General features: G+C 31.4%; 14 protein-coding genes and 1 non-coding gene across 29 annotated transcripts; 10 read left to right on the forward strand and 5 right to left on the reverse strand.

Moving 5' to 3' along the window:
* The first annotated feature begins 4,436 nt into the window (after positions 1-4,436).
* Positions 4,437-7,612, forward strand: LOC111294106 (putative phytol kinase 1, chloroplastic). Of its 2 annotated transcripts, XM_022887282.2 has the most exons (6): positions 4,446-4,991; positions 5,069-5,136; positions 5,223-5,354; positions 6,333-6,448; positions 7,004-7,118; positions 7,202-7,612. In XM_022887282.2, exons 1-6 carry the CDS (start codon positions 4,704-4,706, stop codon positions 7,386-7,388), a joined length of 906 nt encoding a protein of 301 aa, XP_022743017.2. In that variant the 5' UTR covers positions 4,446-4,703; the 3' UTR covers positions 7,389-7,612. The 2 variants fall into 2 exon arrangements, with proteins under 2 accessions (XP_089599873.1, XP_022743017.2); XM_089743747.1 differs by lacking the exon at positions 5,223-5,354 and having other exon boundaries at positions 4,437-4,991.
* Positions 7,613-19,170: 11,558 nt separating this feature from the next.
* On the forward strand, positions 19,171-25,750 carry LOC111294867 (glycosyltransferase family protein 47). 2 transcript variants are annotated; one of them, XM_089743748.1, is made up of 4 exons: positions 19,171-19,859; positions 20,177-20,299; positions 23,261-23,428; positions 23,871-25,750. In XM_089743748.1, exons 1-4 carry the CDS (start codon positions 19,470-19,472, stop codon positions 25,548-25,550), a joined length of 2,361 nt encoding a protein of 786 aa, XP_089599874.1. In that variant the 5' UTR covers positions 19,171-19,469; the 3' UTR covers positions 25,551-25,750. The 2 variants fall into 2 exon arrangements, with proteins under 2 accessions (XP_089599874.1, XP_089599875.1); XM_089743749.1 differs by lacking the exon at positions 20,177-20,299.
* A 3,162-nt stretch (positions 25,751-28,912) lies between these two features.
* Positions 28,913-36,269, forward strand: LOC111295710 (3-phosphoinositide-dependent protein kinase 2). Of its 2 annotated transcripts, XR_016327671.1 has the most exons (12): positions 28,913-29,623; positions 30,966-31,146; positions 31,313-31,365; positions 31,809-31,910; positions 31,989-32,097; positions 32,204-32,282; positions 32,580-32,745; positions 34,242-34,376; positions 34,490-34,656; positions 35,142-35,364; positions 35,647-35,934; positions 36,013-36,269. XR_016327671.1 is itself a non-coding variant. In XM_022889343.2 (11 exons), the coding sequence occupies exons 1-11, from the start codon at positions 29,414-29,416 to the stop codon at positions 35,728-35,730; spliced, it is 1,509 nt and encodes a 502-aa protein (XP_022745078.2). In that variant the 5' UTR covers positions 28,913-29,413; the 3' UTR covers positions 35,731-36,234. The 2 variants fall into 2 exon arrangements, 1 of the variants encoding a protein (XP_022745078.2); XM_022889343.2 differs by having other exon boundaries at positions 35,647-36,234.
* LOC111295712 (bark storage protein A-like) lies at positions 35,799-40,976 on the forward strand. Of its 3 annotated transcripts, none has more exons than XM_022889352.2 (10): positions 35,799-35,934; positions 37,069-37,473; positions 37,566-37,633; positions 37,870-38,025; positions 38,142-38,351; positions 38,836-39,015; positions 39,175-39,398; positions 40,032-40,126; positions 40,743-40,818; positions 40,898-40,976. In XM_022889352.2, the coding sequence occupies exons 2-7, from the start codon at positions 37,242-37,244 to the stop codon at positions 39,340-39,342; spliced, it is 1,014 nt and encodes a 337-aa protein (XP_022745087.2). In that variant the 5' UTR covers positions 35,799-35,934; positions 37,069-37,241; the 3' UTR covers positions 39,343-39,398; positions 40,032-40,126; positions 40,743-40,818; positions 40,898-40,976. The 3 variants fall into 3 exon arrangements, with proteins under 3 accessions (XP_022745087.2, XP_089599876.1, XP_089599877.1); XM_089743750.1 differs by having other exon boundaries at positions 39,175-39,355; positions 40,048-40,126; XM_089743751.1 differs by having other exon boundaries at positions 35,893-35,934; positions 37,393-37,473; positions 37,861-38,025; positions 40,048-40,126.
* Positions 40,042-41,744, forward strand: LOC111295713 (large ribosomal subunit protein eL24-like). The gene is made up of 5 exons (XM_022889353.2): positions 40,042-40,126; positions 40,743-40,818; positions 40,948-41,049; positions 41,153-41,301; positions 41,549-41,744. Exons 1-5 carry the CDS (start codon positions 40,116-40,118, stop codon positions 41,694-41,696), a joined length of 486 nt encoding a protein of 161 aa, XP_022745088.2. The 5' UTR covers positions 40,042-40,115; the 3' UTR covers positions 41,697-41,744.
* Positions 41,745-48,241: 6,497 nt separating this feature from the next.
* Positions 48,242-58,490, forward strand: LTA3 (Dihydrolipoamide acetyltransferase, long form protein). 2 transcript variants are annotated; one of them, XM_022886308.2, is made up of 23 exons: positions 48,242-48,486; positions 49,193-49,243; positions 49,609-49,666; positions 49,736-49,769; positions 50,638-50,687; positions 50,788-50,832; positions 51,003-51,076; positions 51,471-51,540; positions 52,009-52,197; positions 52,290-52,334; positions 52,438-52,511; positions 53,259-53,328; positions 53,489-53,887; positions 54,578-54,638; positions 54,717-54,761; positions 54,853-54,936; positions 55,865-55,941; positions 56,016-56,078; positions 56,511-56,581; positions 56,683-56,743; positions 57,437-57,497; positions 57,585-57,665; positions 58,061-58,490. In XM_022886308.2, the coding sequence occupies exons 1-23, from the start codon at positions 48,383-48,385 to the stop codon at positions 58,117-58,119; spliced, it is 1,926 nt and encodes a 641-aa protein (XP_022742043.2). In that variant the 5' UTR covers positions 48,242-48,382; the 3' UTR covers positions 58,120-58,490. The 2 variants fall into 2 exon arrangements, with proteins under 2 accessions (XP_022742043.2, XP_022742044.2); XM_022886309.2 differs by having other exon boundaries at positions 49,612-49,666.
* Positions 58,491-59,652: 1,162 nt separating this feature from the next.
* LOC111293570 (3-oxoacyl-acyl-carrier synthase-like protein (Protein of unknown function DUF455)) lies at positions 59,653-62,671 on the reverse strand. The gene is made up of 4 exons (XM_022886310.2): positions 62,336-62,671; positions 62,131-62,250; positions 60,941-61,171; positions 59,653-60,388 (listed from the first exon to the last, which is right to left on the reverse strand). The coding sequence occupies exons 1-4, from the start codon at positions 62,576-62,578 to the stop codon at positions 60,011-60,013; spliced, it is 972 nt and encodes a 323-aa protein (XP_022742045.2). The 5' UTR covers positions 62,579-62,671; the 3' UTR covers positions 59,653-60,010.
* A 1,120-nt stretch (positions 62,672-63,791) lies between these two features.
* LOC111295493 (S-adenosyl-L-methionine-dependent methyltransferases superfamily protein) lies at positions 63,792-68,664 on the forward strand. Of its 2 annotated transcripts, XM_022888994.2 has the most exons (11): positions 63,792-63,983; positions 64,093-64,171; positions 64,743-64,837; positions 65,493-65,564; positions 65,666-65,775; positions 66,697-66,819; positions 66,916-67,008; positions 67,352-67,420; positions 67,579-67,667; positions 67,754-67,851; positions 68,313-68,664. In XM_022888994.2, the coding sequence occupies exons 1-11, from the start codon at positions 63,882-63,884 to the stop codon at positions 68,478-68,480; spliced, it is 1,098 nt and encodes a 365-aa protein (XP_022744729.1). In that variant the 5' UTR covers positions 63,792-63,881; the 3' UTR covers positions 68,481-68,664. The 2 variants fall into 2 exon arrangements, with proteins under 2 accessions (XP_022744729.1, XP_022744730.1); XM_022888995.2 differs by lacking the exon at positions 64,743-64,837 and having other exon boundaries at positions 63,811-63,983.
* Positions 68,665-69,237: 573 nt separating this feature from the next.
* Positions 69,238-69,310, reverse strand: TRNAR-UCU (transfer RNA arginine (anticodon UCU)). Its single transcript has one exon. It is a non-coding gene; the product is annotated as a tRNA-Arg (tRNA).
* A 280-nt stretch (positions 69,311-69,590) lies between these two features.
* On the reverse strand, positions 69,591-77,531 carry LOC111295091 (pyruvate kinase 1, cytosolic-like). 2 transcript variants are annotated; one of them, XM_022888455.2, is made up of 16 exons: positions 76,909-77,531; positions 76,462-76,558; positions 76,047-76,144; positions 75,713-75,868; positions 74,924-75,001; positions 74,514-74,645; positions 74,012-74,092; positions 73,787-73,858; positions 73,601-73,690; positions 72,983-73,127; positions 72,685-72,773; positions 72,079-72,174; positions 71,844-71,911; positions 71,495-71,594; positions 70,934-70,993; positions 69,591-69,929 (listed from the first exon to the last, which is right to left on the reverse strand). In XM_022888455.2, exons 1-16 carry the CDS (start codon positions 76,975-76,977, stop codon positions 69,777-69,779), a joined length of 1,584 nt encoding a protein of 527 aa, XP_022744190.1. In that variant the 5' UTR covers positions 76,978-77,531; the 3' UTR covers positions 69,591-69,776. The 2 variants fall into 2 exon arrangements, with proteins under 2 accessions (XP_022744190.1, XP_089599878.1); XM_089743752.1 differs by having other exon boundaries at positions 69,760-69,925.
* Positions 77,532-80,408: 2,877 nt separating this feature from the next.
* On the forward strand, positions 80,409-84,209 carry LOC111294508 (protein PIN-LIKES 3-like). Of its 2 annotated transcripts, XM_089742905.1 has the most exons (12): positions 80,409-80,898; positions 81,032-81,161; positions 81,252-81,429; positions 81,779-81,858; positions 81,968-82,092; positions 82,193-82,308; positions 82,420-82,647; positions 82,796-82,888; positions 82,979-83,079; positions 83,172-83,224; positions 83,303-83,488; positions 83,861-84,209. In XM_089742905.1, the coding sequence occupies exons 3-12, from the start codon at positions 81,295-81,297 to the stop codon at positions 83,983-83,985; spliced, it is 1,242 nt and encodes a 413-aa protein (XP_089599031.1). In that variant the 5' UTR covers positions 80,409-80,898; positions 81,032-81,161; positions 81,252-81,294; the 3' UTR covers positions 83,986-84,209. The 2 variants fall into 2 exon arrangements, with proteins under 2 accessions (XP_089599031.1, XP_089599032.1); XM_089742906.1 differs by lacking the exons at positions 80,409-80,898; positions 81,032-81,161; positions 81,779-81,858 and having other exon boundaries at positions 81,356-81,429; positions 83,861-84,117.
* A 13,075-nt stretch (positions 84,210-97,284) lies between these two features.
* LOC111294250 (uncharacterized) lies at positions 97,285-99,911 on the forward strand. Its single transcript, XM_022887496.2, has 2 exons — positions 97,285-97,590; positions 99,440-99,911. Exons 1-2 carry the CDS (start codon positions 97,315-97,317, stop codon positions 99,566-99,568), a joined length of 405 nt encoding a protein of 134 aa, XP_022743231.2. The 5' UTR covers positions 97,285-97,314; the 3' UTR covers positions 99,569-99,911.
* A 1,333-nt stretch (positions 99,912-101,244) lies between these two features.
* LOC111295727 (phosphatidylinositol-3-phosphatase myotubularin-1-like) lies at positions 101,245-118,410 on the reverse strand. Of its 6 annotated transcripts, none has more exons than XM_089743755.1 (19): positions 118,115-118,410; positions 117,939-118,007; positions 117,548-117,634; positions 116,711-116,751; positions 115,934-116,003; positions 109,965-110,014; positions 108,864-109,153; positions 108,623-108,696; positions 108,458-108,521; positions 108,183-108,248; positions 107,687-107,786; positions 107,473-107,586; positions 106,764-106,933; positions 104,737-104,821; positions 104,164-104,376; positions 103,582-103,641; positions 103,386-103,450; positions 102,462-102,741; positions 101,245-102,317 (listed from the first exon to the last, which is right to left on the reverse strand). In XM_089743755.1, exons 4-19 carry the CDS (start codon positions 116,711-116,713, stop codon positions 101,796-101,798), a joined length of 2,226 nt encoding a protein of 741 aa, XP_089599881.1. In that variant the 5' UTR covers positions 116,714-116,751; positions 117,548-117,634; positions 117,939-118,007; positions 118,115-118,410; the 3' UTR covers positions 101,245-101,795. The 6 variants fall into 6 exon arrangements, with proteins under 6 accessions (XP_089599881.1, XP_022745108.2, XP_022745110.2 ...); XM_022889373.2 differs by having other exon boundaries at positions 116,711-116,782; XM_022889375.2 differs by lacking the exon at positions 116,711-116,751.
* Positions 118,411-120,357: 1,947 nt separating this feature from the next.
* LOC111293968 (type-1 restriction enzyme mjaxp r protein (DUF668)) lies at positions 120,358-123,321 on the reverse strand. The gene is made up of 2 exons (XM_022887054.2): positions 123,108-123,321; positions 120,358-122,586 (listed from the first exon to the last, which is right to left on the reverse strand). Exon 2 carries the CDS (start codon positions 122,565-122,567, stop codon positions 120,762-120,764), a length of 1,806 nt encoding a protein of 601 aa, XP_022742789.2. The 5' UTR covers positions 122,568-122,586; positions 123,108-123,321; the 3' UTR covers positions 120,358-120,761.
* Positions 123,322-125,091: 1,770 nt separating this feature from the next.
* LOC111294957 (AT-hook motif nuclear-localized protein 8-like) lies at positions 125,092-132,732 on the forward strand. Its single transcript, XM_022888263.2, has 7 exons — positions 125,092-125,226; positions 127,047-127,205; positions 127,815-128,021; positions 128,248-128,315; positions 128,493-128,615; positions 131,291-131,449; positions 132,322-132,732. The coding sequence occupies exons 3-7, from the start codon at positions 127,829-127,831 to the stop codon at positions 132,421-132,423; spliced, it is 645 nt and encodes a 214-aa protein (XP_022743998.1). The 5' UTR covers positions 125,092-125,226; positions 127,047-127,205; positions 127,815-127,828; the 3' UTR covers positions 132,424-132,732.
* The last annotated feature ends 309 nt before the right edge of the window (positions 132,733-133,041 follow it).

Here is a 133,041-nt window from a genome sequence, read left to right on the forward strand (position 1 = left end):
CCCAACGGTAACACGTGGTATTCTACTAATTTTTGTAAAGTCAGGATTTTTTCATCTTGTTCACAACAAACTATAAAAAGCTCTCAGTCCTCATTTTTTCTTCCATATTCTTCCATCTCCTTTTAAATTTTTTTTAATAATCATCGTGAAACCCATGAATCTCCCATCATACTTGACCTAATCAAATCGTATCCTCGAATCTACCTCCACCATAAAACCCATAGATTTCTAATAAAACCATCATAATCTTGAATCGACTCTATCATTTTGAATCTTTTTTCACCTTTTCTTTATATCAAAATCTCTACATCAGCACCTCTTCCATATTCTTGCTCATAACAAACCATAAGAAACTCCAAATCCTCATCATCAACCACCATTAATCTTTCTTTTGCTTTTCATTTTTAGCTTCCAAAGCAACCTATAAAAAGGTATTCGAAGCTACATCACCTAGTCATGCTTTAGGTTTTTATCAATTAGAAATGGGCATCATGAATTGTTATGAATTTTTTTGGATTTTAGTTTGAATTTTGATGAATTTCATGGGTTTGAGTTTTGATTTGATGAATTTATATGGATATTATATTGATGAATTTGTTGTTAAAATCATGAAAAATTTTGATGAAAGATTGCTATTAAAATATGTAATATTCATGAAAAACAAACGAAAAATGTTAAAATTGTAAAAAAGATATTGATAAATATTGATAGAAAACATTTTTGGTCATAGTATCCAAACATCGCAAAATATCTTTCATAAAACTCTCTAAATACTTAAAAACATTTTATTTTCCATAAAAGGTTTTTCATGGAAAGTAACTTTTTTTATAAAGTTATTTTTCGGTTACCAAACAAAGCCTAAGATTAAAACATAATATTTGTTGAAAACATGAAAAAATATATTTTTCAAAATTCAACAAAAATAATGTTTCTAAGATTAAAAATGCAATCTTTGTTGAAAATATGAAAAAATATAGTTTTCATAATTCAATAAAAATGATTTTTCTAAGATAAAAACTTATCATTTGTTGAAAAGACGATGTTTCTATAATAAAATGCAGTTTTTGTTAAAAATATAAAAAATATATAGTTTTCAAAATCAAATAAATGCAATATTTCTAAGATTAAAAAGTAATTTTTGTTAAAAACATGAAAAATATATATTTTTTGAATTCAATAAAGATGACATTTCTAATATAAAAACGTAATTTTTATTAAAAAGATAAATTTTCTAATATAAAAACTACAGTCTTTATTAAAAATATAAAAAAATAAAAATGTAACATATTTGTTGATCTACGTGTTTTTTTTTTTTTGCATAGGGACAATAACATTAGGAAAATAATTAGAATTATAATATTATATTTATTGAAAATATAAAAAAATTATTTTTCAAAATTTTTTAATTTCAACGAAGATAATATGTTATTTATGTGTCACATACTATTCAAATATCAGTATTATAAATGTTACGTGTTATTTACGTATTATAAAAAATAATATACTAAAAAATATTATTAGGTAATCTTATATTTTTGTGAACCAAACACAAAAATTGTATATTCTCTATGTTAACAAAACTCAAAAATCACACATTCTACTTTAATATCGCTTTCCTCATAAATCACTTTCCCTCACATTCTAAGAATTCGCGAACCAAATGCCCATAATAGTTGAAATCTAAAAATGGTGTTTATTTCCAATGAGATCTAAACTTAGTAGTAATGAAGAGATTTTAAAATCTTAAGGTCTTAAGTTTAAGTTTTATTATGTTAATTAAATTTTATATTAATTGATTATAATTTATTAGTTGATTATTTAATCTATTATATAGATATAATATTTAATTATGAATATAATTTAAAAAAGAAAGTCTCCATTAGTCTATTTAAATATGTTTATATTAAAAATTCAAAAAATATTTTTTATTAATATTTTAAATTAATATTATGAGTCAAGCCAAATTTAGACTTAAAAAATCTTATCATTTTGACCCAAAATTTGCGGGTTTGATGAGTTGCTTAATCCATGAACAAATCTATTTAATTCACGTAAGTTAAAAAAAGAAAAAGCTCAGTTCATAAAAATGTTCATGGGCTAAACTTGAATATAATTATTTATGTATAAGTTTAATTTAAGAGGGCATTTTATCAATCAATAAAATTTCGGGTTTGATTTATTAAGCCATAAGAATACATAAATCAAAATAAATAAACTCTAGTAAAATCAAAGCCTAGTTCTATCTTAACTCGAAAATTTTGTATGTAAATTTTGGTTAACCTTTTTTCTTTTGGCAAGCTAAACCATTTATGCTTTAGCAATTTTTTTTTTTTAACTTCACGTATTCAACATACAAAATTAGAAAATAAAATAGCAATTCAGACTTAACAATTTTTATCTTTAAAAATTAAAATCCAAAGTCCAAATTCTTCTATATGATTACTGTAAGCATAATATTGAAACTAAAAGTTGAAAATTACGAATTTTAAAAAAATTTTATAATATTTTTTTTAATTAAATAAATATAAAAGTAAAAGATTGAAAGATGTTAGACTTTTTCAATCAATTAGTATGGCCAATCTTCACACTTATCAAGTCAATATGTGATCAACAATTATGTCACCACTGAAGATAATCGATTTCCAGACTTATTGCTATAAAATGGACTCATCTTTACTCGTGAAAGACTATTTAATTATCTCTACTGATATCTTATCAAGACATCATCTCACAATAAGTTAAGTGACTTTTAATTTACTTAAAATTATTAAATACAATCTATGTTGGCTTAAGATTATTAAACGTTACCCATACTTATTCACATGGCACTTCATTGAATGATTTTACAATCAATTATTAACAATTATGATCAAATCACTATTTTTTACCTCATATATAAGGTAAAAAAAAAATTCTAAGTGTGATATGAACTCTAAATCCTTATCTTATAAGCTTCTTTGAGCATTCTCTACAATTCACCTTTTACATAGACAAATTTTAATATTTAATTGACTTGAATGTCAGAATGTCTCAAAAAACCAATTCCAATGTTTCCTTGATCGTTCTTTCTTATTACAGGTACAAGTCATCCTCAATACAACATCTAAATCACCGTCTAACTCATTCATACCTCAAAAGACCATCAACAAAAGATAAAATAATTAAAAAATATAAAATATCTATAAATATTTTAATTTCATTTATAAAATTAAAAGATTTCACTTGACAATTATTTAAAAAAAAAAAAACTGGATTCAACGTTAAATCAAACAAAACCATATTGGAGGCAATATAAACAGGCCGGTTGAGTTTTTTTTTTTTAAAAAAAAAGCAGTTGGGAAATGGCATCCAAACTCCAGAGTCCAAACCTATATTTCTATGGATGGGCAGAAACTATTGGATTGAAAGCTTAAACTCAAACCTTTGAAGCAATAAAAACAGGGCATCATCATTTCCATAAAGAAGAAATTTTTTTTTTATTATTATTATTATTTTAGATGCTCAAAAATCAAATTTTTTTTTTATTTTTTACATATTTGAAATGGAAAATGTTTCTTGACCTTATCGTTCTGTTCCTAGTGCTGCTTGCTCTCATACCTCCCACTTTAATTTATATTTTATTTTATTTTATATAATTTTTATTAATATAATAATATTTTAAGTGATTTCAAATTAAGTCTAAACTTAATCGTTCTATTTGAATACAACTATAAAAATATTTAATATTAAAATATTAAAAAATATTAATACTAATATTTTAATTAAAATTAAATTTTTTATTAATATATAATATTTAAGAGTGGATTAAATTAAATATGAGTTAAAAAAAATCATCTTTAAGGTCCTAAGTAGAATTAAACTCAAAATTTTGATAAGTAGTCCTATCTCTAATGAGTTTCTTTTCTAACATTATTTTACTCTTTCGAGCATAAAAAGATAATGTTTATAAAGATTAATATTATGAATAATTTTTAAATTATAATAAAATATTTAATATGATAACTAAATTTTAAAAATTTTAATATGAAATTTAAGTTATAAATTTGTTAATTAATATAATACTAATTTTCAATGTAATTTGTTTCAAATAATAATACATGATGAATAAATAATTTTTTAAATATTATATTAATTAATAAATTTTTAATTTATATATTATATTAAAATTTTTAAAATTTAAGTTCATATTAAATATTTGTTATAATTTAAAAATTATTTATGATATTAATCTTTTCTATAAAAATGATTTTACCTTTTATTAATTAATAAATCATGTTTAGTTAATTATATAAAAAATGTAAAAATTATTTTCGAAAAACAAAAAGAATCAAATCAATTTGTCTTTAAAAAAACGAAAATGTAACTTTCTTTACTTTTCTCTCATATATGATTTGGCTATCTTCTGTTTCTCTTTGCCCTGTAAAAGGCAAAAATTCTACCTACCTCACTTTTACAGATTGTCCGCTCCAATTTGGATTTTGACGTTGTAATTCGTATCATCATCTTTCAGTCAGCTTGTCACTTTCTTTCATAGAGTTTTTGATAGACTTTTTAAGGTTAGCCAATCCAAATTATCCCAAAAAAAAAAAAAAACCATTCAATAATAATAATAAATGAAAAATAAAAAATAAAAACAAAAAGAAGTAAAAAAAATTCAAGAAAAAAGCTCCACTGTCTGTTCTCTCGTCGGTTCTTCTGCTAAAATGAGTCTCTCCATAACCTTCATCCACCCTATCCTCAGCCCCCACGTCCACTCCACCGCACTTTCTCTCTCTTATCCTCGTCCCCGTTTCTTCTTTCTCTCTCCTCCCACCACCAACCAGCTTCGTTTCCATATTCTCTACCCCGTGCCACGACGGGCTACCGAATTTCCTGTCGCTGCAACCGCCTCTCTATTCCAAGATACCACGGCCTCCGCTTCTGTCCTTGCCGGCGGCTATGTTCTCGTCTCCACCTTCGATACTCTCACCCAAAAACAACTCATTCAACAGGTTTTTCTTTTTGGATAAAAAAAGCTTTTTTTTTTCTCTGTTAAAAGTTTTATTCATTTTTTTAATTGTTTGAACAGAGTTTAAGTAGAAAACTGGTGCATATCTTATCTGGGTTGCTTTTTGCTCTTTCCTGGCCAATTTTCAGGTGAACTTTTAATTAATATTTCTGTATTCGGAAGATATTTTTAATTAATTAATTATAGCTGATGATTTGTTGATCCCCTAGAATAGTAACTCCTATGAGGCTCGTTACTTTGCATCTCTGGTTCCACTCTTGAATTGCTTAAGGCTTGTTATTCATGGTCTCTCATTGGCTGATGATCAAGGCTTGATCAAATCTGTTACCCGAGAAGGAAATCCCAAGTAATATTTCTATCCCCATTAATTCTTCTTCCAGAAAAAAAAATTTATCACTCGAGTGATAGAATATATGATTAATTAAAAATTAGGATGCTAATAGCTGACTTAATTGTTGGTAGAAAACTAAACTTTTAGTTCAATTCAGATAATAACATGTCTTTTGATGTTATCATATTTTTGGTTAAGTTTAATAATTTTATCTTATTTCAATTCAAATAATAGCAGCCTGAAATACTAAAAAAAATTATGATGTTATCGTATTTTGGTTAAGTATAATAATTTTTTCAAACTTTATAGCAAGGAGTAGTATTTGTCAATAGCTACAGTATAATATTAAAGTCATGTTCAGTATATAAGATGATGGATAAAATAAAATTATAATCATTTTATATTATATTTTATTTGTATTTAAAGAAAAAGATAGGATTACAAGAAAGATTAATCATTCTTTTGGTATAAAATGATTCAATTCTTCTAAAGTAAAGAGAATTATTTTTAATAGATGGGATTGAACTTATATATATTATTATATACTTAAAAATTACTTCAATAATTTAAATTGCATAAACTTTAAAAAAAAAAAATTTTGATCAATAAATAAATTATCTTATCCTAATCTTTTCTTATATCAAACACAAGATAAGATAATATTATTTAATCTAATTCTGTTCATAATATCATCCTATCTTATCCTATCATAATCTTATTTATCAAATACATCTTAAATTCTTAATTTTATGATAAAAATTCAATCCATGATAATTTCACATATAAAACAATAATAACATTAATTTTGTTGAACTAACAAGAAAATGTTTAGACAATGTTCTCTAACATGATAATTTTTAATTACGTGTTGTATTTTGATTTGTCAAGTTCATGACTGACATGATATACAGAAGATGGTATATAATTATTTCTTGTAATTAGTTATTGATAATTTTCTTGATTTGGTGTTGATTGTTTCCAATATGATTGCAGGGAATTGCTTAGAGGGCCTTTATATTATGTTCTGATATTGATCTTATGTGCTCTTGTCTTTTGGCGTGAATCCCCTACTGGGGTCATCTCCTTGGCAATGATGTGCGGAGGAGATGGTAAAATCTCTTCCCCTTCCTTTACCAAAATGACTCATTTTATCTCTCTGACTCTCACTTCGTACGCATCTGCTGATAATGGACCCCAATTACAGCTTTTGCAGCTGAAAATAATGAAGCTTATGTTTGATCCATTATCTGCCGATCTGTAAATTTATGTCAGCATTAAACACACATATATCATTAATTCATATCAACACTTTAAATATAAACATATTTTATTTTTATTTTTATTTTTATTTTTATTTTTATTTTTATTTTTATTTTTATTTAACATACGTATTATTTTTATTAAAATTTTAAATCATATTATTTTTACAGTTTTTATATCATTTTAATATTATATTATTTTATCATGTTTAAAATTATCAACTCATACATTGGTAATTTATTTGCACGTCATAAGTCAGCATTTATCGAGGGACAGTGAAGTGTATATATTGAATGAATATCACATATAAACCCTTGCATTGTTGCAATCGAAGCCCGAATTCTTTGACTCGGCGACACGTACTTTTGATTAATAATAACTACCGATTGAGATGTATTCTGTAGGTGTCGCTGATATAATGGGAAGAAAATTTGGGTCCTCTAAGCTTCCTTACAACCAAAGTAAGAGTTGGGTTGGCAGCATATCCATGTTTGTTTTTGGATTCTTCATTTCTATGGGGTTAGTTTCAGAAATTTGGTACATTTTTCAATATGTTTTCCTTCCTCTTAACATTGCTGATAAAGTTTTCTTGTTCCATCTAGGATGCTTTACTGCTTCTCGGTTCTTGGATATTTCCGGTTGGATTGGGGTTGGACGATTCATAGGGTTGCTTTAATTTCTCTGATGGCAACAGTCGTCGAGTCTCTTCCAATTACAAAGCTAGTAGATGATAATATCTCTGTTCCTCTTGCTACCATGGTAGCAGCCTATTTAAGTTTTAGATCCTAGTTTGATCCAAGTGTACTGCTATTCTTGTTTTTCTTTAACAAAAATTTTGCCAAATTCGACTTAGATACATGTCGAATTCTCCCAAGTAAAATTGTAGCGAAACAAGAAAGAATGGAGCGAGCCAAATCCTCGCCGAGTCGTTTTGTTTTCTTTTGGTTGATTTGTATACTTCATACAATGCCACGACACCATCATCCACCTCTCAGAACCCATTCTTTTCTTAATTTGTGTTGAATTTTAATAGGTTCTTATAGTTGATTCCTATGCATGGAATATATATATATATATATATATATATATATATATAATTCCGGTGATTTTGAAATTTTTTTAATTGTAGAACAATTAAAAACTTTTATGAAATGATTTTATTTTTTATTTTTTTCTTTTATATATCATTATTTATTGTTATATATTTTTTAAGATTTTAATTTTTTGACATAAAATTTAATTTTTTATTTAATAATAAATTGAAAACCTTTATATTGGATTAAATTTGGTGTCGGGGTTTATGATTCTTTTGAGTTTGGATTTGACTTTGAATGCTGAGTCTAGAATTGCTCTTGATTGGGCTTAATATTGGACTGATTTTATCAACCCACTTCTAGCATTCTCCATTTCCTCCTTTTTTTCTTTATGATTTTTCATGTGCCAAAACGACATAGTTTTTTGTATTAAAACCGCGGCCAATTGAACCTGGTCGTTTTTGTCTCCAAAAACTAAACCTAAATGAGAGCCGCCAAAGACCTCTTTCTCTTTCACCATTTTCCCTCTGCTTCGTCAACAACGGTCGGCAGCTTTATCTCTTTCCTCCTATTTTGACTTCCGAGAGTGAAAATTTTTTTTTATTTTATATAAAAATACTTCTTTATTTTTTATATGTTATAAAAGAACCTTTTTATTCTATCGGGCCTAAATGGGTGGATTTGAGGGTGTCGAATTTGAGTCGGGTCAAGCCCAATTAACACTTAAAAAACCTTTTATCCAAGGTCTGACTCGCTCGTAAAATTTTATTTAAATTCATCTAGTTTAAATTTAATATTAAAATATTAAAATTATTTTAATTCTAATATTTTAGCAATTTTAAACATATTTTAAAAGTAAAGTATAAAAAATAAATATTAATATTAAAATATTATTTCGGATTAGACCAAATCAAACCCAAACTTCAAAAAATTTGTCCAAAATTCAGCTTGTGTATATGGAAGCTTAGCAAAACAGACAACCAACTACTCACTCAGCTTGTGGATAGATCTTCCACCAACACTTCTACTGTATTTTTTTATTTTTGGAATAATTTATTTTCGTAAATAAAAAAAAAATGTGATTTTTTATTTTCTTTTTGTTAAAATTTGTCTTTATCGCATATATATATATATATATATATATATATTTTATACTTTTTCATTCTACCAAACAAAACATAAATGTCATATTGATCCTCGATTCCTCAGATATCTGCCTTGATGGCTCTTTCTATCGACAAAGTCAAATTAGATGTTAACAAATTACAACTACCCATAAATTTATTAACGTCTATAGGTGATCCAATAACTCAAGTAGTGCATGCACGAAAGCCTATTTAATAAGTCCATCACTCTTGGTTTCAAATTCTTCAATAGCATTCAAACATTAACTCCTTTAATTCTTTTCTCTTCCCCAATGTACATTTCTACCTAACCTCTTGGGACGTTCAAAATTTCGACATCGTCAGCCATTATATTGGAATCACTTTCTTCCCGAATTTTCTGATGAACGAACTGATTTTCCTTGTGATGAATTTTCGGGATACATGATTGACTTTTGGTTGAATTCTTGTACGTTCGATGATGAGAAAAGTGATTAGAATTTATAGGGTTTACAACTGTGACAAACGAGACTTAATTTTGAGGAGGGCTGATGAGCTTCGGTTGGCATAAATTTTGGGAATTTATTTTTATAATATGATTATAAATATTTATTTAATTAATTCATATAATTATTTTAAATTATATTATATTATATCAATATTTATATTTTTTAATCACGATCCACTTTGTAAAAAAAATAATTCCTGCAAATATGAAAAATAGTTCAAAAAATTATTAAATTATTCTTACTAAAGATAAAAACTTCAGTGAGATTTGATAATTTTTTTAGTAAAAAAGATTTTAAAGATGGATAAATTGTTTAATTTTTTAAATTAAGATAAAATATATCGTATGTAATAATATAAAATAAATAATTATAGATAATATATTTAAAATAATTTTAATAAATAAAATATCGATAAATTTAAAATTTAAAATTTTTTTATTAAAAAAGAAATCTTAATTGATTAAATTTATTGATGAGATTTGATAATTACTTCTTGGGCAGGTGTATATTTTGATTCTTCTGAATTTAGGATTTTCTTATCCTGTAGAACTTAGTGGATAAGGTGAGGGAAGGTTTGTTGACTTTAATTTCTAGCTGAATATGACAACACACTGTCAAATCCCATGGGCCCATGGCGCTTTGATTCACTTTGTTTCTTTTCTATTTTATTTTAATAAAGTTAAAATGTCCAAAGAAAGAAAATTTTGTAAATTCAAATTTGTTACATTTAAGGTTAGATACAACTGTTAGACCTTAGACTGGACATGAAATTTGATTCATTTATGCTTAATTTCAAAATTTTGTATTAAATACAGAATAATCTTTAACTTAATTAAATTGATCATTTATGTTCTATTATTTTTTATTATAATCAAATAAATAGTTTGAAATTCAAATAAAAGGGATAAAAATCAAGATAATATATGTTAAACAATATCAATTTTAAAAATAAATAATTTATACAACTTATTAAAATTTATTATATTATTATTTTTTTGAATTTTTTTGCATTTTATATATGTTTTCGAATTCTTTTATCATTTCTTAAAACTTAAAGATTGGGAAGCTTATGTGTCCATAAAATTATGCATTCATTTAATCATAATATTTCACTTTCATGGCCACTTGGCAATGACCACTTTGTCTTTTCAAAACTCTACATTACCAGACCCCTTTTTTTTTTCTTTGCCTCAATCCTTTGTTTTAATGAAAAAATAAATGGATTTGTAAACATTAGTGATGTATTGATAAAATATTAAATTTTTTATTTTAATAGTTTTAAATAAAAAAAGGTATATTAATTTATACAAAAAAATTATATTTTTTATATCTTAATTTTAATAGATATATCCAAAGGAATAAATTAAAATTTTTTATTTTCATTTATTTCTCTTATTCTTTTTATCTATCAAAATTAAATATTAAAAAAACTTTAATTTTACGCTAATGTAAATGATCTTTCCCTAATAAAAAAAAAATTATTTTCTCTCAACGCAAATTAATACTATTTTATCAATGTCTGTTAGTTCGAATGATGAAGAGTTATGTTTTTCTTAAGTAAAGTCTCGATTTCGAATATTATAAATAAAAAAAATAAATTTGAAAGAGTTTACACTCTTTATAAGATTTGACATGACTCGATTTCGAATTAATTAATATTCAAAAATACTATCAAATATTTGAGGGTTTAGACAAAAAAAAAAATTGATACCACTTTGATGTGTAACTAAAAATTCTTAACAATTCTCTTTTTTATGATATTTTCAAATCAATTTAATTTTAAATTTTAATTCATCTTGTTCGAAGTAGTTCACTTTTAATTTATAATTGTATTCAAAATTTCTCATATTTATCTAATTCTAAAATATATATTTGTGTAAGCACAAATATTGATAAAAATTTTTATTGATTTGGTTTATTACTACTTTTAAATTATCATTTCTAATGTATTTTCAAGAGTGATTATGTCGTGATTAAGACTTTAACCGATGTGCATTTAAATTTAATTTCTTGATACGTGAAGAGATGATTGTAACGAATTTTTTTATTTACTTATTCAAATAATTAAATTACTATCATAGAAAATTTTTTATTTGATATAATATTCTCATCAAAATTATAAAAAGTGATAAAATAAAAAAAAAATTTATAAATATCATGTTCATCAGTATCAATAAACACACGTTAACGTTCCTATTATTATATTGATGTATAAATAGTCGTAAAAAAGTTAAAATAATAAAAAAATTAATTTTATAAATATCATATTCATATATTTTTATTACATTTAAATAAATTTTAAATTTACATTCAAATAATTTTTTAATTTTTAATTTATATTCCAATAAGACCTTAATATTTAATTTATACATAAATAAGTTGTTGACATATATAAATCAATTTTTCATTTCAAATAAATATTTATTTAAATAAAAATCAAAAGATAAATGTCTATTGGATTAAAAATACAAATGCTTATTTAAAAAAAAAAAATAGAGGAGAAAACATTTTGTGGTAGAAATTGTTTTCATTGTGTTGACTAATTGAAGCAAAAATAAATACTAGCAATTTCTCTCAAATTCATTGACATTTTCATGACACGATAATGAAAGACTTTTATTAGATGTGTACAGAAGAAGTGGGCCATCGGCATTTGGATAACCCAAACATTTAATTAGGAAACTCTAGAAAAATACAACCTTTGAAAGTAACTTCTCCTAATTTCCCAGTCTCATTTCCTTCTAGATCTCTGTATTTGGGGTTGCTGTTCATGTCCTAATCAATTGATGGATTGATAAAAACATTTGTACATAAGTCAAGAAGAAAGTAGCGTCCAAATTAAAGAGGGAAATATTATTCAGTATTCAGTGACACTAGTGAAAATGATATTTTAAAAAGTTATAAATAATGTATTATTTTCATTTATTTAATAAAAATAAAATTTTAAGTCTTTGATTTAGTAGTTAAGAATATTTGAAAAGATATCAAAAGTTTAGTTTCGAATTAATTTTTTTTCGACGTAATCAAAGAATAAAATAAAATAAAAATAATGTATTTAATGTAAAAATTATTTGTAAAGTAATATTTTAATTATTTTTAAATGGTATTTATGGACAACCGTTAATCCAACACTATATTTAATTACAATTGTAGTATAATTAGATAACATTGTATGAATTGCTTTCAAGGAGTAAAAAATTTAGTATCAAACATTATAATTTAATTTTCCAGATAGAAAGAATTGAATAGCTTAAAATTAAACTCCAATTACTAAATAAAAAGCGGTCTCAAAGGATTAAATACACAATCAGTCTTGTATAATAATTTAATGATTTAATTTTTTTGTGATTATTTTTTATTATTAGCATTAAAAATTGTTTGACGCAATAATTTAAGATTAATAATTTATTTGATTGATTGGAAATTCCATGTGCAATCATGTTACTTAAAAGATAATTATAAAAAATTAAGTTAATAATGCAGTTTAAAAAATTATTTAATTCATTTTGAGCGTAATTTTTAGATTTTATAAATAAAATTAATTGGATGATATATATCTTTTAGATTATATTAAAAAATAAGTATATATTAATCTTTTAATTACACTTGTGTAATTAAAATTTTTTAATAAACTTGATTAAAATAAAGATAATTGATAAATTTATTATATTAATTTATAAATTTAAAAAAGGGGCGAAATTAATAATTTGTTTAGAAAGGGTGCAGCGTAATTTCTGGATTCTTAAATTGAAAAAGCATAAACTACCGATGAATTCGATTCTCGTAATACGAGTTTCATCCAATTATATATTAATTTATTAATTATTAGTTGAATTATATATTAATTTGTTAATTGTTTGTTGAATTATTTATTAATATCTTCTGATCGATGCATATTAAATATAATTTTGATAAATTATTTAATTATAATTTAAAATTTTCAAAACCCATGGCGGGCGTTGGTTAGCTCAAATCTTCATAATTAAGAAAGCAAAACTAGGGCCAACCTGATCACATTGAAAGAAGAAAAAACTAATGCCAATATGTAAACGTGGCCAAAAGTGGGTCAAAAAAAAATTCAAATTGCAATCCATACCTCAAAAAAGCTGATGGGCATAATTTTCTTATTGTTCTTGGCGTTCCATGTTGCCCTTTTTTCTCTTCATTTGACCAATGGACTCTTCCATGTGATCATCGATATCCACAACCACAAGCTTCCTTTTGTCTCGTATACATAATTTATTTGATTATTGGGATTCTTTAAACAATGAGAAATTTTCTTTAAATAAATAAGAATTCATTGGTATACAAATTGCTAATTGAGTTTAAGCATTTGTTGATACTTATGATTTTGAGTTTAATATATGAAAAGTAATTACTTTGAACTGATTAATTAAATTAATTAAGAAGTTCAAAATCGAATTGGAATTAACTTTTTCATCTTTGATTATTATTATTATTATTTTAATATTAAACATCAAGTAATTCCCAAAAATACTACTGAATAAACCTTATACGCAACTTATAGCCTATAGGAGTACTAAAACGTCATTGATGAGAAATAAAAATTAAAATTCAATTTTTTTGCCAAGATAAGACCTTAATGAATTTCTAGTTTTGCTGACAAAAATGTTAACTTTTTAATTTTATTAATTAAAGTTTAAATTTTCATAATTTTAAATAAATAAAAAAACTCTAGTTTTGGAAGGATTTGTAAAATAATGAATTAAGTAAATGACAACAAAACAACAAGCTATAGACAAATAATTAAGATTGATTAAGTCAATGGTGTTTTTTTAGTATATTAATTAATGGATGTGAGGTAATAAGTTTTCCCAGAAAAAATTAAGTTGTTAATAAAAAATTGAAGCACTACTGCACTAGTTCATAGCCACCCTAGGAAAGGCTTCCCATGGTATTATTTTAAACTTGCTGATGCCTTCAAATTTGGACAATTTGAAGTTAATATATATGTCTCATTTTAAGTATTCTTGAATTATATGCTAAAATATCCCTTGCTGATGCCTTAAAATCAGGACAATTTGAAGTCAAAGGTTATAATCTTTTTTTATTTTGGTAATATGGTCGAGAAAATTTCAAGATTTTTTCTGAGATTAATTCCTTCCCCAAATACACTCTCTCTAAAAAGATATGATCTCTTTGCTAAAATATCTCCCGATGATGTCTTGAAATCAAAATTTATAATTTTTTTTTATAATGGCATTCTTAAATTTCGATTGAATTTTGTCTCTCACCCAAATAAGTTGTGATCTCTTTGGCATGAGATGGGATCCCACTGCTACAAAGGAGGAAAAGAAAAAGGACAGTGAAGGCTTTGGCCACTTTCCTTTTGTACTAAATTCAAGTAATGCGCAATCAGAAACAGAACAATCCATAATTTAGGTAGTTTCTTTGAACTTTCATCAGCTTCATACTCAAATGTAGGTGCCCAAGACATTAATTAAAGGTGTGTGGCAGGTCTAGTTGGCTTTTCATATTTTCCTTTCTCTTGTCAATCTTGAAGTTGTCAAGTTGAAAATGCAAATCTATATATGTATATAAGCCAGCTAAGTAAGTACCCAATTTTTGTTTGTTTCCATTCAATTTATTAATGATATTTTAAAGAAAATTTGTTGTTAATACGATTTGTATTTGATGTATTATAAAAAAAACATATAGTAATTTTTTTTTGAGCATACCAAGGATGTTGAAGTACACAATATTTGAATTCAAATCTTTAAATTAAAGTTTCATATTTTAAATATTTGAGTGTCCTTTCCAAGACATCATCCTAGATATATTATCCACTTTGTATTGGTATCTATGATAATATATATTATTAGGATTAATCTCATTAATAATTTTTAAATTACAATAAAATATTTAATGTGATATTTGAATTATCAATATGTTAATTAATATGATATTTATCCTTAATGTAATTAATTTCAAACAATGATACTTTTTAAATATTATATTAATTAATAATTTATAATTTAAGTATCACATTAAAAATTTTAAAGTTCAAAGATCATATTAAATATTTTATTATAATTTAAAATCATTTATAATATTAATCCATATTATTATTTGATATATTATTGATGTAAATTTTAAATTTTATAAGCAAATTAATATATTGTTACATGTTTTTGTATTTATTATATTAATTTATTAATTTGTTAAGCTCTATTGATGGTGCATTAGGTAATTTAGAAAATGATAATAAATTAAAATTTGTCTTGTTAGTAGTTAGTACTAATCACTACAAAAATGTTAGAAACCATTTGCTTGAATAAAAAATATACATATATATATATTTAGGGATTGATGAGGTGATTTAATATTGAATTAAGTAATTATATTTCAATTTTATTGAAATTTTTTACAATACTTTCAAGTTCTGTTGATTTAAAAAAAAATAAAAATTAAAATATTTAACAAAATATTTTATTAATACAAATTAAAAATGTTTGTCATTATACTTTCAATTTCATTGATTTTTTTGACAAAAAGTAAAAAATTGAAATATTTCATGAATCCTATCATGCAAATGATAAATTTACATTGGTTTTATTATTTTATATCCAAAAATCAACAAAATTAAAAATTTATTGATAAAATTAAATGAATTTGAAATTTAATGACAAATTTTAATATAGACCTATAGTATGATAATAAATTTAATCTTAATCCTAATTATTTGTAGATAGAATCTCACCACACTACATCTACGGAATAATAAATAAACTTTTATCTATTCCACAAAACTTAATTAAGGAGTGTTTTTTTTTTTAATAAAATTCATGAAGGACTTATATTTAATAATTAAATTAATGAAAATTAATTAAAATGAAAATAAAAAACCAACATATCTATATAATTTATTAAGCATATCAACAATAATAATAATAATAATATACCTGTAAAATGAAAATTGAAAGTACAGTATGCATGTATTGGTCCTGCCCCAATAATCAATGACTTCAAACTTTTTTCTCTTAAAAAAAAATGAAAATAAGTACCTTTTCATCAAATCTAAACATAAAATGTTACCGATATAATAAGATTTATAAATTTAGATTTTTTTATTGATTTATATAATTATTTTTAATAAATAATATTCAATAAATTCAAATCTTAAATCTTAATATTTATAAATTTTTTTATTTTTAAATTATGAATTATAAAAAAACATAATAAAATTTATTAGAATATAAAATATGTTCCTTGATAACATTAGTCTTAGTTGTCAATATATTTTTAATATATATATATATTAATAAGATATTGATTTAATTAATCAAAATTTATTTTTTTTAACGAAAAAATTTTAGGTTTGAATTATATCGATGATCATTTATTAAGATTATTTTGAATGTATAATTTACAATTATTTATTTTAAATTATTAGATATAATACATTTTATCTTGATATGAAGATAGAATAATTTATTTATTTTAAATTTTTTTTATTAAAAAATATATATATTTATATAATTGTAAAACTATGAAAATGAAAGAACCTATAACTTATTATCTACAAGCAATTGACTTGTCTATTAGTTGCCGCAGGAAATTGCTGATAGCTCACCATTAAAAAAGCTGCGAATTTAGTACATGTGTAGACTGTAGACTCTAGTTTTCCACCCACAGATTTCTTTCACCAGCTTGGATAAACAAAGACCTTTTCTTTTTTTATGTGATTTTATTATAAATTTTTTCATAAAATGATGAGTCAATCATGATATTTTCGGATCAATTACATAAACTATCCCAATTTAAAATTGATTTAATAACTCTGATTGTACCAATTATTATATAATCCAGTTAATTATGCAAATTTTAAATTAATTATATATGTAATGATATTTTTATTTTGTTTTCTTATTCCATTATAATCTATATCTTATTTATGCTATTATTTTTAGTTTCGTTTTCTTTAATTATACTTATTTTATATTTTTCTAAAACTTTACGCTATGAAAACAGGTCTAAACGAATATTCAATGATAATATGAATGAAAAATATTATTTTTCTTTGATTTGAGATCCATTCCACTGCATACCAAGATTTTTATAATGACACGAATCAAAAGATTATCATTCTCAATTTGAGATCCATTCCTTTACGACCAACACATTTTATCATGTGAGCCTAATGGAAAGTAATATATATATTTATTATATAAAATAATCCAACATTATTTTCCTCCTCAATTTATTTTTCAATATAAAAAATTATATATGTACAATTTTGAATCTTGATTTTTTTTCTTAAATTAAATACAATAAATAAAATTTTTGCACGATGCCGTTACATCAATTTGTGGTACAAACAAATGAAACTTCCAAAATCGACCTCAGGAAATTGATGGTTACATCATAGGTTGACTTGTTCCTGAATTTTACATGCGAAACATACTCAATATACAGATAAAAAAAAACATATGGTTGTGAATTTTTTTTTTTCTAAATAATTTGGCACCCAAAACTATTACTCAAGAAAAAGGACATAGATATCCTCGTACTTGTAAATTACACTCAAAAATGTTGTTGTGCAAAAGAAAAAGGACAAGACATGTTATGTAAGATATGATCCTTAAATTTTAGCATGTGACTTTTGTTACTTCAAAGAAATTTCCTCTTACAATCTTACCTCAAATATGGCCTAATTACCTTTGGACCACCAAAATATATGTTTTTTTTTTTCTTTTATGTTAAATCAAAGTCTTTAAAAAATAATTTTTTGAATACATTTTAAATAAAGAAGTGCACGCATATTTTGAACGATTATTTTTACAAATTCATAAAAAAAGAGTTAAAAAATTAATCTGAATATTATGAATGCGAGACATTAGATTTTTTTTTTATTTTAAATTGTAATTGACTTGATTAGAAAATTCATGAATGGAGCAGCCAGAAAATTCTGGTCTGATAAGAAATTTGGATTTTAGTTGTAACTGCCAATTGTTTCGAACTGAAAAGAAAGTTCAAAGGATGTATGCAAATTGGTGTAAACTCTTTTGAGTTTCCACCAAAGATGGACCTAATTGTTCAAATATTTTAGTTATTACATATTTTATCTATAATTTTTCAAAAATAATATTCAAATTTTAATTCAAACACGTTTCTTAGTTTATGTTTTTTTCAATGAAAATTAAACATAAATCTTAACTCAAATTTTTTTAATTGAAATCTTAGCTTAATTCATTCATATGGTTATTTTTAAAAAATAATATTTAATAAATATAAATTCTAACACATGTAATTTAAAAAAAAATTTATTTATCTTCACGTTATAACTTTTTATGTACTAAAAAATAAAAAAAATAAAAAATTTAACTTAATTGATTCAATAATTGTTTTTAAAAAATATCATTCATAAAATTAAAATTTGATATCTATAATCTATTTTTTTATTCTCATATTCTAACTTTTTTAAAAATAAAATTCAAAAACGACTTCTTATTATACTCGAACTCCTCTGTTTAAAATTTAAAAAATTTTACTAGGGTCCTAACGGACTTTGAATTAAAACAACATTCTAACTAGGTTGAATAAAACTCAGAATTATTATTTTTAATAAAAAAGAAAAATAAAAAGAGAAAGAAAAGAATAAAACTGAGACAGCTTCTAGCCAGGGCAGGTTCTTTCTGTTGGAGGTTTCAGCCTCAGCTACCCACCAAAACCAAAAACTAATATAATAATAATGATTAAAAAAAAAAACTCGTATAATCTTTAGTATTTCAACTATTTGATGACGTCATCAATTATCCACCCTGTTAAACCTCCACGTGTTAAACTCATAACCCTGGTTTTGACGTGGCATCACGTTCCGTTTTGTCAAGCTGATACCTCCCCACAATACAACCCTCGCATTAAAATTGAAATAAAACACCCCCCTCTCTCCCAATGCCACCCTATATATGCAACAAATCAAATCCCTAGAACAAAAAATTTGAAAGGAAAGAAATTAGGCAAAAGTTTCCATTTTGAATTTTGATTTTTTGGAGGTTTTTTTTTTTTTTCCTTTCGATTACACATACTTTTGTGAATTTTTATATTATTTTTGTAAAGAACATTTTCCTTTAATAATTACACTTAACACTTTCATTTAAAAAAGACAAAAGAAAGCAAACCCCAAAAGACCACCAAGGCTCCTTGGAAGCAAAATGTTGGTAATTTGTCTTTGAGAGAAGAAAAAACCCCACGGTGGCTACAATGGTGGTTGCGGGTGGCAGTGACAACGGCGGTGCTGGAGGCAGCTGCTGCATGAGGTGGTGGCAGCATAAACGTAACCATTATTATCACCACCACAATTATAATGGCCATTGTAATGGGAATAGTAACGGTGGTGGTGGTGGTGGCGGCGGCGGTGTAGGCGGTGGCAGTGGAAGGGTGGTGGCGTCAGGATTTATTTTTTGTTTGGTTTGTTTTATTATATATGGGTTGATCGCGGGGTTATATGGGTGGGTGATTTTGAAGCCACCGTTTTGTTCATATGAAAGTAGGGGTTTGCCGTGGCTCGGTTGTCAAGAAGATAATGAAGGTTCTTGGTCTATCGGTGTTTTCTTTGGTCACTCTCCTTTCTCTCTCAAACCCATTGAAGCTGTAAGTCTTTTTTTTTTTTTCCTTGAGGTGTTATTTGTTGCTTTTGATTGTTCTTTTTCATCATTGTATTTAATTATAATTTATTTTTTTAAAAAATAGGGATTCTCTTTTCAGTAGAAATGGTTTTCTTTTCTGTACATGCAAAATTTTCTTATTTCTGGTTTGGTTTTTGTGGATTTTTTTTAGTTTTGTGGGTTTTCTACTTTTTTTTTTTCATGAATGTATAGTTAAAGATTTCGTTTTAATTTATGGGGTTTTGTGGGATTTTTTTTTCTTTTCAAATTGTGGTGGTATTGATATGCTGGTCACTTTTTTAGGCTGATGTATGGAGAAATGAGAGTGCAGCATGGCCAGTAGCTAACCCAGTTATAACCTGTGCCTCATGTTCAGATTCTGGTTTCCCTAGTAATTTTGTAGCTGATCCCTTTCTTTATGTTCAGGTAGCTACTGTTTTATTTTATTTTATTTTTCAATACTTTTATAATTTTATTGGAACTTATTTGTCTATTCATCTGTTTCTTGTATTTGATTCTGTTTTATTTGGTATCTGTAATCAAGGTAGGACTTAGGAGTTAGAAATCTTGTTCAGTTCCAATGAACAGTAATAACTTGGGAAACTTGAGAAATTTATATTTATATTTATTTAATTAGTTTCATATCTGCAACTTGAATTGTTTTTAGTATTTTTTAATAATCTTAATTTATTTCAATTAGCAATAGAAATTTTCTTTTGTTTGTGTCATTGACCAAATATGTTTTTTTTTTTTTCCTTTTGAGATCAGTATGTAATGTATGATACATGTTACATATAGTCAAGTGGAGCCAATAAATTGTACAATGTATGATATTGATTTAAAATTTATATAGTATTTATATTTATATTTATTTAATTAGTTTCATATCTGCAACTTGAATTGTTTTTAGTATTGTTTAATAATCTTAGTTTATTTCAATCAGCACTAGAAATTTTCATTTGTTTGTATATGCAGTTCATTGACCAAGTTTTTTTTTTTTCCTTTTGAGATTAGTATGTAATGTGTGATACGTGTTACATAGAGTCAAGTTGAGCCAATAAATTGTACCATGTATGGTATTGATTTAAAATTTATTTAGTATTTATTTTTACATTTATTGTCTTCAACTGCTTTATTGTGTTGAATTAGGATGAACCATATAAGACATGGTACACAAAGCTGCTTAATTGATTTTCAAGATTATTGATCCTTTTTAGCTTGTAGGGTAAGGTCTGTATTGACATGAAATGTGCAGTGAAATCCTTGGATCCCTGAATATATAGGTTTTTTATTGGCTAGATATGTCAATGCAATACAAAAGTCTACAAGTGGGAGGAATTGTTGGTCTCATGCCACAGTTTTGGTTAATCTATTTGCTGCTTTCTGCTTTCCATTAGGATTTGGTGATGCAGATGTTGATGGTTTCTAGGATTAATATGATGTTTCTTCCTTCTTCCATAAGTCTAGAATCTTTACTGCTGCAAAATATTAAAAATAAATATCTTAGATTTAACATAACTAAGAAGACGCATATAGGGGAGGTCATAGTTTACAATAATCTTTGCAATTGGGATTATTTATTTATTTATTTATTGAAATTAAACTTACAAAGAGATTCTATAAGGTTAATGGGATCAGATGTGAGTCATTTCACTGAAACTCATTATTACATGAATTTTATATGGTTATGGTTATACTCTCCATTTTTATGTAGTCTGAAATTATGTTATGCATGCTGCATAATGATGGGTCTAAAATATGAACTGCCTGCTCGATAATAATTGCCACTTTGCTTCTCAAACTATAATCTATCTTTTATAATTTTCCTCATTGTGTTGTTTAGTTCTTGAAGCTGTGAGCTTCATTGATAAGTGGAGTGCAAAGGTGGACACTTGCTAATCAGGGGATAAATTTGTGTAGAACTTTTGTTTTGACTTGAAGAACCTTTATGAGTGTATTAGAGGAGAAGATTTTTAGAATTTGTGATAAACTTCACTATCCATGAGTTTGATATTACCCTATTTAGTTCAGTTCTCCATTAAGCTTCTTTGACTTGGTTTTGATGTTTCTATAGTTTTGGTTACCTTAATATGGTTTTACAAAAATAATTCTTTTAGTTTCATTGATTATTTGTGGATAGATTCTGGTCTATGCATTAAGGAGTAGAAAACTCATAAGGCATAACATGCATCGAAACTTTCACAGGTGGATAAAAATGGTGTAATAGAACCCCCCCAAAAGATTGGAAAACAAGAAAATTTGAAGGAAAAATTTTCCTTGGATACCCTTTCCATCGATAAAATTGGTAAATTGGTAAATTTGTAGATAATTATATATATATATATATATATATATATTATAAAACACCCCCAAAAGAATCTTGGATCCACCATTGAAAATACCCCACCTAACCCCAAATTAGAAAAAAAAAAAAGAAAAAAACCTCCCATATCCACTTGTCCATGCACTCAATTATGCAAGCAATCTAGCCACAGGAGCTTTCTGAAAGTGTATCTGTCCTACGTAGGTTGATGAATTTGAAATTCAATCTCATACGGAGAAGAGTTCTTCACAATAAAAGACAAGCAAGTGGAGAAAAAGTTGATATAGTTCCTTCTAATCAGAGAATAGACCTCCCAACAGAAAATAAAGGAAACACTCTTTTTCTTGTTTTTCATCATTGTCCTATTTAGATTGCAAATAAAAGGGAGTATGACTGAAACAGGGGATCTTATCTTACCCTTCTATGACACCATGCATGCTAGTATAGCTAATATTCCTAACATTTCTTTCATCTCCTTGTAGTCTCTCTTTCCCTAAATGAATCTTTTCATACTTTATTTCAATAGTTGAAAGTGTCTTCAGTTGTGCTGCATCCTTATTCCTGATGAATTTTCCCCAGAGATGTACTGCGCTCCATGTATTGCTTGCATCATCCCAGGCACTATGGCTTTTATTAATAGGGTCTCCCTACTTCCTCAAAGAGATGAGTTTTTTGGAGGCTAGAGTATTGAATTATGCATAGGCATTAGCTGTTACTACTTGCCCAATCAATTATGAAGAATTAATGGATTTCTGAGATTTAATATTGCCTTGGCTGGTTTGTGTCATGCATATAATATTAATAGTTTTATTGGGCACTATTGGGTTGTTTATAAGTTTATCTGTAAATAAAGAGTTCTTCAAAATAAATAAATAAATAAATAAAAGTCAGAGAACGCAAATCTCTCGCTTCAATCACCTTGTGCATTTATCATTCATTATGTTGTTGTAGTTAGACCTGAATTTCTTCTACAAATATCCTGCGGTTTAAAGTTTGTTATATGTTAGCTTTTATTTGTATTTGAAATCTATCCTAATGTTTGCTTGAAATGCATTACGATCCAGGGCGATATCTTTTACCTATTTTATGAAACCAAGAACTCATTCACCATGCAAGGGGATATTGGGGTTGCAAAAAGTATTGACAAGGGAGCAACATGGCAACAACTGGGCATAGCCTTGGATGAGGACTGGCATCTTTCCTACCCGTATGTCTTTAACTATCTTGGCCAAGTAAGACTATCACTTTCTTTTGTTTGCTTTTCTTGCATGCACTTTGGGTTAGATATACACACATTTATTGCTTAGTTTAGACAACTTTAAGCACCAATGATTTCATAATATGGGCAAGCAAGACAGAGCATAACTGGCAAAACCTAATACATCATGGCCAAATTAGTGCTGATCATGAACATATAGGTTATACCTAAAACTTAGGTAGTGATAGTGAAAAGACTGAAGTGTGCCAAATTAAATGACTAGTACTGATGAAATTATCTGATTCTTGGACAAGATTTTCTAAGGTGGTCTATCTAGTTTCTAGGATTGGCCAGTTCAAATATTGCCATTTCTTCTAATGCTCAAGTGCCAGCACATTCACAAAGGCTATGTAATCTACATGGTAGTTTATCTCATTTATTGATGGAATTGCTTGTTGTCTTGCTCTTAACTACAGATATACATGATGCCTGAAAGCAGTCAGAAAGGAGAACTTCGTCTGTATCGAGCAATTAACTTTCCCTTAAAATGGGAACTGGATAGGGTCATCATGAAAAAGCCCCTTATTGATTCCTTTATTACTGATCATGATGGAGAGTATTGGCTTTTTGGTTCAGATCACAGCAATTTTGGAATAAAGAATGGACAGCTGGAAATTTGGTATAGCAGCTCACCGCTTGGTCCTTGGAAACCACACAAGAAGAACCCTATTTATAATATTGACAGAAGCTTGGGGGCTCGTAATGGGGGCAGGCCATTTAGGTATAATGGAAGTCTTTATCGGATTGGTCAAGACTGTGGTGAAACTTATGGGCGACGGGTGCGCATCTTCAAGGTTGAAGTTCTTACAAGGGCTGATTACAAGGAAGTTGAAGTCCCATTTCACTTTGAAAAGTCCAGTAAGGGTCGGAATACCTGGAATGGCGCTCGCTACCATCACCTTGATGTGCAGCAGCTCAGTTCTGGTGAATGGGTTGGGGTTATGGATGGGGACCGAGTACCTTCAGGAGACTCAGTCCATCGTTTTCTTCTTGGCTGTGCTTCTGTTGCAGCTGTTGCTGGCCTCATTGTGTTAATGGGTGTTCTACTAGGAGCAGTGAACTGCATTATCCCCCTTAACTGGTGTGGTGATTACTCAGGGAAGAGAAGTGATTCTCTTATGGCTTGGGAAAGAGCAAATGTATTTTCGTCAAAAGTGAGGCAGTTTTGCAGTCGCTTGAATAGAGTACCTTCATTTCTAAGAGGCAGGATAAAAACAAACACCTATACTGGAAGATTAGTTTTGGTACTGATATTTTTAGTAGGAGTTGCCCTTTCTTGCACAGGGGTTAAGTTCATATGTGGAGGCAATGGTGCAGAAGAACCTTACTCATGGAAGGGTCACTACTCTCAGTTTACGTTATTAACAATGACATATGATGCTCGTCTCTGGAATTTGAAAATGTATGTGAAGCATTATTCTAGGTGTGCTTCAGTAAAAGAAATTGTTGTGGTCTGGAACAAAGGGATACCCCCTAAGTTGAGTGATCTTGACTCAGCAGTGCCTGTTAGGATCAGAGTTGAGAATCAGAACTCACTCAATAACCGATTCAAGATGGATCCATATATCAAGACTCGTGCAGTTCTTGAGCTTGATGATGATATAATGATGCCCTGCGATGATGTTGAGCGGGGATTTATGGTTTGGCGTCAACATCCAGATAGAATTGTGGGTTTCTACCCTCGGTTTGTTGATGGAAGCCGATTGAAGTATAGGGGCGAGAAATACGCCAGAAGGAATAAAGGGTATAATATGATTCTTACAGGGGCTGCTTTCATTGATAGTCAAGTAGCCTTTGAAAGGTATTGGAGCGAGAAAGCTAAAGCAGGGAGAGAAGTAGTTGATAATTATTTTAACTGCGAGGACGTTCTTCTGAATTTCTTGTATGCAAATGCAAGCTCATCTAAAACTGTTGAATATGTGAGACCTGCTTGGGCAATTGACACATCGAAATTTTCCGGTGCAGCAATCAGCCGAAACACAAAATTACATTACAAAATAAGAAGCGACTGTCTCATGAAATTTACTAATATGTATGGTAGTCTGACTGGCCAGAGGTGGGAATTTGATGGGCGGAAGGATGGTTGGGATTTGTAGCGAAAGCAATAGCTGTAGGAGCAGCTCCTCATCCCTTCCTCCTCCTTGTTCATATCCTCGGTAAATCCGGGTCCCCTCGTGCTGTGAATTGTTGGTCTTTTTACTTTTATTGGGAACTTAGTTTCAATGCATTTAATATCAGGTTGTACATTAATCTTCAGGTTTTCTTACTCAATAGAAAAGGTTTTTTGAATTTTCAAGTATTGATTTTTTTCTCCTTCCAAGTAATGGAACAAGAAAACAGTAAGATCAGCTCATGGAATACTAAGAAACTAGAGCATATATCCGTTCTTCATTGCGAAACTCTTTTATATATTTTTTTTATTTTAAGAATATTTAAAAAAAACAGTTCAATTTTTTTAAAAAAATTTTCCGATGTTGAACTTAATATATTTTATTAAGAAATTTTAAATTTAATTTTTTATTTAATTCAAATTTATTTCCTTTTTATCTATTTAAAGTTTTTTTTATAAAATTTTAAAATATTTTCTTACTTAAAATTTTTTTAAAAATCACATATGATTTTCTTATAATTTCACATTATGAAAAAACTTTTCACTTATCCCCAAAATTTTTTATTTTTTTTCATATTTATTTTAATAATTCTCACATTTTTTTTATCAGATTTACATTATGCAAGAAAAAATGTAATAGTTAATGATGCAAGTGAATTGACTTCATACTTATAAAATTTGTAGTTTTTTTAATTATTTAGTGTTTGCCTAATTATTATTAACAATTTTATTATCACCAATTAAAATTAAAATAATCCAAATAAATTTAAAACATATATTTAAAAATAAAATTTAAGCATGCATTGAATTTAAAAATTAAATAAACAAATAAAAAAAAAGGGAGTTTTGTAGAAATATACCACTAATGGGTCAACCCACTTTATAGAAAGGGTGCAAAGCAAAGTGGTTGTAGTTTGGGCCCAGTCTATAGGTGGGCTCAATCCCAATCATCAGCTCTAGTCATGAGTCAGCGTCGAAATCGATTCAAATTTCACCCATCAAATCCTTTCTTCCTCCACTATCCTTGCATCAGAGTGGATTTTTTTAGAAAATCCTCAAATTTCACTAGATCTAAAACTTTAAATCGAATCTTTAACCCGCTGAAACCCCTTTTTATCGCCTTCCAAATCTGTTGAAACTAAAATATGTTTTTTTTTTTCTATCCTAGTCCTTCATTTCCGCTGTTTCAAATTCTCTAAACTTCCTCATCGTCGGTATTACCACAACCACCGTTACAACCCCGAAATGGCCCGCCCTCCCTCTCAACTTTCTCTTCCCGAAAAGCTCGAACTAAACTCCCCTCAAAGCACTTCTAACCCTAAAAATCCCTCCATTATAGACTTCACCTTTCATCCATTTTCTGGTTATCGGATACTCTCACTTTTTTTTTTCTCTGGCTGTTTGTTTTTTTACTTTTTAGTTATGGTATTGTGGCTGACTTTGTTTTTTCTTTCTATTTATTGCAATTTTCGATTTTAAAAATTTGGGATTTCTTTTTGTTGAAAACATGGTTTCAAGTAGTGTTTTCGGTGGTGGTTAAATTATGAAAAGTATGTAGGTGGTGGCCTTGGGTGGCAGAGGCAGTAGAGTTCTTTGGGGCTTTTTCTTTTGTTTTTTTTTGTTGAGTTGTTTGGCTTGTGTCTTGCTAGTGCACGGGTCGGTTGTTTAGATACTAAATTTTTATTTTTGCAGGTTTTTTATATCGGTTGCGGGAGTTCGTGGAGGAGTTGCTTTTTAGTGGTCGCTGGTGGCTGCTGATGTGGTGGATGGAGACTATTGGTGGGACCTTGTGATGGTTGTTTGAATATTTTGGATTTTTGTTCGGAGATTTCTTGTGGTTTTTATTCGTCGTGATTTGTTTTTAATTTTAGAAAATAATTTAATATAATAATAATGAAAAATTTTAATTTTATAAATATAATTATATATATATTATTTATTTTAAATTATTTTTTAAATATATAAAAGATATGAATTATTATTTTAATTTTATTTGTGAAATTAAAAAAATATAATATTATTGTATTTGATAAATTTTTTTTTTAATTTTATAAAGTGAATTTTTTGACAGAAGATCTGGCATTGATTGATTAAATCTCTATGCGCTAGTGTTTTGGACAAGTGTCAGTTAATTAATTGTCGTTCGCTTGTTTTTTTATGTTTTTGTTTTAGTTTTATCCTTATCTTTAAACTCTGGAGTTTGGGTCCATGTCGACTTCACTCCAGGTCCCAATCGAAAGGCGAAAGAAAATTTTGGTTTGGACCACCAGCTGAGACATGGGCTTGTCCTATGCATTCTCGGGAGCCCACTTGTCCCTCATAGATTGCAACACGTAACGTGTGTCCGCCCATGTGTTTGGAGGCCTACTGCTCTCAATAATAATATATATGAAACATTTTAAAAGTAATTTTTAAAAAATAATAGTTTTTTTTTTTCAAAATTTTATCGACTGCTCACTAATGGCAACAGAATTATGAAACTAAATGCTAACGTCAACCTTACCTAACAATATTATTTTTTATATTTAAAATATAATATATTATTTAATCTTGAGATTACAAAATTTTACAAAATAATATATTAAATATAAAAATATTTTTAAAAAGTAATTTAACTATATTAAATCTTGCTTATAGACATTTTTACTGGAATCTTTGTAAGGGTGGAAAAAGATTTAAACTTAGTTCTCTCAATTGAGACTTATACTAATTAAATATGTCACTAATTAAAAAAGGTTTAATCTTTTTAATGTAGTTTTTTTTTTAAAATTAATCTTTGAAGCTTATACTTATATATATATATATATCATATATATATGTATATATGATATTAATCAAAGGCTAATTCACATCCTCAATGAACGAAAAACAAAAAAAATAAAAGAAAATTCTTTGAAAAACATCTAAAATTTTTTTGAATATTGTTTTTAATAAAATTAATAAATTCATCTATAAATAAATAAATACTTTAAAAAATCTTGATATCAACTAATATTTTTAAAAATTTGCATAAAAATTTTTAATTTATAAGCCGGATTAAAATATAATTACAATTTTCATTTAATTTACATTAATTATTAAAATTTTTAAATAAAATCTATTTAAACATGCGATTACTTATTTAACTTTGCACACGAAAATGGGAAAGAAAAGAAAAATAGTGGAAAGAGAAGGAAGAGACACGCCGAATTTGGCTTGCTCTGGCTTCCCTGCTAGACACGTGTCACGTTCCTGTTTGTCGTTTGACTCCGAAGATCCGCTGCAACTGAACAGCTATCCCATAACTCAATCGTTCAGAAGCTTTTGCTTTATATATATTTTTAAAATTTAAAAAATTTCATATTTATATGCACAAGAGAGAAAAATAAACAAATAAAGAAAAAATGAAAAATAGATAGAAGGAGAGTGACGTGAATCATTGAATGCCATGTGCAAAAAAAAAAACCCTCTCAATCCCCAAGCCTCTCCAAAAATTCCCCACCCAATTCTTTACTTTTCTAGGGTTTTGAATTTCCCTAAAAGCTGATCACCCCTTTTCATTTCCCCCAATTTCATCTTTCCCTTTTTTTTTTTTGTATATTTTTTAAATTTATACTTGCACAAAATTAAATGTTTTTATAAAATATAGTAATATACACACAGGAAAAGAATCATTTCCCTTTTTCCTGCTTTTTCAGAAGAATATATAAAGAAGATCCAATCCAACCCAATAAAAAAAGAATTCTTTTTTTTTCCTCTTTGACTGGAGCCAAAAATAGAAAAAGAAAGCTGTTCTTCTCCCAGGATTGTATTATTATTATTATTATCATTAGGAAGGAAAAGGGAAAGTAGGGAATTTTTGAGAGAGAAATGTTGGCAATGGAGAAGGATTTTGATTCAAAGCTTAGGATTCAGGAAACCGATGATAATAAAAATAATAATTCTAATAATTCTTCTAATGATGGTGCTTCCAACAATATTCAGAGATCTAAGAGCTTTGCGTTTAGAGCTCCTCAGGAAAGTTTCAGTATCCAGGATTTTGAATTGGGCAAGATCTATGGTGTGGGTTCTTACTCAAAGGTTAGTTTTTTTTTTTTTTTTAAATATATTTTGGATTTTTGGCATCTGCGTTTGCTTTGTTTTTTATGTTTGATTATTTTATATATTCATGTTTTAGCTTTATGAATTTGATGAGCAATGATGATTTTTGATGAATTGTGTATTTTTGGGATAAATTTTATCTATCCTTGTGAATTATGTGGGTTTTCAATGGTTATATAATATATTTGAATGAAAGGGAATAAATTTGCGTAGTTTCTAGAAATTTGATGGGGAGAAAAGATCATAAAATTTTGTTGAATAACAATGTCTGATTCTGTTTCTGTTTCCTAGAATATGAATACTATTTCTCTTTGAAGATGCGTGATATTTGGGCTATGCTTGGTAAGAGGATAGATGGAAAATTTTATAGGGTCTAATGGGAGAATCATAACTACCCTTGGATTGTCGACTTATTTTCTCTCTGTCCTCCTTTTATCGTCATACCTAGCAAAGTGTTAATGATTCAACTTGCACATAAGTGCAGTGGGGGATTTGAACCTACGTCTTCCAGGCTGCTTTTCCTTTTACTACTAGATCAAGTCTTAATAGGTTGCTCTCTTTTTGTTTTATTTTCTTTAATAGATACTGACATTAACATACTGATATAAAATATCTATTTGGTTAATTTCTGTGATGTTTATCTCTTTTGCCCTTTTTGCTATTTTGTTTTTCCACCATCCCAGAATCTAAATCACATATTACCAAACACTTTTGATCTTCACTTTTTTAGAAACTTCTGTTTTGAGTTTTGAAAATGTGAGGCTAGTCTAAACTACTCCTTTCTGTTATTTGAGCACTTCATTCGTGTCCTAGACATTGAAGGTATGAATGAAGTAGTTTCTGATATGTACAGTGATGGTTTAGCTTAAATTAAGGTAGATACTGGATAAGAGCAGAAAAGGCACTGAGACAGAAACTACCAGTATGGTTGAGTGAGAAGGATGATTCAAACTGGACAAATTTATTTATTATGTTTCATGCTAATTACATGAAATTATGTTTCTAAGCAAACAAAATTTGTACTGTGGTGATGGCTGCTTGATGCATTAGTTAGTTAGGAGTATATCTGTACGTTGGTAATGCAGATAAATAGACATCCTTACTTTTAGTTAACAATTTTAGATGATTGATTAATACAAAGACATGGAAGCTTATTTATTATTATCATTATTTTTTGGTTGTGTAATCCTTTTGAATTTTATTGGCAAATATTTATTGAATTATTTACTTAGTAGACATTCACTTCAACTTCACTAGTTCTCATGTGAGCTTCTTTTTCACATTGGTTTTGTTCTGAATATCATATTAATGTTGTCATCAGGTTGTGAGGGCAAAGAAGAAGGATACAGGAATGGTGTATGCTTTGAAGGTCATGGACAAAAAGTTCATCACCAAGGAAAATAAAACAGCTTATGTAAAGTTGGAACGTATTGTGCTCGATCAACTGGACCATCCTGGTGTTGTGCGGCTCTATTTTACATTTCAAGATAGTTTTTCACTGTGTAGGTATTCTTGGTTGTATCTTTCATTATGTGCATACTTGTTTAGTTGTTTAGTTACTATTTACAAAAACTTTTCTCCCTTGACCCTCTTCCGTTAGTTATGTCTTGCTAATGTATTCAATTTGCTTTGTTGTTTGACATCGTTTGCTTTGATTATATTGTGAAGATATGGCACTTGAATCCTGTGAAGGTGGAGAACTTTTTGACCAAATAACACGAGTAAGTTACTCTTAGCATGTGATCCTATATGGTTATGGAAAATTCTCACACTAAAAAGGGTGTGCCTTGTGGCAAGTTTTTTCTGGTAGCATATGATTGAGTTGTTTGGTATTGAATTTGTTGCTCCAGGAATTATTATTGAATCTGGTGAATGTTATTTTCCATTGTATATGTGTTTCCTATTTTCCCGTCAAATTAATAATAAATCTGGGATAGTCATGTATATTTCTTTATGTATGATCATAAGTTTCTATTCAAAAACCACTTTTGAAGCTTTTTAAAATTCATTGCATAATGTTGTCAACCCGTTCTATCCCTAGTTACAGTATTGAATGCCAGAATATTCCTGTGCTCAAACTTTATTGTTGTGATTTAGCACTTAGTCCTAACTCTGCTAGTTTATTTGTGGTTCAGTATCAACCATCTGGTTAAATTTTGTGCAGAAAGGTCGTTTATCAGAGGATGAAGCTCGCTTCTATGCTGCCGAAGTTGTAGATGCTCTTGAATATATACACAACATGGGATTGATACATAGAGATATTAAGGTATTTTCCAGGCATGCAGGTTCTGTTACATTAACATTTGAATGGTACTAACTTGCTACATTTGTTGCTACATGGCAGCCAGAGAACTTGCTTCTTACAACAGATGGGCATATTAAGATTGCTGACTTTGGTAGTGTAAAGCCCATGCAGGATAGCCGAATTACAGTCCTTCCTAATGCATCCTCAGGTAAAATCATGATTTTATCATGTTAATCCCCACCTCAAACCCCCCCCCCCCAAAAAAAAAAAAAAAAAAAGTTTAAGGCTAAGGTTGTCTCTGTTGCTCTATCCAGATGATAAGGCATGCACATTTGTGGGGACAGCTGCATATGTTCCTCCTGAAGTCCTAAACTCTTCTCCAGCAACTTTTGGGTAAGAGACCTTCACTCTCTTCATGAGTTTGTCTCACAATCTAGATTAAAATTGTCAAACTTGAAATGGAATCTTAAGCTTGCTACAACTAATTGTAGAGTTTTTTTTTTATTTTTTATTTTGTTAATTTTTTCTTCCTCTTTAACCCCTCTTCCTTCTCTTCTTTTTTTTTCCCTACTATGGGTTTCCCAGATATTCAAGTGTAAAAACTTGTGATTTAGCTTAGTTGTTTTCCTTGATCTTGTTCGTCTATTGTTTATTGGATAACTAGTTTGTTCTTTGAACATATTCAAACAGAAATGACCTCTGGGCACTTGGCTGCACCTTGTACCAAATGCTTTCAGGGACTTCTCCTTTTAAAGATGCGAGTGAATGGCTTATATTTCAAAGAATTATAGCCAGAGATATAAGATTTCCAAATTATTTTTCTGAAGAAGCCAGAGACCTTATTGATTGCTTATTGGTAAGCTACAATTTTCTGCATGTTGGAGTTGTTATATGCTATACATTGATAAACTTGTATGCTTAAGACTTTTTGAAGTTGTTCTTGTTATCTATTTCTGTTATTAGATGCATGTTGTATTTGTTTCTGTACATTTATGATGGAAAATGACAGAATAAAAGCAGCTCAGTAACTAATATACATTTGGTCAATCTGATTTGTCAGTTTTGAGACAAGTTTTCAAAGGAAACCACACAGTAAGTGGGAGAAAAAAAGAAGAAGAAGGAAACCACATAGTATGAGATACTGGTTAGAGAGGAAAATATCTCCTGGCATCAATTTGCTGCTGGTTTCTGTGTATCTTTAGTTTATCCCAAGCATATCTTTCTCTGCAATCTCAGAACAAATATAATTTGCTAGCTGACCTTGCTAGGGGTTTACGAAATTATTTACAGTGATTAAATAATCTCCTCATTTGACTGCTCTGCTAGGCGGATCTTCCAATCAAAAAATTGAAACACTTGATGCATGTGTTTGTGCCTATTATTTGCAGGCATGCAGCTAATTGATTTCTATGAAGCTAATCTCATGGTGCCTCCCACCTCTCTGCAACTAATTTGGGCTTTTCTTAGTTCTTGTTTAGACTTTTGGATGTATTATCTCTTAGGCTTTGTTCCTTTTCTCCCCTATGTTGTATCTTATATATTTCCCGCATGCTAAGGTTTTCCTCTCATTTTTTGAGTAATATCTTACTTATCAGGAAATATGCAAAAAGAATATAATCTTTTGCATGGTTAAAAATGATGTGATCTTTTTCTTTTTCTTCCTTTTAAATGTTGCAAAAGATTATGGAGTATTCTTTTTCACTTTCCTAGTAAGTAAGAAATGAATATGATTTTGTTTATAAAACTTTTACATAAACTTTTGTAATTGTTTTATTTATTTTAAGGGATATTATAATAGAGACTTTGGTTGTTGTTCTTTTGTAGTATTTTCTATGGACAGCTCATCTGAAAGTTTCCTGCTAGATTTGCGTCTACATTTTAAGGTTCTTTATTTATTCGTTTTTTGAAGAGTAGTATAAAAAATAAGCCTATAGGAATGCTCATGGTAAGGTCGCAGTGGAAATGGTGAATCCTAATTGAGAAATTATTCATGAACCGTTTAATTTCTCTCCATTTTCCTAATGCCAGTTTGAATATTGAACCTTCCCTTCTCCTTTCCATTTGCCCTTATCCTTTTAGTTACCTCCTCTTTTGCTCCTTCTCCCCTATCTCTATTCCCATCCCCTCCCTTCTTTAAATGAGCAATCATGATAGAAATTTAGAGGCTGTAATCTTGTAGTGAAACCACAAATTATTTTTCTTGTAATTTCTCTTTTGGACAGGGTCAGAGTCATGTACATCCATCTTTATTTCTTTTGCGCCTTTTCGGTTCAGGTTATCTTATATCATGCATGATCTTAACTTATGAGTAACAAGTTGTAGCCTTAGAATTGTAATTCAACTATGGTGCAGGATTTAGATCCCAGTAGACGACCAGGTGCTGGACCTGATGGTTATGCTGCACTCAAGATGCATCCTTTCTTTAGGGGAGTTGACTGGAGTAATTTAAGAGCAGAAACCCCTCCGAAGCTTGCTTTAGAGACTGGGGTATGATGGCAGCATGCTTTCAATCATTGTTTATGATGGAAACCAACTTCCCTTGGTATCCTGTCTTTTGAGAGTTTTAAAATAATAATAATATTATTATCTATTAATTTCAGGCTCAATCAAGTGACGGTGATGATCATAATGATTCTTCATGGAATCCTAGGCACACTGGAGATGGTTCAGCCGGTCAGAATGATGGAAATGTCGGTGCCTCATCATCAGCTGAATCATCTGGCCATATAACTAGACTTGCTTCAATTGATTCCTTTGACTCAAAATGGTATTTGTCAATATTTCTTGTTATTTTCTAACCATTTGAAAGGACATGACTTTTGCTTGCAAGCTTGTCCATTGTGGACTTGTAGAACCTATTAATGTTTAGGTACATCATTGATTTGTCCATTTTTGCTACTTGGGGAAACAATTATAGATTGAGCATTATTTTCTCAAAACCTATTCCACTGTGAATCATTTGATAGGAGATTGTTGTGTTACATACTAATTTTGCAGTTTGTAATCTGAGTCTTAATACTCCGTTTGGTAGGAAGGAAAGAAAAAGGAAGGAAAAAGTTCTAATCTAATGGTTGAGCTTCATGACATGTGCTATTTTGTAGCTCAACCATTAAATTAATTTTTTCTGTCCTTACCCTTTTCTTTCCTTCCAACCAAATGGAGCCTTAATGCTTGTCGTTTCTTTTTCCTTTGCTGGATTGGGGCTGGCTTAACTACACTTCTTATCTAATATGTATTGCATCATGTAATCAGGCAACAATTTTTGGATCCTGGAGAATCTGTTCTTATGATCTCAATGGTAAAGAAAATACAGAAGTTATCGAGCAAGAAGGTGCAGCTTATCCTCACCAACAAGCCAAAATTGATTTATGTTGATCCTTCAAAATTGGTCGTGAAAGGGAACATTATTTGGTCTGACAATTCTAACGACCTCAGTGTCCAGGTCACAAGCCCATCACACTTCAAGATTTGCACGGTAAGTCTGTGAGCATATCCTATTAGGATATAAATGAATTCCTCAAATTTATTAGTGGAATGATACTGGAAATCTGGAATTACATGCTCTCTGGTGCTTTGTATTCGTTTTGTTTCTTATATAGCTGACTTGTTTAATGTTCAATGGTTGGTAACAACCATTTTTTATTAAATAATTCTAGAGCATGCTGGTAGCTAAGGAAAGAGAACTTAAATTTTGCATTCTTTCTACTTGTTTTTCATTGGCTGTTTCACTTTCTGATCTATATTTGTGCTTCTTCAGCCCAAGAAGGTATTGTCATTCGATGATGCAAAGCAAAGAGCATGGCAGTGGAAAAAGGTGATTGAGGGCCTTCAAAACCGGTGAAGTGATTTTATTCATTGTCATGAAGCACCACATTCTTCGGACATTCTGATATTATAGAGGAAGTTTGGAACTATTAAACAATTGACACCGCAAAGCAATTATTTATTTCATGAAAGCAGCTCAAGAGTTTTCAGATTCAGCTGTCTCCTGGTGCAGGCTGCTGCTGGTTCATATTCAGCTTTCATCCCCTCTTTTGTAGAATCGGTATGTAATGAGGCTGTTCTTACCTGTTTCAAGCCTTATATGTAATGAATGTATAAATCTGAAATACAGTTTTAACAGGCAAAAAAACGAAAGGTGAAGGGGTTTTTGCTGTGAATTGCATGTTATTAATGTATTGAGAGTAGATGTTACCAGCCATTGATGAAAATTTCTTGTCATGAAATTCTTTTCGGCAATGAAAGATGATTGCCGTTCAGAAAAATTAAAACTCCAAAATGCTGGTGAAATATTTCCATGTAAATCTTGTAGCATTTGAGTTGGATTCCTTTTTCATTCTTCCTGTTTTTTGGCTAATATTACAAAACTTGAATCGTTCAGCACTGTATTTGCACTCAAGAATTTGATTGTTTATTCCCCCATCCCATCGATGTATCTGAAATGTGTACCTCATGTTAGCATATATTTTTTCTTTCGAATCATATTATAAAATTACATTATTAAAAAAATCAATCATTTATTTTTTATTACATGTATGAACTTATTAAAATAAATATTTATTATTTAATTATAATATATAATTACGTACCATAATTTGGAGAAAAAAAAAAAAAAAACACACTGGTCTGTTCCAGACAATCTGTGGCAAGTAGGCTGTCTTAACTCTTATTCTTATCTTATCCTCGGGAGTTAATGTCACTTCCTTTCTTACAACGGCAATAAGTCACTATCCATAAAAAAAAAAAAACATATTATAACGCGGAATAATCGTCTCATAAAATTTTTTCTCTTTCTTTCACGGCAATGGCAAGCGCTGTCTTAGCTCTTATTCTTCTTACATTTACATGACCCAAACATCTTTAATTTATCAATTTTATTTAATATTTAAGTTGAGATTTTATGTTCATTCTCAATTAATTTTAGATCTGATATTCCATACTTGTTAGTCTCTTGAAGATGGTAGGATAAAATCATACGCCTCATTTTAATTGGTTTTAAATTAGATAGTTTAATATGATTGAATCCAATTTTGAAAATTTTGACATGATTAAATTAGTATAATTTAATCATGATTAATTTTGCCTTAGAAGATCTCCTGTTTTATTGGTTGTATCTTGTTTGTTTTAATATTGAAATTGCCAAATTATTGAGTCATTTCTTTGACTGACAAAAAATTAGATGCTCAAATACTGGAAAATCTAATTGGAGGCCCAAGTCTTCTATTCAAAAAGATTAAATTTTCAAATTGAAGATGCAGTCAACACTCAACATTATGTTATAATCCACTGATGGCACTGTTTGACTGACTGAACTTGTATCCGGGACCTTCTTTGAGCTTAGACTAACAAACAATGGCTGCAAAACATGTTAAACCAAGTTTGCTGCTTGTTTTGATCTTGTCAGTACATGTCTGTGTTTCAGCTGTATTGAATAATAGGAAAAATTCTTTGAAAATAATCAAAGAACTGAACCGTAGAGGGCCATATATTGGTCTCATCACAGTGATTTCTACCGAGGAGAAAGCATTTTTTGCCACAGTGTCCTTCAAGCCTGATCCCAAGCACCCTTTTTTTGATCTATGTGGTTAGCAATTCTTCATCGGATTTGATTTGATGGGTTTTCAAAAGTTTTTTGTTCTTGTTTTGTAAGTTACAAAAGACTTCTGGATGTTGCAGGAAGAAGGTTTCGCATAGGAAAACTTCATGGAAAGAAAGTCATCTATGTCAGATGTGGTGTTGGAACGGTAGGCTACAACCTTTTTAGTTTCTGTTGATACATCTGAATTCACTTGTCGATCTTCTTATCCCATAGGAAGAGTTAGAAATCATTGACTGCACCTCAATTAACACTATATATGAACCCGGAGCTTAACTTAGTAGGTTTACGTAACCACCTTAAGGGGTGGCATCCAGGTCTGGGGTTTAAATCCCTGCACCTGCAACCCTTTTCCAACTCATTGTTTACTGTTAGCTTGATCAGGTTAATGCAGCTGCTGCAACACAACAAATGCTGGACCTATTTGACGTGAAGGGAATCATCCATTTCGGGATTGCTGGCAATGCAAATAACTCTATGTCCATTGGAGATGTTAGCATTCCCAGCCAAGTTGCACATACTGGCATTTGGGATTGGGTGGTATGTATGAGTGACTATAAATATAATTAACTTCAATCCTTTTCTGTATGTTAGAAGTTGCTAGTGTTGTTTTTAAGGCAAATTTCAGCTATAATCTATAACTTTGCTATTAACAGAACCCGCATGGGACAGTGGACGAGGATGATGTTGCTCAACTGGACATTGGAAGCTTCAATGTTCCAAAAGCAAATGGAACTAATCTCTTAGGGCACATCGGATATCGTAAAGAGCAATATTTTTCAGAGTCAGGAACCCCTAATACTGCTCAGTCTGTTGTTTGGACAAAAATAACTCCACACTGGCTTCAGCTTGCTTCCAACTTTGGGGTTAGATACCTTCTTTTTTCTTCTTATTAGTTTATCAACGCCTTTTTCTAGCTATAATTTTAGGCTATATGTAAGCAACTCTTGTTGCAAATTAAAGGCCCCTACTGAAATCAACTTGACCAAAGAAAAAAAAGAAAGAAAGAAAAACTTTTTCCTGTCATTTCTTATAACCAAAGTAGCCTTATTGAAGTGGTAGGCTTGGGACCAAAAAGGAAAAAGACATGTTTAAGTCATGTTGCCCTCTTGATGGAATGAAGGAAGGAATTTGACTCCCCATCCATACATAAGAACTTTGAGCAAATAATGAAAACTTTCACGAAATCAACATACAACATATTAAAGGGATGAGTGATAAAATTGATTACAAGTTATGCAAAGCAAACGTCTGATTTAGAAATCTAACTTCTGTTAACAGGTTTGCAACTTTTACTCACTAAAGTTATGTTATGTGTATGTCTTTTTTGTATCCTTAACCTTGCACCAGGATTTGAAACTAGAGCAGTGTGTAAATTCAAGCTTGTGCTTACCACAAAAGCCCAAGTTAGTTGTTGGTCTAAGGGCCTCGACAGCAAACATTTTTCTGGACAATGCAGCATACAGGGACTTTCTTTTTCAAAAATTTCATATTTCGTCAGTGGACATGGAGAGTGCAGCTGTAGTAATGGTAAAGTTTCTTCTTTCCTACTGATAACTGTTGTAACAGTTCTTGGCTTCTTGCAAGCAAAATTTGATCAAGTAAGGGTAAAGATTAGACTGGATGTCTTGGTTAATGCCTTTGGGGAAACATAGATTTGTCTGTCTAACAATGGTGTTTTTTTTTCAGACAAGCTTGTCAAATGGCTTCCCTGTGATTGTGATTCGAGGGCTATCCGATTTAGCTGGAGGACAACAAGGAAAGAATGCAATTGGAATATTTGGGTATCTTGCAGCAGTAAATACAGCCAAAGCTGTTTTGGAATTCATTGGCAAGCTACCAGGATATGCTCACTGATACTTGTTGGACTGTTAGTTCCTCTCTAATCAGCCTCAAGGCTGCAAAAAATAAAAGTATATTATGTAAAATCTACAATTTTTTGACCGCTAATCATTTGCAATATAGACAAGTGATAATCATAAAAAAAAAGGCTGCAATCAGTAGAAAACATTGTCATTTAAGACTAAACTTTTTTATTTGAGTCGATTAAATGAACCCTCTGACTATTATTTTTTGTCAAACGAAATAAAAAAAATGAAAGAATATTTTCAAAATTCAATTTAATAAGAGAATTCATGCACATGACAAATTTTATTAAAATGGACAGATTTGATATAAGTTAATAAAATGATTGTAAAACATTGTTTATAGTTTAACTTTTATTAAAAAAAAAAGAATTTTTTGTCATTTAATAAACTAATTCATTTAAAATTTTAATAACTAAAAAAAATAAAAAATTATAAGTTTCAACATCCTTTAATTAAAAAAAAAACTAAAAAAGACGGGTAAAAACTAAAATGTAAAAGTAAAAATTTTTTTTGCTGCCCTATCTTACCATAAGACGTGACATCTAAAAAATATAACGGGTTTGTGATAATTTTTATAAAATAACTTGGGGTACTACAGAGAAAAAATAAGTGAGGCTATTCTTATAATTATGACATACAACAAGGACTTTATTGCAAATTTTCTAATTACTTCTTTAGTCCTTTCTCTATTTAGGGTGTCAAATAGGGGTTATGCGAGGAAAATAAGCGGCCAAGGCAACCACAACGTCAACAACAGCCACCATGGTTCTCAAGTAAGTTCCTTTCCATTTTATTTTCTTACCCATTTGTTTGTTTTTCCCAGAAAATGATGGAAAACGAAATGGGAAACTGACGTAGAAGTTTCACTTTGTTTTCTTTTTCCCCTTTTGGGATTTCTTTCATTTTCTAAGCTGCCCGATGTTGGGGCTTTTGGTTACTGAGTTTGTAACAATTTGAGTATATAGCATTTTGGTTGTTGATATGATGTTATTGATACAATTTATTTTTCTCTTTCTCTTTGTTTATATGTTTTCTTAGTCAATTTCTTTTTGTTTTTATTAAGATTGGAAATAATGGGAATAAGTAGTGTAATCTGTTCTGGGTATCGGTAAATATGGGATTTAAGCTCGAGAACTGCTGTTAGCGTGGCTGAACTTGGACTTATTATGGAACTTGCCAAATATGCTTTATTGAGTGTCTGCTATAGCGTTTTAAGTGTTATGAACTTGAAAAATTTCTCATTCCATTACGTTTGGTGGTTGTAAAAATGAAATCATGTGTTATTGCCCTTGACAATTGAGCTGCTTTTATTATGCCATTGGTTGAATTCAGTATGTAAGCAATTGCACAGCTGCATTCTGATTGTGAAATTCGGTTTTGGTGTTTTAGGACTGAACTCTGCCGCTTTAGTGGTGCAAAGATATGCCCTGGTAAGGGTATCAGATTTGTTAGATCTGATTCTCAGGTAACTCAACTTGGGCGGTAATTTTAGGACAGAGAGGTTTCCCTTCTTGTTATCTTCTGATTGGGTTTTACTTTGAAAGGGAGGTGGTTATTTGGGCTGTTGTTTGAGGCTGATAAAACAATTCTCTAGGTCTTCCTGTTTGCAAACTCGAAATGCAAGAGGTACTTCCACAACAGACTGAAGCCTTCGAAGCTTACTTGGACAGCTATGTACAGAAAGCAACATAAGAAGGTGGAAGCTCCTTATTCTGTATTTTGTTGTTTGGAGTTCCGCTATCACTTTGACATGTGTTCAAGTTATCTCATTTTCATTCTTTATGTGAAATAAATTTCAGGATATAGCCGCAGAAGCTGTGAAAAAAAGGCGTCGTACTACTAAGAAACCTTATTCTAGGTCCATTGTTGGAGCTACATTGGAGATAATCCAGAAAAAGAGAACTGAGAAACCTGAAGTGCGAGATGCTGCCAGGGAAGCTGCTCTTCGGTTTGCTTTCTTTTATTTTATCTAAAATCATGCTTACCTAGCTACGATAGATGCAGTAATAAATAGTGCTAATTCCATTTGTTTAGCTTGCTCTTTTTTACCTTCATGAGTTTGTATGAACCCATATTATTATGTAAAAGTCCAGGCCTCCAATGGTCAAACCTTATATTATTTGAGAAACCAATATGGTTTGAAATCCATAGTCTGGACTCTGGAGTTAATATATAATAATTTATTGATTCTGCAGTGAAATCAAGGAGAGGATCAAGAAGACTAAGGATGAGAAGAAGGCGAAGAAAGCAGAACTATTAAACAGAAATAGTTTAATACCTGATCTCCACCATTTAGAATATAGATTATTGAATCGTGAATGTGCTGATAAAATTTCAACTTAAATCAAACCATAGATTGATGTCTATAGAACTAACAACTCTCTTTTCTCCTTTTTCTCTCTATCTTTTTTGGTTCCTTTTTCTTTTTCGGTTTTCATCACCACTCTTTCATGCCAAAAACACAGCCCCACAGTTTTATTATGCAGGACTCTATTTCGGTTAAAAACAAATGGTTTTGGTTTTTAATTGGTCAAAACCAAAAGCATAGGGTTAGACCTCGTATAACAATCTTCTCCTCTAACCACATTAAGAGGAGATTTATCATCATAGCAGTTTCATTTAGAACTTATCTTGGTCAAATAATTCATTCCGATTAAGTTATTGCAGAGTTCAAGCTTTTCTCTGGAAAGTGTTTAGTTAACATATCTGTTACATTCTTATCAGTATGAAATTTCTTTAACTACATTTATTGCTCCTCAATTACCAAATATAGCTAGTGATATTTAATATCAATATGCTTTATTTTAGCATAGTACATGGTATTTTTATCCAAATTTAAAGCATTATAACTATCATAAAATATTATATATTCTTTTTTATTCAATTCCAATTCAAGAAAAAAACGTATTATCCAAAGCATTTTTTTACTTGCTTCTATTGCTACAATATATTCAATTTTTATAATTGACAAGACAACATATTTTTGTAACTTAAACTGTCATGACAACTCATTCTGCAAAAGTGAATAAATATAATAAAGTAGATTTTTTACTATGGAAGTCACTTGTCATGTTTGCATTAATAAACCTTTCAAGAACTAGTTGTGTAGTTTCATAACTCAAACACATTTTTGAGTTGTCTCTTAAATATCTAAAAATTTATTTTACTGTTTTTCAGTAAATCTTTTTCAGATTAAAAAGAAATCTGTTTACTACACCAATTACATGAGCAATGTCAGGTCATGCGTAAACCATAAGATATATCAATGAATTGATTGTAAAAGAATAACGAATACTAGACATAGTTAGTTTTTCTTCTTTAGTCACCGGATAAAATTTCTTACTCAAATGAAAATGGTTCACAAATGAAGTGCTAAATGATTTAGCATACTGTATGTCGAATCTATTAAGCACTTGTTCAACATATATTTTCTGTGACAACCATAACTCTCTTATCTTAGATAATATCTTTAATGAGAATTTATTTTGTTAGACCTAAATTCTTTATGTCAACGTACTTAGATAATTATTCTATCAACTTATAAACTGTACCAATGTCTTTTTCTTCAATCAACATATCATCAACATATAATAAAAAAATAATTAAGTTATTATCAAAAATTTTTTTGACATACACATAAAGATCCGTTGTTATTTTTTTATAGCTGTGACTCACCATAAAAGAATCACACTTTTTATACTACTATCGAAGAACTTATTTTAAGCTATATAAATTTTTCTTCAGTTTGCAAACTAAGTATTCTTTCCCTTTCACTTCAAAACTCTTTGGTTGATTCATATAAATCACCTTTTGCAAGTCACTATGCAAGAATGCAATCTTGACATCAAGTTGTTCAAGCTCAAGATTTAAACTAGTTACTAATATCAGTATCACTTGAATAAAACTCATCTTCGTAACTGGAGATAATATCTCATCAAAATTGATGCTATGTTTCTGAGAAAAATCTTTCACTACCAAAAACATTTTGTACTAGTTTGTTACTATCTTTTTTCAGCTTGAACACCTATTTATTCTTTAATGACCTTTTATCTTTCAAAAGTTTAATAAGATCATATGTATAATTTTTTTGCAATGATTTTTTTATTAGTTTTAACTAGTACTCTATGTCGGGAGTAGTCTACACATCTTAATAGCTATCTAGTTCATTCTTATTGGTAACTAAAATAAAATTTAAACTTGGATACTTAGTAAATGGCCAGTGCTTTTTGGTATATCTCTTAGGTTAAGACTTTGACTACTGATGTCGAAGGTAACTCTCCCTACTTAACACTTTTTGGTAGAGATGATTACTTTTCTTGCTTAAAACTGGTTACATTTGGTTCATCACTAATTGTGGTAGGCTCATTCGTATCTTCAAGTTTTGTCTCTTGCTCATTTTAATCATTTGTGATTCTTTTTTATAGAACTTTTGTTAGTGTTGAAACATCACATTCAACAGTAACTCGTGTAATTTTCTTATTTTTTTCAAGGTCTGCTATAATTTTTTTTTCATAAAAGATCATATCTTTGCTTTTGGCTATTTTTCTCTTCATTGGATCCCATAACTTGTAGCCAAAATTCTCATCACCATATTCAACAAACACACACTATATGGTTTTACTATCAAACTTTGACCTCTATTTTTTCAGTACATACATGAATACTTTGTATAAAAAAATCTTCAAGTGAGAGTGTGGAACATCTTTTTCTGTCCACACTCTTTCTAAAATATCAAAGCCTAAAGAAATTGATAATGATTTGTTAAGCAAATAACATGTTATGTTAATTGCTTCATCCCTTAATGACTTTAATAATTTTATCATCCTTAGCATATATCTGACTTTTTTCATAATGGTACGATTTATCCTTTTATCTACACCATTTATGTTGCAGCGTTTCAGGTTTTGTCATCTCATACCTAATTTCATACTTTAAATAATATTCTTCAAAATTTTTGGATGTGTTTTTTTTACCATTATCAGTCCAAATACATTTCAAAGGAACCCTGTCATCCTTTACGCTATGACATGAAATTTTTAAAAATACTACAATACTTAACTTTTATTTTTCAACATACACTCTCAAGTTTTACGTAAAGTATCATTAATAAAAGTAATAAAATACCTACTACCACACAATAACTTAATTTAAATGGGATCACATACATCAGAATGAATCAATTCTAATTTATTTTTTTTCTCATGCTTATGAAAAGAAACTCTACAATGCTTGCTATGCAAACAATGATCATATGAATCAAGAGACATATCTTTGATCAAGAAAATGAGAGACTGTTTTACCAAAACCTATAACCCCTTCTCACTCATGTGTGCCAACATTTTGTGACACATATTTGCTAAAACATCATTCTCAACAGCATTTATCTAATTGCCGTTCAATTGTATCCATGTCTTGTATATTGTGTAGCATAGTTTTTTTTTTACAATTATCATAGATCTTTAGAGAAACTTTCATTATCCATTATTTTGTCGACTCTCATATATTTCCTTATCAAAGACATTGATCATAAATAAATTCATTATTATATTCGAAATATGTTTGACATCTCTCAAAATTAACATGTAACCTATATTAGTTTGTATAACAATATCAATGATCTTAACAATCTGCGACACACTTTTATTTTTCATCTTAGGAACAAAATGATATGCCACTTTTATGTCAACTATCTACTAAATGCTGGGATTATTAATATGATTACAATCACCATGTGTACAAATCAAAATAACTGAATTACTTTTTGAATTTACTACTGTAATATTGCCATCATTTGAATTCCTACCTTTTTCATCTTTTCATTTTTGCTTCAAGATTTTACAATTTCACTTTATATAACTAGGTTTACCACAATGTTAGCATTTCGCTTTATTTTAAGACTTGGATCTATCTTTAGATTTACTATGACTTTTTCTTGTTCTCTGTGACAAGAGCTTGATTCTCAGAGTTTGAATCTTTTTGTCTTATTTTTTCATTAAGAATACTATCATTTACCATCTTCAATGTCATATTATAGTCAAGAGTTGAATTAAGAACAATCATAACTAAAGCATTTTAGTTGTCTAGCAATGAACTTAAAAGAAATAATGTCTTTATTTTATCATCCTTTTTAAGCTCCATAGTAGTCATTTGATTGAATATATCTTAAAAATCACTCAAGTGCTTTGTAATCAATTGTTCATTTTTGTACTGTAAAGTTGCAAGTTTTTTAACAAATATAGCTTTATTAATGCCTGTCTTTTTCTTATAGAATGCTGTTAATTTTTCTCAAATGATGTAGATATCTGTCTTTACGCTATATGATGGAACATGCTGATATAAATCCATTTTTTAATTGTGGCCAGCGTCTTTTTACCTAGCTTCTTTTAGCTTTTATCTTTCATATTTGTTGGTTTAGCTGAATCATCTAATATCGACTCATATAAGTCTTTGCAGTATAAATGATATCTTTCATAGGCTTTCAAATTGAATAATTTGGTGCTGTTAATTTTATCATAGAATCTATATTATCCTTCATAATCTCAAACATAATTTACTTTTATCTTAAGTTGCTTTTGTATCGATATCTAAAAAATAAATAGTGCTTTGATATCACTTATTGGGCTTGAAGTGACAAACACAACAATACAAAAGTAATATATCGTAATAAACCCATAGTAATAGACAATTATCAATAATCAACAATATAGAAAAATAAAGCACACCAATATTTATATGAAAAATACTTTAGTGTAAAAAGAAAAAACTATGGACTATTAGAAAAATCTCCATTATCAAATAATTGATATACAAAATTTTTTTTTAGATAAAACTAGAGTTAATTAACAACTAAAGAGATAATTAAAGAAATCTCATAAAATAAGTAACTTAATAAATACACTATTAATTTTTTTATAAAAAATTTTAAACTCAATAACCACATTCAAAATGTAAAATATTAAATCGTGAATATGATAATAAAATTTTAACTTAATCAAACAAAAAATCGACATCTATTCAATTAATAACTCTCTCTTCCTTTTTTTTCTTTTTATCCTTTTTTTTTTTTTTATACTTTTATATGTAGGGTTCTATTTCTATTTCGATTAAAAACGAAAAACTTTGAAACTTTAATCGGTCAAAACCAAATGCATGGGGTTGGACCCTACGTATAGCAGACTCCAAATGGTCATCGAACTCATTATCATTGCCATGTTTGTGTCCATTGTTGCCTGTATGATAGTAATTCAAGTAACGAAGTTTCTTGAGAAACTGTTTGAGCTCATAAAACCCTTCCACAGTATGACCCTTGCGGCGTCCCACTAGAGTCGTGAAAATTTCGAATGTTCGAGTAGTAGTTGGCTTTGATTGAATAGTGCGTGGTAGCATCTCGAGCAGAACAAACAAAGCAAGCATTAGTTAAGATGTTCAGGAAGCCATTTCAGGCAAAGCTTCAACACTCTCCACCAATTAAATCTTGCTTATTTATTTACCAGTAACTGAAAGTTAGCTTTCAACTACCAAATCTGGCATTTAAGTTACCTCAATGAATAGGGTGGTCTTTTTGTGCTTTAGGATACAAATTCCTGTCACGTAACTCTCACAAGACATACGCATCTCAGCAGGTTATTGCTTATTGCAACTTTTCATATATCCTTACAGATTTTCCAGGTAATTGAAAGAAACAGTCTCTTGACCATATTGATCTTTTCTGTCTGAAGAGACAGCAGGAGGGAAGCAAATCAGATTTCTGTCATCGTGGATCATCGTACGAGGATTGGTTAACACTCACGGGAACTTTAAATGCCTACTGTTCCTAAAAGAAAAAACAAACAAACTTACATACCCGTTATTTGTGCCAAGTTTTTGTCTATCACAAGAATATAGGCCTTGTTTTTGTCCTATTTCCTGCATTATATTTTAGGTCTATACATAGGGTTAGAAACACAGCCATTGGTTGGTGTACAATTAATGAAGGTTTTGCGCATGTAAGCATGAAGTAGAAGAGTAAAAATGCTGAGGGTTGGTAATCTCTTGTTATTTGAAGTTGCCCGTGATTAAACTCTCGTTATTTAAATTAAGAGTTTAACACTCATGTCCAAATTCTTCTAACATATTATATGACTATTGAAGAAAGATTATCATTTGAAGGTGTAAGCTAGTGAAAATTTTGAATATATTGCGTAAATATCAAAATAATCTCATGCAAACCCAATTTTGATTAGATTATTTTTGAATGATCTTTTACAAAGAACATATGTTTTCGTTCTTAATGCACGTAGGGTTAAGCTTAACCTGGGTTTGATTAGCCTCATAATTTAATTTAGTTCTTCGGCCTAAAAGAATAAACGACCAGAAAAAATTAAGCAGTACAAAATTAGCATTAAAAATGTTTTATAAAAAATCTAAAAAAAATAATTTTTAATTGAATTTGTGACACTTAATTTTTGACACCAAAATTAATTAAAAAATTTAATAATAATATAATAGATATAAATAAATATTTTATAAATATAAAATGATAGTATTTATTACTACTAAAAATACGATTTTAACCAATGACTAACAAAAAATAAGAAGAGAATACATAAAAATACACCAATGATTCAATAATTGATATAAAATTTTTATTTAAAAAGCAGAAATTAAATTAAAAACAAAAGAATGGTGTGGACCGTGTGGTTGCCCCATTGTCGTTAGGTGGTGCGAACGTGCCAGTGTTTTGGTTAGGCTGAGCCCCGAACTTCAAAGCCCTAAATGAGGTTTAGAACTTTTAAATTTCATTTTTTCTTCATTATTTATTATTATAATAATAAAATTTTTCGAATATTTTTTTTAGACTGGTATGCCCTTGGCGCAGCCATTTACGATCTAGAGAAAAAGAACCTATAGTTCTTTGCCTTTTTTTTAAATCTATTAGTCAAAAAACAAACACCAAATACCGGTGCATTTTCTCTTCTTCTTTGATGAAACTGTGAATTAAATAAAATCAAAGCTCTTTCTTCTCTCACTTTTTCCTCAGAGCACTTTCAATGGCGCTTTCACGGCTTAGAAACCCAGTAATCTCAAGAACCGCCACATCTCTCTTCAGAGCTCGTGTTATCTCTTCCTACGCCTCAGCGAGATCGCTTTCTTGGTATTTTTTTTCTTTTTCTTTCCTTTATTTCTAAGAACTGTTGTTATGAACTATATTGGATCCTTGTCAATTGCCATGATAATCATCTATATGCATCTATGAAAGTAGCAATTTTGAGAGTTGGCTTGAATTTTAGTTTTGAAATCAAATAGTCAATTGCAATTCAAGGTTCTTTTTTTTTTTTTGTTCAATTGGAGAAAGTAGTGATTTTGAAAGTGGACTTGTGCGAATTTTGTTCTTGAACTTTATTGCAATGATACTTGAAATGAAACCCTGTAATTTGAAATTTACAAGTATATACAATTGTGAAAAAAAAAAGTTTCTGGTAAATCTTTCTCTCTCCATATATGTGTTTGTATGTATATACATATATATATATTTATAATTATATATTGGTATTGTTCTTGTTCTTAGTTGGACAAATTGGGCTTTTCTACTGCGTTACATTATGTCTTTCAAGCTACTTGCTATCTACTTACTGCTTTCATTTATATACGTTTGTACAGCCCTTTTTACAAACAACCTATGTCCCTTTTCTTCCAAGTGAAAATTAGTAGTTTAACATTTTAAGTTACTGTTATGATGTAGGAATGTGATTCTCTATTGTGACTTGAATTTATATGTGATGCTCTTTAATTTGTGCTAAGTGTTACACCTTTACCTTAGTTCCTGTCATTCTGCTTATGTCTTTTTTCTTCTGCTGCAGCACTTCAAATGTGGAAAGCCCTTTCAAGGATTTGAGTGGCTCTTGGTTAAGGTTTGCATCTATGACTTCCTATTTATCAGGAGTAAATTTTGTTACAACTGCTTTACATGATTCATGACTCATTTGTTAATATTTATGTACCTACATTAACACCTTTACTCTTTTTTTTTTTTATGGCAACCTTTCTTAATCTAACTCAATTTGTAATGGCTACCAAGTTTAAACTTTTAAGTGAAGTTTGAGTTGAGTCAGTGTTGTTTTTCCCTTATTGCTTTTCCAGCCTAAAACCAATACAATTTTCTCTAAATAATGCAGATGCATTGAAGTTGACTCAATTTGGTTTTTTATTCCTTTATTTAGACAAATGTGGCTGGGTCACTTACTTTATGAATCTTACTGGCTTTTTCCCCTCATAGCAGGCACAATTCTTTATCCACCGTAGTTGGAGTATACAGTTCTTTATCAAAGCTCAAGGTTGGTATTTAATTATTACTTGCACTGTTCCAGAAAAAGGTTGTTCTCTGATGTCATATGATTTTGCAGTTGCAAATTGGAGTTCGGCATTTCTCATCTGCAGGTATATGACATCTTTTCTTTGAAACATTTCCCTCTTCCCATATGCCCATCTAGTTTTCAAAGTTGTGACAGAGAGCTCTGAGTGACTTGCTTAATTTGATAAAATCTATTTATTGATTAGAGTCTAATGATATCACTTATTTGCTGTGGCTCTGACCTCTGAGTGACTTGCTTACTCTTTCTTTCCTTTCTATTTACATGGCTAAACTTCCATGAAGATTTTTTTATAAGTTGAAGTAAGAATCATATATGTTTTATTCATCAGAAACAATTTCGCATGATGAATGGTAAAAATTCTAAGAGCAAGTTTAACTACAATGTTTGGTATTAAGGATACAAGGATTTTATATATGGTTCATCATTCTAGATTTCCTAGTAGTTCTAAATCTGCTTCATCGCAGAGCACCTAACTGCCTAACCTGAGTGAGATACGTAATACACAACCATAGATAGTTGGTCCTACATTTAAGTTATAGGTAGGATGTCATGTTTGCCTCAGATCTGTTCAAGGATGAATACAGGTTGCACTAGTGCAGAATCAATACATTTTCTTTGTGCTAGATCTATTTACCTGTATTCTTCAGCTTACATGTAAAATTATGCTGGTGCTTCAAGTTGGAATGTATCACTTCTTGTTTCATATGTTAGATAGATATTGTGGTCTCATAATGCATTAGTGGGCTGTTGTGCCTTAGCCTATCTATAAAATGTGTAGAGGGGTTAGAGGAGGTCCCAAGTTTAAGTCTACTTATTGAAAGGGTAAACATTTTCTGTCATTCTTCTTGGCAATTAGGTTTTGCCTTTTTTCTTTCATTTTGATACCCACCAAAGATTTTTGTCCTTGCTTATCATAAGTTCTGTTACTACAGACCTTCCCGAGCATACAGTCCTGGGGATGCCTGCTTTGTCTCCAACAATGGTAATATATTTTGGGATGCTAAGCCTAATAATGTTTTATACTATGATATAGGCTTTCTCCCTGTATTCCCATAGTCAAGCTTTTGATGCTTTATGTGCAGAGTCAAGGTAACATTGCAAAATGGAAGAAGAAAGAAGGAGATAAGGTGAGTTAAGAAATTAATGGAAGCTATGGGTTGTATGGTCAATTTGTATCTGAAATTTATATAAATTGAAGAAGATTGTTGAAAAAAATATTGTACTAAGGCGTAGAGAATTAATTGATTTCATTCTATCATCGTGATTTATTTCTTGATCATTGATGCTTATCAAGCAGATTGAAGTGGGCGATGTACTATGTGAAATAGAGACGGATAAAGCCACACTTGAGTTTGAATGTCTTGAAGAAGGGTAAATTGTTTTTCTTCTTCTTACTGCTTTTATTTTTCAATTTCTATAGTGTCTGATGTTAAATCGTATGGCCTAATTTATTCCTTAGAGTGGTATATTTGGTAATGTCACTAAATTTTGCTCTGTGTATGAGATTTTCAGTTTCCTTTAAATTGTATGGCCTAATTTTTTCCTTAAAGTGGCATATTTGGTAATGTCACTAAATTTTGCTCTGTGTATGAGATTTTCAGTTTCCTTTGCAGAACTTTCTGTTATTGCATGCGAACTCTTTATATAGTGTTTTTGGGCTTTTTTATCTTGTTAATGTTGTCCAAAAAGCACACTGAATTATTGAATTTCAGAACCATCCTTAATTTCTTTTACCTTTGCTTATGGTCGGAGCGCTTATCTGCAGGTTTTTGGCCAAGATACTAGTACCTGAAGGTTCAAAGGATGTGCCTGTGGGACAACCTATTGCAGTAATGGTACTTATTCTTTTGTGCATCCTTTAGTGGCATACTATCAACAGATATATAAAATTTGATTCTATTGAATTTTTCGAGAAGAAAACTGCCTTGGCATTTGAGGATTTTTTGTCTCCTGTAGTATGCTCTTCTTACTTACTTCATGATCTAATGATCATCTTCCCTGCTTACCAATTTTTTCAAGCTATACATTTCTTTTAATGCTCCTTAGAATTAGAAAAAAGTTTAAGGAAAAACAACTATATAAATAAGGACTTATGTTCATAAATTTTGTAAAAAATGTCAACAACATTATAGGAAAATACATTTTGATTTCATGCAATAAATTTCCATCTTATGCTATGGTGAAAAACTGTTGATATCTGAATTTTGTTTTTTATTTTTTTATGCTTTTTAAATAATAATTTTTGTTGAGTACCAACTATGCAATAAACTGTTTGTTAAAACTCATTTGCATGGGTCCACAAGGTTGAGGATGAAGCAAATATCCAGAAGATCCCTTCTACTCTTGGTAGTGGATCAGAGGTTGAGGAAAAAACAGCCAATCAGGATGTCAGAAACTCAGAAAAAGAAGAGGAACCAAGTTCTATTAATATCAATGCAGCTGACCTTCCTCCTCACATTGTTATTGGAATGCCAGCACTCTCTCCAACAATGGTAAGAAAATTAGGTTAAAATATGAACCTCCATCTCTGACTTTTTTCTTACTGCAAAAGCTTATATTTTCCTTTTCATATTTTCTTATACAGAACCAGGGTAACATTTTCAAGTGGAGGAAAAAAGAAGGGGACAAGGTTAGTTTTTTATTGGTACAAGTTATTAAATTACTTTAAAATTCTTTCTCTTTCTAGTCGAGTGAAGAATGACCTTGTTCACATATCTAACTTTGTTGAGCAGATAGAAGTGGGTGATGTGATATGTGAGATTGAGACTGACAAAGCTACCCTTGAATTTGAGAGCCTTGAAGAAGGGTAATATTCTCTCTTGCTTTGGATTTTATTGCTCGTAGCAAGCCTGAAGGGCAAGCACTAAAGTGACACTAATGGATAGTGTAATCTTTTGGACTAATTTGATTTCAATGGTCAATCATTTGTCATTATGTCCATTCAAATGGATGGCAAATAGTGAGGTGTCAGGCACGAGTCTTGCAAAATGGTGTTCATAGACTTACTGGATTTACCTTAACATGAGAAACACTTTTCTGGTATTAATATGGATTTAACTTGTTTTCAAGGAAATATTACAACATTCATATATGTTCATTACATGTGGCCATGTATTAGACCATAATTCTATAAAAGTGAACAGCAAAAGCAAGGTCTCTACATCTATGCCCCTAATTATGGGGGCATAAACATCTATTTGAGGCATAAGCGTGAATTTTCCATGAAGCACATGTTGATATTATATTTAGTAAGACTAACAGCGAAAAGTAATACTACTAACTAAGATGTCAAATCGGGAGCAGATCTTTGTGAAAAAATTGGAGGACTGTATTTACATCGCTAAATAAGTCAAATCCTATGAAATTTAACAACCAAAGCAGTTGGAACAATAGTTTAATCAACAAGCAAGGGTTTGTTTTATGGGTGAATGACAAGGGAGAGGCTTTCTTGGATTTAAGATTGATCATGTTTAGCAATTTGTTTCATTTCTATGGTTCATTTCTGTTAATTACATATAAACTTACAGTTATCAGTTGAAAATGTTGGGTGCAGTTATCTGGCAAAGATACTGGCTCCTGAAGGTTCAAAGGATGTGGCTGTGGGACAACCTATTGCAGTAACAGTAAGTTGTCACTGTATGCTTTTAAGTAACTTATTTTGTATCTTGTTGTAAATGACTTGATGCAATTTACCTCTTCATGTTTAGCGACAGAATTTATTGAAGTCAAGTTAGTGGTAGTGACTTGAGGCACATGGGGCACTAATGCTTGTTATTTTGCAAGGTTGAAGATCCAGATGATATTGAAGCTGTAAAGACTTCTTTTGGTAGTGGTTCAGCGGTCAAAAAGCAAGAACCAACAAATCATGAATCCAAAAGTGACATTAGAAAGCTGAAGTCTGGTTTTACAAAGATCAGTCCATCAGCCAAGTTGCTTATCTCAGAATATGGATTAGATGCATCATCCCTAATAGCATCTGGTCCTCATGGTACTTTGCTGAAGGGGGATGTTTTGGCTGCAATTAAGTCTGGAAAAGGATCTTCAAAATTTTCTTCATCTGAGAAGAAAAAACCATCACCTCAAACCAGCCCTCAGAAATCTTCATCATTGAGGCCCCAGTCAACGACTCATCCACAGCAGTCAGATTCTTTTGAAGACTTGCCAAATACTCAAATTCGCAAGGTATATTTCATTGACCAGTTATAAGGGAATTAACAAGGCAAGAGACCTTGGCATTGACATTTTCAAACTAGGTCAATATTTAAATATAGGAAGAATATTATGGATGGGTTTTAATCTTTATTCCTATAATTATGTTCTATGTGCCTCTATATTCCATTGCCTGTCAGATCAAATTGGAAATCTCTAGAGTCCTGTGCTGCAGCGATGTTTATACCAAATATCGGATAGTTAAAAAAAACTGACCTATTCATACATTTGAGTGTAGCTTGATATAGGAAATTGGAGAAAATATACATCAACATAAAAAAGGTAAGATGTATGTGCTAATGACCAAACTGCTGATTAAGTCAGATAGTGGTGTTGGAAATACGGAAATAAAATGATGCAAAGAGCTTTGCCAAACTTAGGAGGTTTACATGAATGCATTTGACGTGAGCTAGAGGAGCAACAGTCAAAGAACATATTGTGCAAAGTTTACATGTGATAGTTTGATGAGTCAGTTGCACTGACAAGTGATTTTTTTTGAGTTCACCAAAAATACGTGGGGCTTGTTGGCTATTGCATAATAGAATCACAGATTATTGATTGAATAGGATAGAGGGTTTTCTTATTTTTATTTATTTAAAACTTACTTATACATGCGTGACATGTTAGGGTTGTTCTTTTACTAAATTTGTGTTCATTCTGCAGGTTATTGCGAGGAGGTTATTGGAATCAAAACAGACTACACCACATTTGTATTTATCTTCAGGTAGGAACTTTCACTAATTATCTACAGGTTTTAGTATCATTTAACCTTTGATCTTAAATGTTTGATTGTGTTCATCAGATGTTATACTGGATCCTCTTCTTTCTTTTAGGAAGGAACTTAAAGGTATTGAATAAATTCCTGTATCCTGAATATGATTTTTCACACCAACAGTTTGGATGACTGCTAATTGTTCTATTTTTTTCTCATATTGTAGAGAAGCATGATATTAAAGTCTCAGTTAATGACATTGTCATAAAAGCGGTGGCAATTGCTCTGAAAAATGTACCTGAAGCTAATGGTAAGACATAATTTCAATAAAATTGGTCCTCATAGATTTCTGAGTAAACATAATATAGGAGCCAAGCCAACACAACCTGCTAGTAAGAGCATGATCAATTGTAAAATGTAGATTGCTAGAGATGTTGGGTGATATTTTTCTCTTGGACTGGATTCCACTCTGTTTTGCTGCTGTAAAACATTGGGACTGGCATTACTTGTAAACTGATTTAAGCTGAAAAATGCTTTTCTCGGTGATTTTTGCATCTCTAGCAAAACTACATCATGAAGAAAATATTTTGGGTTTTTGATTCTTTTCTACCTTTATTTATTTCTTTATTGTTGATTCAATGGCTGGATTATTTATCGGAGGTAACCATCTCCCATTCCTTTATTGACCCTACTTGCCTATTCTTGCTGAAACCAGAACTTCAACATTCCTTGACGAAGGAAGCCACAAGACTCTGTTGTCATTTTGTTTGCCATACAATTATACAGCAGTAGTTCAACAACTAGTTTGTAATTGCTGGTTTATAAATGGTTTTTAGCTTAATCTAACAAGTTAATTCTGGAGATTGTATTAAGGTTTTATAAACTATTTCTTCACTTAGATAGAATCTGAAGTTCTTACACTATTACTAGGTGGGTCTATGAGCCTCCTCGAACATCCAAGCAGAAAAAGTCTTATCTTATTTTGTGTTGATAATATATGGTTGCATTGAAGAAGTTCCAAAAGGGAAGGGCACTAAGATTTCTAGTTTATCAAACATGTGTGTTGAGTGTACCTGCTATATATAAGAAATTTCCAGCAGCAGCTTACCTGTAATAAGTGTTTTTTTATGGTGGAAAATGATTACATAATTCCTTTTTCTTTAGTGACAAATTAGCTTTAATTCAAAGATTATGGATCTTTTGGCTTATTTCTAATTTTGCTATGTCGATGACTGCAGCTTATTGGGATATTGCAAAAGGGGAAATAATTTTGTGTGATTCTGTTGACATATCAATTGCAGTTGCTACTGAGAAGGTATGCTTCCAATAACAGGTTGTTCTCAGGTTCTATGGAGCAGCCCATTTCATATTATTTTATTTACATTGCAGGGTTTAATGACTCCAATTGTAAGGAATGCAGATCAGAAATCCATATCATCAATCTCCTCGGAGGTACTTTCATCTTCGAACTCTACCTTCTTTGAGTTTAACAACTTTGTTTGGCACCAATACTCTGTAATGCAAGTTTATGCTTTCTCAGTTTTGGCTACTTTACACCAGATCATTAGGTTTGTTACCTACGTATGTTGCCTTTTGACCTTGTTTAAATCTAGGGAAATAACAGAACACATACTGGGACCTGCTTGCAATGGTCTGGCTCTTTAAATATGTTGACTAATCACAAACACCGTATAGAGATAACTCAAGTTAAACTAGATCTTTAAAATAATCTGCTCTGTATCAGATGATTGTCAACAAGTTCAGAATTACATTTTAATCATCATTTTTTTGGTCTCTTTCTTTTCAGTTAAAATTTTAGTAATCATTAATTTGCATTCTGGGTTTGGTTTTATCATGCTTATCTCTCTTCAACTTGGCTGTCAGGTCAAGCAACTAGCTGAAAAGGCACGGGCTGGGAAGCTTTTACCAAATGAATTTCAAGGAGGAACTTTTAGGTATGTAATTATATGATATGCGTATGGGATATTAGTTCTCCACCACTACCTTTTTAATATGTGAAAGAAATATTGAGAAATTGTGTGTAATTTTTCTGCAGCATTTCAAATCTGGGAATGTTTCCTGTCGACCATTTTTGTGCAATTATAAATCCCCCACAGGTACCTCTCATCTCTCTCTCTCTCTCTCACACACACACACACACATGCATGTACATATTCTCAGAATGTGCCCCATACTTATGTCACGGACCTAAGAAAGAGTCATGAATCTCACATCGAACATAATAGGAGGGTCACTGGGGTATAAAAGGGTTCACACCACCTCTGCCTTGTGAGACGCCTTTTGTAGGACAAAACCGTGAGGCCAGAGGGGCTAGAGCGGACAATACCTCACAAGGGTGTGAACCGTGGCAGGTAGGCTGATTCGGGACGCCGGATGAGTGGAAGCCCGGGTCCCGGAGCCGCCCGGGTTCGGAGCTTAAGTCTCAACCCGTGACACTTACACATGCATGTACATCTCTAATGTCAATGTGCCTGTACTGAACAAACATTAATGTAATGTCAGCTTTGCCCATCTATGTTTTGTTCAGGCCTCAAGAGTCAAAAGTAGCTGGTCTAACCACATTCTGTTACATAGTTAAAGCAATAAATGTGAAAAAGCATATTTCTGGGTTTTCCATTTTGTTGATAATACTCACTTTGAAAATAGTGGAGAACCACTCTTAATGTCTTTTGTCTTTGGACTTGTTCCTGAAGTCAATATGTTGAATATCCAACCACTGTAATAGATACAGCTATTAGAAAATGATCAGGACATTGCAAGGTGCTATAAATCTCTCATGTTTTTGGCAGGCTGGTATCCTTGCTGTTGGTAGAGGAAACAAATTTGTTGAACCAGTGGTTGGAAGTGATGGTAAAGTGTTTACCTATTGTGCACTATGCTTCAATATACTTAATGCTTTAAAATATGTTGCATTTCATATATTGAATTCCTGCACAGGGATTGAGAGGCCTGCAGTTGTGACAAAAATGAACTTAACGTTATCTGCTGATCACCGTGTATTTGATGGCAAAGTTGGAGGTACGCAGTGGTGCAAGTCTTTTTAATCACTGCTATAATTATGAAGTTTTTGACAGATGGTGAATATTAAAATAATTTCCGTAACCTGCAATTGTATTGTCTGTGAAAGATATTGTTGTGTAAACTGCAAAAATAGAAGAGAATGAGAGTTTCATTCCTCACATGTCTAGCATCCTGGCAATAATATCATAAATAAGTTCATGAAAAATCATGGAGGGTACTGATATAAGTGAAGACATAACTGAACTGGCTCCAATTTCGGTTAGTCTTTCCAAAAAATCTATGATCTTTAGTACATCTGCCTGGATTGCTGTAGTTATACCTTTCACCCTATCATAGAATACTATATACATCAGTATGTTACCTGCCTGAGATTTGAGGTATTTTTATTGCAGGTGCATTTTTTTCAGTATTACAATCTAATTTTAGTGATATTCGGAGGCTTCTTCTCTGATAACGTTTAGTCCTTGCAATTCTGAGAGATCAGCTGTTGGGGAGGGCGTCTTCCTTAAAGGTTGTTAATAATTCTTCATGATGATGATGTGTGGCTCCAGAATTTCCACTGCGGCAGCAAATTTATTGCGCAATCCTGGTTTCCAAATTTTGTCAATTCATTGGACTTGTTCACAGGCGGACAACCAAACTGATGTAAAATTTTGCATGATGTTAGGTTTACCATTGTCATCAGATTTTGATGCCTTCTTCAGGGCTTTTTCTGCAATTTCATGATTCCATCTGATAAAATAATGTGTGATTGATGGAAAAAATCAATAATGACTTTTGTCCGCATGTATGCATTTCCTTCCTCTCTTTTTATGGTTTTAAGTGAGCTTCTGTTCACGTTCCTTTAATTTTTCTGTTTGATTTCTCCCAAAAGGCCAGATAACTTTCAACACATCTATCATACTGATGAAACATATAACCCTCCAAACCCAGCTATTGCAGGCTGCAGTTACCGCATCAATCCGTTTTCCAAATTAGCTGAACCTGGTTAACGATAAAACTAAAGGATATAAAAAACTTTGGAACATAAGTAAAAAATCATCCGAGTTTTGATTTTTTTTTATTACAATCAAACAATTTTTTTAATATTTATTTGCATCTAATTAAGTTTTTATTTTGATGAAAAAAAATAACATTGCTAATTTTTTTGTCAATTAAAATAAAATTCTCAAATGATACACAATCATATGGTATCTAAGCTAAAAAATTTTATGTTTTAAGACATTGATATGAATTTGGATCTTTATGGTTCAACTAGTACCATAGTTCTTGATTCTAACTTTCTACGAAAATCAAGAGCGGGAAAAAAAAGTTAACTAATCATTGACTTAAACCTGTCGTCGAAGTCTACTCAACGTAATAAGGGGTATGTCCCCTTTTTGAGCTATTTTTCAAGTGTGCGATTAAATATTTTTATAAAATAAATAAAAATTTAACATATGATGTAATTAATATATGTAAAAATTAAATAAAATAAATTAAAAAAAAAATTTCACCCTGCCTTAAATTCTTTTAATAATTTAATTGTATATAATTTTGATTGATTCAATTTTATTACATAATTAAATTTTATTCAATCAAAAATTCAATTCATTCGAAATAAATGATTAAATGTTCAATTAATTATAATAAAATATTAAAACTTTAAATAATTTTTTAATTATAATTCAAAGAGAATTATTTACCTTTAGACTAACGATAAACTTAGATTGCACAAAAAATGATAGCTTTTGTAAATTTTGTTGATTGTGTTAAAATTGTGCCTAGTTCTTTTAGGTATATTAAACAAGTAATGGCAGCAAGTCAAAAGAATGCCCATAGAATTGGCCCATACATGTAACATTTCTCTTCACATGTTACATTGAGTTTAGGAAACATTTCTAAGGTCTCTCATTGCAGTAAATGGCTGAGAATGAAGGAGATCAAAACCAATCTCTGTCTAACTGCATATAGAACATAACACTTTAAATGAATGAAACCAAAATTGATCCTGAAAGAGCCAAACTTCTCTTTCTGTGATACTATGGTGCTCATACAGTCGTCTTCAATCAAGAAAAGTGATTATTCATACAATGAAAAAATCAGTAGGGTTAAAGCCATTGTGATATGCTTTCCCATAATCATCAAAATTTTGAATGTTTCAGAGATTTTGTTCAAAATTTAAAGAAAATTTTTTTTTTTTATGAACACTGTCTATGCATTAGCATTTGACGATGCCTTAATAAATCAGAGCCATGTAGGTACCATAGGGGTTGAGTTGGGGGGATGGCTAAGTTATGTAGGAGCTCAAAAGCAAAATAAATAAGATGAACACTGTTTACCAAATTCGTATATATCCGGTGTTAAGATTCTGAGGCAGGGCCTTTCACGGAAAGTGGCTCATACCACCGAGGGCCAAACCCTGCAGCTTTCCTTGCTTTCTCGTTAAAGGGTGGCTTCAATGGCCCCCTAAAGTGTGTCCTTACTATGGCATGGAATTTCTGAATCACTTCTTCACTTTCCTCCTCCACTGGAGTCTCACTTTCTTGTGATGCCAGGCTGTCTTGATATAAAGCTGGATTTCTGGATCTCAGACAAAGATACTTAAACCACTTTACTCCAGCAGCACAATGTGTAATCTCTTCTGGGTAAACTACCTTCTCTAGCAAATCAGCCGTGTCATCGTCACCTCCATTACGGAACCTAGAGATTGTTGTTGGCAGCACATCAAGTCCTCTTGCCTGCATTATTTTCCATTTCTTCATCAAAGTGAACATTGAACACAAAGTCTTTATGCAACTTACTGAGTGAATTAGTATAGATGTTGCATGGTTAGTGCATTCAATAATCACCCTCTTTTATTTCATTCAAGAGTTTCATAATCAAGATATATTCAAGAAATAAACACATTACATCTGTACTAAGCACTCAAAAAACTTGTTTTCAAATTAACGATAATGTTTCAAGTGCATTACTTTGCGCATTCTTCTTTCTTCCATTCACATGCTCCCATAGTCAATCACCTTAATGGACCAAGTCCTTACCTTTCCATCACATATCATGTAGACTAAAAGGATTTTCAACTAGAGATATTGTTACAAGAAAAACTCACACCATCTAATAGGATTATAGGAATGCCATTGTCAAGCAGGCCTTTTTCATTGAGTTCATAAATTATTATGGAAATAAGTGATTGTAATTTTCATTGATGTGATGTTATACCCAGCTTAACAGTATTAAGGCCTTAGTGCAATGCTTCTAACATAGAAGATGAGTATGGGAGAACCATGCACCTCATGGACGCAGTGCTCAATTGACAAACGTGCCAAAAGATCCTTGGATGTAGCAATTGCAGAGTCCCAAAGCCCATCATGAGCAGGTAATGCACCATAATAAGAGCCAAGTTCCTCGAGTCTAGCTGCAAGCAGGCTGAAGTGTCGACCTTCATCTTGAGCTACCTTCACAAAATCCGTGAAAAATTCTCTTGGCATTGCCTCTTGCTTACCAAAACGAGCAATTATATCCTGTATCAAATCAATACACAAAAATGAATGGATACCAGCACAAAATATTACTTCCTAAAAGATCAACACTTCAAAACTCAGAAGTTGTACTAACTCAAGTCATAACACAAAATTTACTTGTAAACACTTGCTATTTAAACCTGAGACCTTCAAAATTAGAAATCTCAAGTGCCTTTGAAGTGTCAGATTCAAACCAACATGTTAAAGGCATTTTTAGGTCCAAAGGACAAAATGATATTTTTCGCTGTTAGAGACTACCGGTAGACAACCAAGGGCATCTATAACTTTTGGATGGACTTGACATGTACAGTGCCACGTCAGCTCGACCACCTCAACAATCTAACCAAAAGGCCCTTTTTGTGCTGACTTGTCACTTCCTGAGTGGGTGATCAGTATCCAAATCAACTTGGCCTGCCAGGTCATTCTGATCACAGGACTGACCGTAAACAGCCTAAACTACCCCAAAACCCCTCACCTTCAACTATAAATAGGACCATCCCGATATTATCCAGATCTCTCAATACTCTTCTACTTTTACACTTTATCCTTCCTATCCTCTCCTCCACCGACTTCTGACTTGAGCACGGAATGCAAGCGCTGGGAAAACTCCAGCCTTTGGCTTTAACCTCTCTCTTTCTTTCCTTTACATTTTCAAGGTTTTGCTCCTCAACTCAGAACTTGGCATCATCACAACAATTAACTGAATCTTTAACAAAAACATTTAATTTGGAATTTTCAAAGGTATTATGAATGGATCCCATCTTCAAACTCAAAACCTCCAAAGCTTTCAAATTCTAACAGTTAGAATCAGTCAGAATGTCCGTCAAGCATGCATCACAAGAATCAATGAGTTCAGTACTGAAAAGGGTTGATTTGCTTCAACCCTAATTGTTTAAGAACAATGAGAGCAGCCCTCATCACAACCAAAACAACTAAAAAAGAGGGAAAGCGAAAAGTACCCAAGACAAGTCAATAGCCCAACTCTCGGTATGTACAAGACTATGCACGATGGCTTGCCTGCTGTGCAAGCTACCTGCTTTCCCAAGCTTTGGCATCAAACTTGGCGACACCAACTTAACCTAAAAACAAAATAAGAAGTTATCTTTTATTAAAGCGTTTTAATAACAGTTAACGTAAAGGAAGATGAGAACTGCGTCTCCGTACGTTGGTGAGCCTGGCGGGGCGATCGGGTAGGGGAAGGTCCTGGAATGGATCGTAGGGACGGGTGATAATTCCTTGGAGCCATTTGGAGGCAACTGAGCCGCCGAGTCGGGCCTTCTCGAAGGGGTCCGCTGTGTTTAAAACACGAAGCGCCGCTTCTACTAGCGTCTCGTTTTCTTGCTCCCTTTGAACTGGATTCATCTCTCTAATCCTTTCAGAGGCTAATAACAGACTGCTGCCGCCCATATAGTGACATCTCCCGTCCTAGCCACAAATTTATTTCCGTGACAGGTAGCAGCCGGCTCTTCTTTCGAGTTAACTTAATAGCAACACTTGTTAAGATTAAAAAGCTATTTTTTTAAGAAATAATTTTTTAATTTATTTAATACATTATTTCTATCAACTTTTTAACTTTTTAACAGTGATAATTTATTAATTAAAAACGTAATCTTCAACTTTCGGGTTTTAGTTTCATGCAATAATATCGCCCAGCTTTACGTTAAATTTATTTAATTATATCTTAATTAATTATTTATATACAATATATAATATTTAATAATTATTATAATTTTTTATTATAAAAAATTCATCTTCATGTGTCAATAAACACTTTTTAAATTTTACAGTTGCAATTTTTTTTTCTCTTTATCAAATCAAATACTCATTCTCTCCCATTTTATTTACTATTGTTTAATTTTGTCAAACAAGCTCCAATTTAATTTTTATTTTTTTATAATATAATCTAAAATTAAAATTTCAAAAAAGTATGTTTTCAAAAGTATAATATTCAAAATTTTTTAATCTTATTTTTAAAATTTTATAACTATAATTTTACTAAAAATAATGATCAAAATTAAATTAAAAATTTTATAACTAGCATTGATTTATATTTTGTTTAATGGTAGCATAACAGTTTATCTTTCATTTGCATTATGAAATGTTTGCTATATAAACAAAAAAAGTTATCCAAACTTTTCAAAAGAAGATCTAGCCAAAAAAAAAAAAAGTTATCACACCCTAATTAAATGGTTTAATATTTATTTGATTTGTTTACTTCATTTATTTTACTTATGTCATACATGCTCAAAATTATTTACCCTAATCTTATCACGTGCATGGAAAATTTTTGCATAATGCTTATGAGGTTCTATCGTACATATATAAGACCAAATAGTATCATATAGTTTTAACAGAAATTTTCTTGGTTTAGTAATATGAAGCATGAAATGTTTGTCAAATATAACCATTTGTTACTTTTAAATATATTTGACAATTAAATTTAAATAAAAAGAAATTTTTATTAATAAAATGATAATTCGGGCTTGAATCTTAAAACTCGTATCCTACACCCAGTCTGAGTCAAAGCCCAATTTGCAGCGGATCTGACGAATATTTTGGCCCATGAACAAGTTCAGCCATCGTCAATAAGGCCTTACTTTTGCTGTGTTTTACTTTTCTTGTCTCGTTTTCACCCAGGTAAGCGCATGCCAGCTGTCTGAAGTAGCCAAGAAAAAATTAGAGAAGAAAAAGCAAAAGGGCGGGCAAAGAAATGAGCGGGTATCCAGTTCCCAGAGCCGAGTCGACTCACCACCGACTCTACGAGTTCGCTAAAACTGCCCTCATCAGGATCTTTGTCCACCCATATGCCACCGTCTCTCTCTCTCTTTCACAATCTAACTCCCTTACTTCCTACTTTCAAATGGGGGTTTTTTTTTTTTTTTTATATTCATATTTAAACTTTTGGTTTTTAATATTTGAAGGTCTGTGACTTGTACTGCGGCGGAGGAGTCGATGCAGAGAAATGGGATGGAGCTCAAATCAGCCATTACATTGGAATCGGTATGGAATTTTCACAAATACCTTCACATCATTATTATATTATACTACTTATTATCTTATATGCTGGTGGTGGAATTTGATAATTTCATAGGCGGGTTTTAATTGATTGCCACTTGTCTATACTTTCTTATTTGTTGCAATTAAATCCAATTGCGGGGTTTTAAAATTCCATTTTTCAATATTTAGGTTCATAGTTCTAAGATTTTTATATAGGAAATTGAATTCAAAACTTAAGATTCATCTAGAGTCTATATGGCTTACTATTGAGTTAAATATAGTTATATTTATCTGCATTTTGATTGTTGATGGTAAATGTTAAAATGGATCATGGGTGTAAATTGCATATTTTGATGAATAGATTCATGTGATAAGGTTTTTTGCTTGTCCCAAGTAAATTTCAAATGTATGCACTACCCTGTAAGCCATTTAAGTCTTCAGTAACTTCTTGAATAGGAAATTGACACCGCAACTTAAAGGTAACAATAGGTTGATAGTGACTCATGTGGTTATATGCTTTTGTGTATTTGTGGTGATAGACGGTAAATGTTAAAAAACTTGGTGTTAATTACAGATGTTCTGTCATCTGGGATCAATGAAGTGAGGGAAGCATGGGAGAGTCAGCGGAAAAGTTTCACTGCTGAGTTCTTTGAGGCTAACCCTTGCATTGTGAGCTTCTTTTGCTACAACCCATTAGGTGAATATGCATATTGGTTTCTATGTGTGTATGAATATGTGGGTATGGAGCTATGGTTTTTTTTAGAAACAAGATGAGGTTTCTGTTTTCTTTTAGGATTTGGTTGAAATTGTTCTTGTCGGTGTTACAATTATTCTTACTTTTTTTTCTTTATCCTGAATGTGTTTCAGCAATCTTAGTGCAAATTCTGCTGCTATGCGTTTGCCAATGTAAACTAAGAACATATTCTTCCTCATCCTAAAAGCAAATTATATGCATTTTGTTGGTAAAGATGGAAATGATGTTTCTGTGGTATTTTCTGCAGTAAAACTTGTTTATAATAGCATACTTGATCAAATCATTATTGTTGTGCTAAAAGCTGAATTTTTTTTATATTTTTGATCTTTGAATGATGTTGTTGGTGCCGTGTAAGGCATTTATGTTTATATTTTGTTTCTGGATGGCATAAAAATATTCTCTAAGTTATTTATTTGTCAAAAGAAGAAACAAAAAAGCGCTGCTCAGCCTTATCTAATTTTTTAGTATTCTGTTAAAAAATTTTCAGTTTAGCCTTTTAGTTTTAAAAATGTTGATTCAACTCAATTTCTTTCCTCTTCTCCTGCCCTTGACTGCATATTACTTTGACAGGATAATTTGGAAACCCAGTTGCAGGAGAAGGCCATTCAGGCTGATCTTGTCTGTTGCTTGCAGCATTTGCAGGTATTTTTTTATTTAGTTTAAGTTCTGAATATTAATTTTTGATTTGGCCTTGAGGACAAATATGATGAATCTGAAAGGCATTTCTATGCTTCTACTTGTAGTTAGGATTTGAAACTGAAGAGAAAGCAAGGAGACTTCTGAGTAATGTGTCATCTTTGTTAAAACCAGGGGGTTATTTTTTCGGTATTACTCCTGACTCATCTACCATATGGTATGAAATAGTGATTGTCAAATACTGATTTTTCTGGATTGATAATTTCCTTTTTCCTCTAGTTACTGCTGTCCCTGTTTCTGGGATTTGATGAGTTGCATAAACTTTTTATTGTGCTTTACTTTCTCTCCATTTTGAAATTTCTCTTGTTACTGTCAAGTTGATTAATTAATATTATCCCAATCAATGAACTTAATTATGTTTAAGGGCTGACCAGAAATTGAACTTGTATAGGATAGACAATCCCAATTTTCAACAATTCATTGGTGTTAAAACAATTAATGTTCTGAGAAAAAATGAGATGTATCACACATGATACTTAATATTTCAGCATGCTCTTGCTCTCTCCTTGCACCCAAACGTGGGATACATGCATGCATGCATGATGATGAATTTGTAAGCGCATTGTTGGGATCTATATTCATTTTACCGGCTTGATATAAAAGCAAGAAATGTAAATAAGAATCTATACTGGTGTCTGATGTGCTGGTGCAAGTTAGATTGCTTCTGAAATTTCTGGTGTTTCAGTAGTTGTGGAACATTCGGTTTAACCCAGAACTAAGCTTCACACTTGAGCTGTATTCATAGAGAAGTTCTAGCTTATTTTATCATTTACCTTAGGGTCAGCAGCTGTGCTGCATCATAGATCCTTGTGGTCTTTTTTTGTGGCCATGGTCAGCCAATATCCTATTTGACAGTGGTTCTATCATCTTGAATGAAATTATTTAACTTCTTTCAGTTATACTCTTAGATTTTCATCTCATCTGTAGTATTGCTTAATGTGTCTTACTCTCCCATCTTTGGGGTGTGAGCTCCCTTTGTCACCTTGTGATCATTGCCATATATGCCACATGAGTTCTTGCCATAAAAGAGGTGGCATATGGAGCAAAGCATCATAAATTTGTTATTATCAATGCCCAGGGCAAAGTACCAGAAGAATGTTGAAGCATACCACAACAAAAGTAGCAGTATGAAGCCCAACATTGTTCCCAATTGCATTCGGTCTGAGAGTTACATGATCACCTTTGAAATTGAGGAAGAGAAGTATGTATGAATTTGAGATTCTTCTAAGTTTGGTTTTTCTTTATCATGTTTGGGTTATTTCATTGCAACATTTTTGCATAATTCTATTGAATCCAGGTTTCCATTGTTTGGAAAGAAATACCAGTTGAAATTTTCTAGTGATGTCTCTGCTGAGACCCATTGCTTGGTTCATTTTCCAAGCTTAATCAGGTAAATTGTCCTATATTTATTGTGCCTTAAACATAACCATATTACTTTCTGGTGTGACTATTTTTGCTCTTAGATTTCTGGAACCTTGCATGGGAAGGTTAGCTTTGATTGCCCTTTTTCATTGACTTGCCATGATTCATATAATTTTACCTCCAAACTGCAGGTCAGCCTGATGATATATGTTGTAAATATGAGAGAAGTGAAAATTACAATCAACACCAGATTGCCAGTTGGCATCATTAATCTGTTACCATCTTTTGTTTCGTTTTATAAATATGTTAACCCTTGTATTTTGACTTTTATGTAATCCAACAATCAATGTCTAATCTGCTGGGCAACTCAGGTTGGCAAGAGAAGCTGGTCTTGAATATGTGGAGATTCAAAACTTAACTGAATTTTACGATGACAACAGGTAGGTGAAATTTGTATTTTAATTTTTATTATCATCAAAATTTTACACTAGGAGTTCAATGTAAATGCTTCATTGGGGCTCCAGCATTACTTAATTATGATCTTGTTCTTAACTATGAGGGCTGATTTTGTCATACTCTTTATCCTATTGTTGCACAGATCACAATTTGCAGGCATGATGATGAATGCTGGTCCAAATCTTCTGGATCCACGAGGAAGACTTCTTCCTCGATCTTATGATGTGTTAGGTGATTGCTTTGTCACCTCCTCTCTGGCTGCTTCAGCATTTCATACATGGGTTTCTTATTCATTTGCTGCTGGTTTCTTTTTGCAGGTCTCTATTCAACATTTATATTTCAAAAACCTGACCCAGATGTTATCCCCCCAATTGCAACCCCATTATTGCAGGACAGTAGTTATGACCATGATGAGGTAAGTATTTCTGACATTAATCTAGAAGAACGAGATGCATTTTGTTTTTCCAAAGGCCCCAAGTTTAGTATTCTCATTTAATATATCTCGTTCACCCTATTTGGATTCGGAAATTGCTCTATTATCTTCATGGAGGAAAATTCGTATTTCTCTTTTGACAAGCTTGTCAATAAGACTAGGGACCATGGCCATGCCTTTATTTTATGTGGCATTAAGCTTAATCTTATGAGATCTATGTTGCTGCGACTTTTCATTTTCTTTGAAGTACCCATGCCCGACACATATCAAGGGTATAAAGGTTTGATCCCTTAAATGTATGGAAAAACTTAGAAAAAAATATGAATGTATCCATATAAGACATATATCCAGATTCAACACAGACTCTCATAGTCCGAGTAACATAGTATAAAGTTTCATGGATACTTGTTTGTATATTTACTGTATTTGCTTCCATGTTGCAGAGCGAGTGGCAGGGAGCTGGATGGAGAGAAGATGAGAAGAATGGACAAGCAGAGCAGCCACCTCCACCTCCACCTCCACCACCACCTTCTGGACTAGGCAAGATAAGTGAGCAGAAGGGGATTTTGGGTCCTGGCCCAGCAGAGTTGCGCTTCTCTGAAGCACTTTGACTTGGAAATAGCAGGAAATAGGAAACTAACCAGCGGTGCTTGGCCTTTAATGGAAGCATGAAATAATTTTATGGGTGCAATCCAATCTTGTATTTTTTTTTTTTTTTGAACTTTTGAACCTGATAGATTTCTACTGTACCCTGCACACATATAAATTAAATTTAATAGGTGCATTTTATACTAACTTTACTCTTTATTTTTGTGTGGAGTTGTTTTTTCCACTACAATGGACCATTATGTTTCTACCATTGATTTTGTATTTAGAAGTAAGCAGATATAGATTGTGATATTCGAGCACCAGATTCTGTCAATGCATCGACAATGGAATTTTGTTCCTTTGGAATATTTTGAAAGATAAAAGCAAACTTTATCTTGAATTTGATTTGTTGCATATGAGTGGAGTACTTGTTCATATTAATTATGGACTATAGTAATCTCTCTCCAAAATGTTGGATATTGTGTTTATTTATTATTAATTTTAAAGACTCCAGAAAAAAATAATTAATTAAAAATAATTTCAAAAATAAAATCAAATTTCCACTAATCAAAATTTAAATGCTCATGCATGTTGATTCTGATTTTTTTTTTTAATTGACTTGGTATTTTTGGTTCAAATAAATTGGATTTTAAAGTAGACTTATTTTTAAAATGCACAAAATCTGTAATTTTTTATAAAATATAAGTCATCCATGTTTGAAGTCGATCACTTATCTCTTTTCAATTTTTAATGCTAAATAAAAAATAAAAACAAAAGAAACACGCCCAGTGGGACTCGAACCCACAATCGCCTGATTAGAAGTCAGGCGCCTTATCCATTAGGCCATGGGCGCTTTTTGTTCTTTTTACAAAAATTTATAGTTAAATAAATTGTTAACTTAATTCGTAGCTTTGTAAAAATTTTTGGCTTTTAAAAGAATTTGAAATTAAACTCTCAAAGTCTCACCTTACATCCTGTTGTTGAGTTCATTTTACCTTATTAATTTCTCATCATTAACTTGCTACCTCTTCTACTAGAAAATTTTTACCTCCTACCTTCATATTCAAAGTTTACAAGGGAGTAGCAAAAATTACACCAATTTAGAAGGGCAAACACCCTCATGGAATGCTAAATGAGGATCAACACATTTGACAATACATTTATTGAAAAAACTGTTTATTTCATGATAGCTATCATGTATGCTGCCGGAATAGAAGGTATGTCAGTATGTCCAAGCATAGTTCTTTATGTTATACATGTTTAAAACATGGACTTGGCAAACTGAAAACTTCTCATGAACATTAGATGCAAAATTAAATCTAAGCTTCAAGTTCAAGGATCTTCACGACTGATGCATCACCAAGCTTCTGGCAAACAACAACACGGTCATGTGGCTTAATAACACCTGAGGCCTTTCCATGATCTAAAGCAACCTTTAAGACTGATTCATTTGTGCCAGTTTTCGACTCTGCCTGCAAAACCAAGTATATGTTTGTTTTTCTAACTAGTAAAAGAAGCATTAAATCACTTCATGAGATTCATATGACTATTTTTGCTATATTTTGTTATTCCAGTTAACAGCATTTGAAGGAAATGTGACCCAATTATTGTGACACTGGAAATGGAAATACCCATAATTGTTTTTACCCTTCTCCAAAGAATGAAGAAGTGAGCATGACTCAAAAACTAGTATCTACCAAAAGTAAAGAAGTATTTAAAGCAGGGGTGTTATGGAAGAAAGGACGGGGATGGTGGATTCAAGGATTGTGGAGGGCCATATGCACATTGTATACCCAAACCAATGAAATAGCCTAGAAGAAAGAATTGTGGCTTTGTCATTTCAAATTCCAAATACTAAAGTTCTGCATCAACACGGTGCAAATCTAAAGCTCTTCAAACATGGCAGCATTTTTAGTGTAAAGAACAAATTAATTTCCTTCATTCTATGTTCTGAATTCTTTTGTGGACCAGCCCCAGGGGGACATTCAGGACATAAGATAAAATAAAGGGCAGATTGGTGTGTAAAGCTCCCACTATGCGTGGGGTCCAGGGAAGGGTCAGACACATTGGGTCTAGGCTGCATACACTAGACCCAGTGGGTCCCAACCCTTCTCCAGACCTGCGCATAGCGGGAGCTTTATGCACCAGGCTGCCTTTTTTTTAATCCTATGTTCTGAATGTCCCCCAAGGGCTGGTCCATCAGAGGCGTGACCACTGAATAGGCTGATGGATTAAAGGTTCAATTTTTCAGACAGGGTGAGTCTCCAGAGAATTAACTATATTCTGACTCTGAGCAATGGTGGATAAATGAAGCATCAGAATATCAAAACAATGGAGGAGTGAATTCAGAACCAGTAAAACACAGGCTATTGGAGTGTTGTTCAATGTTCTGTGTAGCTAATCAAATCTTATTTCGTCTTTACCATTTCCCTCTACAGATAGGGAACATCTCTAACAAGCATCAAATAAATCTTACCGGATGTCGAGGGTCTGCCAGCATGGGGAAAAGGCCTCTGACAATAAGGGATTGCCTTGCCTGCCACAATCATCCAAAGAAAAGAAAAAGTGATGAAGAGTCTTAATTTCAAGTTTTCAACTAAATAAGCAGCTATATTAGAGTGGAATTACAACAAGACTATTCAAAATAAAAATACTCAGCTAATCAGCAAAAGAAAGATGAAAAAACAGCATGTAGAGTGTTATATTCAATTAACAAAAAGAAAACCAACTGCTTCAAAGAAACCATGCATTTTAGAAAATTTTTGGGTTGTTTACTTGTTTTCTTTTCTTTTTCAGAACAATGGTTGGATATAGGTGTCAAATACTTGGAAAGTAATTTTGCAAATAGCTTGAAGAGTGTTGCATTCTTTAATGGATTTATTGTAAAAGCATTATGCAATGCAGTATGGTAATAAGTATCTAGAAGGTCAGAGACAAAGAAATTTTTCTTAGAACTCCTCTGCACCTAATTAAAACCATTAAAATATCAACAGACTCATCCACATGGAACCCATGAAAAATCTCATCAGTAGTATACCTCAAAAGCACCGGAGAAAGTCCAATGTAGTTGATTTGTCTTTAGCCGAGGGATGACAACAGATATCACAGGCAGGGTTGGCCTGTACTTTGCAATCAGCCTGCAATAGTACGTAATTGTTTGAAGTTACAATTAACCATGAATCAGATATCACAAAAGTACAAACATAATATTTGCACACCATGCAGGAAGATCAATATGCAAATTAGGGAATGGGTGCTGAGGAACAAAAGGATTAACATCAATCAAAAGCATTTGCATTAATTATAAGATAACAACAACAGACATTGTCATAGCCTCATGCTCACACACACACAAACCAATGCAGAGACAAAATACTAAACAAAACCTTGCAGCTCTTCCAGTTGAAGTGAAGCAAATAATTGCGGAGGCTTTCACCTTAATAGCCGCACGTACCTGTGGTACATTAAAGTCAATTATACTTCTGAGGGAACTTGGGAATTTGACTTCCAAAAAAACTTCAGTCAGGAAACAAATTTTACAAGGCAATAATCAGTAAAATGCAAAAGATTGGAAAGACAGAAATGAAACAGTTTAAAGGAGGAAGCATCAAAAGTGAGTACAGCTGAGGAAGCAATGGATTCCAGATGACTCATTGGTTCCCCAACATATTTGACAGTTTTCTTGAAATATAGGTCTTGATTGAATACTTTTTCCGCCTGCAGAAAGCAATTTAATTAAATAAGCATAGCAAGTTGGCAACATAATGGAATAATCTACTAAAATATCACAGCAACAAACATAGAAGTAATAATTTTGCTTTGTAATATTTATACTAAGGAACTTGCATTATCTATATCACTCAAATCCACCCAGATCCCATAAAGCATTGTTCTTTTCCTTTCTTCTTTTTGTTTAATAGCTTGAGCACTTGGAGGGGTCATGTTCATTACAACGGTCAGCATTGAGCTGATAGGAGTATGAATTCAAACCCTCACATTCTTACGTATACTTATGAGAAGACCAATAAACTGAGTTAGCTAGATAGATTGAACATTCATATAACATGTAAGAAACCTTTCTATAATCTGAGCCATACTGTTAGGACAGTGCTTAGATGAAAGAGATGAATATAGACAAGGGCAAATTCAACAGACAAAATATGTTCTTCCAACAAAGGTTAGGATGGTAGAAACAAGCAAAAACATCCACATTGGTGGTAAACTCACCTCTGCACAAATTTTTCCAACTGTAGAAACAGTCTCAACGGGGTATAGTCCCCGCAAGGTCTCTGCACCTAGAATTATTGCGTCACTCCCTGAATCAACCAGGTAGACAGAAAAATAAGATTCCAATTGATGCCTACTCTACATAAATCCATATCAGAATTCAGAAGTCATTTATGAAACAAGGCTTGAGGAGATAAGGAAATAGCAATAATATAATTAAGAAATTCAACCAAATTCACAAACAGTCACAGAAAAGAGAAAAAAAAAAAAAGAATTGTGTAAGAGAACTACAATTCACCGTCCAACACAGCATTTGCAACATCAGTTGCTTCAGCACGAGTAGGTCTTAGGTTGTCTGTCATACTGTCCACAACACGATTGACCACTGCAGGCTTTCCAACCATGTTGCACTTGTAAATAGCAGCTTTTTGAAACAGAAACACCTATGAACTCCAAATGGAATGATACCAAAAGATACTAGTTAACTTGCAGGTGCTTACATAGTCCCATAAATTAAAACAATGAAATATCCATTTCCTGATTACTGTAAATGTCTCCATTACTTGGATAGCAGTCTTATGGAGAATCCTCTTCAGATGTTGGGATGCAATGTCTTTCCTACAATTTACTAGCTTATATCTGACTAAAAAATCAGATGGGTGAATATATGCTTGCACTTAAGTAGTGACATCGGACAAATGAAAAACAGACTTGATACCTCCTAGCTATCAATAACACCATTAAGGCTTTTAACTAATGAGGATATAGTATCCAATATTTGTATTATTTGCACTTTTTGTATACTCTGCTCCTTGACATTTTATAAGATAGTTTGCAAGCAAAGAACGCATATAAATCCATGACCTAGATGGTCACACCCTGATAAATACTATTGTGATCAGAAACAAAAGCTAACCTTCTCTGTTGGGAGATCTATCCCCAAATTTCCTCGAGAAAGAATGATTCCATCTGCTTCTTGTAAGATCTCATCAAAATGTGTTAATCCCTACAAGAAGTTGATAAAAGACAAGGTTCGATTTCAAAATCATGTCTCGAGTACAAATCAAACGAGTGTTAAAAGCTGCCCGATTATACATCTGACCTCAATATTTTCGATCTTTGCAAAAATTTGAGTCCGGTTGAGCTCACCCAGTTTAGAAAGAAAAGCACGAGCCTGCACACAGCAATGTTGGAAGTGAAGGGGGAATTGAAAAGAAATTATTTCACACCAGCAACATTAAGATTTTAAGGAAGTCAGGATGATGGAGATGCAAATGGAGAAGCTGAAATAATGAAAAATATGAACTTCAAGCAGGAAATTTCTTACATGACGAATATCTTCTGCATGTCGGGTATAAGACAAAGAAAGGAAGTCTATGTTGTTTCGAACACCCCATGTGCTTATAACCTGATATTAGAACATTATGAATGCATTTACAAAAATCTCAACATGTACCTACAAAGCAGAAATATCATGCTGATCTTCTTCTTTTTTTTTTTTTTTGTAGTTGCATCAAAACAATCTTGTGGAGACAAAATGTTCATCATCTATCTAAAGTGAGTTTGTTTTGCAACTTAAGTGAAGTACAGGATAAGCATTTATTAATAATTCTACATTATCTAGGCCCATCATAAAAATGGATGCTACAAAAGATGGAATTCACAGCCAGAAGGATGACTTCAAGCAAAAAGATACACGGATATCATTTCCATTGGAGGTTCTCCTTGGGCAACATTTCAAGTGTAATAAACACAATCTCTCCAACAAAAATAATGGATTAATTCATCAGATAATTTAAACAAGCATTTGATAGAAATAGGAAACTTACCTCCTTATCCTTATCTGTTAAAGTGGGCATATCAATACGAATTTGAGAGACATGCAAGGTATACAATGGCCCAGACAAGGTAGCAGAATTCTTGATTAGGCAAACCACATCTTCACCACTCAACTCAGCAACCTGCATCATGGGACACACACCGCATTAATAGCCTTTAACTTTCGATACCCCTCCCACTTCCCATCCCCTAGGCAATATACTTTTCATTATTTCTAACTGGCTTTTTGGTATAAGATCAACCTTACTTCAAATAGAAGAATAATTAGCAAGCAGATTAACCTGTGTCCTGCTCTAATAAAGTGTAAATAGCCAAGACATATGCCCAACATGGGATGTAAGTCAATATTCTGTCGGGTCAAAATGAGCCCAATAAGCCCATCCCTTTAACATTCCCTTACCTCTAACCACACGGAAGTAGTTTCATTTCCTGTAAACAGGTATTGGCCAATAAAGATAGTATCTCCCTTCTTGACTGCCTGAAAGGACCAAAAAAAACTTCAAAAATGAGAACAGAGTCGACTAGAATGGAAGGATTACTACCTTCTTTCTTATCATGATAAAATTTGGAGGAAGAGAGGATACAGAGAGAGAAACCAGAAGACAAAGACAAACTATTTGGAGATAATAAAGCCCCCACCACAATACAAATCCAAAAGGAAAATCACCTTCATGTGAAGTGATTAAAGAAATTCAGTTAACTGGTATCTGAAAAATGGATATAATGAACAAGAACATCCCCTTTATTAACATATAACCTGCAAGGACAAGAATTACGTGTACATGGAAATTTAAAGAATGCCACAGGACACCAAAGAGTTCACCCAAATGCTTTTTTTCCATTTACAGCCTCTTCACAAAAGATTCTTCACCTGGGCAAACCATTATGTTAAACTAGGTCCTATACATTTGAAACTTAAAACCAGTCAATTATTCGCTTCAAATATAATTTTATCTAGATTATTTAGCAGCAAATGAAGACTCTCAGAAAAGTGCCAAACCAAAACCATTCCTAATAATAAAATGTAAAAAAAACTAATGCAGAACAAATGCACAAGTTTTAGTTGAAAACTCCTTCAATCTATTGTAAGACATTGAAGTAAATGAAGATATGAGATGCAAAAGTGAGATAAATATCAGACTACAGACAGTCCATGAAAAATTACAGATCCCATTAAAAAATTGGTCACCTTAGACAGCCCATGAAAATTTATTGGTAGAAGATTAGAAGTAGCTTGTTTATCTTGATCTGGGGTGAGGATGACTTTTGTATCTGCCTCAAGGGAAATGGGTTGCTCCGTTTTGTTAACTACTTGCAATTCTGGACCTCCTGTGTCAAGCATAATCTGAAATAATAGACCAATATTGTAAGACTTACATTTCTGAAATCTACCAAGTAAAACAAAAAGAAGATCTCATTAAGGCTTGGATAAACCACCGTGTACACATATCAGGTAAAGGACCTTAATGGAGTAAAATAACAGTATGAATAATGAAGGAAACTAAGGTAAAAAGGAGGCTTACAGCACAGAGCTTCTTAGTACTCTTAACAGCTATCTTCAGATTTTCCAATGTCTGTTGGTGAAATTCACTATCACCCCATGAAAAATCGAACCTCGCCACTAAATAAAACAAATCACAATCACCTCAAAAGCACATGAAATCATATTCCACTAGCAAAACAAATAAACACATTACAAATGCATTGTTTCATTCGTCTCTATGAACAGACATGATTGCATCTAGAAATTAATCAATGCACTATAGCTGACATAGAAAACTAACTTTAACCGACTTCCCTGAACAAAAATACAGTTGAAAGGACTGAGATTTGATATAATGTTTGTCATCCACAGCCTAAGCAAACAAACCAATGTAAAACTAAAATTGCATTCTCAGACTATAATCACAAAAACTAACGTTACAAAAAAGGACATACCAGACATTCCAGACTTAAGACAGCCGGAAATTATTTCAACAGATCTCGACTTTGGACCGAGTGTCCCTACAATTTTCGTCATTGCAGGAAAGAAACTCTGCAAGTCACATTCAAACCAAAAATTAGTAATGTCATCCAAATTCTTCCAAAGATTTAAAAAAAAAAAGGAAAAATTTCCACTATTTATAGCAAAGTATTGTTAGCCTTGATCTTTTTTGTTCTTTGAAAACCCATTTGGCCAGATAATTTCAATACACTCTACACAAAAAAGATTTTTGTTTTTTTTTTTTTTTAAAATTTCTTCTTTTGATTTCTCTTCATTTTACTCAGCACCCAAAATTAGAAGATCGATGAACACCAAAAACAAAACTTTAAAAGAAAAAGAAAAGCTTTTAACATAAACAAAAAAATTTCGTGGTTTTCAGCAAGCAAAAAGACAAAACTTACGGGCTTAGGTGGCTCGAGAATGGAAGACATTCTTATGGGCTCTTCGAGAAGCAAGTGATTTGAATTCATTTTTTTCCTTGAAAAATTATATTCAAGAAAAAGAACACCAAGAAGAAAGTGAAGAAGAAAGCAAAAGCAAGAAACTGAAGAGAGTGAAGGAGACTTTTTGTTTTTTCTTTTTGAATTCAGATTTCATAGAGATTGAGTGACTTTTAATTTTCTTTTTCTCTTTCTACTTTTCCTTTGTCACCTTTTTATTACATGACAGAAAGTGACAATTTTTTTTATGAAATTTGAAAATTTTTTCGTAGATTTAATGTTTTTACGCGGCGAATTAACGCTGCATAAAAATTCCATGTGTCGAAGATAGCTCTAATATTTCCAACGTTTGATCTTGGATTTTGCTTGGATTCAGCCGACGAACCCTCCATAATTCAATAAAAAAGAGAAAATTCCCTATCATGCTTACTATATATAAACATCATCCGCCAAAAGAAAACAAGTGTATGAAGGTGACAAAAAGGAATTAAAAAAAAAAGTTTATTGAAGGGCTTGGGGATTTTTGGCCAAAAAAAAAAAAGTGAAGGGCTCATAATGTGCTTCTCAAGCTTTTTCAAACTTTCTTTTTTAAAGTTTAGGAGTTAAAACATAAAAAGCATGGTGAGGGTGGATATTTGTTGTAGATTATCAAAAATAATATATTTATACATAATAACTTAAATAAATAAAAAATATAGTAATATAAATATAAGTTATAATTTTTTATTATAATAAAAATAACTTTTCCAAATGAATATTTTAATAACAAAAAATTAATATATTTTTTCGATATCACATATATTAATATATAAAAATTAATGTGATGAATAATTCTTAAATTATAATAAATGTTTAATGTAATATTTAAATTTTAAAATTTTTAATATGATATTTGAATTATAAATTTATTAATTAAATAATATTTATTTTTAATATAATTAATTTCACATAATAACATATAATAGATAAATAATCATTTAAATACTGTATTACATAATGCAAATATGTAATAGATTTACGAGATAATCTTATAATTTTTTATTTATTATTATAACACACCTTTATAACAAAAATAACCCAACACAAAGTTAGAAGAACAGACTATTAAAAAGAACTTCAGAATAATTTCTTTTTCACTTAAAATTAGTCAAGTTTATTCTTAAAATAATTTAATGAAGATTAATTTTTAATTAAAATTAAGAAATTAAGATATAAATAACAATTATTAAGATAAAGATAACAGATTCAATTAATTTGTTAATATTAATTGAAAAAATAAGGCTTAAATATAAAAAATTCCTAAACTAGATTTAAATAATCGTCCAAACTTTTATCTTTTAATTATAATTAATTGAACTCTCAAATATTTATTTTTATTTAATTAAACTTTTAAATATTTATTATCATCAAATTAAGTCATTGATTGTAAAGACTTTTAATCAATTTTTGTTAAATTGATGATTCAATTAAATGAAAATAAGTTTTTGAGAGTTCAATTGATTATGATAAAATGATAAGAATTTAGATAATTTTTTTATTTTAATTCAAATAATTTTGTATATTTAAATAAAAAATAATCTTACAATGATCTAATTAACACCGTTGGACAAATGTGTTAATTGGTAATTGTTGTCTTGGTAACTTTTTAATTGCTTAAATTCATAGCACTAAATTCATATCCAAGTCTTCAAATTCAAGTCCAAGTCTTGGCTCAAATCGGAATTGGGCCTAGGGGCTCGATGTGAGAGTGAGAAACCCGACATGGCATGCCTGAGCAAACTCAAACCTTCTCCTGCTCTCAAGTCAACCTTAATACAATGTTTTTTTAAGTACTTAATCTATTTTAAAACTTCCTTAGAATATTATATATATAATTAAAAAAAAATTATGCATTTAAATTATTTTAAATTTAAAATTTTTAAATATTAATTTCAATCATATGTCAACTGATTTAAAGAATAATCGATAATCATAATACATGAGTTTGATCTAATAAAAATACGTATACCGCATGTAATTTTCACTTGTCATCAAACTTTTGTTTATGATGTTATTTTAGTTTAATTCTGATAAAATTTTATTTTTTATCATTTAAATTACATCTTAATTATTTTAAAATATATTATATTAATCTCTTCATTAATATTTTTTATCCATTAAATTGATACGAATTATATTCACATCACTAACTAGGGCTTCTTATAAATTTGGTGTAAGGCCCAATTTCCTTGGTAGCGTGGGTCTAATAAGTGATAACAATGCTGCTCTAGTAAGTTCCTTTTGGTACTAGAAATCTAACCGGATATTTGAGAATAGCACCCAATTGGCTATACAATTACGACTCATAAATTTCTTTGACCCTCCCTGCCTGGCTGCAAGGTACAATCCCCACGCTATTCCAACGACATCGATTTAGACAGGTACAAAACAAATTTCGTGAGTATTTTATTTTCATCTGTCATTCAACGACAACAAGACAGCAATTAATCTACGACGTACCAATCTAAGGGATAGCTGGTGTTTTTATGCTACTACAATATATTTAGATGAGTTCGGCGTCTAAGATTTTTTTCCTTTTTTTTTTTTTTTTAATTTGACAGCTTTAATCATTCATTCAAGAGGATATTGGTACTAACTGTTGTTCATAACATGAAATGAGTGATATGTGACATTTTTTTTTTCAATATGCGGACTTATTTGAGTAAAAATCATAAAATTGACGATTAAAATTGAAATGGTTTAGGGATTTAATTTATATTTTCGTTTTTTTGGATTATATTATGTAAAAATTTACAATTTTAATTAATCAATTCTACAGATATTTAATCATTGTTCTTCTCCTAGGCAGATTCGTTATATTGTTTGGCAGTGACCTCCGGAGGGTGTTGTCAAACTAAATGTGGATGCTGCAGCCAAAGCGAATCTAGATCTATTATCTGTAGAAGCTTACGTAGGGATAGTCAAGGTAGTTGGCTATTTGGTTTCACTAGGAGATTGGACGGGGCCCCTATTATTAAAGCCGAAATTATTGCTGTCTGGGTTGGTAGTTGGAATTTTAGCTGAAGGAATATCATTATTGTATCTAATTTAATGTTAGCTTTTCAAAAGATCTGTCAGCTACTAAACGACAATGACCCGCTCTATCAAGTGATTCATGAGTGCCAAAGTTTGATGAGTAAGGGATTGGAATTGTTCTTTCAAACAAGTGTATAGAGAAGTCAATTTCTATGTTGGTTTTTAGCTAGCTTGGCTTAGGACAAATAATTTGGAATTCAGTTGCTTCATTCTCCTCCAGATGGTTTACTTAAGTTTTTACAAGATGATCTTATAAATTTGTCCAAACCACGAGCCTATGCAGTGTAAAAGTCCGTAACCGCTCTTTCGTACCAAATATATACATATATATATTAATTAACAAATTAAACAAATTAATAAAATCAATAATGAAATTGAACAAACTTATGGATATGACAAGAATCAAACATGAGGGTTAAAGATAAGATGATAGAATCTCTTCAGACAGCACTTAATAATCATCATGCATGGAGATTCTTCTAATTACTTAGTGTGCTGAGTAAATTTGTCACTGAAAAACTGTTTATAAAGTGGCAAATTTTCTGTATTGACACTCCTAATCCCATTCAATTAGCTCATCAGCCCACCGTTGCTTCCTCTGACTGGAATTATAAAATGACGACTATAATTGTCTGTTTATGCCAGCTTTTCACGTCTTACTTTCCTCCTCGTGCTACAAACAAGTAGTCAAACATGTCTCTATTCCTGTTCAATTGGGATATATCAGGTTAAATGGGGATAGCTTCAATGAGTTAATACCAAAATAAAGCCAAGAAGTAGTTTCAGAATTGGCTTCTGAATCTGGACTTTAAGGGGTAGCTTGAGTTTAAGCTTGAAAAAAGTTGTCAGAAGGTGCATGTGTAATTCCAATAATAGGTGATTGCTTACCTGCTGTTTTGTTTGAAAATTTTGAAGTTCTTTGTTTTATACATTTGTTGGAATGAACTTTGACTATTTTTTCACACAAACTAATTGTATACACGTTTATTTGTTTACTTTGTCTCTATAGGAACTCTGAATTTGTCGTATACTATATGTGAAGGATCTGAGACAAGTTTGGTTTCCTGTTCATGAGGATCCCTTTGTTTTCTGTAGTTTGAAGTGCATACAGCAGTAGTCGTTGGAACTTTTTCCTCCTGGTTAATCTATTTCTGATAAGTGCTTGTTAGATTTTATTTATTTATTTATTTTGGCTAAGAAGTGCTTATTAGAATCTGTTTTGCTGCCAGAAATATTGAGATTCCGTGTCAAGTTTCACAGCAAAGTTTGGCAATGGGATTTCTGGATCTGTTTGTTGTGGCAGTGATGCCAGTTCTAGAAGTATTATTGGTAGCCGGTGTTGGCTTGTTTTTTGCTATGGATCGCATAAATCTCTTGGGGCCAGAGGCAAGGAACTACTTGAACAAAGTAAGTAAATACATCCCACCATCCGCAATATAATGTTGAAAAAACTTTTATATCAGTAAACAATATAAATGCCTAAAATGGCTAGAGTCTGGACGGACGTTGCTTCAATGCCTAATCATTTATTTGATTATCAGTTGCCTAAAATAGCAATATAGTATAACAATAGATTTTGACAGTGGCAGATCTATGATATTTTTTTGGAGATGTCCACTCATAACATATACAAAAAAAGTACATCGGATTTATCAATGTTTGTCATTTGCATTCGATTAATACATATAGTTACTACCATCCTTGAGGACTTCTATGAGTTGAGATATATTACCAATTCTATGCTTCTGATATGCAGATTGTATTCTATCTGTTTGCTCCTTCCCTTGTATTCAGCAACTTGGCAGAGACTATCACTTTCCAAAGTTTGGTTACTTTGTCAGTTCGAGTCCATACTTACTCTGTTTCTGCTGGTTTTTACTTGCTTTTTTCCAATCTCTGTCAAAATCATCTGCTGCTTATTCATTCTGTTTTTCATTTCTTCTAGGTGGTTCATGCCAGTGAATATTTTTCTAACATTCATTATTGGCTCAGTACTTGGTTGGATTCTAATAAAAATCACTAAAACTCCTGAACACATTCGAGGAATTGTCATCGGTTGTTGTTCTGCAGGTTTTATTTCCTTCCAAAGTTTCCTATTTCAAATTTCCCTTCCATTATAAAACATGTTACTTCAGTTTTCATCATGTGTTGGGAAATGTAACGTGCGTAGGAAACTTGGGAAACTTGCTTCTCATTATAGTTCCAGCTGTATGTGATGAGTCGAATAATCCATTTGGAGAATCTTGCTCTACATATGCTGAGACTTACGCTTCACTGTCTATGGCGGTATGGTCTTTGATTCTGATATTCATTTGAAAAGTATTTTAGTAGGCTTTATAAGAACAAAGTCATGTCTGATTTTTTTTTCTTTTTTTTTTTGGTACATTGCATATACAGATAGGAGCCATTTTTATATGGTCATACACATATCCTTTAGTGGGTGCTTATGCTAGTGAGAACATGGACCATAGCTCTTCTATCACCATCAACTCTTCCGAAGGGGCACCTGAAACATTTTCAAAAAGCAGCACGGAAGCACTACTACCTTCAAGGGATTGCAATGATTCCGAAGATTATTCAGGGCAAGGTGAACTGCCTCTAACCAACTCTGACGAGAGAACAAAGGTTTTTCCTGTTTCTGTTTTCGTATTTAGTAGTAGTCTTTATTCTGAGATTTCTTTTATTATCTAATTGAATTTTTGGTGATGCTATAGTAACTGCCATCATACTTTTCTTCCATCCCTTCAATGACAATCTTAACATTTTTGAGTAGGTGCCAATTGTGAAGAAGACTGTTCAGCGCATCAAAATTATTATGAGGAAGATCGACCTGAAAAAGGCGTTTGCACCATCAGCCATTGCAGCGGTATGCACCATGGTTACAACATCTGCTGCATTTGTTTCCCTGCACATTAATCTCCCAATATTAATTTTCTTTATCCCTTTCCGCTTTCAGGTTGTCGGGTTTATCGTCGGGACAATCACACCAATCAGAAAAGTACTAATTGGTGATAGTGCTCCTCTTCATGTAATTGATAATTCTGCATCTTTAATGGGGTATGTTCCATTCCAAATCTCTTTTGAATTTTGATGCATTGACCTTTATCTTTTCCACTAAAAAAGATTTTATATATGTAATTGGCTTGCAGGGAGGCAGGCATTCCATGTTTGACCTTGATAATGGGGGCAAACCTTCTCAAAGGTGACGAAAAACAGAAACATTTGAGCAGATAAAGACTACATATATAAAACTATCTAATAAACAATCTTGTTCTTGCAGGTCTGAAAAGATCAGAGGTGAGCCTGTGGGTAATTATAGGGATTATTGCAGTGAGGAACATATTCTTGCCTCTACTTGGGATTGGTGTTGTGAAAGCTGCATACCATTTCGGCTTGGTTGGATCAGATTCCTTGTATCAATTTGTTCTTATGCTTCAGTATGCTGTTCCATCGGCAATGAGTGTAGGTACGATGAACAACTACCATAAGATTTACTGTCCTGACCCCCTTCATTCACTCTTGACCAGCTATGGTTGAACCGCTTTAAATTATAGTCAAATTTACATCACCTTGAACCCGAACTTACCCCAGTTAGCTCGTACAGTTATCTTAATATATGACATCTAACAGCTAATAGGTTTAAATATCAAATCTCAATATCTGTAATTCCTTCTCATATCTTAGTTCACGCTCCCAAAAGAATCCTGAATCAAATATGTTTTTTATTGAACTCTAAAATATGTCATAAAATGAAAATATTGGGTTGCCTGTTGGGAGCATAATTAATCTTGGTTAATTGGTTTGAGGATATTTTGTTAAGTCTAACGAGCTTTCGTAGGTACAATGACGCAATTATTTCAGCGTGGTCAGGTTGAAACCTCTGTGATTATGCTATGGAGTTACGCTGTATCTTCAATCTCCCTCACTCTTTGGTCAACATTATTCATGTGGCTTCTGCCTTGATTTGTTGTTCAAATTCATTTTGTCTCCAGCTTTAGTAAAAAATCATGCCACCGTAAAAGTTCCATGAAGGTCAAAGCATTTACGAAGAGATTTTCTACAGAGCTCCAGACAATTTTTTTGTCTATCGACCTGACAAGGTTGTTTAATAACGTTGACGTGGAAACCTATGTAGACGAAAACATGTCGTTTATTGCAAGACCAAAAAAAAAAGAGATACATTTCTTAATTTACGTTTTTAAAGATCTTTTATTAGCTAAAGCCAAATAAAGCAATGCAGAAGGCCAAAGTTGCCTTCTTTGCAAACATTTACATGGTTTAGACTTTTTTTTTTATACTTTTATTATTTGTTTTCTGTTATTTATTTTTTACTTTTTGAAAAGCTTCTAATATAAAAAAAAAGGAGAAAGAATAATATATTATAATTAATTCAAAGCGGGAAAATTATTAAAATGTGACATTAACAATTATAATAATAATATAATCATGCATTTTGTCATAAAAAATTATATATTTCATGAATAATTTTTCAAAAAATTTCCTTCAATGATAAGCATTTATCTGATTTAAATTAAAACCAGGGTAGGTTGCCTTTGGATACAAAGAAAAAGCAAAAATTTATATATATATATATATATATATATATATAGAGAGAGAGAGAGAGAGAGAGAGAGAACAAAAAGAAGAGAATTTTAATTTACCTGATCAGCTGATGAGGAGAAAAAGCAAAAGAAAAGTGAAAATGGAGAGCCTTTCCATGGTTTGCATGTAATCATATATAAATGTAAATGCCTAAGTAGTGGGTTGTATTTAAATTGTGCAAAAACCTTCATAAGGAAAGAAAAAGGGGTTTTCTTCGTAAATGGCATGCCTACCATGAAAGAAATTTTAAATTGATTAGTACTAATACTAATTGAATTATTTTCAATTAGAATATTTCTTCACTACAGATATTTAAATTTTTAGTAGCGTTTTTTTTACATTTAACGGGATTTATAAACGTCACTAAATGATTTGTGACGTTTGCGAAAAACATCAGTCAGAGTGTTGGTTATACACGCGTCACAAAAAATAACAGTGTTTTCAAAAAAACGTCTCAATATTAGCAGTGTTTGTATTTGAAAACGCCGCTATTTTAATGGTATTTGTATATGAAAATACCTCTATATTAACGGTATTTGTATCTTTGAGATTCCGTTAATTTAATGACATTTTTATGAGAAAAATGCCGTTGTTTTGGTGGCATTTATATAAAAAAAAATACTACTATTTTAACGACGTTTTCTAGTAAGAATGTCGCTACTTTTAGTGGCGCTTTATGATACAAACGCTATTAAATTATTCATTTAGCGATATTCTTGAAAGCAAACATCATGAAATTAAAAAATGTACTTTTTTTTTTATTTTTATTAATATTTATTATTTTCATAAACGAGCTTAAATTCAGAAATCAAAATTAATATAAACTTAATTCATCTTCAAATATGAATATAATTAACACAAAATTTAATAATTAGTATAATAACATTCAAATATTTTTAATACATTAACAAAATAAAAATTAAAATATATGAAATTGATAACTGCATAGATTTTGAATGCTACCAATTGATGAAAAAAAATTTTCACTTTGGTCACTAGTGTGCTCAAGAACCTATTGAATAATATTTTACAAATTTTAACACTTCATTGTAAGCTTTTTTATATTAAAAAATATAAATATTTACTAAATATAATACCTGAGTTGGTGGACTATCGAGATCAACCTAAAAATTGTTGTTGCACAAAATTCATAAAATGCTCGAATCGATCATGCAATTGCTGAAATTTTGCACGCTCTTACTCCATTCTAGCATGTTCTTTTTCAATTTTGGCACGCTTTTATTCTCTTTCTGCTTCCATTTGCTGAAAACATTGTTGCATAGTTTGTAACTCCTCTTTCAATATTGAAATGTCTCACAAAAACTTACTTGCTGAGAATTTAAATTACTGAGAGCTATGTCCATAATAGGTAGATGGTGTTGGACCCAATCCAAAGCCTCGGACCCATCCATGCTTTTCTTTTCCAGCAACTTCTATGAATATTCGACTTTTCAATTCTTGCATATTGAGAGAACCATTAGATGCTACTTCAATCTTAGCAGCCATTTTCTCTTTCATTTTTTTCTGTAAATTTGTCATATATAACTATCAAGTTTAATGATTAATTGATAATATGTTAAAAAGAGTAAATATTTACTTTTTGTTAAAATAGATGTTACAAATTACCATAATTTTTTGTGTTTCGATATTCATGTAAGATCTGTCTTTTTTTGTGTGTGTTAAGCGAAAAGTTTTATACGTCTAATTTTATCAGCCATCTCATTCTTCTATACAAAAACATATGTTATTTGATAAGATACATATCAATCGCAACTTATTCATGCATATCAAGCCTGTCAATTAAGTATTAAAATTTTGAATAATTTAAATATCATGTATTTATATTTTGACCCCATAACAACATAATAATCTTAAACAAACGCAAACAATAAAAGTATTTTGGGCTTTCACACATATTGATCACGAAAATCAAATTCAATTATTTGGACAAATTTAATATCATGGATTGAAGCCATTCAATCTGTTGAAAGCCATCCAAAAGTTTAATTTATATATTTGCCTTTTATATGCAAAAATAGTCCCAAATAGACATAAATGATAACTTTTTCTCCCATATCAACTGTAAAAACCAAGTTCAATCAATCAGACAAGTTTAATATCAAGTATTGAAGCTATCTAATCTGTTAAAATACAACAATAACAACAAATGTGTACTTTTACCCAACTATACATAAACAATAACTTTTTCATACATATCATCCATGTCAACTAAGTTTAAAACTTTTGATAAGTTTAATATCATGTATTGAAACTATCAAAACTATTAAAATAGAATAATAACTGTTAATTTACATATTTACCTTTTAACGGTATAAAAAGTTCATTCATTGGAATAAGTTTAAAATCATAAACTTACTATTTCTTTTTGCTTACTTGCAAAACTTTTTGATCCACTTGTGTAGCTATATTTTTGTTGTTTTCTGCTACCAATCCTAATCTGTTCTCTTTCTTGTCATAAAAAATAATTACGTATATGATAGAAATATAAATATTACCAACTTAAAGCATAAAACACTTTCATCAGTTCATTCTACTATACAAAGTTATAAATTAGTACTTCTCTTTTTCTTGAGAATCAAAATCTAATTAATTGTTCATATTGTCACCTAATTACATTACGGGGTAGATTTTTCATCATCGCATCTACAGTAGTATTTTGATCGAAATATTTATTCTTCAAATTATGCTTATAATATTTTCATTTCTTTCCCAAAAACTTAAACACAAATGAAGTTTGTATTTGAAGTACAAATCTTGACTGTAATAATACAATAAGAAAAGTTTGAATAAGTAAACAAAATGTAAAATAATTATATTTTTATATGTAATTAATTATACTAATACCTTAATAAAGTTTAAAGCATCAGCCTTAACTTCTTCTGGAACTTTATGCCATGTTTCATAATGAATAGGTAATTTCATTCCATTACGGGCAAGCATGCCTAGAAATCCAGCCAATAGTTGAGCCTTTTCACCAATTGGTTGCCTATCAGAGTTTGCAAACACTACAATATACTTGTTCGAAGGTAGTGCAAACAATTTCTTCAAAGTTATTCGGCCTCTAGTCCTCCGTTGACCATTGTTATCAATTACAACAAATAAAAAATAAATTTGTAAAATGACAATACTTTTATCATTATACTCAAATTCTAAATATAGGGTATGTGATACCTGTATTCAAATTTAAAGCATAATCAATTGACGGGACACTATCTAAACCTGGACCTCCCGTATTACCATATCCAATATCAATTGAAAGGTTAGAAGTGACTGAGTTAGATCCGATAGTACGTTCATTCTCCTCCAAAGGATTTAGTCTATAGTCAATATCAACAGGTGCCGTAGACGGTTCTAAACTAATATCGCTGATATGTATTCCTTTCAACCTACTTCTCTACATTATAGCTTACCTACATCATAAAAGTGAATATAGAAAAGATATTAGTTAGAACATATATAAAGACATTGAGAAGTTAAAAAATCAAAACCTACGATATATAAAGAACATATCGATTTAATTAAATCAAAAGATAATGTATGATTTAGAATACAATAAATATACAATAATGAATGTGACTTTAATTACATACAATCATTTACTACATTATGTCTTAAACACTCGAATTACAAAATATAAATGCATCATTTCATGGTTCATAAATATCTTCGGTAACATTTTTGCAGACCCACTAAGCTTAGGTATTGGAGATATTTTCATCTAAGTTTTGTTCAGCAAAAGGATAACATTCAGTTCCACATTCAACTCATCTCTGGTATGTAACCCCATATCAAATAAGTCTCTAGGTATGTTTTAAAGAACAATAAACCAACCCAATTCTTTAGGATCTTCAGAGTAAAAAACTTGTTTGACTTGAGATGAAAAAATATAAGATTCATTGATGAGTTGTTGTCCAGTGTGAATTAATCGAAAAAGAATTCATAAGTGTAAATCCATACAGATCTTTCTTAATATCCTTTGTACTATTCACATTAACCCAATCATACTGAAATAAGATAATTTTTACTTACTATAATAATCCAACTCAATGATGTCATTAATTATGCCATAATAGTCAACATTTTCCTCTAAAGGTTTTGTGTCCTTAGCACTAGCATAGCTAATAATTGATGAAGTCACAATAACTCCTAAATTTTGTATACTTCTAAATCTCTCATGGGATTTAGTGTGAAATCTAAATCCATTGATGATGAAACTTTTGTATCATTTCACAATCTGGTTCGAACCTTGTGAAAAACACTTTAGCTCTTCACTAACAAGCCTTCCACTCTAAACCTATAAAAGTAGAATAAATATATATATGTTATTAATGTTAGTTATACCGTAAGCATTATATGTAGATTTCTCATAATGGAAAGTATGACATTACTTACAGTTGCTCCTAACCATTTATGAAAGTTTTCGACAAACAACTTATCAAGCTTTTGAGGGTTCGATCGTCGATAATGTGCATGAGCTCTTAAATTATTTCCATACTCACTACAAAGCATTATGATAAAGTATTAATAATAAAAAAAGACAATAAATTATGCTTAATGTAATGAATAATTTTTTTGCTAAAAAACTTACGTATGAAATGATTCAATTGAGTCATGATGAAAAAGAACATATCGATGTGCTTGTACCCAAGATTTATCATCTAACTCTACCATATCAGCTTTGCTTATTGGTTATCCAAAACTTTAAAAAAGATAACTGTAGGCAGAGTTAGTATGCTGCATACCAACATTTCTCGACGGTCTATTAAATTTCATTTCAATATCTTTCAGATAATGAGAACAAAATATCATACACTCTTCTGCTAAATATCCTTTAGCAATAAAACTTTTCGGATAGCATTTGTTGCGATAATAAGACTTTAACCTCCCTAAAAACTTATAGCATAAAACATTAGTCATACATCTTTTTAAGTAAAGTGGCTTGATCATCAATAAAAATGTAATCAATCTATTAACAAATAATACCTTTCGATAGGATACATCCATCGATAATAAATTGGCCCACTTACTTTTGCTTCATATGAAAGGTGGATAACTAAATGCATCATAATAATAAAGAAGTTTGGAGGGAAGATCTTCTTTAAATGGCATAAAGTAATCGAAGCTCAATCTTAAAATTTGTTAAGCTCTTTTACATTCATATATTTTTCACATAGAGATTTAAATATGTTACTCAATTCAATTACCATAGAAGTGACTTGCTTTGACATTGATGAACATAAAGTAATTAGAAGTAATTGTTGCATAAAAATATGATAATCATGTGACTTTAATGAAGAAAGTTTTTACTCCTTCAGATTCACACATCTTTTTATATTTGATGCATAGTCATCCGAAACTTTGACATTTTTCAAAACCTTGCTAAACATATCTTTTTCAACTTTAAAAATCTCAAAACAAACAGTAGGCAATTGATATTTGCCATTAAAAAGTAACTTCGAATGAAGGTTAGGATGAATTTTCATATCAACTAGGTCAAGCCGACTCTTTAAGTCATCATTAGATCTTCTATTCATATTAAGAATTGTCCCGATAAAATTTTTGCAAACATTATTCTCTATGTGCATCAAATCAAGGTTATGGCGTAATAAATTATATTTTCAATAAGGCAACTCAAAAATATACTTATTTTTTTTACAACTCAGACTCATTGGAGTCATCTTTTTTATTATCCTCTTCATCACTTTGAATATCAAGATTACCAACTTCAGTATCAGTAGCACTAATTTGCGTAATATGAAGTCAGACACCTTCAAAGATGTCCCTCATTCTTATCTTTGATGGAGTCATTTTTTCATAAGTAAAATTGATATCTTTTAACTTTGACAAGATATTAGACCCATTAATGGGTAAATATGATCTTTTCAACTCTTCAGTTTTATCAAAGAGATGTTTTAAAATCTAACTAGATAATTATCATCTAACTATCGATGATGTCCTATATAACAGAACTTCTTACCATTAGGTAACCAATTCGAATATGTTTGTGCAGCACAATATGAACAAGCATAATAACCTTTTGTACTCTAACCAAATAAATTCGCATAAGCAAAAAAAATCATTGATAGTCTATAATAAAGCAGCACACATATTGAAGTTCTCTTTTTTTTATGCATTATAGGTCTCAACTCTTTTTCATAAATGCTTTAACTCTTTAATAAGAGGTTGTAAGTAAATGTCTATATCATTATCCGAGCTTTTTTCTCCAAAAATTATCATAGACAATATAAATGACTATTGCTTCATAACAATCCATGGTGACAAAATTGTAAAAAATCAATACAACTGGTTAAGTACTATAAGAAGTACTCATCATTTTGAACGAATAGAATCCATTAGATGCTAGTCTAAGCATAATATTTTGAGGATCAGATGCAAAGTCTGAAAACTTAGAATGAAATGATTTCTATGCCAAAGAATCTGTATGATGCCTTAATGATCCATCATTCATCCATTTTTCATGATGTCACCTCATTGAATCTGTAATTTTAAAAGACATGAAGAGTCGTTGAAGTCTTGGTATTAATGAAAAATAGTATAAAATCTTAACAGGCTTCTTTTTGACACATAGCTCATCACCATCCTCATTTAACCTTTCATTGAGGTTTTTATCTACCTAATGAAAAATACCTCACAAATGATAATATTTTTTATTTTTTCTATCACCTCAATACAACAAGCAATCATTGGGATAACTATAAATTTTCTCATATCCGAAACCTAAATCTTCTATCATCTTCTTTGATTCCTTACAAAATTCAGAGATTTTTACAAAAGGAAACATTTCTTTCATAAACTCTAATAATAAAGTCAGAGAGTTTTTCATCCATCCACATAAGCATTTCAAGTGAAAAAGACGAATACAGAAAGATAACCTTGAATGTTTCGATCCTTCATAAAGTTCTTTATTCATATTTTCAAGCAACCTATAAAACTTTGATACTTCTTCTCTAGGTTGTTGGTCATGTACACCTATCCCAGGTTCACCAAATTCATTTATTTCAACATTGGATTGATTAAATCCTTCATTTTAGAGAGAAAGATTACAAAAATATTAATTATGAATGTTAAAAGCATCTCGTAACATGCCTTCAATGTTATCTACTATAAAAGAATTATGTTGGTGTTTGGGAGCCTTTGAAATTGAAGAAACTCTAGTGAAAGATCTTGACGGTACAGACTCTCTATGAAAATACCAATTAACATATCCCAAAAGAAATCTAATATAAATTAAATGTTTAAAAATAACTTGACATATTTATCACTCGATATTAGTACACTTCACACATGGGCATAATATCATATTATCTTCACTTGTATTCTCAAATGCACAATTAAAAAAAATTTTCACTCCATCTCTATACTCTTGACTTAATCTTGACTTTTACATCTAACTCTTATCCATTTAGTACTTGTTACATTATCAGACCAAATGTATATAAATAATTTATATGAAAATGAACATGTATAATACTTAAGTTTACTATATTCTAAACAAAAGATAATAATAAGACTAGTACTTACAGAAAATGAGAACTCCTTGTTGTGAAATAATTTATCAGCTACCTGATATTATGAATGTTAAAACTCTGTTGCTAACGTAGACAATACTTAAGAGTTTTGTAGTTGGGGTTAAAATAAGGTGAAATAAGATAGATTTTAAAGAAAATTATTTAAATAAAAAAATTATGAATTGTAAAAGCTGAAGAATTGTAAAAACTGATGAAATTTTTTTCTTTTATAGAAAATCAAAGAAAACCAAAGGAACATTCGGGCCAAACAACAATATCACTATCGGACAGCGAGAAAGGGATATACAAATGTGAAGTATGAGCTTGTATGTATTCGTACACTTATTTTATACTCATTAATAATTATTTATGAACATTCATTTCATACATTCTGATTTTTATATTACGATAATTTAATAAGAATCAGGAAGCTCTGGCATTATAGTTTTCAGATGAGATGTCTAAAAATAAGGATATCTACGAAAGGATGAATCCTTTACAGATGAAGCAACTACAAAAATGATAAAAAAGATTGTATGTATAACTACTTTTTTAATATCATATATGATTGGTATTGTGGTTGTATGCATGACATATACTAGTTTGTATAAATTTATTGTTACAGCCCATCTTATTATTGTCTTACAGGATGATTATGCTGTCAAAGTTAAATCTAGTGAACTGGCAACCCAATATGGTGAAGATCTATTATTTTTAGCATTAGGCGCTAAAAAAAGGCTTGATTGAGTTCATAGGGTTGGTAAATTTATCTTACCATCAAAGTTTTTTAGTAATCAACCCAAAACCCTGCGAATAAGAAATGCATAATATGAAATAATCATTTAGCAACAACAGCAACAAATTGATGACTAGTAGCAACACCTCAATGAACAATAGCAAAGACTTGCTGCTTTAGAGGCCGTGTTGCCAGCAATGTAGCATAGCTTGCTAGTAGGCCAGTCTAATAGCATCATCCCCGTAGGATAAGCTTTCGTTACAAATGAGGCAACAAACCCATTCTCCGCTATCACCCATAAAGTATGATTTTGTTTATAAGCTTAATATTATTTTGTTTATTATATTTATTGATTTAGTTTTAATACTTGTATTTCATTATATATTAAAGCAAAATGTTGGGACTCAGAGTATGACCCTTGCTCAGGCTACCATGGATGAGTTATCTAATTATTCGCTGTAGCATTTTTTCGGAGGAAATTTCATAACCATTGAGTCTGAGGAAAAGTTATTTGATAAACCATCATTTTCTTTCATTGGTGTGGATGAGGTTAAAGAATTTTGTGAACTGGATGAATTATCAATTGTTGAAATTGTTGCTTATATGAGGTTAGCTTATAAATACAAATATGCACATTCAATATGTATTAATCTATATTATAGTGTAATACTAACTAGCACTATTGATTATTATTGTATAGCTTCCTATATAGAGAGCTCAAAAGGAGACAGTTGACTAATAGTTTTAGATTCGTTGATCCCAATTTTATTAATGAGTAGAGTGACACAATTGTTTATCATGCTAATCATGTGATTGAATGCATGAAAAGATCGATTGATTATTATTTTCTCTCGTACAATGTGCAATAAGTTATATTCCAACCTTAATTATTCTAACTTTACCCAAATCTGATCTGATGCATAATTTGAGTATATTATTGTTATTATTTTGCAATTGTCATTGGGTGCTTACTGTGATTGACACCAAATCCTTAACATCATACTTACTTAATTCAGTTAATCTAATGACAATGCCTAACCCTGATATTCAAACTTTTATAAAGAGGTATTTCACTTTATTATATTATATATCTTTTGTTTCTTCATAAGTAATTTTATTTATGTATTAAGTAATTTTTTTTTCAATTTAGGGTAATATCTGCATTCAATAAGAAGATAAAAAAATCGAAATAGGTGTCATTACTGGTAAATATGAAATTTATTATTTTATGCTGAGTTTGTGTAGATAAATATTTCTTAAACCCATTCAATTTAATTTTCAGGTACCTCGTCAACCTGATAATACTGAATGTGAATATTATGTCTTTCATTTTATGCGAGAGATAGTTTATATGATTTTATGACTACATCATTCAAGATTAGTATAAATTTCATAAACTCGTTATATCTTCAAAAAAATAAAAAGCTAAATTATGTTCTCATTTATTAACATTTACTTCTGATTTTTTTTAGTGGCAGGGTAAAGAAAGCTTTACGGTAGAGGAATTGGATGAATTTCGTAAAGAATGGTGTGAGTATGTATTATCATTTATCAATGATGATAAACTTTGAAGTTAGACATTGTTGGTTGAATGTAAATATATAAGGAACAAATTATTGTAATGTTTTTAACATACCATGTTAAATGAAAAATTTAAGTTTGTAGATTGGGGTATTAGTTTAATATTTTTGGTATGCTTAATATGAATACACTATGTGTCCTTAATATATTACTGAGTACGATTATTTTAGAAAAATATATTAATATGGCAATGTTATCAATTTTAAATTCAGATGTGGTCAATTTATTGAAATACAACAATGTTCATTATGTAAATTTCAAAATGTAATTCGTAGTATCACATATATAAATCAAATGTTTTTTGTCATAAATATACAATTGACTTCAAATATTTTCTGGGCATAATCCTATAATTGACTTGACATATACGATATCAAAAATGTAATTTTTATGGGATTAATGAAGGCGTTTTTAGCAAAAAAAGCCTTGAATCATCCCTAACAAATTGTTATTGAAAATGTTTTTAACCAAAATCACCTTCAATAATCCTACATACAAAAATATTGTGTGGAATATTAAAGGTGTTTTGGGCAAAAAACACATTCAAGAATCCGTTTTAACTTTTTTGTATGGATTATTGAAGGCGTTTTAAAAAAAATATCGTATTCAATAATACCAAGTAAAAATTAATTGAATGGATTATTGAAGGTGCTTTCGGCCAAAAACGCATTCAATAATTCATTTCATATTTTGGTATGGATTATTAAGGACGTTTTTCTGTCAGAAATGCCTTGAATAATCTCTAACAAAATGTTATTGAAAGCATTTTTCAAAAAAATCACTTTCAATAATCCAACCATTCAAATTTATTGTGTGAAATATTAAAGACGTTTTGAGCCAAAAAATGCCTTTAAGAATCCGTTTTAACTTTTGTGTATAGATTGTTGAAGGCATTTTTGACAAAAATCACCTTTAATAATCCATACTAAAAATTTATTGATTGGATTATTAAAGGTGAGTTTGCCCAAAAATGACTTCAAGAATCGATTTCATATTTTTTCTATGGATTATTAAGGGTGTTTTTTTTGTCAAAAATACCTTCAATATTCTCTCCAAAATTTTTTGGAAAAATTGGTGAAGATGTTTTTGCTCAGAAAATACCTAGAGTAATCAATTACGAATAATCTGTGCAAAAAGCCAAAAAAATCTAAAGGGAGTGATCAAACCTACCACCTTATAATTAACATTTATACGATCCAAAATTTTTTATATGATATTTATTGAAGGCGTTTTTGACAAAAAACGCCTATAATAAACCTGTGAAATTTTTTGATGAAATTATTAAAAGCGTTTCTTGTTGAAAACACTTTCAATAATCGCATATATTTTTTTATGAGGGGATTATTGAAGGCGTTATATGCCAAAAATACCTTTAGTAATTTCCTATCAATTTTTTAACGGGATTATTCAAGGCATTTTAATCGATAAACGTCGTTAATATCAAGTTTTTGGTGACATTTATAAGTAATAATGTCACTATTTGAATATTTAATGATGTTTTGATAATAAATACCTTAAGTTTTATAAAAATACGAAAACGAACGATGTTTGTAAGTGAAACATTGTTACAAAACTACTATTAATCTTTTATTTTCTTCTAGTGATTTTAATAAATGCAAACATTTTCTTTATTCTTTCTATTTAGAACTTCAAAGGTTTTTTTTTTTTTTTTAAATTAGGCTACAGGAAGATGGAAACTCCAGCTCTTCCCCAATGCTATCGTCATCATTGGCATGGCTATGGCGACCGGCTGCGCAACAAAACTTAAGGAACCAATGGCTTCAACGGCTCTAACAAGTGTCGACAATCTGATCAGTGGTTGGTGTTGGTTCCAATCGTGGACAGAAGTAACCACGACAAAGTGGGCAATTCCTATCCTTAACCAGCCATTGATCTCTGCAAAGTTCATGTACTACAGATGTTTGCACTTAGAAAGAATCCTACAAGAATCCCCATCTCTGAACTCTTCCAAGCATATATCACAGTCGGTCGGTGCAATTTGATTCAGTTTCTTGTTCATTCTTGTACAGAACCATGATTGGCCTTGAAGTTTCGGCCTGCTGCTTCTGCGATGGCTGTCTTTGCATGGACTGATCGGTTACTTGATTGGATTAACTTAGATATGATAATTTTCGTATCTGTATTATATAAAATAATGATAATTTATATATTAGTATTGTACTTTATATAAAAATTATGTATAATAATTTATATAAATATAAAAATAAAAAATATATTTTTTATTTTATTAATTTATATATAATTTACTAAAATCTTAAATTATATCATTTTTTTTTATGTATTATTGTCAGTCTACTTTTACTTCTTGCTTTCAATATCTTTGGAAAGACACTTATAAATAATAATAGATGAAATAATAGTAATTAATTTGGTAAATTTTTTTGATTAAATGTTTATTAAGGATAATTAAATATTATTTTAAAAACCTTCATGTAATGCACTTTTTAATCTAATCATATTCTAATATTCAAAAAATAATATATTAATTACCAATTTTTATAAATATCACCTAGATTAATATCAATAAATCATTGAGTTAAAACATTTTCCATCTGAAATATTTATAGATAAACCTAGGACAAACATCGGTAAAAAGAGCCGCTGAAAAAATTAGTATTTTTTTAATCAAAATTTTCTTCAAAATTTATTAAAGTAAAAAATAATAATAATAAAAAAAACTCCCATCAAAAAATTCAAAAAGAAATACAGCAAGCACGTGCAATGAGCACGTGACCTCTCTGCTTTCTCCGCCGATACATTGAATAAAGAAACGCCTGCTGGCTGGAGTTAGAAACAAGTCCAATGGCGGAAGCAAAGAACAAAGAAACTCCAAGCAAAAATGAAAATCCTTTAGAACTCAAAAATATTTTCTTAATGTTACCCAAAATAGAGCTGAAAATTCCTTTCTTTAACCAGCACCCAAAAAAACAAGAGGCTTTGGTTAAAAAAGAGGAAGAAATTGAAATTCCAAAACCACCATCTTTATTTATGGGACACCGCCAGAAACTTCCACCGCCATTGGAATTTGAAGCGGAGGAGTGCCTTGGGAGGTCTTCTAATCCTATTGTTCTCTGGCAGGTATACTGTTTTTCTTATAATTTCTTTTTCTGTTTTTGGGTATGATAGGTAACTAAAAATATAGTTAAAAGAAGCAAACTTTGGTTGGTTTTGTCAATTATAATCTTTTTATTCAGATTAATTTGAGTATGATTAGCGCTATCCTTGTATAATTCTTCAATAAATTGTCAGTGAACCGTTACAGTAACATATTGACAGTGTATTGAATATAAACTCTTATATCATATCGGAAGGAGTTTTTTGTAGAGTGTGGCTGCGATTATTTGCCAATGTATGTAGGAAATCTGTGTTAGTCGGACCCAGGGGTGAGTTTCCAACATGGGTAATCCCAGTTTTTTCACATATTTAGAGGATCAGATTTCCATATCCATGTCCGCGGGATATGTGTCAGACATACTTGGGTACTTAAAGGAAAATGAAAAGTCCAACTTTGGTTGACATTGTTATTATGTTCCATCACAAAAAGGAGTAGTTTTAGGGACACCTTCTGGAGATATATTGTCGTGATATATTCTGAATCTTTTAATAGTTTCAACAGTATAACTATAATAAATAATTGAGGTTGAAAACTGTAGTCCTAGAACCTTATTAGTTTGTAATGCATCCTGGAAAGAGCCTTTATCTATGACTTTCATTGAGTTGAATTGTTAGACATATTCTTCCGGAGCTGTTAAGATTTATGGATCAAAATGGTTTTGTCAATGGTTTGTTGCAAATGTGGTTTGATGCAGAATATAAGTAAATTATTTCAACAAAATTCATTAAAGCCGTAGCTTAAACTGTTGGGGCAAGACAAATTTCTTCTAAGTTTGTTATGATGGAAGTGGAGTGAGTAAATGATGTCAATTTTGTGAAATCATGGTGAACGTGTTTCAGGAAGATTGATTTACTATAAACAGGAAGATTTAGAATGAATAGTATGTCCACCTAATTCCTTTAGTTTGCTTATGATGGGTGTTGCGGATGGTAGATTGTTCTGTCTTAGAAGAAAGAGGTAATATTAATGTTACCTTCTGGATGACAGATTATTGAGAAAATGATTGGCTTCTCAATATAAGATTGAATAAAGCATTTTTGTAACTTCATCGGTAAATGTGTTTGATTAGGACCAGATTGGTTTTGACAGGCTTAGAGAATGTTGGTTTTTTTTTTCACTTGAAACTTGTTACTGGTAAAAATTTATGCTAGCTGCTTCTGTAGTCATTCAGATAAAAAACTTAGTGATTTAGTTATTACGAGTAAATAAATAACTAAATGTGTTTAGGTTTTTTGGCTTTTGCCATAGGTAGCCTTTTTTTTCCTAAACACTTGGTAAGCAGGAGTTTTTTTCCATATGTTACTTTTACACAGTTATGTAATCAATAGTGGTAGTATTCTGGTTATGGCTGAGAAGGTGATTGTATATTTTTATGTTTTTTTGATAACATATAAACCAATGGAATATTGATAACATTTCATGATTGGTAAACACAATAAAGGCTAACAAGCAGCATTTTATTTGTTTGTAAAAAGAAATGGCTAACTTATGTAATTTCTCTTCCAAAGAAATGGCTTGTTCTACTTGTAAGAAGTTTCAAGTATGATTCATTTTGATTTTCCGAGTTGTCAGGGTGTGACATCTAAGTTGGTTTTAGCTACACAGAAGATCTAATGTGACCACACCCCCCCTCTGATCCCATGGGCCAAAGCATCCCTTCCCTTCCGCCATTTCTTTTGGAAGTGTTGTAGTATTATTGATTATTGTAGATTTATTTGGCTGTTGGTGTTGGGGGTTTCTACTAAACATGAACACATTGTTTTATCCTTCATTTGGTTTTTGCTAGTCCAATTAGTTAATTTTTGCTGTCAGGTTTATGCCATTGGTGGTTTCTTTTTAGCAAAATGGATTTGGGCAAGATGGAAGGAAAGGAAGGATATGGGAGCCAAGAAAGAATCATCCGATGATGAGCAGCCTCCTGCTGATGATAACTCTCAATAGATATGACTATCTCTAGAGTTTGTTTTATCAGACAAGTTGCATTCTAGACTTAAAGAGTTATGGTAAACAGAGAGCTCATCCTCCTTTCTCTACCTAATTCTCATCAATCAGTGTCCAAGTTTTTGAAGTTACTCCTTGATTTGCTTTTGCTGCATCTTATACATTTTTAAATTACCATCATTATTACAATTCCATGACCCTTTGAATCTAAACAAAGAAAAAGGAAATACATTTGTATGCAATATATGACCATGGCTGCTGTATCTTGGCCTTGGCCTTTTTCAGGGGACTCTTAAGTCTTAACATTGAAACCAGCTTAAATAGCTTTGATTTGAGTTTTTAACTATTGTGTGGGAATGTGGGCGAAGTTGATGAGACCCATTATTCTGGTATTAGATGAAGAAAACCACTCAAATTAAATAAGTCTCACATGACAATGCCACAATTGGAAAAAAAAAAAATCCATTTAATTATTTTAGATTAAATTAATATATGTCAGAGTTTTTTTTTTTTTTTCAAAAGAAGAGGTTAAATGGTAAAAAATGTCTTTAAGAACTTAATACTTTATTATAATCAATCAAAGTTTTAATATTTTATTATGATTTAATTAAATTTTTAAATAAATAAAATCTAATCACGTGATAAAATTAAATCAATTAATTTTTAAATTATAGTTAATTAAATTTTTAGAGGGATCATAAAAAGGAATAGAGAAAATAAAAAAACAAAAAAAAATATTTTATATAATTTATATATATATTAATTACCTCATGTTGTAAAATGTTATTTATTTTATTGATATCATATGAAATTTTGTCATAATTGATAAAAAAATTAAAAATTTTAACTTTTTCATTTAAATAAAAATTTAATTGAATATAAATAAATATTAAAAAATTGATTAATTATAATAAAAATAAACTTAAACCTTAAAATTTATTACTTATTAGTGCATTTTTAATTTTTTAAATTTAATTTAATGTTCAGTTATAATTTTCAACTCTTAATAGGTGTAATTAAATTCTTCTTTTATTTATTAACAAAAAAAAATAAATATTTATTAAAACCAGGTAACAATGAAAAAGGTTAAAGCCGGACGTTTCTCCATTTTTGACGGAACCGTTACCACTTCGTCATGGAATTTCCAGGACCAAAAACCTCACTTCTTCATCTAACTTTTAACGACGTCGTTTCTCTAACTCACCCAAACATGTCCTCCCAGGAAAACTTCTCTCACCACTCCTCACGCGCCTCGCGCGAGAGACCATCATTCCCCAACCGAAAATTCCGTAACCCCCGGAGGAGAAGACGGATTCTTCTACCCTGAATTCGAATACGAAAGCGAGGAACCATATTCCTGCATTCACTCCAGAGATACATCTGCAACATAAATGTGATGGTAGCGTACTATTAATAGATCCCAAGGCATCACATTTTAGAGTTGGAATCCCCCACTCCGCCCGGGCCCTTTTTCTTTTCACGCCTGTTCTGACGATGCCATTTACAATGTTATTAGAGGAAAGCCAGGAAGCCTTAGGATAAGATGTTATTTAACGTATTTGTAAGGCTTGGTTTTAGTACCGTTTGAGAGAGTGAAATGGAAGATCCATTCTTCACTTACTTTGGTAACAACATGGCTCATTTGAGACATTCAACTAGACTTGACTCAGCTTGCATGCAACAACAACAAAAAAATAATAATAATAATAAACGCAGAGAATAACAGCTTTAACAATGCGAGAGAGTAAGAATGTATGATGATCAAGCTAAGGAACTTTTACTAGTGAATTGCGTGAAAGTCAGTCACTGAGTCAGTCGGTCAGTGCATCGATTATGGGGCGACATTGCTGGAAATAAAGTCTCAAAAATCTGTACACAAATCTTATTTTTGAGCAAGAAAAGAATGGCCGAGTAATAGCTATACTGAAAGCACCTATCTAAAAAGGGTACCAAGAACTGAACCAGCATTAACTGCGTCACCTCTTGAATGTAAAATTTCTTGCTTCTTTCCTCCAGCGTATCTAAACTAGAAGAGAACAATCGACTCTACATTTTCTGTACAACATACCCCGAGACCCATTCAAAAAGCTAGGGTCAGTATATCTTTATGCCCCACCTCCAGGCCTGCTTCTGAGAAGAGAGAAAAAATTTCCAGTTTCTTGCACCAAATCTAATTATTGAGGCCAAAACTGATTATAGACCTCAACTCAGCTATAAATCCAAATTTTCATTCAGACTGAAAATATTCTTCATTAATAGAAAGCCGGTCAAATGCATCAAAATCTGCCGTCAGTCCAACATACTGACTACCAAGCTGAGCACAAGCAGCATCTGGCCACCGACAGCCCCCATCACGTGTACGCAAAGGACACAAAGTTTCACATACTCGACCAAGTGGATTGCCGGAAACAACATCATCTGCCACAGCTGTAATCGAAAGGGATAAATCTGATTTGTCATCACGTCCCATCGTACCATCAGATTCTCTTCTAGGAGGAGAATGCATTAATTTTTGTGAAGTTTCTTTTGGATTGCTTTCAACATCAACAGTACAAATACCGCTACTTGTAAAGTCAACCCTGCACCCCAGCGACTGCATGGCTCGCTTTATGGCTGCACTTTCCTTGCTGGCTCTCTTGGCCAAGTTCATTGCTGAGCTGCTGACCTGTTTCTCATTTCGTAACTCTGCATTCAATGTTTCCATGGCCACCGAGTATTCTTTAGCTTTCATTTCAGCTGCTTCTTTAGCCTGTTAGTATTGCAACACCCAATAAATATTTCGGAAATACCTCATGCTTAGCAAATACTGTTACCTGCTTCTAATCTATCCAGTGCACCATGTCTAATTAACCAGAGTTAAGGATTAGCGGCCCAAAATTGTAAGATTTAATACCTTTCGCATTTCAGAAAACTTTATAGCCATGTTCCTGCATTCAGCATCGAGCTCACCAGCTTGGGATTCAGAAAGACAAGCCCAACGAAGATGGAATTGAGGCCAAAGTGTTGGGGCTAAAGCGGCTGCTGGAGGTAAAAGTGGCTCATTATGTTTAAGTGGATCATAGAAGAGGTTATAATGGGCATGGGGACTTCCCTCCGAAGAACGCAGATAAGCCAGATAGGCCCACAAGCAACCACAAGCTTCATAGACACCACATTGTTGTCTCTCCTTCTCACTGAATTAAAAAAAAAAAAATTACTGGAGAAATTAGAAAGAGGCTTCGGGAAATTTGAAGGGAAAGAAGAAAGGAAATCATTTCTTTTTGATTCCACAAGGTCATCTTCAAAAATTTAAAACTTCCTTCATGTACTATTGCAGCTACCTCAGTTGTACAATATCACAGTTTTTGGACTACTAACCAGTGAAGGATATAATTCTAGGTTCAACAAAATTATATGAAACAACATATCATACTATAAGCTTTGTTCCACATTTCTGCAAGCTTATAAATCTTCTGATCTTGCAACAATAAACACATTGATTCCAGAATAAAGATGGTCATAAGTGTTAAGCACAAATATTCTGCTATTTTCCTATAGAAACACCGAAATAATGAAAAGAAGGCAATATAATTTTAGATGAAGGATAGAGGTGCAGATGACTAGTTTTCTCAACATCATGTGTAATGAACCCAATGTAATCTCAGAAGCAAAGTGCATATGTTTGAAGTAAGCCCATGTTTGATAATATGTTAGCTCTGTCTTGGTGTATAAGTAAATTTTAAATTTTTATAAGGTAACATGCTACAATTCTCAGATTCATCATAAAGCAAAACTTAAGTTGGCATATGCAGGTTAATGCTGCTGATAGGGAAATTACCTGTTACACAAGAAATTTCCAAAACGACAAGAAAGCACACAATCCAAGAAATCCACCAGGAAAGTCTGAACCACCATAAAGTAAGAATGTAAAGAGTAACACAAAAGAAACAGCCATGTCAACCTCATGAAACAAAAAAATTTACTACGTGATACAGACAAGAAATGCATGTCCTGCATAAAAATAAGATACATACTGAGGAGAACTCGAAAGCAAAAGGATAAATCCTTAACAATTGTGAAACACAATCAACCCACTGCAAAACAACCAGATTGTCCAATCAGATCAGGTAAAATATAAGTCTTATAAAACACAACTTTTCATAACATATAACAACTCAAATTTATAAATGAACTGAATTATCCTGTTTAATCATTGATATCAGAAAAATAAAACATTTATTATTTGGGTAAAATCCAAGCCCCAAAAGATTTTACTGAAAATACATTTAACACCCGATTAGTTTGGAAAACCATTTTGCTTCCCCCCCCCCCCCCCCTCCCCAAACAAAAAATAAAATAATGGCATTAAAAATACATTAAACACAACATCTCTTTTTCAGCATATTCCATCAGCCTTTTAATGGCCATTTCACATTGTTTCTATTTGAGGACAAAGGATATCTTTCATACCAATGGAGAGTAAGTGTATTCCAAAACCTCAAGAGGATCATAATAATCTTCCCTTATAATTTTAGCAATCCATTAACTGTGAAATTTAACAAACTACAAAGAAATGCTACTTCATTGACAGAATAACCATAAAAAAATGTCAGCACCTGCAAGAATATGGGGGAATAATTGTTCTGCGCATGAGATGAATTAGAAGCTTGAGGTGTGAATGATCCTGAAGATTGGCGCATTGGTGATGATGAAAAACTTCCAGTAGAAGATTGTCTGGTTAATTCAAACGAAGTTCCAGATATGCTGGGCATTCCAACACGATCTGAAAATGGGTGCCCAAAAGCTAGCCAATCTTTTTCAACAAGTGCCTGCATCAAGACAAAATAGTCCAGAACTTAAGAGGAATCTAGGTACATGGTTATTCCAAGTTCGCAGGGCACTGAAAAACTATCAGCACCTCATGTGGATGTGACCAAGTGAAATTAAACTGCAAGAACACGTTTTGGGGGTTGTGTGTACATGAAACTTGTTGATCTCAAAACTAATACCAAACATGTGAAGTCTCACAGAGAAAAAGTGAACCAGGGAAAGGTACAAGTAAAACCTAGTACATAATAAGCAGTTTGTGCTGTAATGCTATGAATAAGAGATGGGTTTAAGAAATGGAAAATGCAAAAACAAGAACCTTGGTTGTTGGTTGACAAGAAGATCCTTGTTCAGAAAAATACCTGAAAACCTGTGAACGTCCGGTAATATGGATCAAGCATGAGGTTTGCAAGTGAAACCAGCTGACTTGTTCTATCCCATCCATCACTGTACAATAAAACAGCCCAGACACAAGTAAAACACCAGAATAGAGGATAACTAAATAAACAAGCTAGGTGTCATGCATATTTGAATGTAAAAATTAAAAAAAGAAAAAAGAGAGAAAAAGAATAGGTAAATAACAATTGTAATGTCAGTCACATCATTTACTGGTAGATGCAGTTGTCGGCATGAGGGAGGAGATTTAAAAGTTGCAACAAATTTTTTTTTTTTTTTTTGGGGTGGGGGGAGAGGAGAGGGAGGGAATGGGGCATGGACCTATGAGGAGAGAAGGCTAGATTTTTTTTTTTTTAATCTTTTTCCTTTATTTATTTTCTAAGATAGAATGGATCTGAATTGCATTTTATATCACAATCAAATTTAGCCTTGAGGTTTCTACTGAGCTGAGGATTGGATAACTAGACAGCTTTTCACATGTTTTCTTTTCTTTTCTCATTTTTAACAATTTCAGATTTCAGTTCAGCCAACTCTGTGCTGTTAAACAAATTCATGTGAATAGCCTCAATCAAACCAAATTGAAAAGTTAAATGAGTTGATTGCATCAAATAACAGTTGTAAAGCCCATTTCACATAGTTCATATTGAGGGTCATCTAATGATTTCCACCGTGTTTTGATTGAAGTTCGTTAAGGAAAGGATATGTAATTACCTTGTTTGGATAGCTAACATGAGTATAAGAAACGAAAGGGAGTGATTGTGAAAAACCTTGGTTTTGGTTTAAGGAGGGAAAGGAAAGGAAAGGATATATTCTAATAAACTTTTCCAATTATATTCTTTCTAAATAAAATATTTCACCTATCACGTGATTGATCTTTGAGATTAATTATTTTAAATAAATTTGAAATTGAAAGAAAAGAAAAAGAACTTCAATTAAGGACATGTAATTTTTTCTCAATAAATTTTTCTTTTGGAATTGTTTGTGCACAACTATACTTTTTTGGCATTAGCTAAAGAGAAAATTCAAGAATATGAATATCGCTTATTAAGATACAATCTTACAAGTCCTATTTTTTCTTACAAGTTTAACAAGCTCCATTGTTGGCATTATTTCCCAATATTTTGTGTTTCTTTAAGTTCATTTTATCATGATTTGTGAATTAATAATAAAATGGAAAGAAAATTTTCAAGTCCCAAGCATAAATAAGAAAATCAAGACAATAAATCAATAGAAGCTGCAGTTTTTGGCTAAAAAAAAGTAGTTGATGAAGTGCTGCAAGAGGATTTGAATGCTACGGAGATGGCCGGGTTTCAGAACTATAAAGGTTTTATTTGAAATTTAAAGAATGCAATAAGGTATAGCAGTCATTTCACGTTTTAAAATTTTTATTCCTTTCCCCACTTTTCCCCTGATTTGGGGTAATTTGAAAGTGGGCATTTGAGTGGGAACTGAAGGGGGTACAGCAACCTCTCCCTTTCCTTTATTTTAATTCAGGCATACCCAAAAAGGGGGAGGAATTCCCCCCTTTCCCTCCTTTCCTTTCCTTACCCTTACCCCAATTCAAACATGCTGTTAGACCTGCATACCTTTTGGTAAAACTTTCTAATGCAAAAAATTTTGACTCAATGTCTTCTAAAACCATGCCAATACAAGAATATCCTGTGCAGATGAATAAAAACTCCTGTACATCTGACACTTTGAATCTAAGACCCGGTTCAGTAAAGTGACACAGGTTTCCCCAATTAAACAATGATGTATAAGCAAGAATAATTTGACCTTATGAGTGAACAAAAAGACCCATTTACTTGCTCAAGTGTGACCACTGAGTTACAAAGTTTATAGTAAATGGCATAGAAACAAGTCTTGCGAAAGAGACTGGAGAGAATTATTCTATCCTCAAATCAACTTAAAAAATTAAAAAAGAAAACACTTAAATGCAACAAAGAATCGAAGTGATCAATAGATGAATGTATAAGATTAAAAGAATTCTGACCTGCAATGCACAAGCACTGATGCTGATTCCAATGCAACATGTGCAGCAATCCAAGCTGAACCAGCCAAGACACTTTGAACATGTATTAACCAACCACTGTCACCGAGGGTTGATACTGAAGCAGACATGCTGCTGAGATTTCCCCCACCCCAAGTCCAACCGCCATGTCTCTGCAAGTTAAAATTGCAATAGATTAGATGTTAACCATAGTACTGTTACACTTCAACATAGTCGACAAAACTATATTAAACTTCAAATGAAATTCTTGTCAACATATATGCTTGATAAATACTAACTTCTGAGGCCCTAAAACCGCTGAATGACCAGTAGACACTGGGAATGACCTAGCAAACTAACAGATTCATATTCAAAATACTACAAACTACAGCTCAACACAATGAATCATTGAATAGATCCATTCCTAAAAAGGGGAAATCAAGTTTAGAATATAATAGTATACCCTTGGAATTTAGATAAAGGGATTATCAGCTAGCTTTTTATTGATGAAAAAAAAAATTGCTAGTCTATATGATTTCTTTAGCAAGAAGGTCTATGCACATTAATGCTTTTACAAATTTTTGCCAACATAATGCACCAAATATCATCATATTCTCTCGAAATCCACTTCCAGTCTGAAAAGATTTTGTTGATGCATGTTAACAATAGTAATTGATCAAGATCTTCGTAGGAATAGGACTGTAGGACTAACCAAGAATGATGACATTCCATCTGATGATGCAGCACCATGAGTATCCAAATAGTCTCTAAGCCGTGCAAAACTTTCTCTCATCGCATGTATGTTGTCTATCCCAAAGAAAACTATCTGACAAGGAGGATAAAAGAAAATGAGGTCACTAAAAACTATAATGCCAAATTTCATGAGCCACAGATGCATAACTTCCTAGCTCAAACCTTAGACAGACCTCAGATTGAAAATAATTTGAAGATGACTCCGAGCCCCCTCCCATTGCTCCATTTGCCAATGCATTTTTTCTAGGTCTCGCATCAGCAATATATAGCTTCCTGAATTGGCAAAAAGAATAATATGAAAATAAAGGTAACTCCGCGGTTCCTATAAGAACATCACTTTCATCCTATTTAACTAACAGCAAAATAGAAACACAACATTAAAAGTTGAAAAATTATGTACATTATTAAGGCATTTCCAACAAAATAAAAGAAACTGGTTCCTCAAAAACAATGAGAAGCTTTTTCTGTGAGCAAGCTCCCATGTGATGATGAAATGAGCTCATCATTGTAAAATCTGGTGGAATGTAAAATACATAACCACATTTTAATTTGATAATTGATATGCAACTCTTATTCCAGGAGCAGCTTAAAATTAGGAAGTAGATGCTGATACTTATGATAAGGAAAAACAACCTATGAAATCATACAAGAATGAACAAAAAGGAATACCTCCTTGAACCCTTTTCATCAACAAGTTGAGTGCAAAGTTCAGCAACCAACTTTTCATCAGTATTGCTACAGCAGAATCATAAAAAGGACTAATCAGATGCTCCATATTCTGAGCCTCGAAAGAAAAACAAATAATATGTTTGCCACTGACATCATTTTTATCTGGCATCATTTTCTTATGAAACTTTATTATGCAATATATATATATATATATATAAATATCAAATTTATTTTTCACCAAAGGGCTTTGGGATTAATTGAGAACTTAGGAATACCTCCTCATATTCATCATAAGACCAACTAAAGGTTGTGATGAACGTGCAAGAACTCCTCCAGTTCCTGTTATTCACAGTGCATACCACAAAGTAAGTACAGACATATATCATTGAAAAAAAAAAAAAACAGACACACACACACACAATATTAAATCTGTTGCGTACCAGGGTGACACCAAGAAATTACAGGTATCCTACACCTTGCACGAAAAGTTGAAGCTTGGATCACTTCTTCATCACTAGCATTAGTAACCATGCATAAAAATTAGTTCCTTAGCTCTAGCAAAAATATGAAATCAGCCTTATCCACAATTGATGTGATTCAAAAGTGAAAATGAGGAAAGAACTGGATCTAATTTCTTTTTCCTTCTTCCTCTCACTATCTCAAAAGATCTCAATGTCTTACCTAATATTTTTTGGAACAATCAATGCAAATGGATAACTCTGGCACATTGTATAGTTGGAATTTGTATCACTTATTCTCCACAAATCATTAGACAATGCAAATGACCCATCTTCAATCATACTCATTGATGCACGATGGAAGCCTTTTCCAAGAAGGCGAAAGTACTCATTCAGTAATCGCACCTTTGGGTTTGGGTTACTGAATTTGGAAGGTCCACAAGTAAATGCATAAAGATCCCAAATTCTAGCTGGGTTTGTACATCTTGATAATGCATCAAATATAACACGTCTCTACATGGATAAAAAATTACAACGACATTAATTTCTTCATATTAATTACTTAGAACTATGAGCCATTATGTCAAAGAATAGAATAGTTTTACAACTTTTCTTTTCCAAATAAACCATAATGTAAAATAATAAATTTGGAAGTTAAAACTTCCTTCACACACTAGCATTACAAGTATTTATCTTTCCAAGAAGTTAAAACAAAAATTTCCTTTTTATAAGAGGATAAATCACCAAGTTATGCCTAGAAGAAACTTTCACGGACTCAGCCCTTGCTACTCAATTCTGCATATTTATTTCCATTGAATATAAGATCAAAATGTAATTGAGGGTAATGCATTATCTCAGCTCGAAAAGAAAAGAAAAGAAGAGAAAAAAAAAAAAGAACAAAACTTATAAATGACTGAAATAAACAAATACATTTAGGGAGATATAAAGCAGCAGTGCTGTAGTCTTGGAGAACAAGGTATGGTTTGTCTCCTACCTGAAGTCTAAATAATCCTAGAGCCGCCCACAGCTTAGCAGAAATTGCACCTTTTCCCGTTTTTAATTTCATTTAACAACACTAAACAGCAAATTCTTTCAAGTCTTCATTGCTATGACAAATGCAAATATGCATGATTAAAGAAACCAAATTATTTCTTCCTTTTTTGGGGAATTTGGGAAGGTTAGAATCAAATGGAGCTCTTTGAGTAGAGGGATGTAAGCATCTAGGATTGAGCCCAAAGCCCAAGTACAAAAACAAATTAATTAATTAATTAAAAAAATAGTAAGAAAATATAAGGAGCCCAAAGAATTGACAGCTAAAACTGACCTGCTTTGTTTGAGGGCGAAAACCAAACACAATAATTCTCATATCTTTTCCTGCAAAAGGAAGAGAAGTCATTAGGGTCTATCACTAGTTCCATACCAATTAAACAGAAAACTAACAAGGCGGTGTCTATGACTCCAAGCAAATAGAAACTTGATCGCATAACAAATAAAAATAACCGCATTATAAGATATTAAATTAGCATTGTTGTTAATTTTGCGGGTTATGAACCATTAACAGATTATATTAGAATAAGACAGCCTCCTCACAATAAGCTTAAAAGACTATTTATACTAGGGTACAGCAACTCAAGCCTAGTGCCCTTGATTACAAGTAATCCCTATCTAATCTTAGCCATTCAAATCCAATGAAAGCTCACTCCAATTCTACGTCCACAACCCTAAAACCTATTGTCTTCTTGCAACTTCTACATCAATTTTAGCCACTGTTCTGTTCCGTTTGGGTCCTTCCACTTCCTTATGTCAGTGAGAACAGAATTGCTCTTGCCCTTACAGTATCAACTGAAACAATGTAACCAATACACAAGGACAGTTGTTTAGGTTAAATATAATAATTAAAATTTTCTAGTATTTGAAATAAAAAAAGTCAAGGAAAATCTAATATGAACATAATAAAACAATGACTAGAAAATTAAATTAATGGCAACTAACTTTCAGAATATCAAACTAATTTGGTTCAATGTGCAGAGTTTCATTTAAGTATAGGATGCCATTGGTTTTATAGATATTTTATTCTGTAAAAATTAGCCTTGTACTCCGATTAGCCCTAAATACCTTTCAGTGATTCGGTTTCGTCACCTACGTAAGGAAAAGTGTTAAGAAGAGCATACACAGTATAAAAATGAGGAGCTACCACAATATCTTAAAGACATGATAAATCTATAACAGCTGCAATTGGAAATACAATAATTCCCATATAGACTAAATATTTAATTCATTACTACAATAAATCAGAATCAAACAAGTGAATGTGGACAAAAGAGCTTCAAAAGGGGAAAGAAGGTTTTGTAGTTTGTACACAGTAAATGCTAAATAAGAAGGTAGATTATGATAAGATTATTTCTGGCAGAACGTTTGTACCTAATTCAAAGCCCTAGCAGGAGTATAGGAACCGGAAAGGTGGACCTTACAATCCCATAAAACCATATTTTGTCATTTTGATGGCACTTATCTGCTTTCTTGGACTAGTTCCTGTGGGAAAACACTTATTTACAGCTGGTTGTAATCTTGTAATCTGTATATTTATATTTGTATCTCTAGAATTAAGTATTTGTATCCCTAGAATTAAGGAAGATTTAGTTTCCTAGTTTAACCCCTAGTTAGTTGTATATAAACCTAAGATTCTTCTATAATTCAGTATAAGCACTTTTTCAATATACATTCAGTTTCCACATGGTATCAGAGCTTTAGACTCTTCTTGGGAAGCAAAATTTTCAGCCTTCATTGCTGACTTTTTTAGGCCTTCATTGCCGAATCCTGTTTAGGCCTTCATTGCCGAACCCTTTCAAAGAAAGATATCACTACCACCCAATTTGAGAAAATGTTAACTGGGAAAATCACTAGAGTACTACAGATGTCTCAAAAACAAGGAGAGTTCAACAGGGAAGAGATTGAAAAGCTGAGAAATTTATTGAAAATCCTTGAAAAGCCCACTATGGTATGTTCTTTGGGTAAAGTTTCTACTTCAGGTAAAGCTTCCGGTTCTCATGGATTAAATATCTCGGCTAAGCCTATTACGAGTTCTTGGGTCATTGACTCAGGACCCACAAACCACATGACATATTCCTCACAAAAGTTTAGTACATATAACCTGTGTCCTAGTAATAAGAAAATTGTTATTGCTGATGGTTCACTTACCACAGTGGCAGGATTAGGAGATGTTCAAGTTAATCCCTCGTTTGTTCTCAAAAATGTTCTTCATGTTCCTGGATTGTCTATTAATCTGATATCTATACAAAAACTTACCAGAGATATGATTGCAAAGTAACTTTTTATCCCTCTTATTGTGAATTTCAGGACCAGAGTTCGGAGAAGATGATTGGACTTGCTAAGGAGAAGGATGGACTATACTATCTTGAGACCTCAAATAACACTAGTATAAAAAATAGTTTACATTTGTCATTTCTTTCTGAAAAATCTTCCAATAAAGACAAAATTTGGCTTTATCATTTTCGTCTTGGACATCCTTCTTTTGGAACCTTGAGAAACATGTTTCCTTCTTTGTTCAAAGGATTAAATGTTGAAGATTTTCATTGTGATATTTGTGAATTTGCAAAACATAGACGTGTGTCTTTTCCAATCAATAACAAAAGAAGTTCTACTCCTTTTTACTTGATTCATAGTGACATTTGGGGTCCCTCTACAATTCCTAATATTTCTGGTGCAAGATGGTTTGTTTCATTCATAGATGATTGTACTAGGGTGCCTTGGGTTTTTTTTACTTAAATCCAAATCAGATGTGAATAGTGTGTTTTTAAGCTTCCAAAACATGATCCAAAATCAATTTGGAGTGAGAATCAAGAGATTTAGGTCTGATAATGCAAGAGACTACTTCAACCAGAGTCTATCTACCTATTTCCAAAAAGAGGGGATTATCCATGAGTCATCTTGTGTTAATACTCCACAGCAGAATGGAGTGGCAGAGAGGAAAAACAGTCATTTATCAGCCACAACCCGAGCCTTTCTTTTTCAAGCAAATGTACCTAAATCTTATTGTGGGGAAGCTGTTCTAACTGCCACACACATTATAAATAGTTTACTTTCAAGAGTTTTAGGATTTAAAACTCGTATGGAACTACTCTCACAATTTTATCCCAACCTCAATACCACAAACAATCTCACACCTAGGATATTTGGTTGTACATCATTTGTTCATGTTCACAGTCATAACAGGGGAAAGTTGGATCCAAGAGCGATTAAGTGTATTTTTGTGGGGTATTCTTCAACTCAAAAAGGATATAAGTGCTATCATCCTCCTACCAAAAAATTCTATGTGTCTGCAGATGTCACTTTTGAAGAAAATAAACCATTTTTTACTCAACCTTATCTTTAGGGGGAGACTTCATTCATGGAAGATAAGGATAAAGACTTCTTTTTGCTTGATTTGCCCCCTTTTTCAACATTTACACTCATTAATTCTTCTGAGTTGAAACCTGTTTCTGCTGAGCCCAAGTCAAACACTGAATTTGAGTCTGAACCCATTCCAAATACGGAAGATGTGACAAAGGATAATATTGTTCTTGATTCTATGAAGGAATTACAGGTGTACTCAAGAAGGAAAGTTCCAGATCTTGAACCAGTGCCAGTCCAAGAACCTGATCCTAACTCTGGAAATGAGGTAACTACAGTTTTTGACTCTGTTTCTCAAAATGGGCATGAATCTCCTAAAACTATAACTAGTGATTATGATTTGCCTATTGCCATTAGGAAAGGAACCAGAGAATGTACCAAGCATCCACTATACCCAATATCTAATTTTGTGTCATTTGAAAAATTCTCACCATCCCACAAAAATTTTCTTGTGAGCCTAAACACTATTTTTGTTCCAACTACATTATCTGAGGCATTATCCAATGAGAAATGGAGGCAAGCCATGAAAATAGAAATAGAGGCCTTAGAGAAAAATCAGACATGGGAACTGGTAGAGTTGCCTAAAGGAAAAAATTCAGTGGGGTGTAAATGGGTTTTCATTGTAAAATACAAGGCAGATGGTACTGTTGAAAGGTATAAAGCCAGGTTAGTGGCTAAGGGCTACACTCAAACCTATGGAGTGGATTACCAGGAAACCTTTGCTCCAGTTGCCAAGATGAATACAATTAGGATTTTGTTATCATTGGCTGCAAATTACAATTGGTAGCTTCAACAATTTGATGTAAAGAATGCTTTTCTACATGGTGATTTGGAAGAAGAAATATATATGAAGGTTCCACCGGGATTTGGAGGTCATCTAGAAGCAAACAAAGTATGCAGGCTAAAAAAGGCTTTATATGGCCTTAAACAGTCTCCTAGAGCTTAGTTCGGGAGATTTGCCAAAGTAATGCTAGCAATGGGATATAAACAGAGTCAAGAAGATCACACATTGTTTATCAAGCACTCTGATTCAGGGAGAGTCACGGTTCTATTAGTGTATGTTGATGATATAATTGTAACTGGAGATGATGAAAAAGAGAGAGAATCTCTAAAACAATGTTTGGCTAGAGAATTTGAGATAAAAGAGCTAGGGAGATTGAAGTACTTCCTAGGAATTGAAGTAGCTCACTCACGGCATGGTATTTTTATCTCACAACAGAAATATGTGATGGATCTTCTGAAGGAAACTGGGAAGCTTGCATGTAAACCTGCAAATACCCCTATAGATCCTAATCATAAAATTGGAGAAGCTAATGAAGATGCTGCTGTAAATAGAGAGATGTACCAAAGATTAGTTGGAAGACTCATTTATCTCTCACATACTAGACCTGATATAGCATATGCTGTGAGTGTGGTAAGTCAATTTATGCATAGTCCTAAAGAAGTGCACCTACAGGCTGTCTACCGTATATTGCACTATTTGAAGGCCAATCCTGGGAGAGATATCTTATTCAAAAGAAATTCGGGGTTAGTTCTAGAAGCATATACAGATGCTGATTATGCAGGTTCAGTAACTGATAGAAGATCCACCTCAGGCTACTGTACTTTCTTAGGTGGTAATCTTGTGACTTGGAGGAGTAAAAAACAGAATGTGGTGGCAAGATCAAGTGCTGAAGCAGAGTTCAAAGCAATGGCTCAAGGAATTTGTGAACTACTATGGTTAAAGATTATCTTAGAAGACTTGAAGATCAAGTGGGATGGACTAATGAGACTCTACTGTGATAACAAGTCTGCAATAAGCATTGCACACAATCTTGTACAACATGACAGAACAAAACACATTGAAGCAGACCGGCATTTCATAAAGGAGAAACTAGACAGTGGGTTGATTTGTACACCTTATGTATCAACCAAGGGTCAACTTGCAGATGTGTTGACTAAAGGTCTCAGCAATGCAACATTTCAAGGAATTATTTCCAAGCGGGGAATGGAAAACACCTATTCACCAGCTTGAGGGGGAGTGTGGGAAAACACTTATTTACAGCTGGTTGTAATCTTGTAATCTGTATATTTATATTTGTATCTCTAGAATTAAGTATTTGTATCCTTAGAATTAAGGAAGATTTAGTTTCCTAGTTTAACCCCTAGTTAGTTGTATATAAACCTAAGATTCTTCTATAATTCAGTATAAGCACTTTTTCAATATACATTCAGTTTCCACAGTTCCAACAAGACTGTTAAGTTACTTTCTAAGAGTTTCTTTAAGGGAAAACTAAAGGGATCTTCTGCAAGAATGTTAGGGGTTCTACTAAAGAGAATTTAGGTATGAACCAAATTCCCATAACTCCTCTAAAACATCAGTTCTCTAAACTCAATCAAACTTGGGGACTTGAAATTAGTTTTTTACCGATAAATTTTTTCACCCTATAAAATCTGTTATAAAATTAGTTCCAAATTGGTGTATAAAAGCATTAAATTCTACCCTTACTCCCTTCAGCAAACAAAGGTAAAGCCTAATTGTTGCCTCTACTCTCTCTCTCTCCATTTCTCTAGCCCCTTCCATTTTTTTTAGTCCCATGTCCCTTCAAAATTCAAATTTTCAAACATATTCTAAGGGGGGAAAGAAATGATATCTAATCTGTATTTTAAACAATTCTCTTTTCAACAACCTTGTGCATCATATTTACTATTTTGGCACTTTTGCTTTGCTCTGCAAGCCTACCCACCTGAGATACAAGTGACTGAAAAAATTCATATAGATGCTAATTACAGAAATGCAACCAACTCCACTTATCCCAATGAATAAGTATACTCATCCAAATGCAAAATTAATGAAAAATGTCTTTTAAACAATTGAGATATTAAAAGAGATTCATAAAATACCTATGATCTGAAGAAGACGACGTGATGAAGACTTGTCAGTTTGGCGAGGAGCTGATTGAATCTTCACTACCTACAAATATTCGGGCCAAAAAAAAAGTATCAAAATTATCCACTTGAAGAAATGTAGAACACTAAATGGGTACTAATATTCAACGGTCAGAAAACAAAAAGAATGCCATGTGTGTGTGTATCAAACCTGTATAAAGAATAATATCATGCAAGAATTAAGGACTAAAACACTTTCTATGTTATTGCATGTCTTTCTTTTCTTTTTTCTGTACAGACTGCTATTGGACGTATAGGCATCTTATGGAAATAGGTGCGAGACCTTTCAGCTTAAGACGCTACCAAGTATCATGAGCCAAATTGGTTAATCAAGCTCACATAACAGAATGCAGATAACAACATAGTTGCTCTTGGATCACAAGAACCTAAACACTGCACAGGCATCCATAGAGTAACAGAAGATAACTTCCAGCATATACTTGACCTAATATGTGTGTAAGACCCGTGTAAAATCACTCAATTGAACTTACTGCTCAATTATCTCACAAATGATTGAAGATTTTCATCAAATGGCTTTTTTTTTTTTTCTTTTTCCCAATACTGGTACAAATCCCACTTAGATTCATTCCAACAAACTTTATTTATGTAGCTTGTCAAGTGGTGTTATCCACATCTATTAAGTTTTGAAGTTGTTGTGAAGTATATAAAGTTGAGCATCTCCACCTAATGCAAAGGCCCTATCTCAAGGCTTAACAACAAACAATAACTTACCATTTTGTTGAATTTCTCAATTGTTGCCAGCGGAATGGTACCTAGTGGAACAATATTTCTGGTTCTGTCACTCTTCAGAAAAGGGGGAAAATTGACCAATTACATTGAAGTTGTAATAGGGATGAATAAATACATGTACTACTAACACGTACATAAAAAAGAGATTTGTGAATAGCGATGTCATTGAAGTTTTGCAAAATGCAACAGAAAGCATGAAGCCCCACACCCAAGTAATATCCTGTCCATTATCATCATTATTAACTCATTTGAGCACTATTATAATTCTCATCTCTTCTAATACCAATGACTTCTCTTTTTTTTTTTTTTTTAAATGCTTTTTGTCTCTTTCTTATCTCATCTCTGTTAAGAAGTCTTCACTTTCTCAACATTAACACATCAAGCAGAATAATTTCATATACAACCATAGCATCTTATAGAGCACTAAGCATATTAGATTGTGAGACTAATGGTATCCATACTGATACTAATGTCAAAGCAGACAGTACACTGAATTCATTTGATTTCCAATCTTAATGGTGATATCAATCTAAAACAAAAAGTATAGTTCTTAGAAATACATCAAATTAGACCCATTTGCCTTAAAAAACTGCAGGTTGAACTCCATCGCTTAGAATATCAAGTAACCAAGTTATTAGGTGCTTAGAAATAATTTTCTATAATCCTATGTGCGAATGTCATCAATTTCAAGTTCTGTGCTGCTACTCTGAATCACTTTACTCAACAAACATGATAACACAATGCAGGCATACGTTGGCCAAATAATGCAAGATGGCAACAGTTTACCAAATACTAAATGTCATAAGGCGAATGACTCACAAGAAAGAGAAGACGAAAGTTGGTAACAAACAAGGTTCCAAACAAGGTTCCAGCCTTATCAGTATTAACAAGAACAACGCCATGGCCCTGAAAAAGGTAAATTCCAAGATGCCATTACTTTTAGATATGCTATTCATAACATTTAAAAAGGAAAAAAAAAAGAATCTTTATCTTAACAGAATTCGCCTACTAGTCAAGAACATAACAAAAGGAGAGGAAGATTCAAGATTCTCGAACTGCTCTACTGCTTTAATATTGAATTAACAATCTTTGAATTTCTAATTTCAATCAAAATAATAATTCGTGATCTAAGTTACAAATTGCGCCCATGATTTCAAGAATTCTATTAATCTAAGGAAGTAAAAAATAAAGAAAAAAAATTCATAAGTACCTCCTCTACAACTCGCTCAGCTTCAAGCAAAAACTCCAAATTGACATGCGAAACCGGCCTCGTAACCGGCTACAATTGAAATTTTTGTTAATAATTTGTTAATTCTTTTTATAAAAATGATAAATTAATTAAAAAAAGATAACCCTAGAATTCAAAAAATATATTCAAAGAAAAACCTCATTTTTGGTCCACTCGAGGGCGTCCCAGCTACCAGCACCCTCCAAACTTTCGCAACCGTCAGAAAGGCTTCTGACGGAGACCGATCGCCGCGGCCCCGGTGCAGCCATGCCCGTCGATTATTGACTCCAATTTCCTCCTCTCTTTCTTTTTTTCTTTTTCTTTAATTACACTAGTTCTTGAAAGTTTTTGTTTGGAGAGAGAGAAAGAAAGGGAAAGACACTTCGGGAACGGATGGGAAATGTTTTCGCCTTTTCGCCACGCCAAGGAATGCGTTAGTTAATGATGATGTGATGATTGGATTTGGACCCAACAAAACAAATATGTATTACAAAACTTACATTCAAAACATACGGTAAAGTAAAATGTTTATCATTTTACTTTTGTATAAGGTTCGCGTAGGGTCGGGTCGTCCCGAATTCGATTTGATATGTTGGGTTAAATTCGAATTTGATTTTATTCGAAAATTTTTTTATTTTTTTATACTCGAATTTGATTTTGATCTAATATTATATAAATCGTATTTGACTAAAAATTAATAAAATATTATTTTTTAAAATATAAAATATTATTTTTTAAATATAAATATTTAAAAATATCATTATATAAATATATATATATAAATAAAAAATTAAATAATTAATTAAAAATAATTTTTTATATAATATCAGATCGGATCGTGTCGGATTTACCTAAAATTCGAACTCGATCCGATTCGAAACCTAAATTTAAAAAAAAAAAATCGATCTCATAAAATAAAGTCCGATCAAAATCCGTCGAGATCGGATCGGATTGTCATCCCTATTTTTGTAAGTCATGCAAATTTAATATTAATTTTTTATTTGATGTTACTTTATTCTCATACTTTTAATTTTAAAACAAATTCATTGTCTTCTTTCTAATTTTAAAATGAATTTGATTAAGTTCTAAAAATTAAAAAATATTTCACTGAATATTTCATTAAAAATTATTTTATAGTTCAAAAAATCTTTAAACTGACGTGACAATGAAAAGAAAGGTCAAATAAAAAAAATGATGCAACATTATATTAAAAAAAATTAAAAATTAAAAAATCGAATTATTTCACATTATCTTAGTAAAAAAATCTCCTTTAGTCTTTTTTTTATTTTTTAATTAGGTATTATCTATAAAAAGTTTTGTAATTTAAAACAATTTGTAAAAAATAAAAATTTATTAATATTCTGTAAAAATTAAAAATAAAATCTATAATCCAACACCTAACATTTGTATATTTGTATAAACTATTAAAATTTATATATTTACATAATATTTTATATAAAAATTACGATTCACAATTCATATTAATAAAAGAAAATATCAAATATATATTTTTATTTTTATTTAATCATATATCATTATTATTAAAATTTTAAATAATATTACTTTCATTTTTTATTCACATTATATTCATACTACATTATTATACCATATTTTAAATTAAACTCACGCATTCACCAAACAACCCATGATTTTGGTCCGGTCCGTGCGGCTGATCTTGAAGTTAAGACCGCAGGGTCAATTGTGAAAAATTTCAATCATGGACCAATTTTAGGATCGACGACGCTTAAGGCCGATGCACCCTTCGGGTTTCCAACTATGCAGACTAATACTTTTTACACTCGGCATTTCTCTACTTCAATATTGCGCGTCTAAAGAACTTAAGGCAGAAAAAATGGCAGTTGATGTTTAAGTTAAATGCATCAGTTGCATCTGCCCTAATGAAGACTAGAATTATGATAAACTGATATCTAGGAAAAACAATGGTATATAGAGGAAAAATAGAGGAGCAACCAATGAATCTTCTCTGAGAACATCTCTTCCTGAAGCAATACAATCGTGCTGATCGTGCTAATGTTTTATCAGCTATCATGTGCATCAGTTTCAGTCCAGTCATTGAATTTTGCATATGACTGCAAGATTTCCCCAATCTCTTATATATTAAGGTTTGTCCAGACAAAATCCTGCTAAAAGCTCTTCACCAAACATTACATTCAGCAACCCATACCAATGGTACCATGCGAGATCATTTAACAAAAAGAATCAAAGCAACCTCACTGCAATGTCATAGCTGGCTGTAAGATGCTACCCTGAAAAAGGTGATATTCAACCTCGAATTCTGGCCAAGCAACCTGGTTATATCTGCTTCAGTTATCAAGGAGTGCAAAACTCGATGTTGTCGCATCAAACGTTGATTGCCAGATAAAAGCACACCCAACAGAGAGGCACCCACAACATATAAATCTATGAATAAACCTATATAGTAAATATACAACTGATTTGAAAGGGTATCGCTAAATAATATACACATTTCATGGATGACTGCTTCACTAGAAAAGTGTAATAAGAGGAAGACAATAAAGTAACAATCTTCAAAACTAGGAAAAGATCACCAGCACTTCCGCAAAAGAAAATATAAAATATATGATTGTAAAGCTCAAACTATACCTCTGATTCACAAAGACTGCTTTTGCTGTATTTCACAGCAGGTTGGATCGTTCCTTCATCTTCAGTCAATGATGGCAAATAGAACAAAGGAGACTCCATAGCTGGCTGAAATGAAATCTTGCAAACATTCAACCTAACAGCATTCATCTGTGGAGATACTGCAACTGAGGTTAAAGAATTTTATTTCTCTAGATCCATACATTCATCAAAGATTCTACTGCTAGCACATTCCTGCAGAGCCTTTGCATTGAGTTCTCTACCGAGTCTCCAGACATAATTCAGACCAACAAGAATCTCGGTGATTGCTGCTTCTGTCTTTTCCCGGTTTGCAAAATAGAGAGTCTGCACCAGAAGCACATTAGTCCTGGATAAAAAGTTCTGCTGTTCGAAACTCCGCTCAGATTGCCATCTAATCATGTTATGAGCTAGTGGTGCCAACCACTCTAATATGGAAGACATTGCCTCAGTCCATTCTCCTGCAAGCTCTGTATCATAAACTGATGAAGCTAAGCTCTTTGCATAAGGTTTTATCCTTACCCTCAGTGCAGCTCTCACACTTGCAGGTAACATGTTGTATAGATCATCTCTAGCATCATGACCAATCAAGTGAGGAGATGCTGCTAGCTTCTCGATTACAATGATAACATTTGCATAGTGCAGTGCTAAAGCAGAAGCACCAAGAGTTTCAGGCGGAGCATCCAACAACCTGCATTGAGATCTGAACACTGATGAGCTACTTTGAACAGCATTTCCTTCAGGAAGGTTAAGATTTCCATCTTTGGTTCCATTCAGAATTCCTGAATGAATGCCATTTGAACTTGCATAACAATTTCTTATGTTAGCACCATCAGCAGCTATCATGCATCCTTTAAAAGGTCCCACTTGAGTCAATCTGTTGCTTTTCAAATGCGGTTTCTTTCCGTTAACAGCAGCTGGGTTGTTGTTAGTCTGCCAAATCTTCTTGCTGATTTTATCCGTTCCAAAGAGTGGTCCTGACCTTGCTATAGACCTCCCAAGAGGACCTGAATGGAATTTGAAATTTCCATTCTTTCCAGAAATAGAGCCTGATTTCGTGGTTGAGCCACCAAGAGGCCCTGAATGGAAATAATTTGGTTTATTTGCTTTAGGAATTGGGCCTGATTTAGTGCTAAATATTCCAAAGGGGCCTGAAGAAAATGTTGTAAGGCTAGTATTCTCGGTTGGATGAACTGAAGATTGCATTAAGGCAGAAACTGATTGGCTGCGATGCATAAAATCTGAATGCATCACCCTAGAATCTCCACCATCTACATTTTGTTCAATTCCAAAGACATGTTTGATCCTACCAAATATTGTGAATATTGATCTTACTAAAAGGAGAATTGTATAATCATAAGTCCTATTCCAAAGAGAGCTCTCCCGCAGGCTCTTCACTTCATGCTGCTTCCATATAACCTTCTTCTGAAATTCAAGAAAATTCTCTTGCTCCGTATCACCACTTTTCATCCTCCTTAGAGTTTGCTCAAGATCGGTGAGCAGCTCCATCTCTTGATACAAAGTTGCATTCACTGAAATGAAACGTTCCATCTTCTTCACTTTCTTGTCCATCTTCTTTGAAGAAAACATCCAACCATAAGGATCAGCACCAATCTGGACCAACTCAGTGAAGACAGGCTCAAAACCCTTCAATCCCGGATCACTACATTTCTTTGCAAGCCTAGCCACGGACTTTGCCACATGCGTAATATTTTCAATCATTTCTGCACATATCAGGCGTCCGATGTAATCTTCATCTTCGGATACTAGCTCCTTAATTCCCACAGAACTTGTGATCTCCTCCCTCAACCTAATAACCTGCTTATCACTCAGACACTGCCATAGATGCACAAGCTTAGACATCAAGCTCGCAACTTCAAAGGCTAATACTCCAATTTCAACCTTCTCAGAGACTCCTTCATGCCTCCGTGGAATTCTCCAAAGACTACGAAACCAAGACTCTGCTACCATCTTTTTATCCCCAAAAGGTCTACATAAAAACACAATTGAAGAACAGAATTATCAAAAAACAAGCCCAGAAATTCAGCTTCTTCATAGATTTTTTTTCTTTAAATTATAAAACCAACTAAAGATCAAACAATCAAATTAAAAACTAATCAAGCTAAATCATCAACATGAAAATTTAAAAAATCACAAATAATTTAAAAAATAGTTTAATCACTAGAAAGGTCAATTGAACTATCCAATTGTCATTTACAGAGAAAAACCAAATTAGAAAAAAGGTCAAATTTTACAAAGGGGCTTATCACGATTAATCAATAAACAAAAAATTCAAAAGTAACCATGTTAAATATAGGGAGAAAATAAAATTATACAATCCAAATACTAAAAAAAAGAAAAAAAATTCCCACAGATTTCAACCACCCAAATTCCAAACACAGTAACCCAGAATTCCAAACAGGACAAAACCCAAAACCCAGAAAGAAAAACCGACAAAAATCAAAGCAAACTTAAGTAAAAAAAAAAAGTTGTAAAAAAATAAAACCTTACCGATCTCATGAAGTGGAAAAAGGACACCCAGTTTCAGAAGCTGAGAAGGGAAAAAAAAAGGATAAACGGGAAATGTGAAAGGAAATTGAGCAGAGAAAAAGACAAAGAGGAGAGAAAGTAGCTGGAAAGATGCAGTGAAGGCTAGAGCCACATGGGGGTAATGTGTGCTTTGCCGCAATTGGTTTTTCCACAAAAATAAATTGGAAAAGAGATCAAAGCCGAAACCGAGTGAACATTAAAGTTTACGATGTTTGCATTTTTTTATTAAAATTTTTTTATACTCCCTTTACTTTTTCTTATTTCTTCTAACAACCCACGATTTACACGTTTTCTCACTTTTACGCCTTAATATAATAGAATTTTGTTAGATTTTAAGAACTAATTTCACTATTTTTTTATTTTTATTCTTTTAAAAATTTACTATAAAGAAAAAAAAGTTAGAAAGTACAATTAATTAATTATGATAAACAATGAATAAATAACTTAAATGCAATACTAGATGAATTTTTATTGATTTATATAAATAAAATTCATGCATTTTACTTTTACAAGACTTACAATTTATTTTTTTAGAGAATTTTCATTAAAAAATACATTATTGATTTTGTATAAAACATGTTTTTTACTCTCTACCTCCGAAAACAAAAAATAAATAATAAAAACAACAAATATAAAAGAGCAATTAAAATACTTAATTAAATAGGTACATAATAAATATATATCAACTATCTTGTAAATAGGATGATAATCTTATTTAAATTCATTATTATTTTATTTTTACTATAAATTATTTCATCTATTAAAAAATAAAATATATATTAATTTTTTTAAGTAGATAAAGTTTCTTCAAAAAAAAAAAAAAAAAGGTAAGGTTGCCATGATGATGAAAGCTTAGTGTAGAGAAAGTATTTCGTGATTAATTTAGAGATAATGATAATGTGCATGTTCACGAATGAAAATTGTCAGTGATTAGAAGGGATATGAAGAAGTCAAAAAAGTGAAGTAATGCTGGAAATGATTGAACAACTTCTTGTTGCTTTTTGCTTCCTTTGAACTCCAAAAATTAACTTTAATCCTTGTTTTCCAAAAAGTTACAACAGTGTTATCTAAAATGATTTTGACTTCACATCTAAGTTTGTAAACCTTTTTAAGTTGTCATATAGGGTTTGCTGTTTATGATTTTCAAATAAAATCCCTTAAATATGATACTTCATATTGTCAATTTTTTTTTCTCCACCCATGAAATCCTTAATCATTAAATTTTTTTTAAAAAAATTAATTTTTATAAAAAAATCATAATTTAAAAATAAAAGAATAAATTATAAATATGAAATTAAATTTTAAAATTATTAAATAAAAAAATATTACATGAATTAATTAAATTAAATTATATATTCTTCAATATCTTTTTTTTTTATATAAGCTTAAACAACAATTATTACGATATCATTATCTTTATATCCATGTAAGCAATACAACAAATTAATAGTTAATTTTATACAATTTAATAATGAAAATACAAGAAGCCAAGATTATCGTACTCAAAGCGAATTGATCAAATAAATGTAAAAGGAATTTTTACAGTACTAAATTTAATAATTATTTTTCTAACAATATTAGAAAATTGGAATTAAAAAAATAATTTTGGTCTTTTAGCTTAGTTTAATTTTTATTACCTTATCAGTTAATTGAAATAACTATAACAAAGAAATTTAGTTTTAGTAGGAACTAAAATGAATAAAACCTAAAATAAATGGCGACCAATCAAAATTTTTGTTTTTGTAAAACGTTCAAAAAATCAAAATAAAAAGAATGCAAAACAGTAAAATAATAGAATAGAATAAAATCTAAGGACATAGATGCAAAATCCCGAGAGTGAGCGTCCCGTCGCAAACTCGCAATCATTAATGGCAAGCACGCGGAAACATGTCGTTTTACCGATTTAACCCCGTGATTACTATTAGTTTTTTTGTATTTATTTTTTCATAAAAGCAAGTTTATAAAAAAGTCAGTTAATAAATTGCTGCAAAGAGAGCGCGAAAACAAAAAAAGAAACCCTCTGGTCTCCGTTAAATCGAAGGATTCTCAATCTCAAACATCCATTTTTCTCTTCATTTCGGTAATTCACTTTAAATTGTACGATTCTATTAGTTTAATTTTCTTTTATAATGCTTGAAATTCTCATTGAAATTGTTACTCAAGAATTAATGTATATTGTTTCTTTTAGGTTTGTTCTTCTCTTTGAATTTGATTATTTCTTCTTAAAAGTCAGTCAACAATGAAAGATATTGTTGAATTCTTTTTTTAAATGCATGTCCAACTTTGTTGTAAAAGTTACGTTAAAATAGAAAAAAAAAATGGTAATAATTGGGGCATTATTATTCAACTTTTCTTTAAACCTCTTATTTGAAGAAGACTCATTCTTATAAGAATTTTTGAATTCCAATGAACGTTAGAGAAAAAACTACTTGTATGTGTAGGGATCGAAAGCTGTAAATTTTGGACGTATGAATGATTATATAAGTATGTTGGATAGTAATAGACTATGATTATTGTGAGTTTGCTGTCAGTGGAAAAAGCAGATAGCAACCTATTTTCGCGATTGAATGTGAGTTCTATAAAGAAAATTACGGTGTATTATTGTTTTAATTATTTTTTCTATACATTTGTTCAAATTTTGGTTAGTTTTGGTTAAAATGCACAAACTTGTTAATTGGATATTTTCAGTTTAGAATGTGTGTTCTCTAATTATAGCATCTTCTTAATTTTTGGCAACTAGGATGGGAAAATGCATAATGTTGGTGTCATTTGCACAGACAAAACTTAGATGAAGGTCTTTGGGTAAAGTTTGTGAAGTTCCTTTTTAAAAATGATTTAATGAAATTTTAATAAAAATTTCAAATCGATAGATTGATAGAGTTCAATAAGAAGATCAATAATATGTAAAAAAATTATTAACAATGTTGTTTATGATTCAAACTTGTTAATATTTATTTAAAGGTAAAAATTCTGTCAACATTTTTACTGAAAATGCCTATCTAAAAAATATAGGAAAATTTATTAAAAGTTTTTCAAAATTTGCACACTTGACCTATATAGCAACACTTTTCAATCTATTGCTTTTTATTTTCAAATTTAGTTTTTATTTAATCTTGTTAAGTAGAGAACTTTACTTACTTCACCTAAGAAATTTCATGTATGTCTCTCTCCATTTGCACTGCCATGTGTGTTTGTGTGTAATTGTGGGTATTTGCACAGCCGCCTAAGAAATAATTAAGGTTGACATGGACACTTGGGGCGCAAAAGTGAAAATATGGTTTGGATGGAAGACTATTTTGAATTTTGATACATGTTGAAGGAAAGAAGAGGGTGGAGTACACCTACAATTACATGGGATTAAGTAGTTAGGAAGGACCGGATATCCAATTATCTTTTAAAAAATACTGCATGGAATGGATGAAAAGGATTCAATTTAGCTGATGCAACTAGTTTGGTTTGAGGTTTAGTTGAGTTGAGTTTAGTTATGAGAAAATCATGCCATATTATTTATATGAAGTTCTATGTGCTCTTTCACTCTAATTAGCAATGTCAAACAGTACTCCTAACATCAAATTTTAGAAATCCGGCAATGAAGTACTAATTCAAAGGAAAAGTGTGAAGGAAAGAGAACCTCCATCTATGTAACCAGTGCTTTTTCAGAGGAAAATCTTTTTCATTTCTTTTCTTATTGTATCAATCTAGCAAAGATGGTTATTCTCCTTTCTATGTTGTTTAGGTTAATGCATTTTTTTAATCCTTATCATTATTTTCTGCCAATATGAAGCTGCCAGAATTTGTATTCACTACCTATGCAGAGATATAAGCTGCAATTGCAGTGTATGTTGACCATCAAGATGACTAATTGGCACTGATTTATGCTTATTGTTTTACTGAATTCAGGTCACACTTTAATTACTGAAATTGTCCATGTTTGGGCAATGTGAATGGTGCAAAGTCTGCATGCTGACGTGGGGTGCCTTTCTTGACGTTTATTGGAAGAATAGTTGTTCTTACCAACTATAGAGTATCCAAATCCAAAACATAACGGATATGGGGCTGGTAAAGAATTCTACCTTTTAAACCTTTTTATTTCAATATGGTTATTATATATTAGCTGGTTGGTGAGTTTATAGGTCTTTCACTAAACATGGTCAACTTTTCTTTCTATCATTTTTTAGTGTATTCAATTTCAAATGATTAAAGTAGATTTGGAAAAAAAAATACATTTGACATTTTTCCAATTGAAAATACAAGACGGATCACTTGCCTGTCTTGACATTAGAGAGGTAAGATGTTCTCATTGTGGCCTTCTTTTGTATTTCAGTTTAAATAACAAAACATATCAGAAAGAGAAATTTATAATGTCCTATCTTATGCTCTATTAATAGAAGTTCAATAAAATGCAATCTGGAATATTACCGGTTTTTGGTAAATGATAACAAGTTTTGCTATAAATGCCATTTCTGCATATCTAATTGTGGTGGTGCTATTAGATATGGCCTATTAGTACATGCAGTTGTATTTTAATTTAGAAGAATCTGATGTTTAAGATCTTTTCCGATTTTCTTTATTGGTAAATGTGATCAGACATTTCATGTGGTCTTTTTTTTCCTTTTTTTCCCTTTTCTTGTTTTTCTTTTAACCAAATAGTTCTGCTGCGTAATACAGAAACATAGATTTTTATGGAAGAGGGTGAAAGTAAGTTGCCTGCACCTTTTGGCATGGATGAAGACCAAAGGAATAAAGAAAATGACAGGCTGATTACAAGGAAAAGGAAGAGGAAGGGAACTCCAAGTGGATTTGTCCTTTGTAATGAAGACTTTTCAATCTCTCAATCTTTCCATCAGAGACCTACTGAATACTTTTCAAATCAAGGTAGATCGTATTCTGGCTTAGACTAATCAATATTGATATAGATAAGGATTAAATATGAACCATGATACAAATTTAATTCATTTCTTAATGAGATTATACTACGAAAATAAAAAGAATCTGATGTTTGAATTACTGACATGCATATAAATGTTATATTTATTTTTTTTAAATACAATTAATAAGGCTTATATATTATTTTCACTCATATGGATTATGATATTTGCAGAGGCTTTGGATATAAATGTAACCGAGGGAAATTTTCTTCCCTGTTCAATGATTGCCAATGCTGGGGAGGTAAGTATGGATCCTTGAGGCTACTTTACTTTTAACAAAATTATGTTAGTAATTCTATTTACTTATTAAATAGTGCATTGCGACGGAAGAATTATTGTAAATTTTTAATTTTTTTATCTAATTTTCTATTCAATGAAGTTTAGTTATGATGATGAGAACAATTTTTTATACTTGTAGGACATAATTGCAAAAATAACTTCATTTTGTGAAAGTTGTTCTTGCCATGCTTACATTGTTTCTGCCGTGGGATCCGTTGCTCATGCTAGCATTCTTCACTCTGGTAATGCTTCGACATATGAGGTGAGTTCCCAATTATGAAATCATACCATTTCACTGTAGTTTCTCTTACCTTATTTATGTCTTTTGAGTTTATGCGCATTGACAACTAATTTTTTTCACCATGGTCTTTCATCAAGAGCTTTATTTTTTTGTTACATGATGCTATAGTTGTTTGCTTTTATGACATAGGAATAGTTAATGTTAAGTGGAGGTGTAAATGAATGAATCCTGACCAAGCAAATTTTTTGTTCGCTTATTTATTTATTGTTTCGTTGAGTGAATAAATAGCCTTTTCTTAGTGATATTTCTCAAATACTAATGTTATAAGCTTAAGATAATTGGATGATGATTCTTATCTATGCTAGTCTATTAAGGCAAAAGAATTGGTTCCACACCAACTTGGGTTCCTTAGAGGATTTAAATAAGTCAGTTGCTCACCGCTTATCAAAAAAAAAAAAAAGTTAGTTGTTCACCAACTTGGTTTTACCCTTACCCTCCTTCTCTTTTCACTCTCTTCCTCAAACCCAAAACTTTTGTTGCGTATAAAACTATTTCGTTCTAATTTTTCTTCCTAATCTTTTTTTCCCTCACTCTCATAGGGTGGGTAGTTGACCACCAAGCCAAAAGTTCTATGGTTGGTGCACTTGTGTATTTGGCGGTCCTATTCTAGCCATAACTTTTGTGGTACAATTGTTGGGCTATACAACGGATCATAGTCCTTTCCGTTCTGAAACCCTCCCATCCCTGAAGAAGGCAGGATTCGAATTCAGTTCTTTGGTACAGCCCCCAAAGAATTTAGCAGCTAAGCTTACTGGCATCTTCCTACACTAGTTATACTTCAATACTGGTGCGGACTAACTAGAGACTATCAACTGGTCTTGATTGGATTTTGGTGCTGAGATATTGGAATTTTTGTAATGTTTCTACACTCTTTTTTAATTCTCTCTCTTCTCTTGATCTCATGATAGATCACATGGCACATTTTTTTGGCCAATCAGCACATAGCACGTTAGGTGTTATGAAATGCTCTCTTTTTCTCACCCGCACAAGAAAATACCTACATATATGGATAAATAGATGCATTTAATTGTATTGAACGGAAGAGACAAAGGAAAGCCTAATCATACGTAATAGGGAGAGGTAGACAGATTAGTGTAAGGAATGTAGTAGTTTGCCTAGATTCACTGGACATGATTTAATGTTTATGCTGTAATTATAGTAGTCTTCATGGTGAGGAGGTATTTTATTTTGGACTGTTGCCTAAGAGGGTTTATTTGGGACCACTGGCCTGGCTAAGGGTAAGCCTAGTTCTAGGAACATTAATGCCCCTTTAAGAGTTTAATAGGGCATTGTTGGGACTATCTTCTTGTCTGATTCATATCCAGCTCTCTGTTTTCTGCCTTGTGCCATTTATATGGCTTATGTGTTATTTTCTTATATAACCTTTTGTTTCAGTGAAGTCCTAGAGATGACATGTTTCATTATTTGTTTTGTGCTTTTAATTGCTTTTGAATGTTTCTTATTTTCTTCAAAATCCTTGTAAGAATTTATGAATTGTTTTTTATGGCTGAAGGTTATATTTTGATATGCCATGTTGAAGGCAGCTTCATTCAAAACCATAATTAGGAATAGTACAAAATTACTTATTTCTATTGAAGTCAATTCTATCTGGCTGTCAATAGTAGTAAAGATTTATTTTTTTTTTGTGAATGGGGTTGGCAATGGGAAGGAAAGGATAGGAAAGTGAAATTTCTCAATTGAGTTACCATTTGTTTCTTACACGCTTTATGCTGGCGTGCCTTAACGGCATGGTGCTTAGACCTGCATTGCTAGTAACAGAACATTTTGTGATAAACCTTTATGATTTTCTGTTTTCAAGTTTTTCTTGATGTAATCAGTGATTGGCTAGCAAATGGAATTATCTTACTTTTAACATGACTACCAAGAGATTTCCTTTTATCACAATGCACTTGTAGTACTCCAAGTCAATCTTTTAGTCCATAAGAATAGTGTAGTTGACTTAAGGAGGCATAACATTAGACTTGAAATATGAGAAATTGCCTTTGTATTTATTGGAATAGGAACTTTACGGTATTGATCTTTAAACAGTCACCAGTCTGATACCCTTCTTTTTTGGTCCAGAAGGAGCTATGTGGTGCATATTTTTTGCTTATAAACAACGTAGGATCCACATGTTGTCTGTCATTTTTTCCTGGAAATTGATGCAATGGAATGGCTCCTATCAGTGCTGATACTAATATTTCTTGCTAATAAGCATAATGTAACTGCACATTATTTGGCATTGGTGTTTGAATAGCCTTTTATTCTCGCACTTCGTTCATCTTTGTCTTCTTACTCTAATCCAGAATATTCTATAGGAGACTGTGTTAATTTAACTCTTTCCTCTTTTTTCCCATTAAACTTTAATTGCTTTCGATATTTTGGGCAGTAATCTTTTTTCAATGCTTTTCTTATGAAATGTTGTTACAGCCTACGAGAGAAATGAGAAATATGACTGCTAATTTTTAAGCCGTTATGTTTTTATCTTTTATCTTCTTCTAAATGTGCATACACAATCTTCATTGGACATTGTGAGGTCTTCTAATTTCTCATACCACATTTTTTTCTTTACCCCTCAAAACACTATATCTCTTCTCTGATGAAGGCTGGCTTTAATTTTTTCATTTCTTTTGTAGGGATCGTATGGAATAGTGACCCTGGCAGGGCATGTCTCCGCATCCTTAGCCTCTGGTGGCAGTAATGGCAATAAAGTTGTTATCACTTTGACGGGCAAAAATGATTCTTTATTTGGTGGCTATGTTTCTGGACCTTTGGTAGCAGCAACTAATGTTCAAGTAAGGACTTAATTTTCTGTGTTGACTTATTATAACAGCTGTAGGAATTTGGATGTTGTGTCTGAATAAATTTGACTAGAACTTTAGATTATTCTAATTCTAATCCATACAGCATGATCAGTAGTTGTAGAATTTTTTACAAGAAGACATGTAGTTCATGAAAAAGAATGAAAAAAAAAATAGACAAACCTCTACTTTATTTAAATAAACATTATACCTTAGATTGTCCCATGTGATGTATAATTTTTTTTTTTATTTTGACCTAGCAAAACTTATTTCTTAAAAACGAAAATCACAAAGGAAAAAAAGAATAAAGTGGCTTGATAAGACCCCATACCTAGAGCTAACATTGAAGTTTTCTTCACCCCTAGAACTTTATAGAAGAAAGGACTCATTGAGCCGGGATCATTAACTAATACTAATCTAATGCTACAAACAAATTAATAGTCATAAATTCCATTTCATCATAATAAATGTGAAATACTCGTCTTATACAAATTACGAATAAAAAAGGAACATACTGTAGATATTTATGCTCCTATGTTGTGAATTGTGATCTTATCTTGATTATGCCCTATTCCCCTATTTGACACTCAATTCCATGCTATGCACATCTTATAAAAATTGGATTACAACCATGATTTTTAATAGATTTTTGTACACAGAGCACTCACGTGAACTTGGACAATTGCTGTGACTTTGAGTAAAGTTGGAGTAACTAAGTCTTAATTGTTGAGAACTATTAATGTGGAAATTTAATCAATAATTTGAGGTATACTTTATGAAAAAGGTTTTAAACAATTGGTTGGATTTTGCACATTGAAAAATTAGTTATTAACAGAAGGAATCATATTGTATTGAATGTTTGCCAGATTATGTTTTGGAAGCTTACTCATTCTCCTTCGGAGGAAACTTCTGCTCAAGGTTCTTCATCCACCGTAGACTCCCCAGGGACAGAAATGAAGATTCCTTGAAACTTATTACCCTAAAGGATATAAGAAGGTTAAGTTTCTTCTTTCATTTTTCTCTTGGGGGAAGGTGGGGTTATAATCCTTCACTTCGTTGCTGCTGTCTCAAGCGTGATACTGATAATTTAAAGTTATTGCTGTAAGGTTCCATAGACATGGTTTAGAAACTCGGGTTCGTTTTGGATCATTACATTGCTGCGAATAAATACAACTTTGGATTTCGTACTTTTAATTTTGGGTTATGCCCTTAATTCCTAAACAGCATGGATTTTCCTTTTGTTGATTGGAATTTTGTATGAATATTTCTTTGGTCTAGCATTCCCATCTTCACTTTTCTAAACCATCAGGTAACATTTATCATTTTCAATATCATCACAGTAATTTAATTATCATGGTATAAGATTGCTGAGGTGATTTGATTATTAGTGATTTTAAATTATCATATTTGATACAATATCATAAATCATTGATATTTTTAAATTACTGTATTTAATATTATATGAAAAAATAAATCATATAGTATAAATTATCTAAAATAATCTTACAAAAAAATAAAATATTTAATACTTATTGGATCGATAATTTATGAAATAATTAAATGTTATTTTATAGAAAATTGTGAAT

The sequence above is a fragment of the Durio zibethinus genome, chromosome 14 (genome assembly GCF_047325235.1).
Source record: "Durio zibethinus cultivar Kanyao isolate XHJ-2024 chromosome 14, ASM4732523v1, whole genome shotgun sequence".
In the NCBI taxonomy this organism is placed as follows: Eukaryota; Viridiplantae; Streptophyta; class Magnoliopsida; order Malvales; family Malvaceae; genus Durio; species Durio zibethinus.

What these genes read in the sequence shown, in the direction of transcription:
- LOC111294106 (XM_022887282.2), top strand. Translation starts at nt 4,704, where the DNA reads ATGAGTCTCTCCATAACCTTCATCCACCCTATCCTCAGCCCCCACGTC. An exon ending in CTTTCCTGGCCAATTTTCAG is followed by an intron (nt 5,137 to 5,222) that starts GTGAACTTTTAA and finishes CCCCTAGAATAG; the next exon opens with TAACTCCTATGAGGCTCGTT. An exon ending in AATGATGTGCGGAGGAGATG is followed by an intron (nt 6,449 to 7,003) that starts GTAAAATCTCTT and finishes TGTATTCTGTAG; the next exon opens with GTGTCGCTGATATAATGGGA.
- LOC111295713 (XM_022889353.2), top strand. An exon ending in ACAGAAAGCAACATAAGAAG is followed by an intron (nt 41,050 to 41,152) that starts GTGGAAGCTCCT and finishes AATAAATTTCAG; the next exon opens with GATATAGCCGCAGAAGCTGT. An exon ending in GCCAGGGAAGCTGCTCTTCG is followed by an intron (nt 41,302 to 41,548) that starts GTTTGCTTTCTT and finishes TTGATTCTGCAG; the next exon opens with TGAAATCAAGGAGAGGATCA.
- LOC111295091 (XM_022888455.2), bottom strand. Translation starts at nt 76,977, where the DNA reads ATGAATTCAAATCACTTGCTTCTCGAAGAGCCCATAAGAATGTCTTCC. An exon ending in ATGCAGAAGATATTCGTCAT is followed by an intron (nt 73,859 to 74,011) that starts GTAAGAAATTTC and finishes TGCTGTGTGCAG; the next exon opens with GCTCGTGCTTTTCTTTCTAA. An exon ending in CTTTCTCCGGTGCTTTTGAG is followed by an intron (nt 70,994 to 71,494) that starts GTATACTACTGA and finishes TGATTGTGGCAG; the next exon opens with GCAAGGCAATCCCTTATTGT.
- LOC111294250 (XM_022887496.2), top strand. Translation starts at nt 97,315, where the DNA reads ATGGCGGAAGCAAAGAACAAAGAAACTCCAAGCAAAAATGAAAATCCT. An exon ending in ATCCTATTGTTCTCTGGCAG is followed by an intron (nt 97,591 to 99,439) that starts GTATACTGTTTT and finishes TTTTGCTGTCAG; the next exon opens with GTTTATGCCATTGGTGGTTT.
- LOC111294508 (XM_089742905.1), top strand. Translation starts at nt 81,295, where the DNA reads ATGGGATTTCTGGATCTGTTTGTTGTGGCAGTGATGCCAGTTCTAGAA. An exon ending in ACGCTTCACTGTCTATGGCG is followed by an intron (nt 82,309 to 82,419) that starts GTATGGTCTTTG and finishes TTGCATATACAG; the next exon opens with ATAGGAGCCATTTTTATATG. An exon ending in CACCATCAGCCATTGCAGCG is followed by an intron (nt 82,889 to 82,978) that starts GTATGCACCATG and finishes TTCCGCTTTCAG; the next exon opens with GTTGTCGGGTTTATCGTCGG.
- LOC111293570 (XM_022886310.2), bottom strand. Translation starts at nt 62,578, where the DNA reads ATGGGCGGCAGCAGTCTGTTATTAGCCTCTGAAAGGATTAGAGAGATG. An exon ending in GCCCCGCCAGGCTCACCAAC is followed by an intron (nt 62,251 to 62,335) that starts GTACGGAGACGC and finishes TTTTGTTTTTAG; the next exon opens with GTTAAGTTGGTGTCGCCAAG. An exon ending in GGGCTATTGACTTGTCTTGG is followed by an intron (nt 61,172 to 62,130) that starts GTACTTTTCGCT and finishes GATTTGATACAG; the next exon opens with GATATAATTGCTCGTTTTGG.
- LOC111294867 (XM_089743748.1), top strand. Translation starts at nt 19,470, where the DNA reads ATGGTGGTTGCGGGTGGCAGTGACAACGGCGGTGCTGGAGGCAGCTGC. An exon ending in ATCCCTTTCTTTATGTTCAG is followed by an intron (nt 20,300 to 23,260) that starts GTAGCTACTGTT and finishes ATTACGATCCAG; the next exon opens with GGCGATATCTTTTACCTATT. An exon ending in TCTTTAACTATCTTGGCCAA is followed by an intron (nt 23,429 to 23,870) that starts GTAAGACTATCA and finishes TCTTAACTACAG; the next exon opens with ATATACATGATGCCTGAAAG.
- LOC111295493 (XM_022888994.2), top strand. Translation starts at nt 63,882, where the DNA reads ATGAGCGGGTATCCAGTTCCCAGAGCCGAGTCGACTCACCACCGACTC. An exon ending in TTGAGGCTAACCCTTGCATT is followed by an intron (nt 64,838 to 65,492) that starts GTGAGCTTCTTT and finishes TTACTTTGACAG; the next exon opens with GATAATTTGGAAACCCAGTT. An exon ending in TCGATCTTATGATGTGTTAG is followed by an intron (nt 67,668 to 67,753) that starts GTGATTGCTTTG and finishes TTCTTTTTGCAG; the next exon opens with GTCTCTATTCAACATTTATA.
- LOC111295712 (XM_022889352.2), top strand. Translation starts at nt 37,242, where the DNA reads ATGGCTGCAAAACATGTTAAACCAAGTTTGCTGCTTGTTTTGATCTTG. An exon ending in CTGGCATTTGGGATTGGGTG is followed by an intron (nt 38,026 to 38,141) that starts GTATGTATGAGT and finishes TGCTATTAACAG; the next exon opens with AACCCGCATGGGACAGTGGA. An exon ending in AGAGTGCAGCTGTAGTAATG is followed by an intron (nt 39,016 to 39,174) that starts GTAAAGTTTCTT and finishes TTTTTTTTTCAG; the next exon opens with ACAAGCTTGTCAAATGGCTT.
- LOC111295710 (XM_022889343.2), top strand. Translation starts at nt 29,414, where the DNA reads ATGTTGGCAATGGAGAAGGATTTTGATTCAAAGCTTAGGATTCAGGAA. An exon ending in TGATACATAGAGATATTAAG is followed by an intron (nt 31,911 to 31,988) that starts GTATTTTCCAGG and finishes GCTACATGGCAG; the next exon opens with CCAGAGAACTTGCTTCTTAC. An exon ending in CCTTCCTAATGCATCCTCAG is followed by an intron (nt 32,098 to 32,203) that starts GTAAAATCATGA and finishes TGCTCTATCCAG; the next exon opens with ATGATAAGGCATGCACATTT.
- LOC111293968 (XM_022887054.2), bottom strand. Translation starts at nt 122,567, where the DNA reads ATGGTAGCAGAGTCTTGGTTTCGTAGTCTTTGGAGAATTCCACGGAGG.
- LOC111294957 (XM_022888263.2), top strand. Translation starts at nt 127,829, where the DNA reads ATGGAAGAGGGTGAAAGTAAGTTGCCTGCACCTTTTGGCATGGATGAA. An exon ending in TGAATACTTTTCAAATCAAG is followed by an intron (nt 128,022 to 128,247) that starts GTAGATCGTATT and finishes TGATATTTGCAG; the next exon opens with AGGCTTTGGATATAAATGTA. An exon ending in TAGCAGCAACTAATGTTCAA is followed by an intron (nt 131,450 to 132,321) that starts GTAAGGACTTAA and finishes AATGTTTGCCAG; the next exon opens with ATTATGTTTTGGAAGCTTAC.
- LTA3 (XM_022886308.2), top strand. Translation starts at nt 48,383, where the DNA reads ATGGCGCTTTCACGGCTTAGAAACCCAGTAATCTCAAGAACCGCCACA. An exon ending in TCAGCGAGATCGCTTTCTTG is followed by an intron (nt 48,487 to 49,192) that starts GTATTTTTTTTC and finishes CTTCTGCTGCAG; the next exon opens with CACTTCAAATGTGGAAAGCC. An exon ending in TCGGCATTTCTCATCTGCAG is followed by an intron (nt 49,770 to 50,637) that starts GTATATGACATC and finishes CTGTTACTACAG; the next exon opens with ACCTTCCCGAGCATACAGTC.
- LOC111295727 (XM_022889373.2), bottom strand. Translation starts at nt 118,225, where the DNA reads ATGGCTGCACCGGGGCCGCGGCGATCGGTCTCCGTCAGAAGCCTTTCT. An exon ending in TCGTCTTCTTCAGATCATAG is followed by an intron (nt 110,015 to 115,933) that starts GTATTTTATGAA and finishes TTCCTTTTGCAG; the next exon opens with GAAAAGATATGAGAATTATT. An exon ending in TTGCTTTCGAGTTCTCCTCA is followed by an intron (nt 103,451 to 103,581) that starts GTATGTATCTTA and finishes ATGGTGGTTCAG; the next exon opens with ACTTTCCTGGTGGATTTCTT.